The sequence below is a fragment of the Salvelinus namaycush genome, chromosome 20 (assembly GCF_016432855.1).
Source record: "Salvelinus namaycush isolate Seneca chromosome 20, SaNama_1.0, whole genome shotgun sequence".
Lineage (NCBI taxonomy): Eukaryota > Metazoa > Chordata > Actinopteri > Salmoniformes > Salmonidae > Salvelinus > Salvelinus namaycush.
Genome location: NC_052326.1, coordinates 38604460 through 38738282, shown reverse-complemented (window position 1 = coordinate 38738282; position 133823 = coordinate 38604460). Strand labels below are relative to the sequence as shown.

At 43.5% G+C, this 133823-nt stretch overlaps 1 protein-coding gene and 1 long non-coding RNA gene across 4 annotated transcripts; one reads left to right on the top strand and one right to left on the bottom strand.

Moving 5' to 3' along the window:
* Positions 1-21857: 21857 nt before the first annotated feature.
* LOC120065328 (testis-expressed protein 264 homolog) lies at positions 21858-108420 on the bottom strand. Its single transcript, XM_039016237.1, has 4 exons — positions 107923-108420; positions 80789-81010; positions 32956-33130; positions 21858-22685 (listed from the first exon to the last, which is right to left on the bottom strand). Exons 1-4 carry the CDS (start codon positions 108172-108174, stop codon positions 22390-22392), a joined length of 945 nt encoding a protein of 314 aa, XP_038872165.1. The 5' UTR covers positions 108175-108420; the 3' UTR covers positions 21858-22389.
* LOC120065329 lies at positions 108107-129718 on the top strand. Of its 3 annotated transcripts, none has more exons than XR_005478664.1 (3): positions 108107-108440; positions 124169-126453; positions 128261-129718. It is a non-coding gene; the product is annotated as an uncharacterized LOC120065329 (long non-coding RNA). The 3 variants fall into 3 exon arrangements; XR_005478665.1 differs by lacking the exon at positions 108107-108440 and having other exon boundaries at positions 124139-126453; positions 128261-128356; positions 128953-129718; XR_005478663.1 differs by lacking the exon at positions 108107-108440 and having other exon boundaries at positions 124139-126453.
* The last annotated feature ends 4105 nt before the right edge of the window (positions 129719-133823 follow it).

The following is a 133823-nucleotide window of genomic DNA, read 5'->3' as shown; positions in this document are numbered from 1 at the left end:
TGAGTGGATTCTTTAACAGGAGGAGTGGAGTCACCATGCATACGGAAGGGTAGCCTAGCCTACTATCATATCATAATTGTCAGAAGTCTTCCGTCAGCTGTCTAAAGACATGCCATTTTAGAACACAAATGAGTGTGAGGTGAAGTGCTTATACTCCCTTTATAGATTAGTTATATTTGATTAACACCAATAATGTATAAATCACACACCATTCTGTGGTTTTGAGTAGTAGTGTTATCTCATCCATTGTTCACACACACGCACGCACACACATACAGATGTTATTAATATACAACAAGTGTGAGTTGTGAGTGAGTGTACTTGTCACTGGACATTGTGGTCAGAAAACTGAGAGGGGAGTGGCTTATTGCTCATCTTCGTAAACTGTGGTCAGAAAACTGAGAGGGGAGTGGCTTATTGCTCATCTTCGTAAACTGTGGTCAGAAAACTGAGAGGGGAGTGGCTTATTGCTCATCTTCGTAAACTGTGGTCAGAAAACTGAGAGGGGAGTGGCTTATTGCTCATCTTCGTAAGCTGTGGTCAGAAAGCTGGAAACGCCAGACAACTCCCTCCTCAACAATGAACTATCTATTTGACTATACTACTGTGTGTGTCATTTTTTATATATATATATTTCTACTGTATTATTGACTGTATGTTTATTTATTCCATGTGTAACTCTGTGTTGTATGTGTCAAACTGCTTTGCTTTATATTGGCCAGGTCGCAGTTGTAAATGAGAACTTGTTCTCAACTAGCCTACCTGGTTAAATAAAGGTGAAGTAAAAAAAATAAAAAAGTTATTTTTAGCTCTCTACTTCCGTAATGACACAAATTCATGGGGATAGGGGAGCAATGGAGATACAGAGGTAGACAGAGATAGACAGAGAGGTAGAGAGGTAGAGGGAGACAGAGGTAGAGAGGGAGACTAAGAGATAGAGAGGGAGACAGAGAGAGATAGAGAGGGAGACAGAGAGAGATAGAGAGGTAGACAGAGAGAGATAGAGAGGTAGACAGAGATAAACAGAGAGGTAGACAGAGATAGACAGAAAGGTAGAGGGAGACAGAGGGAGAGAGGGAGACTAAGAGGTAGAGAGGGAGACTAAGAGATAGAGAGGGAGACTAAGAGATAGAGAGGGAGACAGAAAGGTAGAGGGAGACAGAGGGAGAGAGGGAGACTAAGAGATAGAGAGGGAGACAGAGAGAGATAGAGAGGTAGACAGAGATAGACAGAAAGGTAGAGGGAGGGAGACAGAGGGAGAGAGGGAGACTAAGAGATAGAGAGGGAGACTAAGAGATAGAGAGGGAGACAGAGAGAGATAGAGAGGGAGACTAAGAGATAGAGAGGGAGACAGAGAGGTAAAGAGGGAGAGCGAGAGAGGTAGAGCTTGTAGGTGGCAGGTGGATAGAGGACTTTGTCTGTTTGGGCCACTCAATGGTGCAGCTGTTGTGAACAGCTGTTTGGATAGGCTGGGACTGGATGAGGTGTGGCGGATTCCCACCAGAATGTCCTGAACACAATCAGGAGAAGTAAGAGCGAGAGAGAGGGAGAGAGATAGAGAGTTTATCACTGTATTAAAATTCTTTAAAGACTACAGACTTTGACCTTAAAAACTTGATGATATTGTCTCAGTCGGTCCAGAGCCGGATGAGACACTTTTTCATAACACTTTTGTTGAATTTCTTCAATGGTGTTATAACACCTACCGGTATAACATCAACCAAATGACTGTTGCATAATCTGTCACAGAGGAATTGCTCATGAAGTCCTCATCCCCCTCTCTTTCATTCTGTCTTTCCTCCCCTTCTCCAGTCGTCTTTTGTTGTCAGCTCGTCTGAATGGGGACACAACCAATTAAGAGAAAATCTGGAAACAAGAACAGGAAGCAACATAAGAAAACCAAATCATTCTATCTCAAATGAACTTACTACCTATCTCTCTCTTTCCTGTCTCTCTTTCTCTCTCGCTCTATTTTCTCACCTCGGGACAAACGGAAAAGTTTGTTTTCAGTTGGAAAGAGAGAGAGAGAGAGACAGACAGTGAGAGAGAGAGAGGTAATTCAAATGACAAGGGGTTGGTATTTGTTTGTTGCATAATTCCCTCTCTGCTAACACAAAGGGACCAATTTCCTCCTGAAATAGACTTTTAGTTTAACGTTACAATGTCAGGGAGCTCTGGGGAGGAGTAGGGAGAGAAAGAAGGATGGTAGATAGAAGCATGTTGATTAATGTCCTGGGGGATTATAGAAAACGGTCTGTTATCAAAGACTTCCTGTCCAGTGGTCACTCACTGTCTGATGAAACATCTAGATGTTATATTAGGCTAAGAACCAAAAAGTAGGAATAACAAAAAAAACTCTGTGTCTTTGTGTGTGTCTCTCTCGCTCTCTCTGTTGTTCCATCATTTGGAGAAGGATGAATGCATGTTGTGGTAGGTGGGTCATGAAAAATGCAAGTACATTTTTATCCAAAACATATCTCTGCTTGCACTTATTAATTTACTTACCAAACCATCCATATTGCATACAGTACGTGTTCTTTCATATCAATGGTTACAGTATAATTGAGCTGGCAATGGCAGTACCAAGCTCAGCCACAGTGGGGTGCTTGTAACTCTGGACTTTGCACTGTTCCAGGGTGAGTTACTACAGATATGTCCCAAATGGTACCCTATTCCCGATTTAGTTTACTACTTTTGACCATGGCCCATAGGGATGGATATAGGGTACCTTTTGGGACGCAACCATCCTTTCCCTCCTCACTATTTCTCACTTTATTTCACCAGACACTGTAGGGCATAGCAGGCTGGTGGGGGGAGCTATAGGAGGACGGGCTCATTGTAATAGTGGATTGGAATGAGTGGAACGTTATCAAATTCATCAAACATTTGAAAACCACGTTTGACTCTGTTCCATTAATTCCATTCCAGCCATTACAATGAGCCTGTCCTCCTATAGATCCTCCCACCAGCCTCCTCTGCTGTAGAGTTCATCAATTTAATCACACAATTCAGAGAATGCTCTATAAATTACTATGAATTGATCTGAGTTACCTAACTTTTAGCTATACTTGTTTGTTTGTTCAGACCAAGCCAAAACCTATTGCTAGCAATATACTGTACCGTAGGGCTAGTTAACATATTCATTTGTTTAGCTTGAGGTTAGAAACAATTGGGACATTTGAAACACCTTATGAACAGATTTCATTATTAAATGGTGAGGATGCAAGCCTGTGAAAATATGTAATATATTTTGGAGGCCTGTTACACGACCAAAACAAGGAGGAAATATTCATATTTGTCACGATCGTCTTCTTTAGAGAGAGTGGACCAAGGCGCAGCGTGTGCAAAATACATCTTCTCTTTATTTTGAAGAAGAACAAACGAAACAAAACAACAAAATGACGAACGTGAAGCTATAAATGACTAAGTGCAAACATGCAACATAGACTAGACATAGACAATTACCCACAACCAGCTAAAGCCCATGGCTGCCTTAAATATGGCTCCCAATCAGAGACAACAATAACCAGCTGTCTCTGATTGAGAACCAATTCAGGCAACCATAGACTCTCCTAGATACCTACACTGAACACTAAACCATCTACTCTACTTAACCCCCTAAACCATACAACACCCTAGACAATACAAAAAACACACAAAGACAACCCACCCCAACTCACGCCCTGACCAACTAAATAAATAAAAGAAAAAGGAACAATAGGTCAGGAACGTGACATAACCCCCCCCCCCCCCCTTAAGGTGCGAACTCCGGGCGCACCAGCATAAAGTCTAGGGGAGGGTCTGGGTGGGCGTCTGTCCACGGTGGCGGCTCTGGCACTGGTCGTGGTCCCCACCCCACCATAGTCACTACCCGCTTTCGTAGCCTCCTCCAAATGGCCACCCTCCACATTAACCCCACTGGATTAAGGGGCAGCACCGGACTAAGGGGCAGCACCGGACTAAGGGGCAGCACCGGACTAAGGGGCAGCACCGGACTGAGGGGCAGCACCGGACTGAGGGGCAGCACCGGACTAAGGGGCAGCACCGGACTAAGGGGCAGCACCGGACTAAGGGGCAGCACCGGACTAAGGGGCAGCACCGGACTAAGGGGCAGCACCGGACTAAGGGGCAGCACCAGGATAAGGAGCAGCACCAGGATAAGGGGCAGCACCAGGATAAGGGGCAGCTCCGGACTGAGGGACGGCAGCTCCGGACTGAGGGACGGATCCTGGCTGGATGGCGGATCCTGGCTGGCTGGCTCTGGTGGACCCTGGCTGGCTGGCGGATCCTGGCTGGATGACGGCTCTGGCGGATCCTGGCTGGATGACGGCTCTGGCGGATCCTGGCTGGATGACGGCTCTGGCGGATCCTGGCTGGATGACGGCTCTGGCGGATCCTGGCTGGATGACGGCTCATGGCTGGCTGACGGATCTGGCTGCTCATGGCTGGCTGACGGATCTGGCTGCTCATGGCTGGCTGACGGATCTGGCTGCTCATGGCTGGCTGACGGATCTGGCTGCTCATGGCTGGCTGACGGATCTGGCTGCTCATGGCTGGCTGACGGATCTGGCTGCTCATGGCTGGCGGAAGGCTCTGGCTGATCCTGTCTGGCGGAAGGCTCTGGCTGATCCTGTCTGGCGGAAGGCTCTGGCTGATCCTGTCTGGCGGAAGGCTCTGGCTGATCCTGTCTGGCGGAAGGCTCTGGCTGATCCTGTCTGGCGGAAGGCTCTGGCTGATCCTGTCTGGCGGAAGGCTTTGGCTGCTCCTGTCTGGCGGAAGGCTCTAGCGGCTCCTGTCTGGCGGAAGGCTCTGAAGGCTCATGGCAGACTGGCGGCTTTGCAGGCTCAGTACAGACGGGCGGCTTTGAAGACTCAGTACAGACGGGCAGTTCATTCGGCGCTTGGCAGACGGACAGTTCAGACAGCGTTGGGCAGACGGGCAGTTCAGGCGCCGTTGGGCAGACGGGCAGTTCAGGCGCCGTTGGGCAGACGGGCAGTTCAGGCGCCGTTGGGCAGACGGGCAGTTCAGGCGCCGTTGGGCAGACGGGCAGTTCAGGCGCCGTTGGGCAGACGGGCAGTTCAGGCGCCGTTGGGCAGACGGCAGACTCTGGCCGGCTGAGACGCACTGTAGGCCTGGTGCGTGGTGCCGGAACTGGAGGTACCGGGCTAAAGACACGCACCTTCAGGCTAGTGCGGGGAGAAGGAACAGGGCATGCTGGACCCTGGGAGCGCACATTAGGCCTAGTGCGTGGTGCCGGAACTGGTGGTACCGGACTGGGGACACGCATCTCAGGGCTAGTGCGGGGAGCAGCAACAGGACGCACAGGACTCTGGGGACACACAGGAGGCTTGGTGCGTGGTGTAGGCACTGGTGGTAAAGGGCTGGAGACACGCACCATAGGGCTAGTGCGTGGAGGAGGCACTGGTGGTACTGGGTTGGGGCGGGGAGGTGGCGCCGGAAATACCGGACCGTGCAGGCGTACTGGCTCCCTTGAGCACTGAGCCTGCCCAACCTTACCTGGTTGTATGCTCCCCGTCGCCCGACCAGTGCGGGGAGGTGGAATAACCCGCATCGGGCTATGTAGGCGAACCGGGGACACCATGCGTAAGGCTGGTGCCATGTAAGCCGGCCCGAGGAGACGCACTGGTGACCAGATGCGTTGGGCCGGCTTCATGACATCCGGCTCAACGCTCAATCTAGCCCGGCCGATACGTGGAGCTGGAATGTACCGAACCGGGCTATGCACGCGTACAGGAGACACCATGCGCTCTACTGCGTAACACGGTGTCTGCCCGTACTCTCGCTCTCCACGGTAAGTACAGGGAGTAGGCGCAGGTCTCCTACCTGACTTCGCCACACTCCCTTTAAGGCCCCCCCCAATACATTTTTGGGTTGTACTCACGGGCTTCCAGCCTTGCTTCCGTGCTGCCTCCTCATATCGCCTCCTCTCGGCTTTAGCTGCCTCCAGCTCTTCACGAGGGAGGCGATATTCTCCCGGTTGTGCCCAAGGTCCCTTTCCATCCAATATCTCCTCCCATGTCCATGAATCCTGTGTAGGTGGGTCCTGTTGCCGCTTGACACGCCGCTTGGTCCTAGATTGGTGGGTAATTCTGTCACGATCGTCTTCTTTAGAGAGAGTGGACCAAGGCGCAGCGTGTGCAAAATACATCTTCTCTTTATTTTGAAGAAGAACAAACGAAACAAAACAACAAAATGACGAACGTGAAGCTATAAATGACTAAGTGCAAACATGCAACATAGACTAGACATAGACAATTACCCACAACCAGCTAAAGCCCATGGCTGCCTTAAATATGGCTCCCAATCAGAGACAACAATAACCAGCTGTCTCTGATTGAGAACCAATTCAGGCAACCATAGACTCTCCTAGATACCTACACTGAACACTAAACCATCTACTCTACTTAACCCCCTAAACCATACAACACCCTAGACAATACAAAAAACACACAAAGACAACCCACCCCAACTCACGCCCTGACCAACTAAATAAATAAAAGAAAAAGGAACAATAGGTCAGGAACGTGACAATATTCACACACACACACACACACACACACACACACACACACACACACACACACACACACACACACACACACACACACACACACACACACACACACACACACACACACACACACACACAGCTCCCAAAGCAGTATTTAGCATAATGACAAAACACAACATTGCATGTCTTCTCTGACATATAACCTAATTTGTCTTATGTTCCTACAGTAGAACAGTATACCACATGCAATGTTCCTAATCTAGACAATAAATATTAGCAATTAGACCAGAAAGGCAAATACACACTACAGATCTGTACCAAATGGTATCCTAGTGCCTATGGTCAAAAGTAGTGCACTAGAGGGACTAGGGTGCCATTTGTTTAATCGGATTAGTACAACTTGTGCCAGATCAGAGGTTCTCTCTCAGGCCCTGTACACACATAGGTTGTACAACTAGGGTTGCATAATTCCAGGAACTTTCAATAAATTCCCTGGTTTTCCAGAAATCCTCATTCCGGATTTCCTGCTTATTCCCTCCTGAATCTAGGAATCTTCCAACTGGGATTAAAAAAAACAGGGGATTTATTGACATTTTCCAGAATTTTGTAACCCAATGTGCAACTGATGTACAAGGCATTTGACACCATAGTTGCGATACACAACTGCTATTCTTAAGATGCAACAGAGAGTTTGTCTGCACAAACATATTTACACAACCATTGTGTGGTGTCTCCAAAACTTTCCGATTTATTAAAACAGTTGTGTCCAATGCTTTGGACATCAGTTGTATAACTAGAGTGTGTATAGGGCCTCTCAGTCTGTCTTACTGGGTCCAACATTTGAGTCTTGCTCTCTGAGGCAACTAATATATAACTGAATATTTAGAAATTGAGTGAACATAGAAATGACTTATGTTGTGACCCTTAAAGAAATAGCAGAAGTGTGTTTGTTGATACACATGTTTTATGTGCTCATCATTTTCATTCACTCTTGGGAGAACAGTGTTGTTTACCAGAGCTGCAAAAATGGGCAAATCAGTTTGATATCAGCATTATCAGCATTCAGACCCTCAAAATGTCATCTCCCTCTGGGTCGGTATCAACCTTGTCATTATGGTCTAAGTACTAAATTGTTGACTACATTTGACCAGAGCCTTAGGGTGCCATTTGGATGCACACTGTTCATCACATCACATGCCAAATAGACATCCTCAGTACACCTACCCAGAGGGGGAATGTCCACACCTGCACCTAGTGAACCTATGGGAAAAAACATGTTTAACTAAGTGCACCTGCACACAACCTGAGTGTACAAAACATTAGGAACACCCTCCAAATATTGAGTTGCACCCCTTTTGCCCTCAGAACAGCCTCCATTCGTCAGGCATGAACTCTACAAGGTGTCAAAAGTGTTCCACAGGGGTGCTGGCCCATGTTGACTCCAATGCTGGTGGACCGTTTCTGAACCTTTCTATTCTCATAGTTTCTACAGATTGTAAATTAAATAATTGTTTTTGCTAAGAGTAAGTTTATATTATTGATCAATTGACTATGACTTTTAGAATGACACTGCTGTCACGATCGTCTTCTGGTGAAAGAGTGGACCAAGTCGCAGCGTGATATGAATACATCTTCCCTTTTATTTATAACGAAGATGAACACGAAACAAAACACTTTTACAAACTATACAAAACAACAAACGACCGTGACGCTACAAAACGAAAGTGCACACACACACACACACACACACACACACACACACACACACACACACACACACACACACACACACACACACACACACACACACACACACACACACACACACACACACACACACACAAGCTACTAACGTTTAGACATAGACAATTACCCACAAACGCATAATGCCTATGGCTGCCTTAAATATGGCTCCCAATCAGAGACAAATGAAAGACAGCTGTCTCTGATTGAGAACCACTCAGGCAACCATAGACATACCTAGACACATTCACTATACACAACCCCATACACTAAACCCAACACCCCCTTTACCATATAACCACTTTTAGAATGACACTGCTGTCACGATCGTCTTCTGGTGAAAGAGTGGACCAAGTCGCAGCGTGATATGAATACATCTTCCCTTTTATTTATAACGAAGATGAACACGAAACAAAACACTTTTACAAACTATACAAAACAACAAACGACCGTGACGCTACAAAACGAAAGTGCACACACACACACACACACACACACACACACACACACACACACACACACACACACACACACACACACACACACACACACACACACACACACACACACACACACACACACACACACAAGCTACTAACGTTTAGACATAGACAATTACCCACAAACGCATAATGCCTATGGCTGCCTTAAATATGGCTCCCAATCAGAGACAAATGAAAGACAGCTGTCTCTGATTGAGAACCACTCAGGCAACCATAGACATACCTAGACACATTCACTATACACAACCCCATACACTAAACCCAACACCCCCTTTACCATATAACCACCCAAGACGAGACAAAACACAAACATTCCCCATGTCACACCCTGACCTAACTAAAATAATAAAGAAAACAAAGAATACTAAGGCCAGGGCGTGACAACTGCAGTGTTATTTGCAGAGTTAGCTCCAAGTAGATGTTGCAATTGTTTTGCTATCCCCGAACCTGCGACCAAAAACAGGCTACATACTGTATGGCAGTACCAAAAACAAGTGACCTAATGATTCTGTCTCTTCGCAGCAAAATATGCAGAGCTGGGATGGTTGTATATAACATTATATTGGTTGCAAGAATTTTGTATAATAATTTACATAGAAAAACTCAACTTTTTTTAATCCGGCTTCGTTTTGTATCAGTTCATAAACCATGTGCCATGGAATCGGTACATGGGAAATCTCTTCCCAACTATGTTGTAACCTGTATGGTGCAGCTGTACATTTTTTGGTCCTTAAATGAAACTGACATACTTTTTTTATTTATCACAATTGTGGTCTTTAATGCAGGGCCAACAGTCAAGTTCCTTACCCTTTCCTCATTCCACTTGCCTCCTGCATTGTTGCGGTAATGCTGCAATCGGTTGTAATTTTGGATAGAGCAGACATTTCCATATATTTTTGTTCACTGCATGTGAGACTTAACTCCACCAGTCCTATTTATTCATAAAGATTATTATTTAAGATTAGTATTTTTTCATTTTTTTTTAATCAATTAGTATATTTGAGTTTAACCATACTGTGATATTTGTTATAATATTTGTTCTGTTTTTTTCCTGGTGGATTAAACTGAAATTGCAGCCAGCTTTATATGGCTCGTTTAAAAATAGCGATATTTTGGAGATTATCTGAATGAAGGTAAAAATGCCATTCTTACTAATCTGCTAGAGAACCAGTTTGGATTTAAGTATAGTTTTTGTATGACTGAAGCCTTTAGTGAGAGGTGCAATGCTTTAATATTTAATAATTTCTGCCCTTCCGAATTCATATTCATTATATAAATAGGCACGTTTAATTTTGTCTGGTTTGCCATTCCAAATAAAGAGGAATATTTTTTAGTCATATAATTTAAAAAACAAGTTGTTAGGCAGGGCCATGTAAATCTTTATTTTTTTGCAAAACAATAGGTAATATGGTGCACGAATCATAATTCTGTTTTAATCTAGAGAGATCAGAAAAATGATCTAGATCCTCTATGAGGCTGTGCAGGGATACAAATTGCTGATTTTTCGTCAGCGTACAATGACAGCTTTGTTTTTAAGCCCTGGATTTCTAAGCCATTGATATTGTTGGATCTGATTTTAATAGCTAATATTTCGATGGCCAAAATAAATAATATACCGATAGTGGACAATTTTATACTTTCTGAAAAGTAGTAAATATTTACTATTTTACACAGGTGGTAGATCATTCTTGATACACACAGGAAACTGTTGAGTGTGGAAAAACCGCCATCTTTGCAGTTCTTGACACACTCAAATATGTGCGCCTGGCACCTACTACCATACCCTGTTCAAAGGCACTTAAATATTTTGTCTTGCCCATTCATCCTCTAAAACATGTGACATCAATAAGGGATAATAGTTTTCACCTGGTCAGTCTATGTCTTGGAAAGAGCAGGTGTTTCTAATGTTTTGTACACATTGGAAATAATTGACAGCAACATAAAAAATGTGGGTATACATTGCAAACAGGGCTTGTATCAGTATCAGAGTGGGTGGTTGCAGCACTTTGACGTTTGCCAACTAGCCTTGATTTCACTGAGGAGTGGAGAAGCAAGTGAACTGAACAACCTAGAGGAAAGTTGTTGTGATGGATAAAACAATGGATGGATCAAGCTTTGGTTGATTGATGATCTTTTGAAGAAAGTGGTATGTGTGTGTCTATGTTCTTTTCTCACATATTCTCTTTTATAGAATGACAAAAGACAGAAAAAATATATAACATTTCATACATGTCTGTTGGAGTGGAGGCTCCTCAGAGAAAGGGTAGAACCATCCTCCTCAGTGAACTTCATTAAAATAAAAATGGTAAAACATTGAAAAAGATATCCTTTTTAGATAAAACTATACGAAATATATTCATGTCACCAAATAATTGATTAAAACACTGTTTTGCAATGAAGGTCTACAGTAGCCTCAACAGCACTCTGTAGGGTAGCACCATTGTGTAGCCGGAGGACAGCTAGCTTCCGTCCTCCTCTTGGTACATTGACTTCAATACAAAACCTAGGAGGCTCTTGGTTCTCACCCCCTTCCATAGACTTATACAGTAATTGTGACAGCTTCCGGTGGACGTCCTCCAACTTATCAGAGCTCTTACAGCATGAACTGACATGTTGTCCACCCAATCAAAGGATCAGAGAATGAATCTAGTACTGAAAGCATAAGCTACAGCTAGCTAGCTAGCACTGCCGTGTGCATAAAATGTGGTGAGTAGTTGACTCAAAGAGAGAGAAAGACAACAGTTCAACAGTTTTCAACAAATTAATTTCTTCAAAAAAGAAGCAGAAGCAAGAGAGATTTAATTTTTTTCAGTTTCAAATCAAATCAAATTTTATTTATCACATTACTGTGAAATGCTTACTTACAAGCCCTTAACCAGCAATGCAGTTTTAAGAAAATACCAACAAAAAAAGTCAGAGATAAGAAAAACAAATGATTAAAGATCAGCAGTAAATAACAATAGCGGGGCTATATACAGGGGGTACAGGTACAGAGTCAATGTGCGGGGGCACCGGTGTCGAGGTAGTTGAGGTAATTATGTACATGCAGGAGGGTTATTAAAATGGCTATGCATAGATGATAAGAGAGTAGCAGCAGCGTAGGTGGGTGGGTGGGGGGAGGGGTGCAAATAGTTTGGGTAGCCATTTGATTAGCTGTCTTATGGCTTGGGGGCAAAAGATGTTTAGAAGCCTCTTGGACCTAGGCTTGGCGCTCTGGTACTGCTTGCCGTGCGGTAGCAGAGAGAACAGTCTATAACTAGGGTGACTGGAGTCTTTGACAATTTTTAGGGCCTTCCTCTGACCCTGCCTGGTATAGAGGTCCTGGATGGCAGGAAGCTTGGCCATGGTGATGTACTGGGCAGTTCGCACTACCTTCTGTAGTGCCTTGCGGTCGGAGGCAGAGCAGTTGCCATACCAGGCAGTGATGCTTTCACTTACTTAGCTAGCAAATGTAGCTGAATAGTTTAGTTACTCAAAAACCCGGCTCAAACAGAGGGATGCAATGTTAGCTAGCTGGCTACGACTATCCAACACAACACTTGAACTCTTCCAAGTCAAGGTAAGCTTTTGGTTTTATTAATTTATTGTCACCGGGGCCCACCGGTGTAACTGCTTACTGGCTATACACTGTAACGTTACTGCATGATTGTAGCGGGTTTGCTAATGCATTAGTTCTATTAGCTATGTTGACTAGGATGTTACTTTGTGTGTAGCGGTTATGACATGGTTTGGCTTGGAAAGGTTATTTTGCTTTGTCACATACAGTACAGTTGATGTGTTGTTCATTGAAGTCCACAAACGAAGGGAAAAGGTGAGAGGAGGAGTGCAAAGAGGCTAGAATGAATACAATGTGGTTGCCATGATCAGGGGTGTATTCATTACGCCAATTCTGTTGAAAAACGTTTCTTAAAACGGAAGCAAACGAAACGGGGATAAAAATACCTGAATTCGTCCAATAAAAAACTCTAATTTGCAACTGTTGGACTAATAATTACACCCTATATCAGCTAGATGCAGGCACGAGTATGCAAGGTGGCATTGAATGTGTCACTGTCTGTCCATGTGTCACTGTCTGTCATCTCAAAATGTTCTCTCGACCTGTGTGCACCTACGTTGTAAACTTTTATTCATAGGCTAGGTTGTAGCAACCTCATGATGGGTATAGGTAAAATTTGAGTATCATGTAGTAGCCTAAACCTATCGATGTTACATTGAACTGGGTGAATGGAACATGAATGACAGTCACCCAACATGCTGTAATAGAAATTAGGAAATGCTCACGAAAAAATGATCGTCCTCCCTCATCATAAACGGTACTGACCGCCACTGTCTGTTGTTATATAGACTTTCATAGTACTTATCATGATTGTGTTTTACAACGCAATATGCTGGGGAACAGTTAGCATATTGTAACTGTCTGTCATGAAGTAGACACAGGAAAAGGAAGACAAAATGTACATGTTGGTTGATTATATACACTGGGTATGTCACGCCCTGACCTTAGAGATCTTTTTTATGTCTCTATTTGGTTTGGTCCGGGTGTGATTTGGGGTGGGTATTCTATGTTCTTTAGTTCTATTATTTTTATTTCTATGTTTTGGCCGGGTAGGGTTCTCAATCAGGGACAGCTGTCTATCGTTGTCTCTGATTGAGAACCATACTTAGGTAGCCCTTTTTCCCACCTGTCTTTGTGGGAGGTTAACTTTGTTTGTGGCACATAGCCCTTTAGCTTCACAGTTGTTTTGGATTGTTTATGTCAGCGTCATATAAATAAAGGAATATGTACGCTCACCACGCTGCGCTTTGGTCTACTTCTGTTGACGGCCGTGACAGGGTATCGTAAGTTTTCACCTCCCTTCGATTTAAATTTTTTTTTGCACTACAAAGTGGGATTCTTATAGACGTATATTTTTTTGTAATTGATCTACACAAAATATTCCATAATGTCAAAGTGAAAAGAAAATTCTACAAATTTGTACAAATTAATAAAAACAAAACTAAAATATAGTCGTTGCATACGTATTCAACCCCTTTGTTTAGGCAAGCCTAAATTAGTTCAGGAGTAAAATTTGGCTTAACAAATCACATAATAAATTACATGGACTCACTCTGTGTGAAATAACAGGGGTTGACTTCCACTTTCATAGACGCTAACTGCTTCAGCTAACACAAACTCCTTTTTGCACAAACTCTTTTGGCTCATCACATACGCTGCTGTTACTGTTATCTATCCCATTGCCTAGTCACTTTATTCCTACCTATATGTACATATCTACCTCAATTACCTCGTACCGCTGCACATTGACTCGGTGCTGGTACCCCGTGTATATAGCCAAGTTACCATTACTCATTGTGGATTTCTTTATTTCTCTATTTATTACGATTTATTTTCCTACTGTTTATCTTTTCTTTCTCTGTGTATTGTTGGGAAGGGCTCGTCAGTAAGCATTTCACTGTTAGTGTACACCTGTTGTTTACAAAGCATGTGACAAATAACATTTTATTTGATTATTCACAATAGTATCTCCTGACTGGGGGAGTTGTGTTAAGAGTCTGAACGCTTTCTCTAAACATTGCCACACCACTTCCAGTATGGTTTTGGACACATAAGGAACATATCTTTCATATCAGTGAGAAATCATAATAAAAAAAAAAAAGTTTCAATTACTACACACCTTTACAGGGTTAGGGTTCCCACACGGCCATATTTCCATGACACAGAGCTTGTTTCCAGAAAACAGATGGAAGACAGAGTGTACTACCTGTGCTAATTAGCTATCTTTGTCCGAACACCTGTGTGTAAACGAAAGACTAATGGCAAAAACATGTTGTCACTGAAAAATACTGTTTGCTGCAACTGTGTTAAAACCGGTTAAGACATTAAGTAGCAATGCGCATGCCCCGCCCACCTGAGGATCTGTCTTTTTCAGCCATCTATTTCCTGTGTCCGAGTGGTGCAAAATCCACCTGTCACATCTCACTGGATTGATTGCTTTCATTTTACTCCTGCGACTCTCTCATACTCTTGCTTGTGTGAAATTATGTCTGATCTCACAAATCAAGTAAAGTATGCATAGATAGGTGTAATCTCGAGGCAAGAGTTGATTTTTAATCTGAGGATATCCTGCTAATGACACTTCAATCAGTAATTAATTAGGCGGTCTAGACAGCGGAGGTGAGCGCAGGTAGGCTTAGACCAATACAAAGCAAGTTTTTTGGTGGTTGCAGCCCTGTTCCACCCCTTTATAATAATATACAAATACACAGTGTATTTATGCAAATTAGGCACATTGTCACGCCCTGACCATAGAGAGCTGTTTATTCTCTATGTTGGTTGGGGTGTGATAGTGTCTAGGGTTGGTCATCTAGGTGTATTGTATTTCTATGGTGGCCTGATATGGTTCCCAATCAGAGGCAGCTGTTTATCGTTGTCTCTGATTGGGGATCATATTTAGGCAGCCATTTCCTCATTGTGTTTCGTGGGATCTTGTCTACAGATAGTTGCCTGTGTGCACACCAGTAGCGTCACATTTCGTTTGTTCTTGTGCTTTATTGTTTTGTTTGAGTTTCAATTTATTAAAATATGTGGAACTCTACGCACGCTGCGCCTTGGTCCAATCATTATGACGAACGTGACACGCATATAACTTTGGGTAACACTTTATCCACTGTGTGATTTGTATTTTTTGTATTTATTATGGATCCCCATTAGCTGCTGCCAAAGCAGCAGCTACTCTTCCAGGGGTCCAGCAAAATTAAAGCAGTTTATACAATTTTAAAACATTAAAATACATTCACAGATTTCACAACACACTGTGTGCCCTCAGGCCCCTACTCCACCACTACCACATATCTACATTTCTAAATCCATGTGTACGTATAGTGTGTATGTTATCGTGTGTGTGTATGCATGTGTCTGTGCCTATGTTTGTGTTGCTTCACAGTCTCGGCTGTTCCATAAGGTGTTTTTTTATCCGTTTTTTAAAATCGAATTTTACTGATTGCGTCAGTTACATGATGTGGAATAGAGTTCCATGTAGTCATGGCTCTATGTAGTACTGTGTGCCTCCCATAGTCTGTTCTGGACTTGGGGACTGTGAAGAGACCTCTTGTGGCATGTCTTGTGGGGTATACATGGGTGTCCGAGCTGTGTGCCAGTAGTTTAGACGGACAGCTCGGTGCATTCAACAAGTCATGAATAAAAGTAATGAAGTCAATCTCTCCTCCACTGTCAGCCAGGTGAGATTGACATACATATTATTAATATTAGCTCTCTGTGTACATCCAAGGGCCAGCCGTGCTGCCCTGTTCTGAGCCAATTGCAATTTTCCTACGTCCTTTTTATGTGGCACCTGACCACACAACTGAACAGTAGTCAAGGTGCGACAAAACTAGGGCCTGTAGGACCTGCCTTGTTGATAGTGTTGTTAAGAAGGCAGAGCATCGCTTTATTATTGACAGACTTATCCCCATCTTAGCTACTACTGCATCAATATGTTTTGACCATGACAGTTTACAATCTAGTGTTACTCCAAGCAGTTTAGTCATCTCAACTCGCTCAATTTCCACGTTGTTTATTACAAGATTTAGTTGAGGTTTAGGGTTTAGTGAGTGATTTGTTACAAATACAATGCTTTTAGTTTTAGAAGTATTTAGGGCTAACTTATTCCTTGCCACCCACTCTGAAACTAACTGCAGCTCTTTGTTGAGTGTTGCAGTCATTTCAGTCGCTGTAGTAGCTGACGTGTATAGTGTTGAGTCATCCGCATACATAGAAACTCTGGCTTTACACAAAGTCAGTGGCATGTCGTTAGTAAAAATTGAAAAAAGCAAGGGGCCTAAACAGCTACCCTGGGGAATTACTGATTATAACTGGATTATATTTGATAGGCTTCCATTAAAGAACACCCTCTGTGTTCTGTTAGACAAGTAATTCTTTATCCACATTATAGCAGGGGGTGTAAAGCCATAACACGTATTTTTTTCCAGCAGTAGACTATGATAAATAATGTCAAGAGCTGCACTGAAGTCTAACAAGACAGCCCCCATAATCATTTTATCATCAATTTCTCTCAGCCAATCATCAGTCATTTGTGTAAGTGCTGTGCTTGAGTGTCCTTCCCTATAAGCATGCTGAAATTTTGTTGTCGATTTGTTTACTGTAAAATAGCATTGTATCTGGTCAAACACAATTTTTTCCAGAAGTTTACTAAGGGTTGGTAACAGGCTGATTGGTCGGCTATTGGAGCCAGTAAAGGGGGCTTTACTATTCTTGGGTAGCGGAATGACTTTAGCTTCCCTCCAGGCCTGAGGGCACATGCTCTCTAGTAGGCTTAAATTGAAGATGTGGCAAATAGGAGTGGCAATACCGTCTGCTATTATCCTCAGCAATTTTCCATCTAGATTGTTAGACCCTGATGGCTTGTCATTGTTGATAGACAACAATCATTTTTTTCACCTCCTTAACACTGACTTTACGAAATTCAAAAGTACAATTCTTGTCTTTCATAATTTGATCCGATATACTTGGATGTGTAGTGTCAGCGTATGTTCCTGGCATGTCATCCCTAAGTTTACTTATATTGCCAATGAAAAATTAATTTGTTTGCAATATCAAAGTCAGTAGTTTACAATATCAGTGGGCTTTGTGATGAATGAGCCATCTGATTCAATAAATTAAGGAGACGAGTTGGCTTTTTTCCCCAAAATGTCATTCAGTTTTACTCATCAATCTACACACAATGCCCCATAATGACAAAGCAAAAAAAGTTTTTAAGAAATGTTTGCAAATGTATTAAAAATAAAAACAGAAATACATTATTGACTTAAGTATTCAGGCCCTTTGCTATGAGACTCCTGATGTACTGGCCTGTCTCCTGGTAGCGCCTCCATGCTCTGGACACTACGCTGACAGACACAGCAAACCTTCTTGCCACAGCTCGCATTGATGTGCCATCCTGGATGAGCTGCACTACATGAGCCACTTGTGTGGGTTGTAGACTCCGTCTCATGCTACCACTAGAGTGAAAGCACCGCCAGCATTCAAAAGTGACCAAAACATCAGCCAGGAAGCATAGGAACTGAGAAGTGGTCTGTGGTTACCACCTGCAGAATCACTCCTTTATTGGGGGTGTCTTGCTAATTGCCTATAATTTCCACCTTTTGTCTATTCCATTTGCACAACAGCATGTGAAATGTATTGTCAATCAGTGTTGCTTCCTAAGTGGACAGTTTGATTTCACAGAAGTGTGATTGACTTGGAGTTACATTGTGGTGTTTAAGTGTTCCCTTTATTTTTTTTTTGAGCAGTGTATTAAACCACCCAGACACATCTGAGATAGTCGTCCTTTTGAACTGAGCTGCAGGACAGGAAGGAAACTGCTCAGGGATGTCACCATGAGGCCATTGGTGATATTAAAACAGCTATGGACTTCGATGGCTGTGATGGGTGAAAACTGAGGATGGATGAACAACATTGTAGGGACTCCACAATAATTACCTAAATGACAGAATGAAAAGAAGAATACAAATATACAGAATATATATTCCAAAACATGCATCCTGCATGCAACAAGGCACTAAAGTAATACTGCAAAAAAACACTGCAAAGGAATACACTTTTTGGCCTAAATGCAAAGCCTTATATTATGTGGGGCAAGTCCAACACAACATATCACTGAGTAACTGCCTCTTTATTTTCAAGCATGGTGGCGGCTGCATCATGGTACGAGTATACTTGATTACGGCACAGACTGGGGAGTTTTTCAGGATAAAAATAAGTGGGATGGAGTTAAGCACAGGGAAAATACTAGAGGAAAACCTGCTTCAGTCTGCTTTACACCAGACACTGGAGGAGGAATTCCCCTTTCGGCAGGACAATAACCTACAAGACAAGGCCAAATGTAGACTGAAGTTGCTACCATGAAGACAGTGAATGTTCCTGAGTGGCCAAGTTACAGTTTTGTAAACCTATGGCAAGACTTGAAAATTGCTGTCTAATCATGATCCCCAACATCTTGACAGAGCCGACTAGGTGAACAATGTCAATTTGCCCTTAGCTTCTTATGGCTGCAGGGGCAGTATTGAGTAGCTTGGATGAAAGGTGCATAGAGGTGCCCAGAGTAAACGGCCTGCTCAGTAAAAGCCACTCCTCAGTAAAAGGCACATGACAGCATGCTTGGAGTTTACCAAAAGGCACATAAAGGAATCTCAGACCATGAGAAACAAGATTCTCTGGTCTGATGAAACCAAGATTGAACTCTTTGGCCTGAATGCCAAGCGTAACATCCAGCAAACCTGGCACCATCCCTACTATGCATTATTATTAGTATTGGATAGAAAACACTCTGAAGTTTCTAAAACTGTTTGAATTATGTCTGAGTATAACAGAACTCATATGGCAGGCAAAAACCTGAGAAACTCCAAACAGGAAGTGGAAATTCGGAGGCTGGTTGATTTTCAACCAAGATCCTATTGAAATCACAGCGAGATATGGATGAGTTTGCACTTCCTACGGCTTCTACGAGATGTCAAAAGTCTGTAGAACCTTGTCTGATGCCTCTACTGTGAAGGGGGGCCGAATGAGAGGAGAATTAGTCAGGTCTGCCATGAGCTGACCATTCTTTGACATGCGCGTTTACATGAGAGGGTTGGAACGGTTGGAACGTTATTCAAGATTTATGTTAAAAACATTCTAAAGATTGATTCAATACATCGTTTGACATGTTTCTACTGACTGTTACGGAACTTTTGGACATTTCGTCAGCTTTTGGTGAACGCGCTTCCTGACGTTGGATTTGTTTACCAAACACGCTACAAAAATAGCTATTTGGACATAAATGATGGACATTACCGAACAAAACAAAAATTTCTTGTGGGAGTCCTGGGAGTGCATTCCGACGAAGATCAGCAAAGGTAAGTGAAAATTTATAATGCTTTTTATGAGTTTTGTTGACTGCACAATTTGGCGGGTAACTGTATGGCTTCCTTTTGTGGCTGAACGCTGTTTTCAGATTATTGAATCTTGTGTTTTGCCGTAAAGCTTTTTGAAATCTGACACAGCGGTTGCATTAAGAACAAGTGTGTCTTTAATTCTATTTAAAACATGTATCTTTCATCAAAGTTTATGATGAGTATATCTGTTATTTGACGTGGCTCTCTGCAATTTCTCCGGATATTTTGGAGGCATTTCTGAACATGGCGCCAATGTAAACTGAGGTTTTTGGATATAAATATTAACTTAATCGAACAAGACATATATGTATTGTGTAACATGAAGTCCTATGAGTGTCATCTGATGAAGATCATCAAGGTTAGTGATTAATTTTATCTCTATTTGTGCTTTTTGTGACTCCTCTCTTTGGCTGGAAGAATGGCAGAATTGTTCTGTGAGTTGGTGGTGACCTAACATAACCATTTGTGGTGCTTTCGTTGAAAAGCCTATTTGAAATCGGACACTTTGGTGGGATTAACAACAAGATTACCTTTAAAATGGTATAAGATACATGTATGTTTGAGGAATTTTAATTATGAGATTTCTGTTTGAATTTGGCGCCCTGCACTTTCACTGGCTGTTGTCATATCGCTCCCGTTAACGGGATTGCGGCCATAAGAATTTTTCAGCAAGGCTCTTTACTCTAATTGCTCCTGTAAGTCGCTCTGGATAAGAGCGTCTGCTAAATGATAACATTTAAAAAAAAACGAATTAAGTATTGACTCAGGGGGATATATTCGTGCTTTATTTTTCACTAATCTTTAAAAAAAAATCTGATTGTTTACTTCCACTTGACATTAGTGTTTTTTGTAGATTGTTGACAAAAGCCTATTAAATAAATCAATTTGAATCCCACTTTGTAACATAATAAAATGAAGAAATCCAAGGGGGGTGAATATTTATGATATCCACTGTATGGCAATAGTGTGCTCTACGCTGACAAATGGTGAGTAATGTATCATCCACAAGGTTGTGTCTAGAAAGACATCCATTCCAGGACTAAAGCAGACAGGGAATGTGTAACAAACACCCTATTCCCTACATAGTGCACTACTTTTGACCAGAACCCTATGGGTCCTGGTCAAAGTAATGCTCTACGTAGGGAATAGGGTTCCATGAGGCACACTCAGGGTTAGTAACAGGAATGAACTGAAGTGGAGATTCTTCCCTGCCTGCCTTGTATTATTAATCTCTCTGAGAGTGGAATAAACGGTGTGATCTTGAAAATACTTTAACACTGCTGCTCATGAATATACATAACCGTTTGCATAAAACTTGGATTTCTGGTCTCCCAGTTATTTAATTACAGATGCATACATCCCTCTGTCGTCTGTACACTCCCAATTCCTCCCTCTTTCCTTCTCACCCCTCCCTTCTTAATCTCTCCCATTTTTTCATGCACAGCTGAGCATAGCTAAGCATGACAGCCCAAAGTCATACGACAACAGGCAAGTCAAAAAAATTGATTTTATTCAACCAATAATAAACATAGGGACATTAGATAAAACAAGATATCAACACCCAAAGGCCTGTCAGAGTAAAGGGTATTGAGTGAGGTGTATGGTTGTATGCTTCTAAATCTCCATCTAGAATCCATAATAAAACTGTTCATAGAATTAATGTATAAGATTTTTTTTAAATAACTTATATATATATTTTATATATATATATATATATATATATACACAGTGGGGAGAACAAGTATTTGATACACTGCCGATTTTGCAGGTTTTCCTATTTACAAAGCATGTAGAGGTCTGTAATTTTTATCATAGGTACACTTCAACTGTGAGAGACGGAATCTAAAACAAAAATCCAGAAAATCACATTTGTATGATTTTTAAGTAATTCATTTTTAAGTAATTAATTTGTTTGGTCAGATTGAAAGGATGGGAAAAATAAACAGTATGGGAAAAACATTGAGCACTTTTACATACCCAAACAAACATATTCTAAATAGATTTTTTCTTACTCAAAAGAAAAACACTATATAATAATCAAAAGTAAGATCATCTCAAATATAGATACACTACAGTTTTACTGCAATTATAGGATAAAGGTCAAAACATCAATCAGTCACAAGGGATGATAATCATCATTTTAATAGTAAAAACATAACAATCAAGTAAAAAAACAATCGAAAATGCATTCAAACACACTTGTTCACCATGCACCACTTTGCTTATCATATCAATTAAGTACTTAAAAACAAACATGGATTTCAAGAAACTCAGGTTACCTGACGTATTTCTGATAGAAAATAGCCTACTTGAAGAAGAGAACTGTCAGCCAACCGAAAGAAGGAAATCATTTTCCCTTTGGAACTCTGCCTGACCAACAGCTCAACACAACACACTCATCAGACTAACTCATCACCTTAAAATAGGTTTGGGAATGTAAAAAAACTCTACTTGTAGGAAGACACAATGGCTCTCTCAATAAGTCTTTCTGTGATTCCCTGCATCCTATTTCCTCACCTCAACCATATTGGAGGAGAAAGTGCAAAATGGGAGGATTCAAGGAAAGACTCATTGAAAAAGAGCCATAGAAAACTGCACATTAGAATTCTCTCCTCCTCCCCCAACCTCCACTTCTTCTTCTCCCCCCTCCATTCTCCCTCACTCCTCCCCCCCGGCTACAACCCCTCTCTCCTCTGTGGTTGTCTCTAGGTGCTTGTTGCAGGGGGCGTCGCTAACTTGCTCTGTCCCTGCTTCCTCCTCCTGTCCGTCTGGGAGTTCCATGTCCAACTCCTCAAAGGAGGAGGAGCTGGAGCTCCTGTCACTGCGGTCTTCACCTCCTCCTCCTCTGTAGTGTCGGATCAGGGAGGGGACGCTGGATGGGGCTAGGGAGGTCTCTCTGCTGTCTGACAGGAAAACACCACTCCCTGAACTGCACTCACTATTGGAGTCCGCACCTAGTGAGACAGAGAGAGAGAGTAAGAATAGTTAGAGGCCGCACTTAGGGAGAAAAAGACATGGGGAGAACAGGTAAGACTAAGGAGAATGCATACCTTTTTGTTGGCACTGTGTTACTAAGCAGAATGAATGAAAATGATGAGCATAACATATGTGAATCAACAAAGACAGACAGACACAGACAGACAGACACATAGACAGACGAGACCTAGATAGACAGATAAATAGATGGATAGACAATACATATAGACGGACATACAAGACACTTTAAACAATGCCACTTTAATAATGTTTACATATCTTACATTACTCATATCATATGTATATACTGTATTTTATACCATCTATTGCACCTTGCCTATGCCGCTCGGCCATCGCTCATCCATATATTTATATGTACATATTCTCATTCATCCCCTTTAGATTTGTGTGTATAAGGTAGTTGTTGGGGAACTGTTAGATTACTTGTTAGATTTTACTGCACTGTCGGAACCAGAAGCACAAGCATTTTGCTACACTCGCATTAACATTTGCATGTGACAATTAACATTTGATTTGAGTGGCCAGACGAAAGCCACTACTCAGTAAAAGGCACATGACAGCCCGCTTGCAGTTTGCCAAATGGCACCTAAAGACTCTCAGACCATGAGAAACAAGATTCTCTGGTCTGATGAATACCTACGGTGAAGCATGGTGGTGGCAGAATCATGCTGTGGCGATGTTTATTTGTCACGTGCGCTGAATACAACAGGTGTAGACCTAACAGTGAAATGCTTACTTACAGGCTCTAACCAATAGTGCAAAAAAGGTATTAGGTGAACAATAGGTAAGTAAAGAAATAAAACAACAGTAAAAAGACAGGCTATATACAGTAGAGAGGCTATAAAAGTAGCGAGGCTACATACAGACACCGGTTAGTCTGGCTGATTGAGGTAGTATGCACATGTAGATATGGTTAAAGTGACTATGCATATATGATGAACAGAGAGTAGCAGTAGCGTAAAAGAGGGGTTGGCGGGTGGTGGTTGGGACACAATGCAGATAGCCCGGTTAGCCACTGTGCGGGAGCACTGGTTGGTCGGCTCAATTGAGGTAGTATGTACATGAATGTATAGTTAAAGTGACTATGCATATATGATAAACAGAGAGTAGCAGCAGCGTAAAAAGAGGGGTTGGGGGGGGGGGCGCACAATGCAAATAGTCCGGGTAGCCATTTGATTACCTGTTCAGGAGTCTTATGGCTTGGGGGTAAAAACTGTTGAAGCCTTTTTGTCCTAGACTTGGCACTCCAGTACCACCTGCCATGTGGTAGTAGAGAGAACAGTCTATGACTGGGGTGTCTGGGGTCTTTGACAATTTTTAGGGCCTTCCTCTGACACCGCCTGGTGTAGAGGTCCTGGATGACAGACAGCTTAGCCCCAGTGATGTACTGGGCCGTACGCACTACCCTCTGTAGTGCCTTGCGGTCAGAGGCCGAGCAGTTGCCGTACCAGGCAGTGATGCAACCAGTCAGGATGCTCTCGATGTTGCAGCTGTAGAACCTTTTGAGGATCTGAGGACCCATGCCAAATCTTTTTAGTTTGCTGAGGGGGAATAGGCTTTGTTGTGCCCTCTTCACAACTGTCTTGGTGTGTTTGGACCGTTCTAGTTCGTTGTTGATGTGGACACCAATGAACTTGAAGCTCTCAACCTGCTCTAACTACAGCCCTGTCGATGAGAATGGGGGCGTGCTCGGTCCTCCTTTTCTTGTAGTCCACAATCATCTCCTTAGTCTTGGTTACGTTGAGGGATAGGTTGTTATTCTGGCACCACCAGGCCAGGTCTCTGACCTCCTCCCTGTAGGCTTTCTCGTCGTTGATCAGGCCCACCACTGTTGTGTCGTCTGCAAACTTAATGATGGTGTTGGAGTCGTGCCTGGCCATGCAGTCGTGGGTGAACAGGGAGTACAGGAGGGGACTGAGCACGCACTCCTGGGGAGCTCAAGTGTTGAGGATCAGCGTGGCAGATGTGTTGCTACCTACTCTCACCACCTGGGGGCGGCCCGTCAGGAAGTCCAGGATCCAGTTGCAGAGGGAGGTGTTTAGTCCCAGGATCCTTAGTTTAGTGATAAGCTTTGAGGGTACTATGGTGTTGAACGCTGAGCTGAAGTCAATGAATAGCATTCTCACATAAGTGTTCCTTTTGTCCAGGTGGGAAAGGGCAGTGTGGAGTGCAATAGAGATTGCATCATCTGTGGATCTGTTTGGGTGGAATGCAAATTGGAGTGGGTCTAGGGTTTCTGGGATAATGGTGTTGATGTGAGCCATGACCAACCTTTCAAAGCACTTCATGGCTACAGACGTGAGTGCTACGAGTCTGTAGTCATTTAGGCAGGTTGCCTTTGTGTTCTTGGGCACAGGGACTATGGTGGTCTGCTTGAAACATGTTGGTATTACAGACCTAATCAGGGACATGTTGAAATTGTCAGTGAAGACACCTGCCAGTTGGTCAGCACATGCCCGGAGCACACGTCCTGGTAATTCGTCTGGCCCCGCAGCCTTGTGTATGTTGACCTGTTTAAAGGTCTTACTCACGTCGGCTACGGAGAGCGTGATCGCACAGTCGCCTGGAACAGCTGATGCTCTCATGCATGCCTCAGTGTTGCTTGCCTCGAAGCGAGCATAGAAGTGATTTAGCTCGTCTGGTAGGCTCGTGTCACTGGGCAGCTCGCGGCTGTGTACATCAACTTTATATGGCCTTATTTCTGAGTCTTGGTAGAAAGTTTTTGGGGACATGACAAAAACTAGAGGGATAACTAGCCAGGCTACAATATATGTTTTGAATTAGCTACCTAGTTAGTCTGTTTCTATCATATTTTATAGGCTAGGCCTGCCTGCTGCTAAAATGTCTAACTGTAGTCTCTCCTTGAGCAATGGCCCACTTGCACACATGCAGGTGATATGTCCACATACTGTACGGACACGCTAAAATGTCATATTCTAATACTGGCTGATATGTTGATTATTATGTGATTGATCAAATATTTAAACTGTGCCTAATAAATTATATTAACAGAAATTATGAGATACAAAATTGTTTCTCAGGCCAGAAATGTATGAACACTGCCCTGAGAACATGTATATATCACTCTCTGTATGAGTGGTGGGCATAAGCTCAAGAAGGGACACTTCAAACTCAGCATTTCTAAGTGATAGATACAACACAAATCGTTTTGCGTTTCAGTTTTTAGTGTCTGTCAGTGTTTTTGCAGCAGAGTGATGGTTTGGTTTGTTAGTTCTCCAGTGTACCTAATAGCAGATAGGACAGACAGGATCCTTCCAAATGTTTATTTATCTCATTCTGTCACAGTGGCTCACACACACCACCCAAGGACAAAGAGGGAGAGAGAGACCAAGAGAAAAAGACAGAGTGAGAAAGATAGGCAGAGAGAGAGAGATGAAGTTGAAGCTGATAGGAAATGTCAGACTCACCAAAGACTGAGCTGTTGACAGCAGTTTATGTTAAAGGGTTTAACACCTGTCTATCTCTTTCCATATCATTCCAAATTGACCAATGTGCAACTAATGAAATGATACCAAACAACACTGTCAGGACAATAAGTCAAGACCCTTTCCTCCTGTGTGACTTCAGTTAGCCTACACTTGGCGACATGAGTAAAATTATAGTAAATAGCTAAAACAAAGCTAAGCAGAAAAAATGTGCTCTACACACAGACACAAACTCACAACCAATGGTTTTTTGTCTGAATAAAACTGCCTCATTGCAGTGCAACTGAAATCTAGCCAAGAGCTGTCGCTGATTAATTCACACTAGACTAATTTACATGTGATGGCTAGAAAATAGTGGAAACTGAAATCCGACAGTGAACAGCACGCACGCACGTACACACACAAGCTTAGTCACATTGGCTTCTGCCTGGCTTAAATTTGAGAGGAAATGTTCAGTGGTGCCTTCAGGCTACCAGCTAGCTAGTCTTACCACCCTTCAAAACTATAATCGATCCATTATTGCTACTTGCTTATAGAGTATGTGAAATATTGTGTGGAACTTTTAGCTTGTTACCATTTAATGTGCTTTCTCCAAAGGATTTTTAAAAAGCATTCTCAAAAAGCCATAGGCAATACTGAGCAGTGAGATACAGGCTAACACAGCTATATGTCACAGAGTCTCTGGGTTCGTGCCCAGGCTCTGTCGCAGCCGGCCGCGACCGGGAGGTCTGTGGGGCGACGCACAATTGGCCCAGCGTCGTCCGGGTTAGGGAGGGTTTGGCCGGTAGGGATATCCTTGTCTCATCGCGCTCCAGCGACTCCTGTGGCGGGCCGGGCGCAGTGTGCGCTAACCAAGGGGGCCAGGTGCACGGTGTTTCCTCCGACACATTGGTGCGGCTGGCTTCCGGGTTGGAGGCGCGCTGTGTTAAGAAGCAGTGCGGCTTGGTTGGGTTGTGCTTCGGAGGACGCATGGCTTTCGACCTTCGTCTCTCCCGAGCCCGTACAGGAGTTGTAGCGATGAGACAAGATAGTAATTACTAGCGATTGGATACCACGAAAATTGGGGAGAAAAGGAAAAAATAAAAATAAAGAACACAGCTATATGTCAGAAACTATGAAAAGAAACTAGCAGGAAAATGCAAGTGCAAATCCATACCATGTCCACCCACTCTTCAGTGCACCCTTACATGTTAGTAAAAGACAGAGAGGAAAGGGTGACTTTGAGATGGAAGGGAGGCTGACAGAGGGAGGGGAGGCGGGGTTGTGGAGTTGGCTGGCCCTGTCACAAATACAGGGGGCGATGGTCCGAGAAGGCTCCTTGTGTTCCGCTGACCTCTGTGAGATGAGACCAGTCAGTGATAAGACCATGGGTACCTGTCACAATATCATCACAAACACACACACACACCCACCGTCAGCCGGGGACACAGGGAATAGAGAAGAGCAGGATTTGTCACTGTTACTCAACATTCAGTAGGTCTGCAGCCATGTGTGGAGGGGACAGAGAGAGAGAGATGACATGTCATGGGTGTGTGCACATGCTTGTGTGTGTGTGTGTGTGTGTGTGTGTGTGTGTGTGTGTGTCTGTGTTGCACATTTTACATCCCAATCTCCTACTGAAGATCCTAAGTCGTGTAGACAGAAGGGTGTTGAGTTATTCCCAGCTGAAGCCCCAGTCTCTGTGCTTGCCTTGGAGGACTTTTGTTGTGGAGTTAGATCAGTTAGATAACTGAGTCCAAGTCCCAGTTTGTCTCTGTGTAAGTGTGTGTGTGTGTGTTGGCCAGCAGGCAGCTAGATTAGGCTGGCTTTACAGGAAAGCTTTGCCTCAGCCCAGTTTCTCATAGCCTGTATGGGCTAAGTCTTCCTACCACAGACATACTGCCACACTGCTCTCCTCTCCTGTATGATGTGTGTGTCTGTGTGTCTGTACGTGGTGGAAAGTTGAGGTGAAAGTATCAGTGATTGAATGCAAAATAAAGTGTGCGTGTGTGTGTGTGGTGTCATCTGTGTGTGTGTATCTGTTGCATGTGTGTGCAGAACTGAGGTCCCACTGGTGTATTAGGCTGGAAAATGTGATTCCTCACGGTGAGAGAGGACAGGTCATCAAACATTAAGAGGGTCCACACACACGACATCCCACTGGTACCCTGCACGCACCCCCACCCACCCACCCACCCACCCCTGTTACTGCTCTCTTCCTCTGTTCTCTTAGATCACATCAACACAGCATGGCCCTGCCATGGGCTACTACATTGACGAAACGCTGCAGCCGCAACAATTATATTTCTCTCTGTTTGTAGTCACCCCCCAATGTGCACAGGTATTCACAACCACACACACATACATGTTTAGATGGATAATTCTGCCTGCACACACATTTCACCCTCAGGTTTTCTATCACCCACTCTCCATGCATTTACACACACTACATCTGTCCACCCCCCAACACACACCTGCTGTAGGTCCATCCCCCAGCCCACCACGCTGTGCCCCGCCCCGCTGCGTGCCTGCAGGTCCATCCCCCAGCCCACCACGCTGTGCCCCGCCCCGCTGCGTGCCTGTAGGTCCATCCCCCAGCCCACCACTCGGTGCCCCTCCCCGCTGCGTGCCTGCAGGTCCATCCCCCAGCACACCACGCTGTGCCCCGCTGCGTGCCTGCAGGTCCATCCCCCAGCCCACCATGCTGTGCCCCGCCCCGCTGCGTGCCTGCAGGTCCATCCCCCAGCCCACCACGCTGTGCCCCTCCCCGCTGCGTGCCTGCAGGTCCATCCCCCAGCCCACCACGCTGTGCCCTGCCCCGTGCCTGCAGGTCCATCCCCCAGCCCACCACGCTGTGCCCCGCTGCGTGCCTGCAGGTCCATCCCCCAGCCCACCATGCTGTGCCCCGCCCCGCTGCGTGCCTGCAGGTCCATCCCCCAGCCCACCACGCGGTGCCCCGCCCCACTGCGTGCCCATCCCCCAGCCCACCACGCTGTGCCCCTCCCCGCTGCGTGCCTGCAGGTCCATCCCCCAGCCCACCATGCTGTGCCCCGCTGCGTGCCTGCAGGTCCATCCCCCAGCCCAACCCGCGGTGCCCCGCCCCGCCCCGCTGCGTGCCTGCAGGTCCATCCCCCAGCCCACCACGCTGTGCCCCGCCCCGCTGCGTGCCTGCAGGTCCATCCCCCAGCCCACCACGCTGTGCCCCGCCCCGCTGCGTGCCTGCAGGTCCATCCCCCAGCCCACCACGCTGTGCCCCTCCCCGCTGCGTGCCTGCAGGTCCATCCCCCAGCCCACCATGCTGTGCCCCGCTGCGTGCCTGCAGGTCCATCCCCCAGCCCAACCCGCGGTGCCCCGCCCCGCCGCGTGCCTGCAGGTCCATCCCCCAGCCCACCACGTTGTGCCCCGCCCCGCTGCGTGCCTGCAGGTCCATCCCCCAGCCCACCACGCTGTGCCCCGCCCCGCTGCGTGCCTGCAGGTCCATCCCCCAGCCCACCACGCTGTGCCCCGCCCCGCTGCCTGCCTGTAGGCCAGGACCAGGCCCAGGCTGCCTCCCCTCCCTTCCCTTGTGGCTGGAGTAAAGTTAATGGCTCACTTGACAGGTTAAGAGCTGAGTGGAAGATGATTTAAAGGGAAATCAGGCAAGCTGAAGCAGTAGGCCAAGCTCACGGCTCCTGGAAGCATATCTCTCAGAGATATAGCCTTCGCGGTCTATGGTAGATATGAAGTCACAGCTATGTGTTGATTTAGATCACTGAACTTTCTCATCTTATCAGTTTGTGCAGAGTCATCCATGGAATTAGGTCTAGGCAAATATGTGGCCCTCAATACCTACTATAGGAATCTGCCAAGAGTCAAACAGCCTGACATACAGGTCTGATGTTCTCTTTCTGTCAGACACTGACCCCCCCCCCCCCCCCCCCCCCCCCATACACTCCCACAGAGACAGACAGACAGTGTGTACAACACCTCCATGACACACCCACAGCAACAAATTCTATCCCTGGTGATGTTTGGGTGGAGACTAATCTTGTGCACCATCTCACTATAACGTGTTATCTGCAGCTCTGTCTCTCGCTCGCTCTCTAAAACATGAATTCTCTATTTTGGCTCCCCTCCAAGTCTCACTTCTAGTCTGACCCCTCTTTATTTCCTTTAAAATCACCTTTTTGACTATGTTCTGCATCAAAACTACCTGCATGAGTTTCTGTCCAAATTATTTGGACAGACACTCATGAGCCAATATGTCCAGTCATTCCTAAACATATCCTCATAAAGCAGTTACATTGGCTGTGTCTCAAATGGTCCCTATATAGCCTATAGGGCTCTAGTCAAAAGTAGTGCCTTATGGAAGGCAATAGGGAGCCATTTGGGATGCAGACACTGTTAGTATTCATAAACCTCATCTCTCATTCTTGCTGTTGATTAAACATTAGGTGCCATGCCACAGTGTTAATGGAGCCCAGAGGACTCTGCTACAGCCCTGCCCAGTCTAGTATGGGTGAGCACTGAGCAGCATCAGGCCATACATATGGTGGTGGTGAAGGACAGACCCCGAGTAAGTGACGTCTACCCAGGTGTGTGTGTTTGTGTGTTTTATGGGCATATGGTGGTGGTGGTGGCTGTGACCAGCCCCCTGGTGAGTGACAGCAGTGTTCTGTGGGTCTTAGCCTTTCATTAGCACCTGACAGGGTGTCACTCACAGGATACAGTGTGTGTGTGTGTGTGTGTGTGTGTGTGTGTCACTCACAGGACAGGAGCACACCCTAGGAGCTCATAAACACAGGCATACTACGACACACCGTGGGGATTCAGCTCATAAACACAACCAACAATCAACAAGGTCCAAATCCCTTTGGTACCAATTGGAAATTGAAATGATGCGACAATAACACACAAAACATATACTGCATACGTTTTGAACATTATTGTCCAATTGAATTATACAAAGTTTTTGTAGTTTTTCAAAAATACACTATTCTCTGCTAATACCATGGAGTGACCTGTTATTCTGTGGATCACCATTACATTCACATTATGTGAATTTCTCTGCCAACTAGCTATCTGTGTTCTAACACCTTCCAATGTGGACAGTCATATCCATTATTACTAGTGATTCAATCAGTTAACAAAGAAGCATAGGTCTACTGGTTCCCCTGCTTATTGACTGGGCAATGGCCTCAAAGACAAAGCGGTGAGCTCCCAATCCATATGAGGATTGTGCTTCCATTGATACAGTATGTATTCCTTAAAATATATAGTACAGCATGCCCATGGATGTAATAATGTAGGGCAGGGGTATTCAACTCTTACCCTATGGGGTCCAGAGCATGCTGGTTTTCTGTTCTACCTAATAATTGCACCCACCTGGTGTCTCAGGTCTAAATCAGTCCCTGATTAGAGGGGAACAATGAAAAGAAGCAGTGGCTTCAAAGTCAAGAGTTGAATTTGACGGATGTAGGGTGTCCAATCAAAAACGCAACTTTTGACCTATGGGAAAAATAAATGTTTAAAATTGTCTTTCTGTTTAAAATTTATAGAAGTTTTTTCCCTTGTAGGATGGCCAAAATTAAGCGGACTAAATGAACGGAGCCTAGAGAGAAAAAAAAGGTCAAAAATCTGGAAAATAGCGTCAGCTAGGCTGGATACTGTGCGAGAATAAAGGCTAACTGACAGGCTGAGCGTTGAACTTGTCATCCTTCTCGAATCCGGAAGACATAAAACAGAGATCGATATCGTTTTTGAGACACGACATGTAGGCTTATGGTAGAGAAATTAAAATTGAATTCTCTGGCACCAGCTCTGGTGGACATTCCTGCAGTCAGCATGCCAATTGCACGCTCCCTCCAAACTTGAGACATCTGCGGCATTGTGTTGTGTAACAAAACTGTACATTTTAGACTGGTCTTTTATTGTCCACAGCACAAAGTGCACCTGTGTAACAATCACGCAGTAAAAAAAATGTGTGCAAAAAATTAGAGAGAAATAAGATTTTTGTGCATATGGAACAATTCTGGGATCTTTAATTTCAGTTCATGAAACCAACATGTTCATATTTTTGTTCAGTGTAGCTTTTTGCAACCCATGGAAACAACTTTGCAGACTACCACCACAACATGTAAAATCCCCAAAAGTCGCTGTGAGAAAGCTGCACTGCTCCTCAACATAGCTCGGTGCTTATTATCGGATGTATTAGGTCACGAAATCGGACTTTTAGGATATAATGTTAATGATATTTTAGAGAGAGACCCCACTGAACTATTCAGAACATGAAGAATCATATTTGTCTTGGTAAAATGCATTTTATAATATAAGGAAGTGAAATTATCACCACCAAAGCTGGCTCACTGCAGGGACAACAAGCATTACAGAACACATGACGAGAGAGAGAAAGAGACAGAGAGAGAGAGAGAGAAAGTGCAGGGACAACAAGCATTACAGAACACATGATGAGAGACAGAGAGTGAGAGACAGTGAGAGAAAGTGCATGAGCATGTTCATTTTCACCCACTCTGGGCAGAGTGGGTGGACACCCCAAATAATGTTCTCTACTTGTACAGTACTAGGTATAGCCCAGTGGAGGGTGTGTGTGTGTGTGTGTGTGTGTGTGTGTGTGTGTGTGTGTGTGTGTGTCTAAGGCAGGGATCTCTAACCCTGTTCTTGGAGAGCTACCCTAATCTAGTGCACCTGGCTGATTAAGCTGAATCAGGTTAGTTACAACTGGGGTTGGAGGAAAAATCTACAGGAGGGTAGCTCTCCAGGAACAGGGTTGGAGAGCCCTGGTCTAGGGCCTACTGTAGTGTACCTGTGATGTCGGTCCCTCTGTCCTCCTCAGAGTCATTGTCTCCCAGCAGCCTCCTGTCCGGGTCCTGACGGACCTCCGGTACGTAGAAATCTCCCTGGCGAGCCAGAGGACTCATGTAGTGGATCAAGTCATCTCTGTAGATCTCCAGGCATGGGTGTGCACACAACTTCCTCTCCTGGGGGGAGAGCGGGAGGGGGGGATGGGAGAGCGGGAGGGGGGGGTGAGAGAGAGAGAGAGAGGGAGGCAACAAACAAAGGTGAGAAACAAGGGAGCTTACATTACACAGGATTATACAAGTCATGGGAAATGGGGGCCTAGCTGCACGGACACATGCATACGCACACACACGCTAGCACACACACACACACTTATGTATGGTGGTATTATAATTTTTTTTTATTTTATTTTTTATTTCACCTTTATTTAACCAGGTAGGCAAGTTGAGAACAAGTTCTCATTTACAATTGCGACCTGGCCAAGATAAAGCAAAGCAGTTCGACACATACAACAACAGAGTTACACATGGAGTAAAACAAACATACAGTCAACAATACAGTAGAAAAATAAGTCTATATACAATGTGAGCAAGTGAGGTGAGATAAGGGAGGTGAAGGCAAAAAAAAAAATATATATATATATATATATATATAAAAAAAAAAGGCCATGGTGGCAAAGTAAATTCAATATAGCAAGTAAAACACTGGAATGGTAGAAATAATGGGGTGCAAAGGAGCTAAATAAATCAATAAATACAGTAGGGAAAGAGGTAATTTGGGCTAAATTATAGATGGGCTATGTACAGGTGCAGTAATCTGTGAGCTGCTCTGACAGCTGGTGCTTAAAGCTAGTGAGGGAGATAAGTGTTTCCAGTTTCCGAGATTTTTGTAGTTCGTTCCAGTCATTGGCAGCAGAGAACTGGAAGGAGAGGCGGCCAAAGGAAGAATTGGTTTTGGGGGTGTCCAGAGATATACCTGCTGGAGCGCGTGCTACAGGTGGGTGCTGCTATGGTCACCAGCGAGCTGAGATAAGGGGGGACTTTACCTAGCAGGGTCTTGTAGATGACCTGGAGCCAGTGGGTTTGGCGACGAGTTTGAAGCGAGGGCCAGCCAACGAGAGCGTACAGGTCGCAGTGGTGGGTAGTATATGGGGCTTTGGTGACAAAACGGATGGCACTGTGATAGACTGCATCCAATTTATTGAGTAGGGTATTGGAGGCTATTTTGTAAATGACATCACCGAAGTCGATGATTGGTAGGATGGTCAGTTTTACAAGGGTATGTTTGGCAGCATGAGTGAAGGATGCTTTGTTGCGGAATAGGAAGCCAATTCTAGATAACTTTGGATTGGAGATGTTTGATGTGAGTCTGGAAAGAGAGTTTACAGTCTAACCAGACATCTAGGTATTTGTAGTTGTCCACATATTCTAAGTCAGAGCCGTCCAGAGTAGTGATGTTGGACAGGCGGGCAGGTGCAGGCAGCGATCGGTTGAAGAGCATGCATTTAGTTTTACTTGTATTTAAGAGCAATTGGAGGCCACGGAAGGAGAGTTGTATGGCATTGAAGAGTCCAAAGAAGGGCCAGAAGTATACAGAATGGTGTCGTCTGCGTAGAGGTGGATCAGAGACTCACCAGCAGCAAGAACGACATCATTGATGTATACAGAGAAGAGAGTCGGTCCAAGAATTGAACCCTGTGGTACCCCCATAGAGACTGCCAGAGGCCCGGACAACAGACCCTCCGATTTGACACACTGAACTCTATCAGAGAAGTAGTTGGTGAACCAGGCAAGGCAATCATTTGAGAAACCAAGGCTGTCGAGTCTGCCGATGAGGATGTGGTGATTGACAGAGTCGAAAGCCTTGGCCAGGTCAATGAATACAGCTGCACAGTATTGTTTCTTATCGATGGCGGTTAAGATATCGTTTAGGACCTTGAGCGTGGCTGAGGTGCACCCATGACCAGCTCTGAAACCAGATTGCATGGCGGAGAAGGTATGGTGGGATTCGAAATGGTCGGTAATCTGTTTGATGACTTGGCTTTCAAAGACATTAGAAAGGCAGGGTAGGATAGATATAGGTCTGTGGCAGTTTGGGTCAAGAGTGTCCCCCCCTTTGAAGAGGGGGATGACCGCAGCTGCTTTCCAATCTTTGGGAATCTCAGACGACACGAAAGAGAGGTTGAACAGGCTAGTAATAGGGGTGGCAACAATTTCAGCAGATGATTTTAGAAAGGGTTCAGATTATCTAGCCCGGCTGATTTGTAGGGGTCCAGATTTTGCAGCTCTTTCAGAACATCAGCTGACTGGATTTGGGAGAAGGAGAAATGGGGAAGGCTTGGGCGAGTAGCTGTGGGGGGTGCAGTGCTGTTGACCGGGGTAGGGGTAGCCAGGTGGAAAGCATGGCCAGCCGTAGAAAAATGCTTATTGAAATTCTCAATTATTGTGGATTTATCGGTGGTGACAGTGTTTCCTATCTTCAGTGCAGTGGGCAGCTGGGAGGAGGTGTTCTTATTCTCCATGGACTTTACAGTGGAATTTGTGTTGTAGGAAGCAAATTTCTGCTTGAAAAAGCTAGCCTTGGCTTTTCTAACTGCCTGTGTATATTGGTTTCTAGCTTCCCTGAAAAGTTGCATATCACGGGGGCTGTTCGATGCTAATGCAGAACGCCATAGGATGTTTTTTGGTTGGTTAAGGGCGGTCAGGTCTGGAGAGAACCAAGGGCTATATCTGTTCCGGGTTCTACATTTCTTGAATGGGGCATGCTTATTTAAGATGGTGAGGAAGGCATTCTTCAAAAATAACCAGGCATCCTCTACTGACGGGATGAGATCAATATCCTTCCAGGATACCCCGGCCAGGTCGATTAGAAAGGCCTGCTCGCTGAAGTGTTTCAGGGAGCGTTTGACAGTGATGAGTGGAGGTCGTTTGACCGCTGACCCATTACGGATGCAGGCAATGAGGCAGTGATCGCTGAGATCTTGGTTGAAAACAGCAGAGGTGTATTTAGAGGGCAAGTTGGTTAGGATGATATCTATGAGGGTGCCCGTGTTTACGGCTTTGGGGTGGTACCTGGTAGGTTCATTGATCATTTGTGTGAGATTGAGGGCATCAAGCTTAGATTGTAGGATGGCTGGGGTGTTAATCATGTTCCAGTTTAGGTCGCCTAGCAGCACGAGCTCTGAAGATAGATGGGGGGCAATCAGTTCACATATGGTGTCCAGAGTACAGCTGGGGGCAGAGGGTGGTCTATAGCAGGCGGCAACGGTGAGAGACTTGTTTTTAGAGAGGTGGATTTTCAAATTGTTTGGGTACAGACCTGGATAGTATGACAGAACTCTGCAGGCTATCTTTGCAGTAGATTACAACACCGCCCCCTTTGGCCGTTCTATCTTGTCTGAAAATGTTGTAGTTAGGGATGAAAATTTCAGAATTTTTGGTGGTCTTCCTAAGCCAGGATTCAAACACGGCTAGGACATCCGGGTTGGCAGAATGTGCTAAAGCAGTGAATAAAACAAACTTAGGGAGGAGGCTTCTAATGTTAACATGCATGAAACCAAGGCTATTACGGTTACAGAAGTCATCAAAAGAGAGCGCCTGGGGAATAGGAGTGGAGCTAGGCACTGCAGGGCCTGGATTCACCTCTACATTACCAGAGGAACAGAGGAGGAGTAGGATAAGGGTACGGCTAAAAGCTATGAGAATTGGTCGTCTAGAACGTCTAGAACAGAGAGTAAAAGGAAGTTTCTGGGGTGATAAAATAGTTTCAAGGTATAATGTACAGACAAAGGTATGGTAGGATGTGAATACAGTGGAGGTAAACCTAGGTATTGAGTGATGATGAGAGAGATATTGTCTCTAGAAACATCATTGAAACCAGGTGATGTCATCGCATGTGTGGGTGGTGGAACTGAAAGGTTGGATAAGGTATAGTGAGCAGGGCTGGAGGCTCTACAGTGAAATAAGCCAATAAACACTAACCAGAACAGCAATGGACAAGGCATATTGACATTAAGGAGAGGCATGCTTATTCAAGTGATCATAAGGGTCTAGTGAGTAGAGGTTGGTTGGGGACACGGCGATTCAGACAGCTAGCCGGGCCATCGGTAGCAAGCTAGCATAGGAAGGAGGTCTGTTTTTAGCCACCTCATGCGTTTCCGTCGGTAGATTAGTGGGGTTCCGTGTGGTAGAGGGGATCAATCCAATTGGCAAAATAGATATAGTTATAGTGACCCAAGAAAAAATTGTCTGATAGACCTATTCAGATAGCAGCCGATAAGACAGCTAACGATTAGCGGGCTGCAGATGGGCATTCAGGTAACGTCGCGACGGAGGGGCCAGTTGGATAACTCCCTCGGGCAGATAACGTCGGTAGTCCAGTCGTGAAGACCCGGTGGAGCTCCGCATTGGCAGTAAAACGGGTCCGGATAGGTGATTGTAGCCCAGGAGTGGCTGATGGAACTCTTCAGCTGGCTAGCTCCGGAATAATTGCTCCGGGATCGACGTAAGCCAATAGACACACGGGTAGCAGCTAGCTAGCTGCGAAATACAGGTGTAAATGTCCAGAGCTTGCGGTTGAAATCCGGGGATATGGAGAAAAATAGGTCCGGTATGTTCTGGTCTGAGTCGCGTTGTACAAAAGTGGCGATAGATTTTCGAGCTAAAGGAATAACTGATGACCACAAACCGTGGTTAGCTGAAACACTAACGTTAGCCAGTAAACTGGCTAGCTTCTGGTTAGCTTCTGGCTAGCTTCTATTGTGGATTTCAGATTTGAGGTAAATAATACTTTTTTTAAAATATATTGGTGAGGCGGGTTGCAGGAAAGTGTTTTGAAGTTGAGTTTTTGGAAAGTAAAATATATAAAAGATATGCGAAGAAAGGTGTAAATATATATATATATATATATATATATATATATACGGGACACGACAAGACGAGGACAAAAAGACGTCTGACTGCTATGCCATCTTGGACGATATGCATGTGGTAAATGTGGTATTGTAGATATGAAGTGGTGTAATAATGTTATATGTACTGGTTTATTTTTGTCTTAATTCGTTTGGACCCAAGGAAGAGTAGCACACACACACACACACACTTCCTGTCGAGGGTGGACTTAACGGGGCTGAGGCCCGTCTTGTCCTATCAGTAAGATGGCTACATTGTGGCGCATCGCTCTAGGAAACCGAAACACAGAAAACAAACATACTGAGGTACTATAGTTGCTCCTAATATTAACGCATTTCCAATAAAATGTCATGACAACGTTAACAACAACTGGACAAAGACAGTGTATACATGTACAGTATGTATTCTCTGTAGACACACAGTGGGGTCTGAAATGATTGACACCCTCGATAAAGATGAGTAATAATGACTGTATAAAATAAATAATACAAATACTAAGCTATATTGTATGCAAACAAATTGGATAAATTATATGTTATACCAATACAACAGTTCAGAGAAAGATTTTGTTTCACAAGTAATACTTTTTGTCTCAAAAAGGTAGGCGTCAAAATGATTGACACCTCTTACAAATAAAGTAGTCAAAGGTTTAGTCCTATCTGACATGAGTTGGAGGCTGAAGGACACATGACCTCTATAGTAACTGCTATGCTGTGTTACTTTAATCCATTTTTCTAGTAATGCCAGTGTACATAAAACCGTTAATAACAGACAAGGCTTTGAAGGTCTAGTCACATGCAGTGAGCCTAATAAAAATGGATGATGCCTGAAGTGTGTGTGTCTGTACTACATGTGCATACGTATGCGTATGTGTGCCCAATGCCCACTTGTGAATGTGTGTGTGTTTATGTGTGTGTGCGTACGTTCATATGCTTTTAGATAAATGTACCAATTGGAGAATGATCAGGCTGATGTACAAGAGAGACTGGCAATAAGTCACTACTTAATATCAGAGCTGGGAAACTGAGTCGTCCTCTGTCCCTCCTCCCCCCTACACCATGGCTTTGATCCTCTGCTCTGTCTTTAATGTATGAATAACCTATCTGGCTTTAACCAGGCAGGCAGGTATGCAGAATGAAAGCCCTGTATGTTGTTCATCCCCTTCTCATGTCATCTATACTCTTCCCCTTCTCCTGTCCTCTATACTCTTCCCCTTCTCCTGTCCTCTATACTCTTCCCCCTCTCCTGTCCTCTATACTCTTCCCCCTCTCCTGTCCTCTATACTCTTCCCCCTCTCCTCTATACTCTTCCTCCTGTCCTCTAGAAGAGAAGTGGAGGGGAGATCCCCTGCTTGTTAACTTTTAATGCACACAATTTTCTTATTCTGCCAGACCAGGCAGATAGCTGCCGTTTTTACTTTGCATGCACGGTCAACAATCATACATTGGCATGGCATCTTCGCTCACACACACACCCACACACCCAGGCCCACCCGATGGGCCCGTGGAGGGGGGCTCCTTAAAAAACACCTACACTACACAATCTCATCTTTCTGCCCAACGGTCTTTCAGCCTACGTACTGTAGTGACAACAGCAAGGTTCCCCCTCTCTTCATAGCTGCCAGAGCCCTCCAACGGTCAGTAATTAAATTAACCTATTAAATATTTATGTATTTTCTCTTCAAAAACATCAGAATACCTCTGTTTTGTGGGGGATTATGACAGGAACTCTCTCTCACACACACACAGTTTGTGAGATTTGAAAGGTGTCACGTGTCAGTTCTGTCCAGTTTCAAACATGTTTTCCTTGAAAAGGAAAGGATTTCTTCATCAGCTCAGGTGGGATTCATCAGTTCAGGTGGGATTCATCAGTTCAGGTGGCATGCATTGAAACGCATGTCCTTACCATGGCTTTCTTTGGCAAAATGACTCTGAATTAAAGGACTTGTTTTCGAAAATAATCAATTGTACACACCATATTAAGGTGGGACGTTCAGTGTATGACAAGAAAAAAATAGCAGGTCTATTTTGCTCAAGGAGATAGCACATTCTGTCTGTCCACGATTCATTGTGGGAACATGGCGGCTCTCAATCCCGATTAAAAAAGAAAACAGTATTTGTCAATATATGAGCTGTTGGCAGCTGCATAGGCTATTCTCGTTGTGTGTGGCAACATAATATTAACGTTTTATCCACAAGTCTCTGTCATCACCATTGTAATCTACGGGGAAACCAAAATGTTCCCAAACTTGAGATTAATACAATGATGGAGGATCCTCCAATTCTGGTTTATCAGCCTAGTGTTTTTATTTTGTATTTTTTTTTTTTTTTAAATAAAATATACACACACACACACACACACATATATATATATATATATATATATATATGCATACACATATACAGTTGAAGTCGGAAGTTTACATACACCTTAGCCAAATACATTTAAACTCAGTTTTTCACAATTCCTGACATTTAATCCTAGTAAAAATGTCCCTGTCTTAGTTCAGTTAGGATCACCACTTTATTTTAAGAATGTGAAATGTCAGAATAATAGTAGAGAGAATTATTTATTTCAGCTTTTATTTCTTTCATCACATTCCCAGTGGGTCAGAAGTTTAAATACACTCAATTAGTATTTGGTAGCATTCACCTTTTAGCAGGACAATAACCTAAAATACAAGGCCAAAAGTTGCTTACACAGCAGACAGTGAATGTTACCGAGTGGCAATTTTGACCTAAATCTGATTTAAAAGACATGGAAATGGTTGTCTAGCAATGATCAACAACCAAATTGACAGAGCTTGAAGAATGTTGTTAAGAATTACAGTGCATTCGGAAAGTATTCAGACCCCTTCCCTTTCCACATTTTGTTACGTTACAGCCTTATTCTAAAATGGATTAAATAAATAAAACATCTCATCCATCTACACACAATACCTCATAATGACAAAGCAAAACCAGGTTTTAGAAATGTTTGCAAATGTATAACATTTTTAAAACTGTAATATCTTATCTGGCTGTTAGCCAGCCTGCCAGCTTAGTGGAGTCTGCCACTAGCATAGTCAGTGTAGTCAGCTCAGCTATCCCCATTGAGACTGTGTCTGTGCCTCGACCTAGGTTGGGCAAAACTAAACATGGCGGTGTTCGCCTTAGCAATCTCACTAGGATAAAGACCTCCTCCATTCCTGCCATTATTGAAAGAGATCATGATACCTCACATCTCAAAATAGGGCTACTTAATGTTAGATCCCTCACTTCAAAGGCAGTTATAGTCAATTAACTAATCACTGATCATAATCTTGATGTGATTGGCCTGACTGAAACATGGCTTAAGCCTGATGAATTTACTGTGTTAAATGAGGCCTCACCTCCTGGTTACACTAGTGACCATATCCCCCTTGCATCCCGCAAAGGCGGAGGTGTTGCTAACATTTACGATAGCAAATTTCAATTTCCCCCCCAAAAAATGACGTTTTCGTCTTTTGAGCTTCTAGTCATGAAATCTATGCAGCCTACTCAATCACTTTTTATAGCAACTATTTACAGGCCTCCTGGGCCATATACAGCGTTCCTCACTGAGTTCCCTGAATTCCTATCGGACCTTGTAGTCATAGCAGATAATATTCAAATTTTTGGTGATTTTAATATTGATATGGAAAAGTCCACAGACCCACTCCAAAAGGCTTTTGGAGCCATCATCGACTCAGTGGGTTTTGTCCAACATGTCTCTGGACCTACTCACTGCCACAGTCATACTCTGGACCTAGTTTTGTCCCATGGAATAAATGTTATAGATCTTAATGTTTTTCCTCATAATCCTGGACTATCGGACCACCATTTTATTACGTCTGCAATCGCAACAAATAATCTGCTCAGACCCCAACCAAGGAGCATCAAAAGTCGTGCTATAAATTCTCAGACAACACAAAGATTCCTTGATGCCCTTCCAGACTCCTTCTGCCTACCCAAGGACGTTAGAGGACAAAAATCAGTTAACCACCTAACTGAGGAACTCAATTTAACCTTGCGCAATACCCTAGATGCAGTTGCACCCCTAAAAACTAAAAACGTTTGTCATAAGAAACTAGCTCCCTGGTATACAGAAAATACCCGAGCTCTGAAGCAAGCTTCCAGAAAATTGGAACGGAAATGGCGCCACACCAAACTGGAGGTCTTCCGACTAGCTTGGAAAGACAGTACCGTGCAGTATCGAAGAGCCCTCACTGCTGCTCGATCATCCTACTTTTCCAACTTAATTGAGGAAAATAAGAACAATCCAAAATTTATTTTTGATACTGTTGCAAAGCTAACTAAAAAGCAGCATTCCCCAAGTGAGGATGGCTTTCACTTCAGCAGTAATAAATTCATGAACTTCTTTGAGGAAAAGATCATGATCATCATCATTAGAAAGCAAATTACGGACTCCCCTTTAAATCTGCGTATTCCTCCAAAGCTCAGCTGTCCTGAGTCTGCACAACTCTGCCAGGACCTCGGATCAAGAGAGACACTTAAGTGTTTTAGTACTATATCTCTTGACACAATGATGAAAATAATCATGGCCTCAACCTTCAAGCTGCATACTGGATCCTATTCCAACTAAACTCCTGAAAGAGCTGCTTCATGTGCTTGGCTCTCCTATGTTGAACATAATAAACGGCTCTCTATCCACCGGATGTGTACCAAACTCACTAAAAGTGGCAGTAATAAAGCCTCTCTTGAAAAAGCCAAAACTTGACCCAGAAAATATAAAAAACTAATCGGCCTATATTGAATCTTCCATTCCTCTCAAAGATTTTAGAAAAAGCTGTTGCGCAGCAACTCACTGCCTTCCTGAAGACAAACAATGTATACGAAATGCTTCAGTCTGGTTTTAGACCCCATCATAGCACTGAGACTGCACTTGTGAAGGTGGTAAATGACCTTTTAATGGCGTCAGACCGAGGCTCTGCATCTGTCCTCATGCTACTAGACCGTAGTGCTGCCTTTGATACCATCGATCACCACATTCTTTTGGAGAGACTGGAAACCCAAATTGGTCTACACGGACAAGTTCTGGCCTGGTTTAGATCTTATCTGTCGGAAAGATATCAGTTTGTCTCTGTGAATGGTTTGTCCTCTGACAAATCAACTGTACATTTCGGTGTTCCTCAAGGTTCCGTTTTAGGACCACTATTGTTTTCACTATATATTTTACCTCTTGGGGATGTCATTCGAAAACAAAATGTTAACTTTCACTGCTATGCGGATGACACACAGCTGTACATTTCAATGAAACATGGTGAAGCCCCAAAATTGCCCTCGCTAGAAGCCTGTGTTTCAGACATAAGGAAGTGGATGGCTGCAAACTTTCTACTTTTAAACTCGGACAAAACAGAGATGCTTGTTCTAGGTCCCAAGAAACAAAGAGATCTTCTGTTAAATCTGACAATTCATCTTGATGGTTGTAAAGTCGTCTCAAATAAAACTGAAGGACCTCGGCGTTACTCTGGACCCTGATCTCTGTTTTGACGAACATATCAAGACTGTTTCAAGGACAGCTTTTTTCCATCTACGTAACATTGCAAAAATCAGACATTTTCTGTCCAAAAATGATGCAGAACTATTAATCCATGCTTTTGTTACTTCTAGGTTAAACTACTGCAATGCTTTACTTTCCGGCTACCCGGATAAAGCACTAAATAAACTTCAGTTAGTGCTAAATACGGCTGCTAGAATCCTGACTAGAACCAAGAAATTTGATCATATTACTCCAGTGCTAGCTTCCCTACACTGGCTTCCTGTTAAGGCAAGGGCTGATTTCAAGGTTTTACTGCTAACCTACAAAGCATTACATGGGCTTGCTCCTAGGTCGGAACAAGCCTATCTTTCCGCTTTGGTCCTGCCGTACATACCTACACGTACGCTACGGTCACAAGACGCAGGCCTCCTAATTGTCCCTAGAATTTCTAAGCAAACAGCTGGAGGCAGGGCTTTCTCCTATAGATCTCCATTTTTATGGAATGGTCTGCCTACCCATGTGAGAGAGGCAGACTCGGTCTCAACTTTTAAGTCTTTACTGAAGACTCATCTCTTCAGTGCGTCCTATGATTGAGTTTAGTCTGGCCCAGGAGTGTGAAGGTGAACGGAAAGGCTCTGGAGCAACGAACCGCCCTTGCTGTTTCTGCCTGGCCGGTTCTCCTCTCTCCACTGGGATTCTCTGCCTCTAACCCTATTACAGGGGCTGAGTCACTGGCCTACTGGTGCTCTTTCATGCCGTCCCGAGGAGGGGTGCGTCACAGTTACTGACGTCATCTTCCTGTCTGGGTTGGCGCCCCCCCTTGGGTTGTGCCGTGGCAGAGATCTTTGTGGGCTATACTCAGCCTTGTCTCAGGATGGTAAGTTGGTGGATGAAGATATCCCTCTAGTGGTGTGGGGGCTGTGCTTTGGCAAAGTGGGTGGGGTTATATCCTTCCTGTTCGGCCCTGTCCGGGGGTATCATCGGATGGGGCCACAGTGTCTCCTGACCCCTCCTGTCTCAGCCTCCAGTATTTATGCTGCAGTAGTTTGTGTCGGGGGGCTAGGGTCGGTTGGTTATATCTGGAGTACTTCTCCTGTCTTATCCGGTGTCCTGTGTGAATTTAAGTATGCTCTCTCTAATTCTCTCTTTCTCTCTTTCTTTCTCTCTCTCGGAGGACCTGAGCCCTAGGACCATGCCTCAGGACTACCTGGCATGATGACTCCTTGCTGTCCCCAGTCCACCTGGCCGTGCTGCTGCTCCAGTTTCAACTGTTCTGCCTGCGGCTATGGAACCCTGACCTGTTCACCGGACGTGCTACCTGTCCCAGACCTGCTGTTTTCAACTCTCTAGAGACCGCAGGAGCGGTAGAGATACTCTTAATGATCGGCTATGAAAAGCCAACTGACATTTACTCCTGAGGTGCTGACTTGCTGCACCCTCGACAACTACTGTGATTATTGTTATTTGACCATGCTGGTCATCTATGAACATTTGAACATCTTGGCCATGTTCTGTTATAATCTCCACCGGGCACAGCCAGAAGAGGACTGGCCACCCCTCATAGCCTGGTTCCTCTCTAGGTTTCTTCCTAGGTTTTGGCCTTTCTAGGGAGTTTTTCCTAGCCACCGTGCTTCTACACCTGCATTGCTTGCTGTTTGGGGTTTTAGGCTGTGTTTCTGTACAGCACTTTGAGATATTAGCTGATGTACGAAGGGCTATATAAAATAAACTTGATTTGATTCAGACCCGTTGCTATGAGACTCGAAATTGAGTTCAGGTACGTCCTGTTTCTATAACTTGATTGGAGTTCACCTGTGGTAAATTAAATTGATTGGACATGAATTAGAAAGGCACACACCTGTCTATATAAGGTCCCACAGTTGACAGTGTATGTCAGAGCAAAAACCAAGCCAGAAGGTCAAATGAATTGTCCGTAGAGCTCCAAGACAGGATTGTGTCAAGGCACAGATCTGGGGAAGTGTACCAAAACATTTCTACAGCATTGAAGGTCCCCAATAACACAGTGGCCTCCATCATTCTTAAATGGAAGAAGTTTGGAACCACCAAGACTCTTCCTAGAGCTAACCGCCAGGCCAAACTGAGCAATCGGGGGAGGAGGGCCTTGGTCAGGGAGGTTCCTCTGTGGAGATGGGAGAACCATCCAGAAGGACAACCATCTCTGTAGCACTCCGCCAATCAGGCCTTTATGGTAGTGGCCAGATGAAAGCCCCGCCACTCAGTAAAAGGCACATGAGAGCCCACTTAAGAGTTTTCCAAAAGACACCCAAACCATGAGAAACAAGCTTTTCTGGGCTGATGAAACCAAGATTGAACTCTTGGGCCTGAATGCCAAGCGCCACGTCTGGAGGAAACCTGGCAACATCCCTACAGTGAAGCATGGTGGTGGAAGCATCATGCTGTGGGGATGTTTTTCAGTGGCAAGGACTGGGAGACTAATCAGGATCGAGGGAAAGATGAACGGAGCAAAGTACAGAGAGATCCTTGATGAAAACCTGCTCCAGAACACTCAGGACCTCAGACTGGGGCGAAGGTTCACCTTCCAACAGGACAAAGACCCTAAGCACACAGCCAAGAAAACCCAGGGGTGGCTTCGGGACAAGTCTCTGAATATCCTTGAGTAGCCCAGCCAGAGCCCGGACTTGAACCCGATCGAACATCTCTGGAGAGACCTGAAAATAGCTGTGCAGCGATGCTCCCCATCCAACCTGAGAGAGCTTGAGAGGATCTGCAATGAAGAATAGGAAAAACTCCCCAGATACAGGTGTGTAAGCTTGTAGTGTCATACCCAAGAAGACTCGGGGCTGTAATCGCTGCCAAAGGTGTTTTATCAAAGTACTGAGTAGAGAGTCTGAATACTTACTGTATGTAAATGTGATATTTCAGTTCTTTATTTTTACTAGAGATCCTGGTTCGAGTCCAGGCTCTGTTGCAGCCGGGCCGCGACCGGGAGACTCATGGGGCGGCGCACAATTGGCCCAGTTTTGTCCGGGTTAGGGTCGGGTTTGGCCAGCAGGGATGTCCTTATCCCATCGTGCTCTAGTGACTCCTGTGGCGGGCCCGGGCACATGCACACTGACACGGTCGCCAGGTGTACGGTGTTTCCTCCGACACATTGCTGTGGCTGGCTTCCGGGTTAAGTGGGCCGGCAGGTAGCCTAGTGGTTAGAGCGTTGGGCCAGTAACCAAAAGGTTGCTAGATCGAAACCCCGAGCTGACAAGGTAAAAATCTGTCGTTCTGCCCCTGAACAAGGCAGAACACTGTTCCTAGGCCGTCATTGTAAATAAGAATTTGTTCTTAACTGACTTGAATAGTTAAATAAAGGTTAAATAATTATATATATATATATTTTTAAGCGGGTATTGTGTAAAGAAGCAGTGTGGCTTGGTTGGGTTGTGTTTTGGAGGACACACGGCCCTCTCCCGAGTCCGTACAGGAGTTGCAGCGATGAGACAAGACTGTAACTACCAATTGGATACCACAAAATTGGGTGAGAAAAAGGGGTAATTAAAAAAAAAAAAAAAAAAAAGAAGAAAAAAAAAAAGACACCCAGAAAGGCTCACAGCTGTAATCGAGGTGAAAGATGATTCTAACATGTGAATACTTATTTACCATCCAGATATCCCCAAAAATGTCATGATATTATTCAAATAATTTTACTATTTAAAATGCCCATCCCTACAGACAAAGCGATCCAACTTCTCCTTCGGTATGTTTATTATCCATGGTACCCATGGCCAAGGCAATTTGTCAAGCGAAGGAAATAACACCAATTTCCCTCAAATCTAATGATCTCATTATACACAGACCATATTTGACTATATCTGGACAATGCATCTCAATGTCTCCCAAACGTATTGAAGATCCTAGATCAATTTAGCTTAAACGGTGAAGAGGGGGAAAGACATGGGAGAGGGGGGATAAAGACAACGACTAAAACTTAATGCTAATGCTCCCTGAATCAATTAGCATTCACAGACAGGTTACCCTCTACAGTGTGCATGGCACTGTGTAATTGCCTATTATTCTGTCCGAGAACAAAAAAAGTATCAGAATATGAGATAATAATAAATGGTCATTAAAAGATTAACCTGTGAAGTTTCACAGTTGCACTAATTCAAGTTAAAGTCGTTAAGGAATAGAGGTGGAGAAGAAAGAAGGAAAGGAAGAGGAGAGGGTTAACTGTTAGGGAAGGGGTGTGAACGGTGAGTGGTTAGTCCTGGTCTGTCTCCAGGGGGTTTGTCATCGTGACTGAGTGTAGACCAACAGCTGCTGCAGGTATACAGCTATTTCAGCCTCATCCCTAAATCCCCCACAGAGAATACACAGCCTCAGGCTCTGATCCTCCGCAGGTACACACAGATATTACCAAGAAGTAGGTTTGCACACACACACACTTATTACTAAGAGGTAGGTTTACACTAGAGGTCGACCGATTATGATTTTTCGATACCGATTATTGGAGGACCAAAAAAAGCCGATACCGATTAATCAACTGATTAAAAAAATATATTTTTATTTGTAGTAATGACAATTACAACAATACTGAATGAACACTTATTTTAACTTAATATAATACATCAATAAAATCAATTTAGCCTCAAATAAATAATGAAACATGTTCAATTTGGTTTAAATAATGCAAAAACAAAGTGTTGGAGAAGAAGGTAAAAGTGCAATATGTGCAATGTAAGAAAGCTAACGTTTAAGTTCCTTGCTCAGAACATATGAAAGCTGGTGGTTCCTTTTAACACGAGGCTTCAATATTCCCAGGTAAGAAGTTTTAGGTTGTAGTTATTATAGGAATTATAGGACTATTTCTCTCTATACCATTTGTATTTCATTAACCTTTGACTATTGGATGTTCTTATAGGCACTTTAGTATTGCCAGTGTAACAGTATAGCTTCCATCCCTCTCCTCGCTCCTACCTGGGCTCGAACCAGGAACACAATGACAACAGCCACCCTCGAAGCAGCGTTACCCATGCAGAGCAAGGGGAATAACTACTCCAAGTCTCAGAGCGAGTGATGTTTGAAACGCTATTAGCGCGCACCCCACTAACTAGCTAGCCATTTCACATCGGTTACACCAGCCTAATCTCGGGAGTTGATAGGCTTGAACCACAGCAAAGAGCTTCTGGCAAAACGCAGGAAAGTGCTGTTTGAATGAATGCTTACGAGCCTGCTGCTGCCTACCACCGCTCAGTCAGACTGCTCTATCAAATCATAGACTTAGTTATAACATAATAACACACAGAAATACGAGCCTTAGGTCATTAATATGGTCGAATCCGGAAACTATCATCTCGAAAACAAGACGTTTATTCTTTCAGTGAAATACGGAACTGTTCCGTATTTTATCTAACGGGTGGCATCCATAAGTGTAAATATTCCTGTTACATTGCACAACCTTCAATGTTGTCATAATTACGTAAAATTCTGGCAAATTAGACGGCCCAAACTGTTGCACATACACTGACTCTGCGTGCAATGAACGCAAGAGAAGTGACACAATTTCACCTGGTTCATATTGTCTGCTAACCTGGATTTCTTTTAGCTAAATATGCAGGTTTAAAAATATATACTTCTCTGTATTGATTTTAAGAAAGGCACTGATGTTTATGGTTAGGTACACGTTGGAGCAACGATACGCACCGCATCGATTACATGCAACGCAGGACACGCTAGATAAACTAGTAATATCATCAACCATGTGTAGTTAACTTCTTGACAATAGGGGGGCGCTGTTTTCACTTTGGAAAAAATCGTGCCCAAATTAAACGGCCTCGTACTCTATTCTAGATCATACAATATGCATATTACTATTGGATAGAAAACACTCTGAAGTTTCTAAAACTGTTTGAATTATATCTGTGAGTAAAACAGAACTCATTTGGCAGCAAACTTCCATACAGGAAGTGAAAAATCTGAAAACGAGGCTCTGTTTCAGGGCCTACCTATTCAACTGGCTTTTATTTATCGATATGTATGCACTTCATACGCCTTCCACTAGATGTCAACAGGCAGTGGAAGGTTGAATGGGGTGTCTAGCTTGATCTGAGGTCGAATAAGAGCTTTTGGAGTGACAGGTCCGGTATTTTCTTTGTCTTCGACGGCGCACGGGGGAGCTCGACATTGTCTTCTGAAAAGCGATCGGTATACACGGCGAATATCTCCGGCTCTGATTTTATTTGATACATATGATAAAAACATCATAAAGTAGTTTTTTTCAACCAAGTTTTATCAGTTTATTCAACATTTATTGGGACTTTTGGAGTTTTCCGTTCTTGCGCCAAGAGAGGATGGGAATGTTAGCAACCTTGGCTAGCATTGTGGCGCGAATTCGACAGAAGAAATGGACATTCTAAAACCAAACAACGATTTATTCTGGAAATAGGACTCCTTGTACAACATTCTGATGGAAGCTCAGCAAAAGTAAGAAAACATTTATGATGTTATTTCGTATTTCTGTGTAATATGTTGATGCCTATTCTCCGCCGTGTTGGTGAGCGCTGTCTCACAATAACCCAAGCTGTATGTTGTGGTAAAGTTATTTTTAAAAATTTAACACAGCGGTTGCATTAAGAACCAGTATCTTTCATTTGCCATACAACAAGTATTTTTATGTAAAGTTTATGATGAGTTCTTTGGTCAGATTAGGTGAGTGTCCAAAATATCTCCGGACATTCTGGGGAAATGTTGCTACGTATTCACAATGTATAACCACGATTTGCAGCTCTAAATATGCACATTTTCGAACAAAACATAAATGTATTGTATAACATGATGTTATAAGACTGTCATCTGATGAAGTTGTCCAAAGGTTAGTGATTAATTTTATATCTATTGCTGGTTTTTGCGAAAGCTACCTTTGCTGTGAATAAATGCCGTTGTGTGTTTGGCTATTGTGGTAAGCTAATATAATTCTATATTGTGTTTTCGCTGTAAAACACTTAAAAAATCGGAAATATTGGCTGGATTCACAAGATGTTTCTTTCATTTGCTGTACACCATGCATTTTTCATAAATGTTTTATGAGTATTTATGTATTTCACGTTGCTCTCTGTAATTATTCTGGCTGCTTTGGTGCTATTTTTGATGGTGGCTGCAATGTAAAACTATGATTTATACCTCCAATATGCACATTTTCGAACAAAACATACATGTATTGTATAACATGTTATAAGACTGTCATCTGATGAAGTTGTTCAAGGTTAGTGATTAATTTGATCTCTATTTTGTCGGTTTTGTGAAAGCTACCTATGCGGTGGAAACATGGTGAAAATATGCGGTTGTGTGTTTGGCTATTGTGGTTAGCTAATAGAAATACATAGTGTTTTCGCTGTAAAACATTTTAAAAATCGGAAATGATGGCTGGATTCACAAGATGTTTATCTTTCATTTGCTGTATTGGACTTGTGATTTCATGAAAATTATATTATATGATATCCCTGTCCCGTTAGGCTATGCTAGTCAGCTTTTTTGATGAGGAGGATCCCGGATCCGGGAGGGTGATGAAGTAGAGGTTTTAACTTGTGATTATGATTGATTGATCGTTTTTTATAAGATACGTTTAATGCTAGCTAGAAACTTACCTTGGCTTCTATTGCATTTGCGTAACAGGCAGGCTCCTCGTCGAGTGCAATGCAATCAGGTGGTTAGAGCGTTGGACTAGTTAACTGTAAGGTTGCAAGATTGAATCCCCCGAGCTGACAAGGTAAAAATCTGTCATTCTGCCCCTGAACAAGGCAGTTAACCCACCGTTCCTAGGCCATCATTGAAAATAAGAATGTGTTCTTAACTGACTTGCCTAGTTAAATAAAGGTGTAAAAAAAAAAAAAATAATAAAAAAAACCGGCCAAATCGGGGGGTTTGTTGTTATGAAAACTTGAAATCCGCCCTAATTAAATCGGCCATTCCGATTAATCGGTCGACCTCTAGTTTACACACACACATATTACTAAGAGGTAGGCCTACACACACATATTACTAAGAGGTAGGCCTACACACACAGTAAGGATGTGACCAACTACTAGATGGAGTGAAGGTAAGCTAATGGGTGGTGGGTGGATGGGGGGGGGGGGGGGGGGGGGTGAGACAGAGGCAGTTGAGAGAAGAGATGTTTCTGAGAGAGAGGGAGAGGATGGAGGACAGGCTAGATAGATGATAAGGATGGCGCAGCAGCATCCTCCCTCTCCTCCTCTCCTTTCCAGGTTCCTAGTCTGGGGCAGAACAGCTGCCTAGAGAAAGAACATATATACCAGTTCAGTATATACCAACTGTAAAATCAGTTTACACTCAGCTGCACTTATTGGGAGAACTTAGCAGACCCCTAGCACCCATAGTACTGCGTCACACAGAGGAGACAGAGATTGAGTCTATAGATCCTTCTGCTAAATGTTCCAAGATGATTGGGCAGCAAATCTAAACGCACTCTTACCAGACTCCATTCTTGTGTTTGGGACATTATATAAAATACAGTTCAGCCCTCCTTGTCATGGACAAAGTATTTAATTTACAGGTTTGTGACACTTGGCCGGTTCCTGTGTGGTCTAATGGCTGTAATCTGTGGGATTACGGGGCACTGGGGGCAGACACAGTCTGAGACAGGAGATTATGGGGCAGACCACTCAAACTGAGATAGGGGTATAGGCAAGTGTCAAGTGGTGACAGGTCTCTCTCTCTCCTTCTCTCACCCTGTTGCTGCTATTCATCATTATCCCCACTCCCCCATCTCACTCTTCCTCTCTTCATTTAACAGCCTCTTATACCCAGCTATGTTCAGCCATGCCAAATGCACAAGAAGGCAACAGGAGTGTGTTTAGAAGTCACTGATCTGAGTAACAAGAGTACAGTGAAGATTCTTTATGTCTCCTATTTTCTTTAGCTAAATCACAGGGCCTTGTGCGAACTTGAACTGGAAGCCCCCACCTCCGCCTCATCCCACCCTGTAGTTGGACTCACTCATACTTGACTGGCTCCAAATTGCATTATGAATTGCTTTTCTGACAAATCCCTCGAGGACACTGGATAAAATCCCACGAATGTGGATTTCTTTCTATCTCAAAGAAGTGGCTTAGCAGGTTTGGCCACTTTGTCCAGCTATAGTATAGAAACGAGGCCACCTGAAACGTATTACACATATCAAACCAAAACGTTTTGCCGCTAACCTTTTTACGCATTTTCTTTATATCTGAAAGGTATTGCCGGTAACAAAGCCTGTACTTTTATTTCCACCAACTGAGGTAGTCATGAATGCCCAATTTGAAAAAAAAACAAAAAAAAAAACACCAATGCCTCAGTATAAACGTCCCCTTTCTTCTTACCGGCTTTGGCACGCATTAAATCATGAACATTGTAATGTCCTTGTCATTATTTTTTTTATTTAACCAGGTGGGCCAGTTGAGAACAAGTTCTCACAACTGCAACCTGGCCAAGATAAAGCAAAGCAGTGCGACAAAAACAACAGAGTTATACATAAACAAACATACAGTCAATAACACAAAAGAAAAATAGAAAGATCTATGTACAGTGTGTGCAAATGTAGAAGAGTAGGGAGGTAGGGCAATAAATAGGCCATAGAGGCGAAAATAATAACAATTTAGCATTAATACTGGAGTGATAGATGTGCAAGTAGAGATACTGGGATGCAAAAGAGCAAGAGGGTAGGTAATAATATGGGGATGAGGTAGTCGGGTGTGCTATTTACAGATTGGCTGTGTACAGGTACAGTGATCGGTAAGCTGCTCAGACAGCTGATGCTTAAAGTTAGAGAAGGAGATAAGACTCCAGCTTCAGAGATTGTTGCAATTTGTTCCAGTCATTGGCAGCAGAGAACTGGAAGGAAAGGCGGCCAAAGGAAGTGTTGGCATTGGGGATGACCAGTGCAATATACCTGCTGGAGCGCGTGCTACGGGGGGGTGTTGCTATGGTGACCAGTGAGCTGAGATAAGACGGGGCTTTACCTAGCAAAGACTTGTAGATGACCTGGAGCCAGTGGGTTTGGCGACGGATATGTAGTGAGGGCCAGCCAACGAGAGCATACAGGTCGCAGTAGTGGGTATTATATGGGACTTTGGTGATAAAACGGACGGCACTGATAGACTACATGCAGTTTGCTGAGTAAAGTGTTAGGGGCTATTTTGTAAATGACATCGCCAAAGTCAGGGATCGGTAGCATAGTCAGTTTTACGAGGGTATGTTTGGTGACATGAGTGAAGGAGGCTTTGTTGCGAAATAGGAAGCCAATTCTAGATTTCATTTTGGATTGGAAATGCTTAATGTGAGTCTGGAAGGAGAGTCTAACCAGACACCTAGGTATTTGTAGTTGTCCACATATTCTAGGTCAGAACCGTTCAGAGTAGTGATGCTAGTCAGGCGGGAGGGTGCGGGCAGCAATCGGTTGAAGAGCATGCACTTAGTTTTACTAGCATTTAAAAGCAGTTGGAGGCCACGGAAGGAGTGTTGTATGGCATTGAAGCTCGTTTGGAGGTTTGTTAGCACAGTGTCCAAAGAAGGGCCAGATGTATACAGAATAGTGTTGTCTGCGTAGAGGTGGATCAGAGAATCACCAGCAGCAAGAGCGACATCATTGATATATACAGAGAAAAGAGTCGGCCCGAGAATTTAACCCTGTGGCACACCCATAGAGACTGCCGGAGGTCCGGACAACAGGCGCTCCGATTTGACACACTGAACTCTATCTGAGAAGTAGTTGGTGAACCAGGCGAGGCAGTCATTTGGGAAACCAAGGCTGTTGAGTCTGCCGATAAGAATGCAGTGATTGACAAAGTCGAAAGCCTTGGCCAGGTCGATGAAGACGGCTGCACAGTACTATCTTTTATCGATGGCGGTTATGATATCGTTTAGGACCTTGAGCGTGGCTGAGGTGCACCCATGACCAGCTCAGAAACCAAATTGCATAGTCGAGAAGGTAGGTGGGATTCGAAATGGTCGGTGATCTGTTTATTAACTTGGCTTTCGAAGATTTTAGAAAAGGCAGGGCAGGATGGATATAGGTCTATAACAGATTGGGTCAAGAATGTCTCCCCCTTTGAAGAGGGGGATGACCGTAGCAGCTTTCTAATCTTTGGGGATCTCAGACGATACAAATGAGAGGTTGAATAGGCTAGTAATAGGGGTTGCAACAATTTCGGGGGATCATTTTAGAAAGAGATGGTCCATATTGTCTAGCCCAGCTGATTTGTAGGGATCCAGATTTTGCAGCTCTTTCAGAACATCAGCTGTCTGGATTTGGGTGGAGGAGAAGCGGAGGGGGGGGGGGGGTGCTGAGAAGTTGGCCGGGGTAGGGGTAGCCAGGTGGAAAGCATGGCCAGCCATGGAAAAATGCTTATTGAAATGATCGATTATCGTAGATTTATCGGTGGTGACAGTGTTTCCTATCCTCAGTGCAGTGGGCAGCTGGGAGGAGGTGCTCTTATTATCCATGGACTTTACACCGTCCCAAAACTTTTTGGAATTAGTGCTACAGGAATCAAATTTATGTTTGAAAAAGCTAGCCTTAGCTTTCCTAACTGACTGAATATATTTGTTCCTGACATCCCTGAAAAGTTGCATATCGCGGGGACTATTCGATGCTAATGCAGAACCCCACAGGATGTTTTTGTGCTGGTCAAGGGCAGTCACGTCTGGGGTTAACCAAGGGCTATATTTGTTCTTAGTTCTATATTTTTTTGAATTGGGCATGCTTATTTAAGATGGAGAGGAAAGCATTTAGAAGAGAAACCAGGCATCCTCTACAGACGGAATGTGGTCAATATCCTTCCAGGATACCTGGGCCAGCTCGATTAGAAAATCTTGCTCGCTGAAGTGTTTTAGGGAGCGTTTGACAATGATGAGGGGTTGTTGTTTGAGCGTGGACCCATTACGCACGCAGGCAATGAGGCAGTATCAACACATAAATGGCATGACAACGCAGCAGCCTGGTCCAAATAGTAACGTTACCTACTCTATTTTTTGCACCACAAAACACATCTGTTGAAAAACATTTTTGGGATAGGCTATGTCAATCTAACAAGCCAGGCAACTAAAAGCAACTTTCTAGACAATGTTTTGGTTCCTTGGTAGCAAGCTATCTATCTATTTTCAACTGTATAAAAATAATAATAATAACATTTACATAAGTATTCAGACCCTTTACTCAGTACTTTGTTGAAGAACCTTTGGCAGTGATTATAGCCGAGTCTTCTTGGGTATGACACTACAAGCTTGGCACATCTGTATTTGGGGAGTTTCTCCTATTCTTCTCTGCTCTCAAGCTCTGTCAGGTTGGATGGGGACTTCGCTGCACAGCTATTTTCAGGTCTCTCCAGAGATGTTAGATCGGGTTCAAGTCCGGGCTCTGGCTGGGTCACTCAAGGACATTCAGAGACTTGTTCCGAAGCCACCCCTGGGTTGTCTTGGCTGTGTGCTAAAGGGTCGTTGTCCTGTTGGAAGGTGAACGTTCGCCCAAGTCAGAGGTCCTGAGCGCCCAGGAGCAGGTTTTCATCAAGGATCTCTCTGTACTTTTCTCTGTTCATCTTTCCCTCGATCCTGACTAGTCTCCCAGTCCCTGCTGCAGAAAAGCATCCCAACAGCATGATGCTGCCACCACCATGCTTCACCGTAGGGATGGTGCCAGGTTTCCTCCAGACGTGATGCTTGGCATTCAGAGCAAAGATTTCCATCTTGGTTTAATCAGATCAGACAATCTTGTTTCTCATGGTCTGAGAGTCTTTACGTCCCTTTTGGCAAACTCCAAGCGGGCTGTCATGCACCTTGGTGGAGTGCTGCAGAGATGGTTGTCCTTCTGGAAGGTTCTCCCAGAAGCTCTTGAGGTCTGTCAGAGTGACCATTGGGTTCTTGGTCACCTCCCTGACCAATGCCCTTCCTCTTTGATTGCTCAGTTTTGGCCGGGTGGCCAGCCCTAGGAAGAGTCTTGGTGGTTCCAAAGTTCTTCCATTTAAGAATGATGGAGGCCACTGTGTTTTTGGGGACCTTCAATGGAACCCTACCCCCGAAGTCGATTGGTCGAAAGAACAGCTGTCTCTCGGGCAACCAAGATTATACTTTTTATGTTGGGGACAGGCCTTGTGTGGGTTATTATTTATTGTTTTATTGCTAGGTATTACTGCACTGTTTGAGCTGGAAACACAAGCATTTCGCTGCACCTGCGATAACATCTGCAAATCTTTGATTTTATTTGGAAAGATGCCGTGGGGGAAAGATCCCGAATCTCCCCATTGCTCCCCAGCAAAATGTGCCTACATTCAGGCTATTGTTTATATGTTGAGGTAAAAATTGAAGTATAATGCTTGTATGGATGTCAACCCCAATGTACAGGTCAACGTCACCAATCAACTGCATTACAGTTAAAAACGACATTGACTACCACCACCGACTTCTCTATGTTAGCTATGCTACCAGCTTATAAGAACGGGAGTTAGCATTTAGCAGTCACTTAATCTAAACCTGAAAAGGGACTACTTCTAAATGTTATGCAGCAAAAAACATTCAAATCAGACTTTAGTAACCAGATTGTGGGCCTGTAACAGAACATCAATCATTTGATGAATATCAAGTTTGTTAGATCAGATTTGTTGAATATGCGCCAATCCAGCGTCCTTCTATCCCCCATGGTCTGTGTTTCATTGACCTCTTTACCACATCTATAGTATAGTGAGGTGGAAAATTACCCACCTACAGATGGGCTTGTTGAACATGTGCCAGGTAGCTTTGAATGGTTCACCGCAACCACGTGACCTAATCCTCTGCACTTCACTCAGTAGAAAAGGCTTAGGATCTTTGGTGTTCACAGACCCAAAGGCTCACAGCATAATAAGAAAAAACTATAGTGAGTATGAGACAATTTGAATGTGTTGTTGGTATTTTTACACATCCTGCCAAAAGTAGATGCCTGCACTATGACATTGATAAAAACTTCAACAGAGTTCACAGAGATAGTAATAATCTTACCCAACTATGACATTGATAAAAACTTCAACAGAGTTCACAGAGATACTAATAATTTTACCAAACTATGACATGGAAGAGCCTTCAGCTATAAGCCTACCAGACTGGATGTTTTACTCTCCCTCTCGCTTGGCAACTAACAGGAGCAAACTGGTTACCAGGGAAACTGTCTATATAGATTCCCCACTTTTCTAGAGATGTTGGTTCAACTGATATTCCAAAGAGCAGAAGAAAGGGAGGATGGAGGAGTGGGAGAAACTGTGGATGTGTCTCTCTATCTTATGTTAAGCTTCATTGGATACTGAGAGATGATGAACCAGAGGCAGCACACAAGTAACTGGTAATCTCGTCTGCAGGTAGGGTCAAGGATTGGGCAACAGGTGCAATCTACTGCTGCTATTTCAACTAGGCCTAATACACATCATTCCATGAAGAACTGGCACTTTGGAATTTAATCTGGCCAGGTAAATCTATAGATTTCAGACCTGGGTTCAAATGTGTATTTGATTATTTGTTATTTAAATACTTATTTTCTGTGTATTTGAGTCTTTTCAAATAATGTGGCTCAAATCAACTACTTCTATTGGAAGTATTTTCAAATAATTTCCTATTAATAGCCTACAATTTTAATGTTTTTTCAGATACTTTTCAAAATACATTATTTCAAATACCAAACAGACCTGGTTCTGGCCTTATGAGAAGGAGAATTACTTAACATAGAACTGATCTGTTTGATTAAACTGTTACACTCTTCACAGCATCTTCAGCGGGGAAGACAATATTGGCCAGGCAGGCAGAGTGTGATAATTGGTTCAAAACCATCAGTCCAAAACTATTTCCAAATAAAGCACAGAGGGGGAAAGTCAGTCTGCATTCTGCAATCTCTGTGGGTTGTTGGAATAGATAGACAATTTCCACCTCAGAAGAGTTCCAGCTAGCAGGTTTGTAAAACATCGGCAGGCTTTAACACCATTCTATTTAGCACAGCTTCACCTTACACACAATAACACAAACAGAAATTAGCCATGCGTCAGAGTCAGGAGAGAATGATAATCTCACACCTCTCTATTTAAAACCTCCAAAACAAAGAAACTGTTCATCTTCATTGCAAAGAAGGAAAAAGTAACAGGTGGGAACCCAGACAATACAAGAAAATTCATTTTCCTAATACTGGAAATCTGTGACTTAAAACCACTGTGGCGTTTCAAGCTATTGTTCTGGGTGTGGAGGCTGATTAACACAACCTTCTCAGAGAGTGTTAATGTGGGGAGAGAAAGAGATGGAGACAAAGGGAGAGAGAGAGAGACAGAGAGAATGGGGAGACAGTGAGGGAGCGAGAAAGACAAGAAGAACAAGTGAGCGATAGGAGCAGTGAACACCAAAGGTCCGGACTGAACCCTTCCTCACACCACACAGGTAGCCTCCCCAGCGCCCAAGGCCGCGATGCCCGCCAGCTGCACACCACAACACACCACACACGTAGCCTTCCCAGCGGCCGCGGCGCCTGCCAGCTGCGCACGACACCACACAAGTAGCCTTCCCAGCGGCTCTCCAGTGTCCCCGGCCGCGGTGCCTGCCAGCTGCGCACGACACCACACACGTAGCCTTCCCAGCGGCTCTCCAGTGTCCCCGGCCGCGGTGCCTGCCAGCTGCGCACGACACCACACACGTAGCCTTCCCAGCGGCTCTCCAGTGTCCCCGGCCGCAGTGCCTGCCAGCTGCGCACGACACCACACAAGTAGCCTTCCCAGCGGCTCTCCAGTGTCCCCGGCCGCGGTGCCTGCCAGCTGCGCACGACACCACACACGTAAGCGCCCACACGCCCTCCACCGAGCAGGGTATTATGATGGGGCTGTTGTAGGGCCTGATACCTGGAGGATTAGCTCTCAGCACAGGTTGCAGACATCAATGTTTATCTTCTGAGATATGATCAACAACAAGATACCTAACTTATGCAGACTTCACTACGGTTAATAAGGGGTAAGAAAACATGGAGGACTTAGAACTGGTAGACAGGCTGTGAGTACTAGATGGGGTATGGCTGTAGAGTGAGTCTTATTATGTTTGATACACACAAAAAACACAAGACTACTATGAACCAATGACTACACAGTATTGGCAACATACACTATATATACAATAGTATGTAGACACCCCTTCAAATTAGTGGATTCGGCTATTTCAGCCAAGTTGTGGTTTTCATGAACGCAGAGAGCTCCGTTACTTTCAACATGGCACCGTCATAGGATGCCACCTAACCAACAAGTCAGTTCGTCAAATTTCTGCCCTGCTAGAGATGCCCCGGTCAACTGTACAGTAAGTGCTGTTATTATGAAATGGAAACCACATGAGGTTGGTGGCACCTTAATTGGGGAGGATGGGCTCATGGTAATGACTGGAGCTGAATCAGTGGAATGTTATCAAATACATTCCATTTACTCCATTCCAGCCATTATAATGAGCCATCCTCCTGTCAGCAGCCTCCACTGGTGGAAACAGCTAGGAGTCACAAAGACTCAGCCACAAAGTGGTAGGCCACACAAGCTCAAAGAACGGGACCACCAAGTGCTGAGGCGCGTAGCATGCAAAAATCCTCTGTTGCAACACTAACTACCGAGTTCCAAACTGGCTCTGGAAGCAACGTTGTTGGGAGCTTCATGAAATGGATTTGCGTGGCCGAGCAGCCGCACACAAGCCTAAGATCACCATGCGCAATGGCAAGCGTCGGTTGGAGTGGTGTAAAACTCACCGCCATTTGATTCTGGAGCAGTGGAAACGGATGCTAGGAGAACGCTACCTGTCCCAATGCATAGTGCCAACTGTAAAGTTTGATGGAGAAGGAATAATGGTCTGGGGCTGTTTATCATGGTTCAGGCCCCTTAGTTCCTGTGAACAGAAATCTTAACACTATAGCATACAATGACATTCTAGAAAATTATGTGCTTCCAACTTTGTGGCAACAGTTTGGGGAAGGCCCTTTCCTATTTCACCCCCATGCACAAAGCGAGGTCCATACAGAAATGGTTTGTTGAGATCGGTGTGGAAGAATTTGACTGGCCTGCACAGAGTTCTGACCTCAACCACATTGAACATCTTTGGGATGAATTGGAACGCCGACTGCAAGCCAGGCCTAATCGGCCAACATCAGTACCCAACCTCACTAATGCTTGTGGCTGAATGGAATGTTTCAACATCTAGTGGAAAGTTTTCCCAGAAGAGTGGAGGCTGTTATATTTGTAAAAATTTACATATAAATATATATATACATATATTTAACTAGGCAAGTCAGTTTGGAACAAATTCTTATTTACAATGACGACCTACCCCAGCCAAACCCGGACGACGCTGGGCCAATTGTGCGCCGCCCTATGGGACTCCCAATCACGGCCGGATGTGATACAGTTATAGAAGCAAAAGGGGGGGGACCAACTCTATATTAATGCCCATGATTTTGGAATGAGATGTTCGATGAACAGACATGGTGAGTGGGAGGAAAAGGCACGGCCCCCATTGTGCGGAGCCTGGTCCTGGGGACATGGAAGAGTTTGGTGTGGCTTGAACGTAGGGTTCGTGGAGGTTCATAGGGGGATAGTAGGTCTGACAGGTAGATAGGTCCGATGCCATTTAGGGCTTTGTAGACGAGGAGGAGAATTTTATAGTTAATTCTTTGAGGAACAGGTAGCCAATGGAGATCAGCAAGGATGGGGGTGATGTGGGCAGACTTTTTTTATTTTTCTATCAGAATCCTTGCGGCACTGTTTCGGATGAGCTAAAGTTTATGAATTGAATTTGGAGGCAGGCCCCCCAAGTACTGCATTCCCATAATCAATTCAGGAGAAAATTAATGCATGGATTAGCTTTTCAGCATCAATTGTGGTGAGAGAGGGAACTGGTGAGATTGAAACATAACCTTACTATTCACTTTCTAATCCACAAAGGATATGCACTAACATCTGACATTCACTCCAAGACGCATCTTCCATCATGATCAAATGATCAACTGTATCACCTTCGCTGACTTCTCATCTCAGGGTCAACTGAAAGGTCAACTGCCACACTAATGAAGTAGGCAACATGAAGTGAATGTTTGAGGGGACATTTCCCTGAGGGAAGAAACTTTGCGAATAAGGGACAAATGAAGAGGGACAGAGATGGGGAGGAGTATAGGAGGGATACAACCTCCTCTGCCTCCGCTCCACCTCTCCACCCATCTCTCTCTCTCACCCAATAAACATCTGTATCATAGTCACTTTATAACTCCAGCTAACCATCCTATCTGTATGGGCCATAAAACAGCTCTCTTTCCACAGTAAATGGGTAGTAAATATGCTGGTGCACCCCTCCTGCCTGATCTTCATTCAGAGCGACAGCCGTCTGGAATAAAATCTACATCGGATCAATCATATTCAAATGTGACATTTAGCGCTAACAAATGTCTTTGGATTCCCTGTGGCCAGATGACTAAAGTCATGTTTGAGCACTTGACTGGCGGGGTCCACACAGCCCCGTGAGTGAGTGCGTGATTGTGTGTGTGAGAGAAAGAGCGAGCGAGAGAGAAAGGACCTCAGAGCTCCTCACAGCCCCTGGACAGACCAGACCTGGCTCAGAGGGTCAGACCCTGTCTGATATCTGTCTCAGTTACATTCTCTCACTGGACATCACCTCACCTGACCCAACAGCAAACTGATAGCCCGACTCGCAAACGGAAGAGCTCAGAGCTAGGGAACACATACATGGATATAATTCTTCACATTTCTTTGTCAGTATCCTCAACTACTCTGCTAAAATGAAAGATATGGTTGTTAACATATAGGCTCAAAGAGAGTGGAGTTCTTCGCGTTTCATTATCATTGTCCTAGACTAGGGCTAGGCTATATTCTCTGGTAAAATGATTTAGCCTAAGGCTAAACATATAGACCCAGTACATTCCTGCATATTTCCCCCTTAGCCTCATTCCATACATTTTTTTATTTAACCTTTATTTAACTATTGAATTGTTGAAAAGGAGACAAAGCCTGTATTTCCATAGCTTGATAAAGCACCACATTTTGCCCATCTAATTGAACATCCTAGTGCCGGAGATTGTTTACAAGGCAACAGAAGGAGAATCAGAGAATAGGATGGATTTATGATAAATGGAGATAGCTCATCAGAATGCCTCTGTATGGATAGTCCATAAACACACACAAGCACACACACACAGCCTACACACACACGCACACACAACATGCACACGCAGTGTTTGATCACTCCTTTAAACAGTGAGAGGCTCAGAGAGATAACTAATAGGCATTTTAAAAATGTCTTCTGACTAATTCCTCTCCAGGAATGAATCAGTCCCAATGGACAGAAAGTACAATTGTTAGTCTACAGCAAAGTCAGAATGGAAAAGTGCTTCCTTTCCTTCGTCTAGGTACAGAACTCGAGAGAAGAGTCAGTGAGGTTTATTCCAATAAACCTCTCTGTTACTAATGAAAAGAGTGACAGATAGTGATCTGCTTTCTGTGTTGCTCTACTTGAATGTGTGTCTGTGACTCTGAAGCATGCCCCAGTTGTAGAGATGTAGGATCTTAATTTGATCACCCTGTTGTAGGAGGTCTTTCATGCAATACAGAAAATGTTAAACTTGTAGTGTATTTGAGGTTTAAAAAAAGGCTTCTGAAGTTTTTAATTTCCACTTTGAAATTTCAGACTTGATTATCCCTTACCCAAAATGTCAATCTCTACAAAAATGTCCATTAATTATAATCCACATAATAATTAATATTTCCTGTCGCTGCAGGATTATGTTCCTGCTGTAGCAAACTGGCTCAAATTAAGGTCCTACATATGTATGTGCAGCAGAGTTTAGGTGTTTGAGAGTCTGAGCCATCCTCACACCTATCCGGTGACCTTCTAGCCCAGGCCAAAGAGTGGCTTAATGTACTTGTAGGCCCAAATGATTCATCTGAACCTGGAAACCCAGAGTTGGATGGCAGGCCAAGACCAGGCCTTGTTAAGAAGCTTCACCCCTACACGACACTGTCTCCCTCCCATACTCTCTGCCTGCCTGTCTGGCTCTCTCTTTATCTCCCTCTCTCGGTCTGTCTAACTTTCACTCATTCTCCATCACCTTTTCAACTTCGTCCATGTCCTTTACTGACATTTACAACTGTGCCCTACTGCTTCACAGGCCCTGCGGACTAGCAGCTGTTCCTGAGCCTGTGACCTGTGACTGACCAGGCTAATAAGCACTGCTAGCTGCCAGTCACAAACCACACTCACCTACAAACAAACCCCTATCAGCATGCATCTTGCTGAGGAAAACAACAATTATGTTAATTTAGCCTCACCGTAAGTGACAGTCACTCGACAAAAGTGACTTTATTTCCCAATAGTTGGTTTATATTCAACTCAGTCCCCCTCTGTGCTGGTGAGAGACCACGTCGCCAGTTTCACTAACCCTCAGATCTCTGTAAATGTCAACACTAGTGCCCCTCTACACCAATCTTCTCCCCACTCCAATCCCAGCCCCCCCCAAAACTCTAAACCTCAGTCTCAAGACGCCAGGGTCGTCTCTCATCTTTGATGTGACATAGCCCTAAAAAGTCAGACAGCAAACACCAGGGCCGGTCAATGGTTTCCCGTCTTGGTTTCCAAATATCAAGCCCCCTTGTGCCCTCTACCCTGGGGCGTCCACTCAGTTCCTGTCTGCCAGTCAGACAGACCCTCATTCTGCCATAACAGGCCAGCCATGCTTAATACTGATGAGTTCCTCTGAAAAGGTCGCACCACAGGGGGACACACAGAGTGTCAGCCACCACAGACATGTTCAGCACACAGTATCAGGCCAGGGCTCATAACTGCCTCGTGGTACAGGCTTTGGTTTTTCCATTTATATTTCGAGGTTGGACGTTAGCAAGTTAGCACATTAGCACGTGGGCCGCACCGATTGGTGTTACACCTGTGCTGGTTTGTCATCTCGTTAGTGGGAAGTTATTTCACCTGGGCTGGCCCAGGTTATATTTAAGAGTGTCTGGCCCAGTGCTCCAGTTGTCTTGAGAGATGTGGAGGGTCAGCACCTTTAGATGGCTCTCCCTTTTTGATTTCTAGAAAAATAATCCTTTGTCTGATCTTCCCCGTTTTAGTTTTGCTCCACCTTTTGGTTTGCTTCCTGTCTTTACGTTTGGTGTGGGTTTTTATTTAGTTTGCCTCTTCTTGGGCAAATTTAGTGGGTCTCATGGTGGGTGTCTTTTAGGTTCCAGTTGTTGTTGCTAGTCAACTTTCAGTGGACACCCCCATGAGTGTCTTTCAGAACCCCTCCTAAAACCCCACCGGTATTGTTTTGGTTGTTGTCAGTGACTCTTTGTTAGTTACCCCTTTTGTTTGAGTGTCAATTTTTGGTTTTCTTGCTGGGGAACGTAACAGTCGAGACACTATCCCAGTGGGCTAAAATGGTTGAAATATGGTTAAAAAAATGACTGGTTGAAATGACCTCATTCGGCTAGTCGTTGTTCATTGGGACAGTATAGAGGCATCTTCTATGCGACATTGAGTTACAACATAGACGTTTCATTCTGACATAGACTAGGCTACTATTTCCCGCCACAATGGAGGCCATCACATGTAGATTTTAGTGAATATAATACTACAATTTACTTCATTTGAGGCAGGATATCACTGCTTTCACAATCTCCATGATGTAATATCTGTATAAGATCTAATATTAGTACCAGAGGTGCAGTGATAAAATGAAATGTCATGGTGACATTTTATTGCATGTTTTCCCTATATAAGCCTATCCCATATTGCCCATGGATGCTGGTTATGAGAAGTTGACTTTCATTCATCCCTGTCTGTGTGGCTCTATGATAATACTTTATGAGAGAAAAGGGACTAGAGAAGGAAGATGTGTTATTTCAAAAGCATCAGAATATCATGACCACGTAACAAATCAGTACACAGCCCAGACCACCGCATGTGGTGTAGACTGGACTCGTCTGTCCATATAATCCTCGCCATTTATCACTGAAAATCTAAGCAATATCACTCTGCTAAGAAACATCTCATTATCTCAAATGTATGACAGCCTTGAGTGTGACTTTCCGGTCTAAAAGCAATTAGATGCACAGAATGTATTTTAAAAAAAGAATAATTCTATCCAAGATGGCGTAGCAGTGCAGACGTTGTTTGTCGTTCTCCCGTGTTTTTCTTTTTCTTTTTTTCGTCATTCTTTGTATATATTTCAATCTCTTTTTCCATTTTTAAATTAAAATATACCTTCCGGCAAACTGCCTCACCCAATGTGATACGGATCTGCTATTTTTAGACCTTATAGTCAGAACCTCCAGCAGAGGCTAGCCATCAGAGGCTAACCAGCTACTAGCTATTTAATCATTGTTAGCCACTGCTAGCGGCCTATACCTGTAGCACAGACACCAGCCGCTTTTAGCCTGGTTGTTCTCCAATATAACACCAGATTCCTGCCGTAAGCCCTGGACCATTACTCCTGTTCATCGAAGCTAGCTTTGAGCCAGGCCCATCTCCCGGCCTGCTCAGTGGACACTATGATCACTCGGCTACACAGCTGATGCCTCCCGGACTCTTCACTAACACAACAAGAATCCACTACATCACCGGATTCTTGCCGTAAGCTCTGGACCTTTGCATCGGATCATCGCAGCTAGCTAGCTAGCGGCTACCGAGTGGCTATAGTGGCTAATGCCCTTGTCCCAAAGCTAGCACCAGTTGCCTCAAGCCAGGCGCATCTCCCGGCTAGCAAACTAAATTACTCCAACTACAATACCTCTTTTGCAAACTGGACTGGACCCTTTGTCGACACGGAGCCCCGCCGATCCATCAGGACTGGTTTGCCGACGTAATTCCATCCGCTGTGCCCTCAACCGGCTTATGCCGGACATCGGTGAAGACGCTTCTACTGCCCCGGCCTGCTAACTTTCTTTTTAAAATGCCGGGTCTCTGCTTCCTAGCGTAGTAACGACTACCTAGCGGCTTCCCTGTTTCATCTATTGCTGTTCACTGGACCCTATGATCACTTGGCTACATGGCGAATGCCTGCTGGACTGTTCATTAATCATAGTACTCCATTTTGTTTATTTTTTTGATCTGTCAGCCCCAGCCTCTAACTCAGGCCATGTGTGTAGTTAACTGACCCTCTCTGCCCATTCATCGCCATTTTACCTGTGTTGTTGTCTTAGCTGATTAGCAGTTGTTGTCTAACCCGTTGTTGTCTTAGCTAGCTCTCCCAATCACCACCTGTGATAGTTTATGCCTCGCTTTATGTCTCTCTCTAATGTCAATATGCCTTGTATACTGTTGTTTAGGATAGTTATCATTGCTTTAGTTTACTGTGGAACCCCTAGTCCCACTCAACATGCCTCAGATACCTCTTTTGCCACAGCTCCCACACATGCGGTGACCTCACCCAGCATAACTAGTGCGTCCAGAGATGCAACCTCTCTTATCGTCACTCAATGCCTAGTTTTACCTCCACTGTACCAGCACCCTACCATACCCCTATCTGTACATTATGCCCTGAATCTATCCTACCACGGCCAGAAATCTGCTCCTTTTATTCTCTGTCCCTAACGCATGAGACGACCAGTTTTAATAGCTTTAGCTGTACCCTCATCCTACTCCACCTCTGTTCCTCGGGTGATGTAGAGGTTAAAACAGGTCCTGTGTCCCCCCAGGTGCTCTCATTTGTTGACTTCTGTAACCGTGAAAGCCTCCTCACTAAGTTTGCTTTACTCACTGCTTTAGCACCGTCCACCAACCCTGATGTCCTTGCCGTGTCTGAAACCTGGCTTAGGAAGGCCACCAAAAATTCTGAGATTTCCATCCCCAACTACAACATTTTCCGTCAAGATAGAACTGCCAAAGGGGGAGGAGTTGCAATCTACTGCAGAGATAGAACTTTGCAGGCTATCACACTTTCCAGGTCTATGCCCAAACAGATCAAGCTTCTAATTTTAAAAATGTATCTCTCCAGAAATAAGTCTCTCACTGTTGCCATCTGTTATAGACCCCCCTCAGCTCCCAGCTGTGCCCTGGACACCATATGTGAATTGATTGCCCCCCATCTATCTTCAGAGTTCGTTATGTTAGGTGACCTAAACTGGGATATGCTTAACACCCCAGCCGTCCTACAATCTAAGATAAAGGCCCTCAATCGCACACAAATTATCAAGGAACCCACCAGGTACAACCCTAAATTCGTAAACATGGGCACCCTGATAAATATCACACTGACCAACTTGCCCTCCAAATACACCTCTGCTGTTTTCAATCAGGATCTCAGTGATCACTGCCTCATCGCCTGCATCCGCAATGGGTCCGCAGTCAAACGACCACCCCTCATCACTGCCAAACGCTCCCTAAAACACTTCTGCGAGCAGGCCTTTCTAATCGACCTGGCCCGGGTATCCTGGAAGGATATTGACCTCATCCCGTCAGTAGAGGATGCCTGGTCATCCTTCAAAAGTTATTTCATCACCATCTTACATAAGCATGCCCTTTTCAAAACATGTAGAACTAAGAACAGATATAGCCGTTGGTTCACTCCAGACCTGACTGCCCTCGACCAGCACAAAAACATGCTGTGGCAGACTGCACTAGCATCGAATAGTCCCCGCAATATGCAACTTTTCAGGGAAGTAAGGAACCAATACACGCAGTCAGTTAGGAAAGCTAAGGCTAGCTTTTTCAAACAGAATTTTTCATCCTGTAGCTCTAACTCCAAAAAGTTTTGGGACACTGTAGTCCATGGAGAATAAGAGTACCTCCTCCCAGCTGCCCACTGCACTGAGGCTAGGAAACACTGTCACCACCAATAAATCCACGATAATCGAGAATTTCATTAAGCATTTCTCTACGGCCAGCCATGCTTTCCTCCTGGCTACCACAACCCCGGCCAACTGCTCCGCATCCCCTGCAGCTAATTGCCCTACAGCTACTTGCTCAAGCCTCCCCAGCTTCTCCTTCACCCAAATCCAGATAGCAGATGTTCTGAAAGAGCTGCAAAACCTGGACCCGTACAAATCAGCTGGACTAGACAAATCTGTACCCTCTCTTTCTAAAATTATCTGCCGCCATTGTTGCAACCCCTATTACCAGTCTGTTCAACCTCTCTTTAGTATTGTCCAAAATTCCTAAAGATTGGAAAGCTGCCGCGGTTATCCCCCTCTTCAAAGGGGGTGACACTCTAGACCCAAACTGTTACAGACCTATATCTATCCTGCCCTGCCTTCCTAAAGTCTTCGAGAGCCAAGTTAACAAACAGATCACTGACCATTTCAAATCCCACCGTACCTTCTCCGCTGTGCAATCCGGTTCCTGAGCTGGTCACGGGTGCACCTCAGCCATGCTCAAGGTACTAAACGATATCATAACCGCCATCAATAAAAGACAGTACTGTGCAGCCGTCTTCATCGACCTGGTCAAGGCTTTCGACTTGAGAAACCAACAACCTTGGTTTCTTAAATGACTGCCTCGCCTGATTCACCAACTACTTCTCAGATAGAGTTCAGTGTGTCAAATTGGAGGGCCTGTTGTCCGGACATCTGGCAGTCTCTATGGGGGTACTACAGGGTTCGATTCTCGGGCCGACTCTTTTCTCTGTATATATCAACGATGTCGCTCTTGCTGCGGGTGATTCCTTGATCCACCTCTACGCAGACGACACCATTCTGTATACATCTGGCCCTTCTTTGGACACTGTGCTAACAAACCTCCAAACGAGCTTCAATGCCATACAACACTCCTTCCATGGCTTCCAACTGCTCTTAAACGCTAGTAAAACTAAATGCATGCTCTTCAACCGATCGCTGCCTGCACCCACCCGCCCGACTAGCATCACTATTCTGGACGTTCTGACTTAAAATATGTGGACAACTACAAATACCTAGGTGTCTGGTTAGACTGTAAACTCTCTTTCCAGATCCATATTAAACATCTCAATCCAAAATGAAATCTAGAATCGGCTTCCTATTTCGCAACAAAGCCTTCTTCACTCACGCTGCCAAACATACCCTCGTAAGACTGACTATCCTACCGATCCTCGACTTTGGCAATGTCATTTACAAAATAGCCTCCAACACTCTACTCAGCAAACTGGATGCAGTCTATCACAGTGCCATCCGTTTTGTGACCATAGCCCCATATACCACCTACCACTGCAACCTGTATGCTCTCGTCGGCTGGCCCTCGCTACATATTCGTCGCCAGACCCACTGGCTCCAGGTCATCCATAAGTCTCTGCTAGGTAAAGCTCTGCCTTATCTCAGCTCACTGGTCACCATAACAACACCCACCTCTAGCACGCGCTCTAGCAGTTATATCTCACTGGTCATCCCCAAAGCCAACACCTGCTTTGGCCACCTTTCCTTCCAGTTCTCTGCTGCCAATGACTGGAACGAATTGCAAAAATCGCTGAATTTGGAGACTTATATCTCCCTCACTAACTTTAAGCATCAGCTATCTGTGCAGCTTACTGATCGCTGCAGCTGTACACAGCCCATCTGTAAACAGCCCATCCAACTACCTACCTCATCCCCATATTGTTTTGTTTTTTGCACATTTATCACTCCAGTGTTAATTTGCTAAATTGTAATTACTTCGCTACTATGGCCTATTTACTGCCTTACACCATTTGCACACTGTATATAGACTTTTCTATTGTGTTATTGACTGTACGTTTGTTTATTCCATGTGTAACTCTGTGTTGTTGTTTGTGTCACACTGCTTTGCTTTATCTTGGCCAGGTCGCAGTTGTAAATGAGAACTTGTTCTAAACTGGCCTACCTGGTTAAATAAAGGTGAAATAAAAAAATAAAAAATAAAAAAAGACACAACTCCACTGAGCAGTGGGCAACGTGCCTATTGAAAAGAGAGCTTACGTACAAGTACCATCTTAAAAGAGCGTCTCCACAGAGCTTTTCAATTGTCATCGAATCAAATATTATTTGTCACATGCTTAATAAATAACAGGTGTAGACTAACAGTGACATGCTTACTTCCGGGTCCTTTACCAACAATGCAGAGTTGAAGATAAAGATTACAAACCAACAAATAAAATAACATGGCTATATACAGGGAATAGCAGTACCGAGTTGATGTGCAGGAGTATGAGGCAGGCTACAGCCCAGCCAGCCCATCACACCCACTTGGAGTTTGCTGACAGATTGTGAATAGGAATATTGAACGGCAGATCATAATGAAATAGCCTGTAAATAGACAGCGATAAGAGACATTGGCTATGTTCAAATCTCCCTACTATCAGACCACTTACAATGCCTAGCCAAGACATTACTTCATTCTGAGTAGTATGCTAGTGTGTGGACATTCCAACAGAGAAAATGTTATTGTGCGGACAGAAAATGAGGTGTAAGGTTCAACAGATGTGGCCATTGTATATAAGGCCTGGCCTAGGCGTTGCACTGGACTGGTGGACTTGTCTGCTTCCTTCCACTGTTAAGAGTCTGCACTGGAAGTACACTCCTGGGAGAGAGACCTGATGTCTAACAATAAACCCCTAATGCTGGAAGATGACATCATTAATAATGGATAATCATATTAACATCACTGGGGGATGGATGGGCCACGCTAGGCCTCGGCATGGCACAACCTCTGGCTGTTGCTGCGTGCACACACACAGCGCAGTCATACCTCAATCCCCAAGTCCCCAGACACTCAGCACTTTTTACAGTTGTGATGGAAGCCAGTGGAGGGTAACAGGGCACGCACACACACACACACAGACACACAGACACACACACACACACAGTGGAGGGTTACAGAGGGCAGGGGAGCCATCAAAGATGAAGAAGATCACATAAGAGCAGGACCGCACATGACCCAGTGGTACACTGTCACACACTCAGCAAAAAAATAAACGGCCCTTTTTCAGGACGCTGTCTTTCAAAGATAATTTGTAAAAATCCAAATAACTTCACAGATCTTCATTGTAAAGGGTTTACACACTGCTTCCAATGCTTGTTCAATGAACCATAAACAATTAATGAACATGCACCTGTGCAACGGTCGTTAAGACACTAACAGTTTACAGACGGTAGGCAATTAATGTCACAGTTATGAAAACTTAGGATACTAAAGGCCTTTCTTGTTGTCATTGCAGGCAACCTCAACGCTGTGCTTTACAGGGAAGACATCCTCCTCCCTCACCAGTCTCAACGTCAACAGTAAAGAGGCGACTCCGGGATGCTGGCCTTCTAGGCAGAGTTGAAAAGAAAAAGCCATATCTCAAACTGGCCAATTAAAATAAAATATTAAAATGGGCAAAATAACACAGACACTGGACACAGGAACTCTGGCTAGAAGGCCAGCATCCCGGAGTCGCCTCTTCACAGTTGATGTTGAGACTGGTGTTTTGCGGGTACTGTTTTATGAAGCTGCCAGTTGAGGACTTGTGAGGCATCTGTTTCTCAAACTAGACACACTAATGTACTTGTCCTCTTGCTCAAATGTGCACTGGGGCCTCCCACTCCTCTTTTGATTCTGGATAGAGACAGTTTGCAATGTTCTGTGAAGGGAGTAGTACACAGCGTTGTACCAGATCTTCAGTTTCTTGGCAATTTCTCACATTTCTCAAAACAAGAATAGACTGAAGAGTTTCAGAAGGAAGGTCTTTGTTTCTGGCCATTTTGAGCCTGTAATTGAACCCACAAATGCTGACGCTCCAGATACTCAACAAGTCTAAAGAAGGCTAGTTGTAATGCTTCTTTAAATTGCTACCCATCCCGGATCCGGGTTTTCTGTCATTAAAAACCCTGACTAGCATAGCCTAGCCTAGCGCCAGAGGGTAATCATAAAATATAATTTCATGAAATCACACGTGGAGTATTGCAAAACACAGCTTAGCCTTTCCTTAATCCATCTGTCGTCTCAGATTTTGAAATGATGCTTTACAGCGAAAGCAATACATGCATTTGTGTAAATGTATCGATCGCTCAACAAAACAATAAGAACAGCTAGCGTCAGGTAACTCGGTAACAACATCCAGCAAAGCAATCAAATGGATCGTTTACCTTAGTTGATTTTCGGTTGGTTTCACTCACGAGACTCCCAGTTAGACAGCAAATGTTCCTTTTGTTCCATAAAGATATGTTTCACATCCAAATAACTCCGTTTGTTTGTTGCGTCATGACCCAGGAATTCACAGGAAAAAGCGTTCGCGACAACGGCGAAAAAAATTCCAAATGATATCCATAATGTCCACATAAACATGCCAACCGTTGTTTCTGATCCAACTTCATTGTGTTTTTCACAAATCTATTCGATAATAAATCAACCGGCACAGTTGGCTTCTCACTAAGGCGAGAGAAACAATGGCTACCTTTTCAGATTTACGCATGATTCACCCGGAGAGCCCCCACCTGTCCACTTGCTCAATTTGCTCTTACAAGCTCATCCTTCAAAATAAAGGCCTGAAACTACGTCTAAAAGCTGTTGACACCTTAGGGAAGACATAGAAAAAGAGGTCTTATGGATGAGACTTCACATATGCAATAGGAAGGCTTTCGAACACAGAGCTCTCAAAATTAGTGCCACTTCCTGCTTGAAATTTTCTCAGGTTTTCACCTGCAATAAAAGTTCTGTTTAACTCACAGATAAAATTCTTACAGTTTCGGAAACTTCAGAGTGTTTTCTATCCTAATCTGACTATTATATGCATATTCTAGTTTCGGGGGATGAGAAATAGGCAGTTTAAAATGGGTACGCATATTTTGCCATATGTTTCAATTGCGCCCCCTATCAAGAAGAAGTTAATCAGCACCACAGTTTTCAGCTGTTATAACATAATTGAAAAAGGGTTTTCTTATGATCAATTAGCCTTTTAAAATGATAAACTTGGATTAGCTAACACAATGTGCCATTGGAACACAGGAGTGATGGTTGCTGATAATGTGCCTCTGTACGCCAATGTAGATATTCCATAAACAATCTGCCGTTTCCAGCTACAATAGTCATTTACAACATTAACAAATGTCTACACATTTATTTCTTATCAATTTGAAGTTATTGTAATGGACAAAAAAATGTGCTTCTCTTTCAATAAGTGACCCCAAACTTTTGAACAGTAGTGTATATTTGTAGCAAACAGAGCGAGCAGTGGCACAAATGAGAGCCAGGAGTGTACAACCAGCACTTGCTCCTCATCATCTCCCTACAGTGGCACGCATCAGTTCTATTTCAGATGGCGTCAACATCATTTACTTTTAATGCATTATGGAGTAGAATGTATTTTTTAAAAGTCACCAGAAGTTACCTTTTCAGTCATTCGACAAACAAAATCTCCTCCAGGTCATGCACCTAAACCCCCCGCTACCTTTGCCACTGCTGCTGAAAGAAATCCTAGGGGAAACACTGCGCACACACACACCACACAGACAGAGGAGCTAAAAACAGACAGGTGGTCAGCGTAACGGCGGCAGAATGAGAGATGGTCGTGACTCGTGGCAGTGTGGATATTGGATTGGGCCCAGGGTGCATAGATTTGATATGGAGGAGAATGTAATAAGTACAGAGGGTGCTGGGCTGCTTTCTGTGACAGGCTGTGATCTTACATATGGGAGTAGTTTAAAAAAAGGGGCTATATCAGCCAAGGGGCTATATCAGCTAAGTGGCTAATGCAAACAGCCAGTCACTATGAATTGAGTGAGGATGATGCTACCAAGCGGGGTCATCAACTCTGTGTGTGTGTGTGTGTGTGTGTGTGTGTGTGTGTGTGTGTGTGTGTGTGTGTGTGTTACCTGCGTGTTTACGTGGCATGGTCATAATCTAGAAGAAAAAGAAACGCACACCTATTAAAACCTCTTGAAGCTAGGGGGCAGAACTTTTATGTTTGGAAAAATAACGTTCCCAATGTAAGCTGCCTATTTCTCAGGTCTAGATACTAGAATATGCATATAATTGACAGAGTAGGATAGAAAACACTCTAAAGTTTCCAAAACTGTCAAAATATTGTCTGTGAGTATAACAGAACTGATTTTGCAGGCAAAAACCTGAGGAAATCCAACCCGGAAGTGACTCTTATTTTGAAAAATCACTGTTCCATTGCCTGCCTTTCGTCCATTTAAAGGGATATCAACCAGATTCCTTTTCTAATGGCTTCCCCCGGGTGTGAACAGTCTTTAGACATAGTTTCAAGCTTTTATTCCAAAAAATGAGCGAGATTTACCAAAACGCGTCAGTGGATAGATGGAGGTCCTTACATTAGTTCATGCGCTCGACACTGGTTGCTCGACATTTTCTTTCTCTCCAGTATTGAATAGTTTACACTCCGGTTGAAATATTATCGATTATTGATGTTAAAAACAACCTGAGGATTGATTATTAAAAACGTTCGACATGTTTCTACGAACTTTACGGATACTTTTTGGAATTTCCGTCAAGCCTTGATGACCTGCCTAAGGCTGTGGAATTCTGAACATAACGCGCCAAACAAATTGAGTTTTTTTTATATAAAAACAATCTTTATCGAACAAAAGGAACATTTATTGTGTAACTGGAAGTCTCGTGAGTGCAAACATCCGAAGATCATCAAAGGTAAGCGATTAATTTGATTGCTTTTCTGGCTTTCGTGACCAATATACATTGCTGCTAGGTGTTCTTAATGTTTTGTCTAGTGATCGCTAAACTCACACAAACGCTTGGATTGCTTTCGCTGTAAAGCATATTTTCAAAATCTGACATGATAGGTGGATTAACTTCTTCTGGCTGCAAGCCCGAGGTCGGTACACTTATGACAACAGCCAGCTCAAGTGCAGGGCGCGAAATTCAATATTTTTTTTTTTTTTTTTTAATATTTAACTTTCACACATTAACAAGTCCAATACAGCATTTGAAAGATAAACATCTTGTGAATCTAGCCAACATGTCCGATTTTTAAAATGTTTTACAGCGAAAACACCACGTATATTTATGTTAGCTCACCACCAAATACAAAAAAGGACAGACATTTTTCACAGCACAGGTAGCATGCACAAAACCAACCTAACTAACCAAGAACCAACCAAACTAACCAAGAAACAACTTCATCAGATGACAGTCTTATAACATGTTATTCAAAAAATCTATGTTTTGTTCGAAAAATTTGCATATTTGAGCTATAAATCAGTTTTACATTGCAGCTACCATCACAGCTACCGTCAGAAATGGCACCGAAGCAGCCAGATTAATTACAGACACCAACGTCAAATACCTAAATACTCATCATAAAACATTTCTGAAAAATACATGGTGTACAGCAAATGAAAGACAGGCATCTTGTGATTCCAGCCAATATTTCCGATTTCTTAAGTGTTTTACAGCGAAAACACAATATAGCATTATATTAGCTTACCACAATAGCCAGAAACACAAGCCATTCCCCAGCAGCAAAAGTTAGCGATCGTAACAAACCAGCAAAAGATATATAATTTTTGACTAACCTTGATAAGCTTCATCAGATGACAGTCCTATAACATCAGGTTATACATACACTTATGTTTTGTTCGAAAATGTGCATATTTAGAGCTAAAATCAGTGGTTATACATTGTGCTAACGTAGCATCTTTTTCCCACAACGTCCGGATATTTTTCTGACACTCACATATTCTGACCAAATAACTATTCATAAACATAACTAAAAAATACATGTTGTATAGGAAATGATAGATATACTAGTTCTTAATGCAATCGCCGTGTTAGAATTCTAAAAACAACTTCATTACGATATGCAGTTTACGTTATGGCGAGAGCGTGCCCAAAACCTGGGCGCAATCGACAGATATATGAAATAACATCATAAAATGGGTCCTACTTTTGACGATCTTCCATCAGAATGTTGTACAAGGGGTCCTTTGTCCAGAACAATCGTTGTTTGGATTTAGAATGTCCTCTTCTCCAGTCAATTAGCATGGAAAGCTAGCAAAGTGGCGCGAAGCTCTCCTTCCTGAACAAAGGCACACAACGCAACACGCCTAACGTCCCGAAAAAAATTCAATAATCTAATAAAACTATATTGAAAAAACATACTTTACGATGATATTGTCACATGTATCAAATAAAATCAAAGCCGGAGATATTAGTCGTCTATAACGACAGCTGTACAGAAGGCAAAACCAGGTCCCTTCACGCGCTCTCCAGAAAACAGGAAACTGGTGACACGTCATACAAAGAGCTTTTATTCGACCCCAGATCAAGTTATACACTCCATTTCTTCTCTCACTGCCTGTCGACATCTAGTGGAAGACGTATGAAGTGCATGTATACTGATATATATCAAGGACATTTATAGGCAGGCCCTAGAACAGAGCATCGATTTCAGATTTTCCACTTCCTGTCAGGAAGTTTGCTGCAAAATTAGTTCTGTTTTACTCACAGATATAATTCAAACGGTTTTAGAAACTAGAGAGTGTTTTCTATCCAATAGTAATAATAATATGCATATTGTACGAGCAAGAATTGAGTACGAGGCCGTTTGAAATGGGCACCTTTTATCCGGCTACTCAATACTGCCCCTGCAGCCCAAACAGGTTAACAACAAGCTAAGCTGTGTTTTGCTATATTGCACTTGTGATTTCATGAATATAAATATTTTTTGCAATTTTTTTGAATTTGGCGCTCTGCAATTCAGCGGTTGTTTACGAAAATGATCCCGCTAAAGGGATCCGTGCGTCAAGAAGTTAAGTGAGGTGCTGGCTAGCGGAGTGGAAAACTTGAAAATAAAAGGAGAGCCGCACACTCTAGGAGCTCAGATGCAAAAATGTAATGTCCAACATTTCAACAGCCAAGCTGTCTTCATCAGGGTATGATCAAACACTGCGGTATGACTCGTTTATATAGTGTCAAAAGACACAGGTGTCTGTAATCATGGCCAAGTGTGGCCTAATATCATTGGTTAATTATCAAATATTAAAATGGCATACAAAGAACAGCATACAAAAAAAACAAATGGATAGCATACGATCGTAGATTCATTTTAGACTACACAAGCTTACAAACAATTATAATGGCAAAGTCACAATAATCACAAGAATGGCTTCAGATCAAAGTCTACGTTGAGACCGAAGGGAGCAAGGGTCTTTAAATTAAAGATCCAGGCAGCCTCTCGTTTTAACAATACATTATCAAGGTCACCCCCTCTCCTAGGGAGGGTGACATGTTCGATGCCAATATAACGCAGAGACGAAATCGAGTGGTTTGCTTCCAAAAAGTGGGCCGCAACTGGGTAAGTCAAGTTTTTGCACCTAATGGTTCTACGATGCTCTGAGATACGTACTTTTAATTCGCGCTTTGTGGCATGTGGCATGGTCAAACCCCACAGGGCATTATATGTTGCAGTGTTGTTAACTACACATTCATTACTCATGAATAAAACATTAGCAGCACTAGTGTTTCACTCCATGCCCATTCTCCCCCTCCAGTAGTTGATGTTCACTCACTACATTGTGTTTTGATTCATTGCCATGAGGATCCCCTTGCATCTTGAACAAAATTAAAAAGCTAACAAAGTGTGCGTGAAGAAGCACACAGAACATCAGTGGTTGGCCACACAATACGCTCTGCCACTTGACATCAAATTACTCACGTGTAGATTTATGCAGATATAGTTCATATTATGATTCAGAATCAAGGTCAAATTGTTTCCATGGATAATCCATCAAATAAAATGTATGTAACAAGGTTTTTATGCAACGTTTGGTTTTCAAGAGGCTCTTAAAAATATAACTTTGAATATTGTAGCATATCACCGGTAAAGAAAGATAAATAAGAGAAAAGGCAGAACACTTGAATTAAACTAATCATGTCCGGCTTTATTTTTTTTAAGAGAAAAAGGTGCGAGTGCATAACCAAAAAAAACTATGGGAGATTCTTATTATCTTGCTCTCCTCTTACAACCACGACCAGATACAAAATGAACTTGCTACACAGCATCTCTCAGGGATGAAAGTAGGGTACAGAGAGTCAGTGGAGACAGAAAAGCTGTCTTTCATAATGATGTTTCACCACAGCTTCTGCTGAGTAAGTCCACACAGATTCTATAACACCTAAGTGGAAATCAATGGGTATAACTGAATGCTGTTTTCTTATCATGACACATTTTATATGATAAGGTTAAGGACTGAGGGTAAGAAAATCAAATCATGCTTTTATGAGAAGTCATTCTGGTAGGGTCTAGGGAGTCTACTGACACCGAATTTGTCTGAAAGAACAGCATGCGTATTCTTTCAACTCATTCACACACACAGAGAGAGAAACAGAGAGAGATGCTCCCTATGCAACTGGGAGGATAACTCCCCAGAGATCTGACCAAGAGAGACCACATACATTCAGGGTCTGATACAGCTCACATAGTGAATCACTGTGTTTAAAATGAGAGGGGGAGGACAGATACAAAATGCCTTCAGAAGAAAAGCAGTAAGGAGAGACACTGTGCAAGCATGATGGATAGGAATGTTAAATACCCAAATAAACATGAAAGCGAATTCCATTCTCTCACCAACATTTTTAGGCCTAGTTCATGAGGTGGATAGGAAACATTTATAATTAAAAAATGTCACAATAAGTGAATACACTGTAGGAATCTGTCTTCCTTAGACCGCCACTGCAAACACCCACTGTCGATAGGGGTTATAAATGGACATGAACTCATTAATCAAAATGAGTTTCGCACACAATACACACACCAACTACTACTGTATAGCCTAGATTTTTCTGCTTCCCTCAACGTTTTCCAACACTCAGAGCTCACCTTTCACCCAGTCAGTAGAACAACAAATTCAATATTTCAAAAAAAAACAGTAAAAGACTGGTTTAGCACTAAAACTGGGAACTGTACCATGACTCATAGACAGATGATTAAATAGACAGCAATCATATGTGACCCGTTTCAGGAAGCTAGGTGTATGTCGCTTGTCACTACTTCACTGGAGAGGCATTTGAAGGTTTTCTGGCAGAAATGCCTTCTGGAACATGTGAACTTTCATGTGCCTTAATAACAAACTTGTATGCCATCTGTAAATACAAATAAAATGGTTAAATTACGAGCCTAGTTGGTTTAGCCACGGGAAGAAAGACTAGCCCGCTAGCCATGATTGGATGAGATAATGGATGGGCTGGACATGCCACGTAGCATGCTTCTGTCTATAACATGAGCTGCTCAGTATGTGTAGATAACCCTTGCTACCACAGCTTTTTTGAAAGATATAGTGGCCATTGAGAACTGTAAAAGTGTTGCTACTGCTCTCAACAACATTGCTTCCCTGAATTAAGCAGGCGCTATCGACAAAGATCAGTGGGAAAGACTACTTTCTGGAGGACGATCGTGCCATGCTGACTCTCTCGGACTCTGAAAATAAAATCAGACGATGAGGAAATCCCTGATTTAAGTAAAAACATTTTCATTGAAACAGACATTGTAGTCTTCTGATGGCAGTGATGGGGAAGAAACGGCGATCAACAGTATTGTTGTCAAGGAAGAAGTTGACAGAGTTTGGAACGATGCTGAATGGGTGTAGACAAAGAAGAACTCTCCAGTTGGTGTAACAAAACATTAAGGGGCTACTTTTGCAAAAGTGGGGTTACATGTTTATCAACATCCAAACCAGATTTACTTTCCCATTGTTCCACAGTCTGTACTTTTATCCAATGTAAAAAACACAATTTCAAATTTTGCAACATAACTCTGAAAAGAGTTGATCGGTCACATATTTGAGACATCCCCAGCCTCATAAAGTACCAATGCCAGGAGCTAAAGATGAATAGTAATTTGTAAATCCCCAAGACAGAAGGCAGATGGGGTATAGGTCTAGGAGGTAGAGAGGCAACTGGCACAAGACTGTATCGGACGGTTACGATTGTTTAAGCCCTGAAGCTGGGAACCATGCAATGAAAGACAAAACTTAATGTTCCTTAGATGTAACGAAAATCATTTGTCAGAGTCCAAAGCAACTTATACAGATGGGTCAAGTGCCACTGAGTGACGCTGGCCAGACTTTAGCAGCGTCAGGCCCAGGGCAGATGGCATCGCCAGCCAGGGAATGTGGCAGGGGAGGCAGACATTCACTTGCGTGCACACGCACACACACACGTTGCTACACCATGGGTTGGCTGCCCATGGTGATGCCACCTGTACCAGAATGCTACCTAATTAACCCTTGAGAAACCCACAGCTCAGACTCCGCAATGACTCACTTTCCCAGCCGCCCCAGGCCTGCTGCTGTACTGGGTCAGTGGATACAAGGGAGGGATGGGGAGTGTTGGGTTAGAGGCTGGAGTAAACATGGAGGACTTGGCCTAGGGAATGGATGGTTCTTAGGGTACAGGACAGGACAGCATAGATAAGGATGGATAGGGACGAATAGAGGAGACCATGGATAAAGGGGTGAGAGGCGGAGGAGAAAACAGAAGGCAGTCAGTCATACTGTATATTATTACCTTGATGTAGCTCTCCAGCTGGGGGTAGACTCTCTGCACCCCAAAGAAGATTGACAGGGGCGTCCTGTGGGGAAAGGAGGCGCTGACCACGTGAGTGACCTCTGGGAAGCTGAAGACCCGGAAACCAAACTTCTCATAGAGCTGTTGGAGCTCCTCACTGGGCCTAGTATCGCCCTCACTCAGGACACTACCCACAGCACAGCGACACTTCTCTCCTATCACCTAGAGAAAAAGGAAAGAAGGACGGAAGGGAGGGAGAGAGAGAGTCTTGTCAGCAAAAGGTTAAATCTCACTGAGGCGGAAATGAACAATCTGATGTGACAACAGTCTGTTTGCATTTAATGTGATTGCTTTAGTTTCTATTGGGCTGTTGCCTATTTGTGGTGTTTATACAGCAATCACGTATCATGATATTTTTTTTAGGGGTGAATCAGCTTAATATTGCGGAAAGATTGTTGCTTCCATCAATGTAATTGTCTGCATCATTTCCAATCCCCCATATCTTTTTTTGGTAAATATATATATCCATATACACATATATACATACACATACCTATATAGTCATATGTACTTTTTTTTAGAATATACCTTTATTATTCCCCGCAAACCCTACCACCCTCCCTCCAATTGGAATAAACTAATAAACAATAACACTTAGGCTTCTACCTTCAGTTTAAACATATTATACACATTTTACAGACACAATCTATTTTACAATAGTTATATTTTGTTTGTTTTTAGTCCTTCCTCTATTTCTGAAGTCCGTCCAGTTTGATTTCTATTTCTAACTGTGCCATTTCACAACATTTCTGAACCAATATACATTTTACAAACCCTGTATGTTTTACATTGGTTCTTGTTATTAGTCCCACCCTTCAGCTCCATTCAACCCCACCCATCTATCTCTTAACACCCTCCATTTTGGATTTCTATTTGCCATATATTTTTCAACTGTGCTGTGATGCTCCACAAAAGTACTGAACCTTTCTATTCTCATAGCTTCTACAGATTGTACATTAAAAATAAACATTTTTGCTAAAATAATTATTATATTATTGATTGATTGACTATAGCTTTTCAAATCACCCAGTACTGCTATCTGCAGCTTTAGTTCTACAGCAATCATGTATCATGATGCTAGTATTCCTTCACATCAGATTATTCTAAAAACAATCTGAAAATGTGTCAATATGTTTGTCCTCAGCCTCAACCGTGGAACAATTTCCAAATTGACCTCCCTCGCTTCCGACTCGCTCTATCGCTGTTGTTCTGTCCCTCCACCTTTCTCTCATTACAGTCACTCAGAGAGCCTGTAATTATACATGCAAACTGCCTCCATGGATGAGAAGAATGCCTCCTCTCTTTCTTTCTCCCTCCCTCAACAACCCCCTGAAGCCTGCCGCAGCAATTAAGGACTGCAAAACCACTATTGTTGTAAACACTGCCTTTATCTAAACCCACCTTTATCTATGCCCATCAAAATCTACAAGTTCCCCCCCCCCCAAAAAAAAATTGTCCACTGTCTGAAAAATAGCCAACCAATTTCACAGACAGACGGTTCCTTCAGTCTCCCAAAATGTCCACCTTCTAACAAACGGATGAGTCACAAAGAAGAGACAGAATATAGGCTGGCAGAAAACAGCTTAACAAACCATGTGAAAGGAAAACTAATTTTACTCAAATAAATGGAAAACAATTTTTACACAAATAAATAAATACAATGAACGACAAGTTTTAGAATCCAGCACAGTTGTCAGGCAATGTTAAGAGCAAGGCTCTTGTTAGGCTCTAAGACACTGATTGCTACATTTGGCTGCTCAGTTGTGCTTGGTGGTTCTCTCTCCAATCTGGGGATCGAATCGTCCATTAAATGGTAGAAAAAGAGGAGCCACTTAATGCAAATTAAGACTCATGGGACATCCAAAATGACCTCCGGATTGTGTACAAACCAATGGCCAATCAAACGGCTGACTTCTCACCAATTTTCCTATCCTAAGTCCCAGCAGGTGTAGAGAGGACAGGACAGGGGTTATCCTAAGTCCCAGCAGGTGTAGAGAGGACAGGACAGGGGTTATCCTAAGTCCCAGCAGGTGTAGAGAGGACAGGACAGGGGTTATCCTAAGTCCCAGCAGGTGTAGAGAGGACAGGACAGGGGTTATCCTAAGTCCCAGCAGGTGTAGAGAGGACAGGACAGGGGTTGCATTCGGAACGTTCTTATTGCTTTTCCTCGATATGATGAACGCCGACTGAAGGCCAGGCCTAATCGCCTAACATCAGTGCCCGACCTCATGAAAGTTTGGGGCTGAATGGAAGCAAGTCCCCACAGCAATGCTCCAACATCTAGTGGAAAGCCTTCCTAGAAGAGTGGGGGCTGTTATAGCAGCAAATGGGAAACCAACAATAACACATTATTGCCCATGATTAAGAATGAGATGCTGGACGAGCACATGTCCACATACTTTTGGTAATGTACTGTACTTCCATTCATTTTTTCAACTGGTAACGGGGGACCTCCAGATGAGTCTTATGAGGCCTGTGGACAACCTAGAGCAAAACAACCGACATGTACACCATCGTGGTCAGAGAGTCTCATCTTTCCATAGAGGGGTCATAATAGTTTGTAGGCCAAACCGTTCGGACGCTTCAGACGATTTTGTGAGAAGACCGATTTTCGGGATGCCTCATGGTCTGACAAACACCGCTCTAGCACTGTCACCTTTCTGCGCAGATGTGACATCGGCGATGCTGTGGATTGAGACTTATACTTTCTGTGGATTTTTTATTATTATGCTAATTAGATGTCCGCAGGGGCGTGGACATCAACTCTAGGGGGTTAACCGTTAGGCTACCTGCTTGCCAACTCCTCTCCGTACATATCCCTTCACAACTAGCCAGGGAAAAGGCCTCTGGGAATTCCCTGTCTCCTTGCAATCTCCATCGTTCAAGGCCGACCAACACACTGCTACGTGAAGCGTGAGGAAGGAGATATGAAGACCATGAGTCCATGAGTCCATTCTCTGTATGTCAGTTTATCCCCAGGGTGAGTTAGCTACTGTAACTCCAGAACAGTTAGTTACTGTAGAGTAGGGTTGTTGGAGTTGAGAACCCCTGATTTGGCTCAGTGTCTCCAGGGGGAAAAGTTGTGGTGGAGGGCGGGGGGAATTTGTTTGTTTTAGATTTTTTTCTATTGCAATTTCTTTGGATATACTGTATCCATTATAATGATCATGATAAATGAATTTGTCTGGTTCAGAGAAGCTGTCAGTCAGTCTCTTCACATTCATATGCATGGCACGGTGGCCAAAAAAACCTGCAACATTGTTACACAGGTCAGACAGCAAGGTTTAGACAAACCACAACTGTTGCAAACCAAATGCTAGCTCAGTAGTATAGGGAAATATGGTCTAGATGCTTTTTTCCAGGGGAGATGTAGTTCATCACCGATCCTCCACCAAATTTCACAGTGGGTGCGAGACCTGGAGAGGGCTACAAGCCACAGTGTCTCGCACCCACTGTGAAATTTGGTGGAGGATCGGTGATGATCTGGGGGTGCTTCAGTAAGGCTGGAATCGGGCAGATTTGTCTGTGTGAAGGACACATGACTCAAGCCACGTACAAGGTTGTCCTGGAAGAAAATTGATTTTTGTTAATTTGACCAGTTGTCATTTTCTGCAAAAAAATGCTCTAAATGACAATATTTTTATTTGGAATTTGGGAGAAATGTTGTCAGTAGTTAATAGAATAAAATAAAAATGTTCATTTTACCCAAACACATACAGTGATGGAAAAAAGTATTTGATCCCCTGCTGATTTTGTACGTTTGCCCACTGACAAAGAAATTATCAGTCTATAATTTTAATGGTAGGTTTATTTGAACAGTGAGAGACAGAATAACAACAAAAAAATCCAGAATGAGATGGCAACAACAACTGCCCGAGTTACACCAGGAACGCACAATCCCTCCATCAGTGCTCAGACTGTCCGCAATAGGCTGAGAGAGGCTGGACTGAGGGCTTGTAGGCCTGTTGTAAGGCAGGTCCTCACCTGACATCACCGGCAACAACGGGGCACAAACCCACCATCGCTGGACCAGACAGGACTGACAAAAAGTGCTCTTCACTGACGAGTGGCGGATTTATCTCACCAGGGGTGATGGAACTTGCAAGTGCCTTGGTGGAAGAGTGGGGTAACATCTCACAGAAAGAACTGGCAAATCTGGTGCAGTCCATGAGGAGGAGATGCACTGCCGAACTTAATGCAGCTGGTGGCTACACCAGATACTGACTGTTACTTTGGATTTTGACACCCCTTTTTTCACGGTCACATTATTCCATTTCTGTTAGTCACATGTCTGTGGAACTTGTTCAGTTTTTGTCTCAGTTGTTGAATTGTTATGTTCATACAAATATTTACAAATGTTAAGTTTGCTCAAAATAAACACAGTTGACAGTGAGAAGACGTTTCTTTTTTTGCTGAGTTTATGTCTACAGGCAGCCAACCCTGAATTGCTAGTGATGGCTGTTTAGCAGTCTGATGGCCTTGAGATAAAAGCTGTTTTCAGTCTCTCGGTCCCAGCTTTGATGCACCTGTACTGACCTCGCCTTCTCCATTATAGCGGAGTGAACAGGCAGTGGCTCGGATGGTTGATGTCCTTGATGATCTTTTTGGCTTTCCTATGGCATCGGTTGCTGCAGATGTCCAGGAAGTTTGCCCCCAGTAATGTGTTGGACAGACCGCACCACCCTCTGGAGAGCTTTGTGGTTGTGGGCGGTGCAGTTGCCATACCAGGCGGTGATACAGCCCGACAGGATGCTCTCAATTGTGCATCTGTAAAAGTTTGTGATGGTTTTAGGTGTTAAGTCAAACTTCTTTAGCCTCCTGAGGTTGAAGAGGCGCTGTTGCCTTCTTCACCACACTGTCTGTGTGGGTGGACCATTTCAGTTTGTCAGTGATGTGTACACCAAGGTACTTCAAATTTATTTCAATCAATCAAATGTATTTATAAAGCCCTTCTTACATCAGCTGATGTCACAAAGTGCTGTATAGAAACCCAGCCTAAAACCCCAAACAGCATGCAATGCAGGTGTAGAAGCACCTGCTTTCCACCTTCTCCACTGTGGTCCCGTCGATGTGGATAAGGGGGTGCTCCCTCTGCTGTTTCCTGAAGTCCACAATCATCTCCTTTGTTTTTTTGACGTTGAGTGAGAGGTTATTTTCCTGGCACCACACTCCCAGAGCCGTCACCTCCTCCCTGTAGGCTGTCTCATCGTTGTTGGTAATCAAGCCTACTACTGTTGTGTCGTCTGCCAACTTGATGATTGAGTTGGAGGCATGCTTGGCCACGCAGTCAGGGGTGAACAGGGAATACAGGTCGGGGCTGAGCATGTACGCTTGTGGGGCCCCAGTGTTGAGGATCAGCAAAGAAGAGGTGTTGTTTCCTACCTTCACCACCTGGGGGCGACCTGTCAGGAAGTCCAGGACCCAGTTGCAAAGGGCAGGGTTCAAACCCAGGGCATCGAGATTGATGATGAGCTTGGAGGGTACTATGGTGTTGAATGCTGAGCTATAGTCAATGAACAGCATTCTTACATAGGTATGCCTCTTGTCCAGATGGGACAGGGCAGTGTGGTGGCGATTGCATCGTCTGTGGATCTATTGGGGCGGTAAGCCAATTGAAGAGGGTCTAGGGTGGCAGGTAAGGTGGAGGTGATATGATCCTTGACTAGTCTCTCAAAGCACTTCATGATGAGAGTTGAGTGCTACGGGGCGATAGTCATTTACTTCAAACACACACAACTACAAAAGTTTGCGGTCACTGAGAAATGTCCTTGATTTTGAAAGAGAAGCAGATTTTCTGTCCATTAAAATAACATCAAATTATTCAGAAACACACAGGGGAGTGATGGTTGCTGATATTGAGCCTCTGTACGCCTGTAAGGCTCTCCAGAGGGTAGTGAGGTCTGCACAACGCATCTCCAGGGGCAAACTACCTGCCCTCCAGGACACCTACACCACCCGATGTCACAGGAAGGCCATAAAGATCATCAAGGACAACAACCACCCGAGCCACTGCCTGTTCACCCCGCTATCATCCAGAAGGCGAGGTCAGTACAGGTGCATCAAAGCTGGCACCGAGAGACTGAAAAACAGCTTCTATCTCAAGGCCATCAGACTGTTAAACAGCCATCAATAACATTGAGTGGCTGCTGCCAACATACTGACTCAAATCTCTAGCCACTTTAATAATTAATTAAAACAATGCCACTTTATATAATGTTTACATACCCTACATTACTCATCTCATATGTATATACTGTACTCTATACCATCTACTGCATCTTGCCTATGCCGTTCGGCCATCGCTCATCCATATATTTATATGTACATATTCTTATTCATTCCTTTACACTTGTGTGTATAAGGTAGTTGTTGTGAAATTGTTAGATTACTTGTTAGATATTACTGCATGGTCGGAACTAGAAGCACAAACATTTCGCTACATTCGCATTAACATCTGCTAACCATGTGTATGTGACCAATAACATTGGATTTGAAAATAATATGCTGTGATAACTGCACTGTCGTTTTGATTTCGTAGTGAAAAAAACATTGTTTTTCAGTTAGGGATTTTTCTTAATGTTAAGGATCCCAATTTTGTTTACATGATTTAACGTTTAAACGTTCAGACCCCTACTCCTTGATATCAACCAATCGGCATCCAGAATCCAAACAACCAGTTTTATAATAAACGACATATCGCCATCCCTCTCTCGCTCTAGTAATCTTGACTGAGTCTGAGAGGTCTCCTTTAACACTGGCAGCTGAAGTAGAGTACCAATCACCTTGCCTCAGGGAGACAACGCTCTTTCCTCACTCAAGCCATAACCTACTACACAGCACTGAAAAGTAGGCTACTGGTAAAACCCTTCAGATTCACCACACCCCAGACTCTTGACTCAACCGGTATTGGCACCAACATCGATCCCATCTCGTTTCTCTTCAAAGTATTGCATCGCAATCAAAAGGCAGCTGTCTACTGCCTACCTATCTCCAAAAGGCACGTACCTTCCCAGGTTGTATTTTACCAGAAGATAGCTTAACTGAAAATGGAATCCCATTTGATACCTGATTCAAAGGCAGCATCATTTGTGGATTGAGACAGACCCACCATCATCTACTCTCCATCTTTGGTTCCTGCTGACACTCACCCCCCACGCCCATTTCAGCCTGTGGAGTGTCAGCAGCAGAAGGGCCAGTGTCTCTCCGCATGGCTGTGGATGGCTCCTGTGACTAAAGTGTGTGGTTAACAAGCAGTTTCATCACTGCAGCTCTGTCTCTGCTAACCCACAGTAGCACTACACAAAGGCCTGGGACACACGCAGGGCTAGCTAGCGCCTGGGTCTCCCGCCACGATGAGACGGGACAACTACCGCCACATGGTGCCATCCGAGACCAGAATCGCAGAAATCTGGACTGACCCAAGGAGAGATGCAAGAGGAGAGAAGAGAGGGAGGGAGGGATGGAGGAGGCAGTGAGAGAAGGGGTGGTGATAACAGCAGAGTCCATACAGAGACGCTCTTCATCAGCCAGTGACAGCCCAGGGCCCAAATGAGTCCCACTGTCCACTAACACTGCTCTAATTAATGATCACTGTCAGCAGGGCTGGGGAGAGGAACATACACTGCTGTACAGTAGACTACACTTAACCCAGTCTGTCAGCAGGGCTGAGGAGAGGAACATACACTGCTGTACAGTAGACTACACTTAACCCAGTCTGTCAGCAGGGCTGAGGAGAGGAACATACACTGCTGTACAGTAGACTACACCTAGCCCAGTCTGTCAGCACAGGCCTGGAGAGAGGAACCTACACCTAACCCAGTCTGTCAGCACAGGGCTGGAGAGAGGAACCTACACCTAACCCAGTCTGTCAGCACAGGGCTGGAGAGAGGAACCTACACCTAACCCAGTCTGTCAGCACAGGGCTGGAGAGAGGAACCTACACCTAACCCAGTCTGTCAGCACAGGGCTGGAGAGAGGAACCTACACCTAACCCAGTCTGTCAGCACAGGGCTGGAGAGAGGAACCTACACCTAACCCAGTCTGTCAGCACAGGGCTGGAGAGAGGAACCTACACCTAACCCAGTCTGTCAGCACAGGGCTGGAGAGAGGAACCTACACCTAACCCAGTCAGTCAGCACAGGGCTGGAGAGAGGAACCTACACCTAACCCAGTCTGTCAGCACAGGGCTGGAGAGAGGAACCTACACCTAACCCAGTCAGTCAGCACAGGGCTGGAGAGAGGAACCTACACCTAACCCAGTCTGTCAGCACAGGGCTGGAGAGAGGAACCTACACCTAACCCAGTCAGTCAGCACAGGGCTGGAGAGAGGAACCTACACCTAACCCAGTCTGTCAGCACAGGGCTGGAGAGAGGAACCTACACCTAACCCAGTCTGTCAGCACAGGCCTGGAGAGAGGAACCTACACCTAACCCAGTCTGTCAGCACAGGGCTGGAGAGAGGAACCTACACTTAACCCAGTCAGTCAGCACAGGGCTGGAGAGAGGAACCTACACCTAACCCAGTCTGTCAGCACAGGGCTGGAGAGAGGAACCTACACCTAACCCAGTCTGTCAGCACAGGGCTGGAGAGAGGAACCTACACCTAACCCAGTCTGTCAGCACAGGGCTGGAGAGAGGAACCTACACCTAACCCAGTCTGTCAGCACAGGGGTGGCGAGAAGAACCTACACCTAACCCAGTCTGTCAGCACAGGGCTGGAGAGAGGAACCTACACCTAACCCAGTCCCCATACAGATCTGGGACCAGACTAGACAACACATAGGCTATCACACCCTCATACCCAATAGGAAGTCTCCACCAGGGAAGATGGATACAGTGAGATAAGAACTTCTACACTAGCTTTCATAAAGAGGGGGAGAAGTGTTCAGTTCAAACTGTCCAGTTGAATTCTATCAAGTAGCCTATAGGCTACTATAAAAATGGTAAGGTCATGACGCACAAGGCATTTCCTGGACATTGTAAAACTGGGTAGAGAGCTCACTCTGATACTCTCAAAATGGTGTAGGACTGAAGAAATAGCCTATAGAGATTGAAAAAACTAACTTTAGTGAGGCCTGGACATTTGATAGGATTTTTGTAGCGATTTTGTTTTTGGTCACAGCGGGGGGCCCCTGTGGATTGGAGCCAACACAAGGTTCACAGCGAGACACGCTGGACAAAGAGGCGCAGCTACAAATCCTGCTGCTCAGCCCTCTGGGAGATTGATGGACTTCAAAAACAACTTTGAACGCAGTCCCATGTATTCTTCATTTCACATCCACTTAGGAAGCACCTCTCACTCTCTCCTCTTCCCCTCCCTCCCTCTACTCTTCCTCTCTTTTCTCCTCTCCTCCTCCCCTTTCTTCTCTCCTCTCCCCTTCTCATCAACTCTCTGTCTCTTCTCCAGCACACCCCTCCTGGTGCGCTAGCCTTTTCATGTTCGGGCCATGCTCAGACTGGTGCTAAAATACTAATAAATTGGTCTCAGGGAGCCACTTGGGACTGTGCTCTGTGAGGGCTTTTGATAAATCGTGGCATCAAGATGAATGGGGGCATTCTGGGGCTGGGTAGTGGGGTGTTCAGGGAGTGGAGTAAGGTGGTCAGGGGGTGGGGCTGGAGCAGTCAAGGACCTTGAAGATAGGGCTGAATGTTCCGTCTCTCAGAGGGTCACCTCCACCAGTGTTTCGCTCCAGCCCTTTCTCTAGTGTTTAAGTTTGATCTGTCAATCATCACAAACAAAGAGCCCCACATCCTGCAATGTACTGCAACCCTGTTGTGGAGGAGTGACTGTCACAACATAATATGGACAGGACTCACAAATGAACAGACAGATTTGTCATCTCATGCCCCACTCTCACTCCGAGTGCACCCCACTTTGACAATCCCTATGTCACAAGACCTCCAACCCTGACCCTGAGAGATCAGCAACCTTATCTCAAAATGGAGCATAGTCTCAAATCAAATGTTATTTGTCACATGCCTCGTAAACAACAGGTTTGGACTAACAGTTAAATGCTTACTTAGGAGTCCTTCCCAACAATGCAGAGAGAAAGAAAATAGAGAAACACTAGAAAAGAAAATGCAATGTTCATGTCGTCTCCATTTGCTCATCTGGGACACCTCTCAGATGTCAGCGAGAGAGCTAAGTTTATTAGGATCCCCATTAGCTACTGCACATACAAACCCTGTGCTTAAACTAATAACACACAAATTATTGTATTTTTGTTGTCTATTGAATACATCATTTAAACATTCACAGTGTAGATTGGAAAAAGTATGTGAACCCCTAGGCTAATGACTTTTCCAAAAGCTAATTGGAGTCAGGAGTCAGCTAACCTGGAGTCCAATCAATGAGACGAGTTTGGAGATGTTAGTTAGAGCTGCCTTGCCCTATAAAAAACACTCACAAAATTTGAGTTTGCTATTCACAAGAAGCGTTGCCTGATGTGAACCATGCCTCGAACAAAAGAGATCTCAGAAGATTAAGATTTGTTGACTTGCATAAAGCTGGAAGGGGTTACAAAAGTATCTATAAAAGCCTTGATGTTCTTCAGTAAGACAAATTGTCTATAAATAGAGACAGTTCAGCACTGTTGCTACTCTCCCCAAGAGTGGCAGTCCTGCAAAGATGACTGCAAGAGCACAGTGCAAAATGCTCAATGAGGTTAAGAAGAATCCTAGAGTGTCAGCTAAAGACTTACAGAAATCTCTGGAACATGCTAACATCTCTGTTGATGAGTCTACGATACGTAAAACAAGATTGGTGTTCATGGGAGGACACCACAGAAGAAGCCACTGTTGTCCAAAAACAACCTTGCTGCACGTCTGAAGTTTGCAAAAGTGCACCTGGATGTTCCACAGCGCTACTGAAAAATATTCTGTGGACAGATGAAACTACAGCTGAGTTGTTTGGAAGCAACACACAACACTATGTGTGGAGAAAAAAATAGCACAGTGCACCAACATCAAAACCTCATCCTAACTGTAAAGTATGGTGGAGGGAGCATGGTTTGGGACTGCTTTGCTACCTCCGGGCCTGGACAGCTTGCTATCATCGACGGAAAAATGAATTCCCAAGTTTATCAAGACATTTTGCAGGAGAATGTTAGGCTATCTGTCCACCAATTGAAGCTCAAAAGAAGTTGGGTGATGCAACAGGACAACGACCCAAAAAACACAGAAGTAAATCAACAACAGAATGGCTTCAACAGAATAAAATACGCCTTCCGGAGTTGCCCAGTCAGAGTCCTGACCTCAACCGGATTGAGATACTGTGGCATGACCTCAAGAGAGCAGTTCACACCAGAAATTCCAAGAATATTGCTGAACTGAAACAGTTTTGTACAGAGGAATGGTCCAAAATTCCTCCTGACCGCTGTGCAGGACTGATCCACAACTACAGACATCTGGCTTTGTTATGGCGGTTTTGGAGCGGTGGCTTCTTCCTTGCTGAGCGGCCTTTCAGGTTATGTCGAAATAGGACTTGTTTTACTGTGGATATAGATACTTTTGTACCTGTTTCCTCCAGCATCTTCAGAAGGACCTTTGCCGTTTTTCACACAAAAGTACCTTCATCTCTAGGAGACAGAACGTGTCTCCTTCCTGAGCGGCATGGCGGCTGCGTGGTCCCATGGTGTTCATACTTGCATACTATTGTTTGTACAGATGAACGTGGTACCTTCAGGCGTTTGGAAATTGCTCCCAAGGATGAACCAGACTGGTGGAGGTCTACACATTTTTTCTGAGGTCTTGGCTGATTTCTTTTGATTTTCCTATGATGTCAAGCAAAGAGGCACTGAGTTTGAAGGTAGGCCTTGATATACACTGCTCAAAAAAATAAAGGGAACACTAAAATAACACATCCTAGATCTGAATGAATGAACTATTCTTATTAAATACTTTTTACTTTACATAGTTGAATGTGCTGACAACAAAATCACACAAAAATTATTAATGGAAATCAAATTTATCAACCCATGGAGGTCTGGATTTGGAGTCACACTCAAAATTAAAGTGGAAAACCACACTACAGGCTGATCAAACTTTGAAGTCAAAATGAGGCTCAGTAGTGTTTGTGGCCTTCACATGCCTGTATGACCTCCCTACAACGCCTGGGCATGCTCCTGATGAGGTGGTGGATGGTCTCCTGAGGGATCTCCCCCCAGACCTGGACTAAAGCATCCGCCAACTCCTGGACAGTCTGTGGTGCAACGTGGCGTTGGTGGATGGAGCGAGACATGATGTCCCAGATGTGCTCAATTGGATTCAGGTCTGGTGAACGGGCGGGCCAGTCCATAGCATCAATGCCTTCCTCTTGCAGGAACTGCTGACACACTCCAGCCACATGAGGTCTAGCATTGTCTTGCATTAGGAGGAACCCAGGGCCAACCGCACCAGCATATGGTCTCACAAGGGGTCTGAGGATATCATCTCGGTACCTAATGGCAGTCAGGCTACCTCTGGCGAGCCCATGGAGGGCTGTGCGGCCCCCCCAAAAAATGCCACCCCACACCATGACTGACCCACCGCCAAACCGGTCATGCTGGAGGATGTTGCAGGCAGCAGAACGTTCTCCACGGCGTCTCCAGACTGTCACATGTGCTCAGTGTGAACCTGCTTTCATCTGTGAAGAGCACAGGGCGCCAGTGGCGAATTTGCCAATCTTGGTGTTCTCTGGCAAATGCCAAACGTCCTGCACGGTGTTGGGCTGTGAGCACAACCCCCACCTGTGGACGTCGGGCCCTCATACCACCCTCATGGAGTCTGTTTCTGACCGTTTGAGCAGACACATGCACATTTGTGGCCTGCTGGAGGTCATTTTGCAGGGCTCTGGCAGTGCTCCTCCTGCTCCTTCTTGCACAAAGGCGGAGGTAGCGGTCCTGCTGCTGGGTTGTTGCCCTCCTACGGCCTCCTCCACGTCTCCTGATGTACTGGCCTGTCTCCTGGTAGCGCCTCCATGCTCTGGACACTACGCTGACAGACACAGCAAACCTTCTTGCCACAGCTCGCATTGATGTGCCATCCTGGATGAGCTGCACTACCTGAGCCACTTGTGTGGGTTGTAGACTCCGTCTCATGCTACCACTAGAGTGAAAGCACCGCCAGCATTCAAAAGTGACCAAAACATCAGCCAGGAAGCATAGGAACTGAGAAGTGGTCTGTGGTCACCACCTGCAGAACCACTCCTTTATTGGGGGTGTCTTGCTAATTGCCTATAATTTCCACCTGTTGTCTATTCCATTTGCACAACAGCATGTGAAATTTATTGTCAATCAGTGTTGCTTCCTAAGTGGACAGTTTGATTTCACAGAAGTGTGATTGACTTGGAGTTACATTGTGTTGTTTAAGTGTTCCCTTTATTTTTTTGAGCAGTGTACATCCACAGGTACACCTCCAGTTGACTCAAATTATGTCAATTAGCCTATCAGAAGCTTCTAAAGCCATGACATCATTTTCTGGAATTTTCCAAGCTGTTTAAAGGCACAGTCAACTTAGTGTATGTAAACTTCTGACCCCCTGGAATTGTGATACAGTGAGTTATAAATGAAATAATCTGTCTGTAAACAATTGTTGGAAAAATGACTTGTGTCATACACAAAGTAGATGTCCTAACTGACATGCCAAAACTATAGTTTGTTGGTTGAAAAACGAGTTTTAATGACTCCAACATAAGTGTATGTAAACTTCCGACTTCAACTGTACCTCTCTGCATATTCATAACAACTTTGTCAATATGACTTGAACATGATAATTGACCATCCAATGTTACTCCTAGAGTTCAGCTTCTTCAACTTGTTCCATGACACTTTATGTACAACTCCAGTTGAGGTTTACGTCTTAGAGAATGTTTTGAACCAAATACAATGCTTTCGGTTTGAGATGTGTTTAAGAGAGAGACAGAGAGACGGGTGAAGCGCTTCTGAGAGAGAGGGGGGGGGGGGGGGGGGGTAGTGGTGGGCAGACTGGGAGAGTGAGAAAAACCTCAGCCTTTGAACTATGTCGAGAGAGGAGGAGAGGCTGTGGAAAAGAGGAGAGAGAGATGAGACAGACTTTACGCCTGGTGATGTCAGCTGTTTGAATGGAAGGATAGGAAGAACAGAACAGTTGCTCCACAACCCTGCATTTATGCCAACCATCTCAGGACCACCTCGAGCCCTTTCTCTCTGAGTCTTTTGTTTCCACAGAGGAAGTGATTAAAAAGAGAAGACTTTAGACTTGTGAAAAATATGAGGATATATACACGATGGAGGAAAGAAGAAGCCACACTGAAAACCAACCTCTCCTCTGACAGTTGTGCTTTTGTCAATTTAAACTCCCCATTCCATACAAAACCAATAGCCTTTCTCTGAGTAGAAAACACTATTCCAACTCTGACTGTGTACAAAATGGCACCCTAATCCCTATGGGCCCTGGTCAAAGGTAATGTACTATACAGGAAATAGGGTTCCATTTAGAACACAGCCTCTGTTTTTCTGCCCGTCCCCCTACCCTCCCTCCAGGGGGCCCAAAGCACTGAGGGCTTCTGACCTTGGGAACAGATAACATCCCGGGGTTTTAACAAACGAGCTGAGATCATTACGCCAATTAGGCCTAGCCAAACTTACATCAGGACTTGGCTGTGACTGTACACAAGGGATAGCCTATAGGGTCCATTGCTAATTGCGGGCTTGGGAAAAAGCAGATGGGTGTCGGTGTCACAAAAGGGGATTGGAAGCAGAGCTGGGAAGAATCATTCAACTCTGGTAGCTAACATTCCATCAGGTTGCTGTGGGTATGAATCGGGCTCAGATAGCGAGAAGTGTACAGTTATTGCTCTTGTAACTCCAGCTCATAGTATTAGCCAATGAGATGGAGAGGAGAGGCATGCAACCAAATAGCAGTCCTATAAAGAAAATGGTGAACAAATTCATTAAGTCATCTGAAAGTGTTGTGAGTGGGGATGGACAGAAGGACAGTATGCTGAGCAGTCAGAGCAGTCAGAGGCTACCATTGCCAATCTATTGAGCAGAGGAACAGAGGGGGACGTGGGGGGGAGAAAGAGAGAGAGAGGTGGGGGGGAGAAGGAGAGAGAAAGAGAGAGGGGGAGAGAGCAAGAGAGATGGGGGTAAAAATGATTTGAATTCAATCACTGTTTGAACACATCTCTTTCAATTTAAAAACTTTCCCTACATGTTTGCCCATTGAAGTGGTCAGAAAGTGACTTTTTTCCCCCTGAATGCCAAAACATCCCAGAGACAAAGGTGCTTAAAGTTTACCCATTTTGCACACCCCACCATACCATGAGACATCCATGTTTTCATCAATGGAAAAGATAAAATGTTTGAGTTATAATTTAAAAGCTTACAAAACAGGGTTGTCAAACTATTTCATAATTTCTTTCTTTTTTAACATCAATGATCTAAAAATGCGTAAACTCCGATTTTTTTCATATTCTGATACGTTGTAGATTAGACCCTATTTCACATCTGAGGTTTTTGTATTGTGCCCACCATCGGTTAAGACACAACCTGCTCTTGAATACAGGGTGGGTGTCATTTCAACCATAGAAATAGTTTTCATAGAATGGACCTATCCCTTCAGATCACTGCAATTTAGCTGGTACACCATTGAAATTGGATTTTAATAGATTTAAAAAAATTCTAATTACTACCAAAGACGGCCGCCGGTCTACCCACCATCGAATGACAACTTAAATGTTTTTCTATTACCTATATTTCTATGATTTCCTATGGAGAATTGACAGCATAATTTAAAACAACAGATATTCCCATTCAAGTCAACATTCTATGATGTGTGGAACTCCAATCATCTTTGTGGTACGATTTGAAAGTTGAAATTTGAATTTTATTCCCATTTTAGTACATTTATGAGCTAAAACATGACACCCACAATGTATTCAAGGGCATGATGTGTCTCAACTGATAGCAGGCACAACACAAAAACCATCAAATGTAGAATAGGGTCTAAACTACAACAAATGTGAATATGAAGAAAAAAACTAATGTACGCATTTTTAGATAATTTATGTTTAAAGTAAAAAATTAAATACACTTTTTTTCAAGACATTTTGAAATAGTTTGACAATCCTATTTGTAAGCTTTTAAAATATATCAATCTCAAATGTTTCTTTTTTCCAGTGATGAAGACATGTCTAATGGTATGGTGGGGTATGTAAAATAGGTCCACTTTCAGCACCTTTATCTCTTGAATGTTTTGGCATTCAGGTCCAAAAGTCACTTTCTGACCACTTCTACAATGGGCAAAAATGTATGGAAGGTTTTGTTCAAATCAAAAGGGGTGTTGTCAGAAAGTGATAGAAATCAAATGGATTTGCCCATAGGGGTAACGGAAGTTCAGTCTTCACACAGGGACCAGCAGGAGGCTGGAGAAAACAGTGTCACAGAGACACCCAGCAGGTTAGTGGATGGTGTTGACACTGCAGCGGGGTGGGAAGAGAAAGAATGGAGAGGGAGCAGCAGAGTGGATGGAAGAGTAACAAGCGGGACTACAATGGGCTACCCTCATTCACATGACCAGAGAGGGGGAACCATGTTTAGAGGCTAGCCCCTTGGCCTGAAGTCCTGAGAGCACAGGTCTAGGGATCAGGCGTAGGGGGATACAAAGTATACATCCCCCAAAACCATATAGGGGACAGAAGCTGTGTTAACATAGTCATGGATACCCCCTGACAAAAACACACATCACCACCGACCACACCCCTTTCCAGATATTCTCCGGTATTATTTAGCTTCATATGAGACTGACATATCACTAAACTCAATGGCTGAGCTCATATGAGGCATTTAAAAGGCTAAACAAGCTCAAAATGTGGACCTATAGATGTGCAAAGATAAAATTACTTAAAATGACCAACACTTTCAACTTCTGCGTCTGAGTACAACACCATATGCTGACCTTTGGTTCAAGGTAGTAGGTCTATAGACCATATTTCTGGCTTCAGGTTACATATTTGGGTATAGAATGGATACCCTGGGAAACAACATCTATATTTTCTAACACACGATAAGCTCATTATATACAAACAAGACGAATCCAATATTGATGTGGTAATTCCTCCTGAAGGTAATGTGTATGCTATCATATTCCACCCCACCACTTCCAAATAGCACTGGGTTCTTTCTGATACCATTATCTCCATCTAGTGGAAAATGGAGTAAATTACAAATCCAATCTGGAAATACCAGGGGAGAATGACTGCCCCCTCTCATTGAAGCCACGGAAGTCAAATCAAATCTTCTTTCTCACATGTTTCGTAAACAACAGGTGTAGACTAACAGTGAAATGTTTACTTACGGGCCCTTGCGAACAACGCAAAAAAAGAATATAGAAATAGTATACTTTTTTTTTAAAATAAATAACACGAGGAATAATTGAAAAATAATAACACGAAGAATGGAAACATAATAACACGAAGAATAATGGAAACATAATAACACAAGGAATAAATACACAATGAGTAACAATATCTTGGCTATATACACGGAGTACCAGTACCGAGTCGATGTGCAGGGGTATGAGGTAATTGACAGCCTCCAGTCTTCTGGGAAGGGTTTCCACTAAATGTTGGAACATCCCAAAGATTGGAAAGCAGCTGCGGTCATCACCCTCTTCAAAGGGGGGGGACACTCTTGACCCAAACTGCTACAGACCTATATCTATCCTACCCTGCCTTTCTAAGGTCTTCGAAAGCCAAGTCAACAAACAGATTACCGACCATTTCGAATCCCACCATACCTTCTCCGCTATGCAATCTGGTTTCAGAGCTGGTCATGGGTGCACCTCAGCCACGCTCAAGGTCCTAAACGATATCTTAACCGCCATCGATAAGAAACAATACTGTGCAGCCGTATTCATTGACCTGGCCAAGGCTTTCGACTCTGTCAATCACCACATCCTCATCGGCAGACTCGATAGCCTTGGTTTCTCAAATGATTGCCTTGCCTGGTTCACCAACTACTTCTCTGATAGAGTTCAGTGTGTCAAATCGGAGGGTCTGTTGTCCGGGCCTCTGGCAGTCTCTATGGGGGTACCACAGGGTTCAATTCTTGGACCGACTCTCTTCTCTGTATACATCAATGATGTCGTTCTTGCTGCTGGTGAGTCTCTGATCCACCTCTACGCAGACGACACCATTCTGTATACTTCTGGCCCTTCTTTGGACTCTTCAATGCCATACAACTCTCCTTCCGTGGCCTCCAATTGCTCTTAAATACAAGTAAAACTAAATGCATGCTCTTCAACCGATCGCTGCCTGCACCTGCCCGCCTGTCCAACATCACTACTCTGGACGGCTCTGACTTAGAATATGTGGACAACTACAAATACCTAGGTGTCTGGTTAGACTGTAAACTCTCCTTCCAGACTCACATCAAACATCTCCAATCCAAAGTTAAATCTAGAATTGGCTTCCTATTCCGCAACAAAGCATCCTTCACTCATGCTGCCAAACATACCCTTGTAAAACTGACCATCCTACCAATCCTCGACTTCGGTGATGTCATTTACAAAATAGCCTCCAATACCCTACTCAATGAATTGGATGCAGTCTATCACAGTGCCATCTGTTTTGTCACCAAAGCCCCATATACTACCCACCACTGCGACCTATACGCTCTCGTTGGCTGGCCCTCGCTTCATACTCGTCGCTCCAGGTCCTCTACAAGACCCTGCTAGGTAAAGTCCCCCCTTATCTCAGCTCGCTGGTGACCATAGCAGCACCCACCTGTAGCACGCGCTCCAGCAGGTATATCTCTCTGGTCACCCCCAAAACTAATTCTTCCTTTGGCCGCCTCTCCTTCCAGTTCTCTGCTGCCAATGACTGGAACGAACTACAAAAATCTCTGAAACTGGAAACACTTATCTCCCTCACTAGCTTTAAGCACCAGCTGTCAGAGCAGCTCACAGATTACTGCACCTGTACATAGCCCATCTATAATTTAGCCCAAACAACTACCTCTTTCCCTACTGTATTTATTTATTTAGCTCCTTTGCACCCCATTATTTCTATCTCTACTTTGCACATTCTTCCACTGCAAATCTACCATTCCAGTGTTTTACTTGCTATATTGTATTTACTTCGCCACCATGGCCTTTTTTTTGCCTTCACCTCCCTTATCTCACCTCACTTGCTCACATTGTATATAGACTTATTTTTCTACTGTATTATTGACTGTATGTTTGTTTTACTCCATGTGTAACTCTGTGTTGTTGTATGTGTCGAACTGCTTTGCTTTATCTTGGCCAGGTCGCAATTGTAAATGAGAACTTGTTCTCAACTTGCCTTCCTGGTTAAATAAAGGTGAAATAAAATAAAAATAAAATTGTTGAGGGGATTTTCTTCCATTCAACCACAAGAGCATTAGTGAGGTCGGGCACTGTTGGTCGGTCAATTAGGCCTGGCTCCAATTCATCCCAAAGGTGTTCGATGGAGTTGAAGTCAGGGCTCTGTGCATGCCAGTCAAGTTCTTCCACACCGATCTCAACAAGCCATTTCTGTATGAACCACGCTTTATGCATGGGGGCATTGTCATGCCGAAACAGGGAAGGGCCATCCCCAAATTGTTGCCACAAAGTTGAAAGCACAGAATCGCCGAATGTAATGTAATTGTATACAGTAGTGTGAAGATTTCCCTTCACTGGAACTAAGGGGGAAAACAGCCCCAGACCATTATTCCTCCTCCACCAAACTTTACAGTTGGCACTATGCATTTGGGCAGGTAGCGTTCTCCTGGCATAGGCCAAACCCAAATTCGCAGTACCCTCTGTCGCGCCTTGCAGTCAGATGCCAAGCATATCAAGAGGTGATGCAGCCAGTCAAGATCATCTCAATGGTGCAGCTGTAGAACTTGTTAAGGATCGGAGGGCCCATGACAAATCTGTTAGTCTCCTGAGGGGTAAGAGGTGTTGTCATACCCTCTTCATGTGTGTCATGTGTCATGTGTGTGGATCATGACAGTTCCTTAGTGATGTGGACACCGAGGAATTTGACGCTCTCGACCTGCTCCACAACAGCCCTGTCGATGTGGATGGGGGCATTCTTGGCCCCCCGTTTCCTGTAGTCCATGATAAGCTACACTGACTTGCTGACGTGGACGGAGATGTTGTTTTACTGGCACCACACTGCCAGGTCTCTGACCTCGTGCCTGTAGTTTCATCGTCGTCGGTTGTCAGGCCTACTACCGTTGTGTTGTCTGAAAACCTAATGATGGTATTGGAGTCGTGGGTGAACAGGGAGTACAGGAGGGGACTAAGCACACACCGCTGTCGGGCCCCTGTGTTGAGGGTCAGTGTGGCGGATGTGTTGTCTACCCTCACCACCATGAGGCGGCTTGTCAGGAATTCCAGGATCCAGTTACAGAGGTACAGTGCCTTCAGAAAGTACTCACACCCCTTGACTTCTTACACATTTTGTTGTGTTACAGCCTGAATTTAAAATGTATTAAAAAAAATGTTTTTAAAGATTGTCACTGGCCTACACACAATGTCTTGAGTCAATAAGTATTCAACCCCTTTGTTATGGTAAGCATAAATAAAAATTGGATTAACAGTCACATAATAAGTTGCATGGACTCACTCTGTGTGCAATAATAGTGTTTGACATGATTTTTGAATGACTACCTCATCTCTGTACCCCACACATACAATTATCGGTAAGGTCTCTAGTCGAGCAGTGAATTTCAAACACAGATTCAACCAGAAATACCAGGGAGGTTTTCCAATGTCTCTCAAAGAAGGGCACATATTGGTAGATGTGTAAACATTTTTAAAAAGCAGACATATTAATTACACTTTGGATGTTGTATCAATAGACCGAGTCACTACAGAGATACAGGCATCCTTCCTAACTCAGTTGCTGTAGAGGAAAGAAACCACTCAGGGATCTCACCAATGGTGACTTTGAAACAGTTACTCCACACCTAACCTAATTGACAGAATGAATAGAAGAAAGCCTGTCCAGAATACAAAATATTCCAAAAGGCACTAAAGTAATAACGCAAGAAATGTGGCAAAGCACTTCACTTTTTGTCATGAACACAAAGTGTTATATTTGGGGCCGCTCTACATATTTTAAAGCATAGCGGTGACTGCATCATGTTATGGGTATGCTTGTAATCGTTAAGGACTGGGGAGTTTTTCAAAATAAAACGGAATGGAGCTAAGCACAGGCAAAATCCTAGAGGAAAACCCTGTTCCGTCTGCTTTCCACCAGACACTGGGTGCTGAATTCACCTTTCAGCAGGACAATAACCTAAAACACAAGGCCAAATCTACACTGGAGTTGCTTACCAAGAAGACAGTGATGGCTCTGAGTGGCAGAGTTGTGACTTAAATCTACTTGAAAATCTATGGCAAGACTTGAAAATGGTTGTCTAGCAATGATCAACCACCAATTCTACAGAGCTTGAAGAATTTTGAAAATAATAATAGGCAAATGTTGCACAATCCAGGTGTGGAAAGCTCTTAGAGACTTACCCAGAAAGACTCACAGCTGTAATTGCTGCCAAAAGTGCTTCTACAAAGTATTGAGTCAGGGGTGTAAATACTTGTGTAAATAAGATATTTTTGTATTTCATTTTCTATAAATGTTTTACTTTATCATTATGGGTTATTGTGTATAGATGTGTGAGATAAACTACAATGTAATCCATTTTGAATTCAGGCTGTAACACAAAATGTGGAATAAGTCAAGGAGTATGAATATTTTCTGAAGGTGTTATAGCCCAGGGTCCTTAGCTTAGTGATGAGCTTGGAGGGCACTATGGTGTTGAACGCTGAGCTGTAGTCAATGAACAGTATTCTCACGTAGGTGTTCCTTTTGTCCAGGTGGGAAATGACAGTGTGGAGTGCAATAGAGACTGTGTCATCTGTGGATCTGTAGGGGCGGTATGCAAAATGGAGTAGTTCCAGGGTGTCTGGGATGAGCTTTTTGATGTGAGCCATGACCAGCCTTTCAAAGCAATTCATGCTACAGATGTGAGTACTATGGCGCAATAGTCAATTAGACAGGTTGCCTTGGCGTTCTTGGGCACAGGAACTATAGTGGTCTGCTTGAAACATGTACGTATTACAGACTAGGTCAGGGAGAGTTTGAAAATGTTAGAGAAGACACTTGCCAGCTGGTCAGCACATGCTTTGAGTACGCGTCCTGGTACTCTATCTGGCCCTGCGGCCTTGTGATTGTTAACCTGTTTAAAGGGCTTACTCACATCAGCTACAACTGCGTGATCACACAGTTGTCTGAAACAGCTGGTGCTCACATGCATAGTTCAGTGTTTGCTAGCCTTCGAAGCGTGCATAGAAGGTATATGTGCATCGATACACTTATTTATAAAGCCGGTGACTGATGTGGTAAACTCCTCAATGCCATCGGATGAATCCCAGAACACATTCTGTCTGTGCTAGCGAAACAGACCTGTAGCTTAGCATCCGCTTCATCAGACCACTTCCATATTGAGTGTGTCACTGGTACTTCCTGTTTGAGTTTTCTCTTGTAAAAAAGAATCAGGATAGAGTTATGGTCAGATTTCCCAAATAGGGAAGGGAAAGGGGGATACCTAGTCAGTTGTACAACTGAATGGCTTCAACTGAAATGTGTCTTCTGCATTTAACCCAACCGCTCTGAATCAGAGAGGTGCAGGGGGCTGCCATAATCGACATCCACGTCTTCGGCGCCTGGGGAACAGTGGGTTAACTGCCTTACTCAGGAGCAGAATGACAGATTGTTACCATGTCAGTTTGGGGATTCGTGCCAGCAACCTTTCAGTGGAGCGTGATCTACCGTTTTTCACCTTTAGTTTCTGGTAGAAATGAGGTAAAACGGATTTCAGTTTTCCTTTATTAAAGTCACCGGTCACTAGGTGCACCGCCTCTGGGTGAGCATTTTCTTGTTTGCTTAACGTCTTATGGCTGCAATCCTGTTAACGGGATCGATATGACAACAGCCAGTGAAAGTGCAGGGCGCCAAATTCAAACAGAAATCTCATAATTAAAATTCCTCAAGCATACAAGTATTTCACACTATTTTAAAGATACACTTCTTGTTAATCCCACCACAGTGTCCGATTTCAAAATGGCTTTACAGCGAAAGCACCGCAAAATCACAGAAAAACACAGCCATTTTTCCAGCCAAAGACAGGAGTCACAAAAAGCAGAAATAGAGATAAAATTAATCACTAACCTTTGATGATCTTCATCAGATGACACTCATAGGACTTCATGTTACACAATACATATATGTTTTGTTCGATAAAGTTCATATTTATATCCAAAAACCTCAGTTTACATTGGCGCCATGTTCAGAAATTGCAGAGCCACGTCAAATAACATAAATACTCATCATAAACTTTGATGAAAGATACATGTTTTACATAGAATTAAAGATACACTTGTTCTTAATGCAACCGCTGTGTCAGATTTCAAAAAGCTTTACGGCAAAAGCACAGTATTCAATCATCTGAGAACAGCGTCAGCCACAAAAGGAAGCCATACAGTTACCCGCAAAATTGTGCAGTCAACAAAACTCATAAATAGCATTATAAATCTTCACTTATCTGTGCTGATCTTCGTCGGACTGCACTCCCAGAACTCCCACTTCCACAAGAAATGTTAGTTTTGTTCGGTAATGTCCATCATTTATGTCCAAATAGCTATTTTTGTTAGAGTGTTTGGTAAACAAATCCAAAGTCAGGAAGCGCGTTCACTAAAAGCAGAAAAAATGTCAAAAAGTTCCGTAACAGTCAGTAGTAACATGTCAAACGATGTATTGAATCAATCTTTAGGATGTTTTTAACATAAATCTTCAATAACGTTCCAACCGGAGAATTCTATTGACTTCAGATGTGCGATGGAACAGAGCTCCCTCTCATGTGAACGCGCATGGTCAGCTCATGGCAGACCTGACTCATTCCTGTCTCCTTCGGCCCCACTTCACAGTAGAGGCATCAGACAAGGTTCTACAGACTGTTGACATCTAGTGGAAGCCGTGGGAAGTGCAAACTGATCCATATCCCACTGTGTATTCGATAGGCGATGAGTTGAAAATCGACCAACCTCAGATTTCCCACTTCCTGTTTGGATTTCTTCTCAGGTTTTTGCCTGCCATATGAGTTATGTTATACTCGCAGACATCATTCAAACAGCTTTAGAAACTGCAGAGTGTTTTCTATACAATACTAATAATAATATGCATATATTAGCAACTGGGACTGAGGAGCAGGCAGTTTACTCTGGGCACCTTTCATCCAAGCTACTCAATACTGCCCCTGCAGCCATAAGAAGTTTTAAGGCCCTATACAGCTTGTTGAATGTGGTCTTAGTGCCAGCACCGGTTTGTGGTGGTAAATAGACAGCTACGAAATGTATAGATGAAATCTCTTGGTAATTGGTGTGGTATACAGCTAGCGTATCATGAGGTATTCTAACTTAGGCGAGCAGAACCCCAAGACTTCCTTAACATTAGAGATCGCACACCAGTTGTTGTTAATAAAGATACACACACACGCCCTCCTCTCAGCTTCCCCGACGGAGCCGTTCTGTGCTGCTGATGTATAGAAAGCAGCTAGATTTATATTAACTAAGTCCTTGTTGAGCTATGACTCAGAGAAACATAGGATAATACAGTTCTTCAGATCACATTGATAAGATAGTCTCGAACGGAGCTCATCCAGTTTATTCTCCAGTGATTTCACGTTGGCCATTAGAACGGAGGGCAGAGGCGATTTAACCACTCTCTGACTTATTCTCTTCAGGTATCTCGCACACCGGCTTCTATAGAGCCGTCTCCTCCTTCCACCATTTTTTATGGTGAGTGGAAGCTACAACTGGAGACCCAACGGGGAAGAAGATGGCGTAAGTGGATTTTCTGTTTGACTCAGATGGCGTGTCGAATGGAGATGGAGAGTGAGAAGAATGTAGAGTGAGAAGTGAGAATGGAGAGTGGAGAGTGAGAATGGAGAGTGAGAAGGATTACAGTTGCAAACACAAACTGAAATAAGAGAAGTAATGTGGTTGTGGGATTTAGTAAATCCAAGCCTAGTTCTGATTATTTTTTGGACGGAGTGAAGGTTTTGGATCGATGGAGTTACCTGGGAGATCCGTTTGAAGTCTATATGAAAATCATGGAGGCGTTGGACAAGAAGAAAATTGGCCCGCAACTGAATCTAGTTGATGATTCCTGCTTTAAGAGCTTTCATTCCCAAACCCATGCAGTGTGATAATTGCAAATTATTTGGTAGTGTGTCAAGTGTATGTAGAGGGCAGGAGTATCGTATGCAAGCTGAGACTAAATACTGCAATTGTGGTGGTGAACATGCACCCAAATTCTTTAAATGCCCTGTTAGGGTGAAGGAGACAGAGGTGGGAAGAATAATGTCTACTATCCGAAGGCCGTGAGGAGAGTGGAAGAAAGGAGTGACGTTGAAGAAATAATGGTAGTAGGAGTAGAGACACCAGTGAATATGCCTTGTCAACAGAAGGATCCTGACATGTTGCATGTTAAGAAGGTGAACATTGTAGCGGTTATTGCATTGGTTATCAACTGCACAGCACAAACAGAGAGAAAATCTGAGAAAACAGGCATAGCTGTGAGTGCGGCTGAAAGTTGTTGTTTTTTTACAACAGATGCATTACAAGGAATCGATTAATGCTACGTCGTCATGTAGGGATGTGATTGAACTGATTGAAGAAGTGGAATCGTTTTTGATTGATTTCATCAAAAATCCCAAACAGTAGGTGGCGGCAATACACCAATAGGTTGTAGTCTGTCAAACTGAATGCTTTAAATGTTCACCCCCTGCGATTCATCTGGGTTTCCTCTATCCATCTGTGGTGGTAGTGAATAAAATAATGTTGAAAAGACATTCCTGCTGATAGGCCAAACAATGCAGTAATTGTTACTTTGGGGATAGGCTAAATCTGGTCTGATTAATCAGGCTGTAATACATCATTAATTGGTATATACAGCCTGACACATTTGAGTGAAAAATTGTGTAAGCCTAAATGTTCCTTGCAAGGTAGAAGGTTTAATAAAATTACATTTAAACTTACTCTACCGGTTGTCTGTGCAGTTTCTCCTTCAGCACTCAATTTTTTTTTTTTTACAAATATCCACAGGAAATGATTGTTTACCCTAATTTTTTGAGAGCTGGTAGGTATGGTTCTGTCTGCTTGATTTTCTGTTGTGTATTTTACTGCAACGTAAACACTTGCACAATAAACAATAACCAAGTGTAACCAAAACACAGACTGAACGTTGCTTACATTCAGCTGGCAGTGGCAAACCTACCAGCTCTCAAAAAAGTTGGGTAAACAATAATTTCCTGTGGATATTTTGGCTCAAATTTCAAGTGAGTGAAAGACAAACCGCACAACAATCAGTAGAGTAAGTTTAAATGTAATTTTATTCAACATTCTGGCATGAAAGGAACATTTACACAATGTTGAACTCAAATGTGTCAGGCTGTATAGTATGCCAATGAATTGTGTTTTATAGCCTGATTAATCAGACAAGACTAAATCCTTGAGTCAGAGCTAGGTAAGCTCACAGAAACTGTAGCCTTCTAGTATTAGGTCCTACCTCCAATACAAGGTTCAATCTCAACCATGTCTCAGTTGGTCATGCAGCCCGTGAAACTTAATTTATTTTAGATTACAGGGGCCCACTGCAGCCACCTATACAATAATGTAGGCTATTACTCACAGTTGTAAGTCACTTTGGATAAAATGGCATCCCTAACATCTTCAACACCCCTGAATACAGTAATTACAGACCTTGGCCATTTAGCAGTGCAAGCCAGCCTTTATGATGTCAGCTAGAGCAATGGGCTTCAGTACTGTCAGACATAGGCCTGATAATAGCCTGTTATTTCTTATGTCAAATATACCAATTCGTAGAAAATGGATTTATGTATGCATATCACTATGAGTATACTGTCATAACTAAATACGGGCTGATAAGTAGGCCTAAAATCTGATTTCTAGTAATGATGTATGTGTGCACGGGAAGTTGGCTAGCACTGCGCAGGCAGGGGGTTGTGTTCTATAGCTAGCTAGTTTACCTTTTTAGGATCATCGTAGAACACTCCAATACTAGACAGATTGCGTCCAATGCTGCAACTCTCAGTAAAAAGTTGTCCACACTCTTTATATGGTCCCTGTTTGAACTTGTAGGCGATTGTGATGTTCTTGATTGGAGGAGAACCAGTCCGGATGTGTATTTCTGACAACAGCCCCGAGTACAGAACGTACCCTACTATTGTCACAAGACTCAACAAGACGAAAATCAAACACAACATTAACCATTCTGACATGATGTAGGGTCCTAGAATGTAGCTTTGGTTGTTGAAACCTTTTCTGCCTTTGCGATTTGCTAAAACACACTCGGGAATTGATTTATGTTGGTAGCTAACTAGCTGGCTTAAAAGCCAACTAAAGCCACAACTACTTTCACATTTAAAACGTCCGTTAACTCGATAACAACTCTCATTCGAACGTTCGAATACGGATTAATTTCCCTAAACAAGGACCAGTTGAAAACAACTTTCTGGGATGCACCATCTGTGGAAACGAAAGTGAGGTATTGTTTTATTCCATGACCATTGTTATTCAATAAATCAGTCATATAAATTACAGCTACCGACTTTTATAAAACAAAAACATCTACCAATGTCATTTCAAATTCAAAACATATCTCAACGAATAAAATTGCGTGTTGTAGAAAATCGGTTAATCTGGTAAACACCCCTTTATCTTTTGTATCTTGTTCCAATCAATTATACGATTTGCTGCGTGAGACGCCACCAGAGGTCAACAAATCCTCATGGAAGTTGTTACTGGGCAATTCAATGATAACGGAATGAAAAACCAAAAACATTGTTTGCAAAGTTAAATAAACCTTATAAATATATGCACAAGGACTGCTTTTAACAACTTCCACAGAACATTTTACAAAAACACATTTACTCGAAGAACAGATGTGTAGATGTAAAGTTTGATATCAGAATAACTGTAAAATCTCCCTCAGTTTTTATGTGAACCACGTTTTCCAAAACGTGTCTGCAGAAAGAATGGGGTGTCAGCTATGATGAAAAAAATTGATTTTGGTTATTGAACTACAGTAAGTGAAATGGATTAACACCCGGTAATAGAATGATGGTAACAGAATTACATCATGGGTCCCTGATCTATAGGACAGAAATGCATAATTGTGAATGTTATTCTCTTCATGGTGAAGTATCCTGAGTAGGTAGAAAAATGTAATATCCTCCTTTGAATGTTTGGGTATTATTCTACACACTGGCTATTATTCTAATGAGCTTTGCCTCCAAACAAGATCAAACGTGGTTGTTCCAGACCGGACCAAATCTGTACCAATCATAGACCTACATGTTTCACAAGTTTGGACATCACAGTACAGCACAGTAGAGCATAGTAGAGTAGAGTTCAGTACAGTACAGTACAGTTTAGTTCAATACAGTAAAGTCCCGTGGAGTTCAGTAAAGTGCAATAGTCAATTATACTGTACTCTACTATAGTGTGCTCTACTTTACAGTACTGTACTGTACAGTGCCTTCGGAACGTATTCAGACCCCTTTACTTTTTCCACATTTTGTTACATTACAGCCTTATTCTAAAATTGGTAAAATATTATTATCTACACACAATACCCCATAATGACAAAGCGAAAACTGTTTTTTTTTAAGTTTTGCACACATCAAAAATAAAAAACAGAAATACCTTATTTACATTAGTATTCAGACCCTTTGCTATGAGACTCGAAATTGAACTTAGGTGCGCACTGTTTCCATTGATCATCCTTGAGAAATTTCTACAACTTAATTGGAGTCCACCTGTGGTAAATGTAATTGATTGGACATGATTTGGAAAGGCACACACCTGTCTATATACAGTTGAAGTTGGAAGTTTGCATACACCTTAGCCAAATACATTTAAACTCAGTTTTTCACAATTCCTGACATTTAATCCTAGTAAAAATTCCCTGTCTTAGGTCAGTTAGGATCACCACTTTATTTTAAGAATGTGAAATATCAGAATAATAGTAGAGAGAATGAATTATTTCAGCTTTTATTTCTTTCATCACATTCCAAGTGGATCAGAAGTTTACATACACTCAATTAGTATTTGGTAGCATTGTCTTTAAATTGTTTAACATGGGTCAAACGTTTCGGGTAGCCTTCCACAAGCTTCCCACAATAAGTTGGGGGAATTTTGGCCAATTCCTCCTGACAGAGCTGGTGTAACTGAGTCAGGTTTATAGGCCTCCTGGCTCGCAAATGCTTTTTCAGTTCTGCCCACATATTTTCTGTAGGATTGAGGTCAGGGCTTTGTGATGGCCACTCCAATACCTTGACTTTGTTGTCCTTAAGCCATTTTACCCCAAGCATACCGAAGTATGCTTGGGGTCATTGTCCATTTTTGAAGACCCATTTGCGACCAAGCTTTAACTTCCTGACTGATGTCTTGAGATGTTGCTTCAATATATCCACATAATTTTCCTGCCTCATGATGCTCCTAACTTTTTATTCCGCCATTGGGCCATTAGCCAATAAACCCCGCCAAAATCCACAGACAAACAAACAAGGAAACATACAACTCACTATTCATAAACAACTCAACTCATTCACTGGGTACCTCTTCAAAATAAACTAGTATTCAGTAATGGTCGCCCTCATTACAACCCAAAATAAAAATAGATGATTAACACTGAACAACCTCTTCAAAACCAAAAGAACTAGTATTCAGTAATGGTCACCCGCATTACAACCCGAAATAAAATAGAAGAGATGAGTATTATAACCACCTCTCCAAAACCAAAAAAACTAGTATTCAGTAATGGTCGCTTGCATTACTAGCCAAAATTAAAATCATCAATCATTAATTTCATTCATCCTATATTGACATCATGCATTTCAACAACAGCCCGTTAAGTAATTTATCCAAACCATGTCATATTCAAAGGGTATGTCTATATTTTAGAGTAAGTGAGCTGCCACTTACTTGTTAGAGGGAAACCACACCAGTGAATGCCAATTAATTACAGACTTATATTAAACAGGTGTCTGCTTACCATGTTTAATTTGGAGCTCTGGCACCATGGTGTGGAATCTCCTCCAACCGGGGTGGACACTCACTCCTGGCAAGCTCGTCAAATGTTGGGGTTCGTTCCTTGTTAATCATTGGCTCATTGGTGAAATTAGCATTTCTCAGACAGTTTCTTTATAAGAGGCAGAGATTAGAAAAGACTGTGGAACAATATTAAACCTTTCTAATGAATATATATATATATTGTTCATCTGTAGTCTAGGACCCTATAAATGTAAGGAGGGAGGTCTTATAACCCCTCCCCTTCTATTAATACAACATAAGCATAATCAATTATTATAATACATCAAATATTTGGTACAGCCCTTATCATGACCCCAAGGTGAACCTGACAGTTCCTTTTGGCAAACTCCAAGCGGGCTGTCAAATCAAATCAAATTTTATTGGTCACATACATGTGTTTAGCAGATGTTTTTGCGGGTGTAGCAAAATGTTTGTTCTTCTATCTCCGACAGTGCTGTAATATCTAACAAGTAATATCTAACAGTTTCACAAAATATACCCAAAATACACAGAGCGTCATTGGACTGAGACACAGTGGCATAGTATAGAGTACATGTACACATATGAGATGGGTAATGCAATATTTATAAACAATTAAAGTGACTAAGATACCATAGAATAGTATAGAGTACAGTTTACACATATGAGATGAGTAATGCAAGATACGGAGACATTATTAAAGTGGCTAGTGTTTCATTTCCTTAAAGTGGCCAGTGATTCCTAATCTATGTCTATAGGCAGCAGCCTCTGATGTGCTGGTAATGGCTGTTTAAAAGTCAGTGGTGTAGTATAGAATACAATACAGTATATACATATGAAATGGGTGATGCAATAAGTAAACACAATTTAAAAGTGACTAAGATAACGTAGAATTGTATGGAGTGTGGTTTATACATATGGAGATGAGTAATGCTAAATATGGAACATTATTAAAGTGGCTAGTGATCCATTTCTAAAAGTGGTCAGTGATTCCTAATCTGTGTCGACAGGTAGACACCCCTGATGTGATAGTGATGGCTGTTTAGCAGTCTGATGGCCTTGAGATAAAAGCTGTTTTCAGTCTCTCGGTCCCAGCTTTGATGCACCTGTACTGACCTCACCTTCTGCATGATAGCGGGGTGAACAGGCAGTGGCTCGGGTGGTTGATGTCCTTGATGATCTTTTTGGCCTTCCTATGGCATCGGGTGCTGTAGGTGTCCAGGAGGGCGAGATGTTTGCCCCCGGTAATACGTTGGCTAGACCGCACCACCCTCTGGAGAGCTTTGTGGTTGTGGGCGGTGCAGTTGCCGTACCAGGCGGTGATACAGCCCAACAGGATGCTCTCAATTGTGCATCTGTAAAAGTTTGTGAGGGTTTTAGGTGTTAAGCCAAATGTCTTTAACCTCCTGAGGTTGAAGAGGCGCTGTTGCCTTCTTCACCACACTGTCTGTGTGGGTGGACCATTTCAGATTGTCTGTGATGTGTACGCCAAGGTACTTCATTTTTTTTTTTATCAATCAAATTTATTTATAAAGCCCTTCTTACGTCAGCTGATGTCACAAAGTGCTGTATAGAAACCCAGCCTAAAACCCCAAACAGCATGCAATGCAGGTGTAGAAGCACCTGCTTTCCACCTTCTCCACTGTGGTCCCATCGATGTGGATGAGGGGGTGCTCCCTCTGCTGTTTCCTGAAGTCCACAATCATCTCCTTTGTTTTGTTGACGTTGAGTGAGAGGTTATTTTCCTGGCACCACACTCCCAGAGCCGTCACCTCCTCCCTGTAGGCTGTCTCATCGTTGTTGGTAATCAAGCCTACTACTGTTGTGTCGTCTGCCAACTTGATGATTGAGTTGGAGGAGTGCTTGGCCACGCAGTCATGGGTGAACAGGGAGTACAGGAGGGGGCTGAGCACCCACACTTGTGGGGACCCAGTGTTGAGGATCAGCGAAGAAGAGGTGTTGTTTCCTACCTTCACCACCTGGAGGAGACCCGTCAGGAAGTCCAGGACCCAGTTTCACATGGCAGTGTTCAAACCCAGGGCCTCAAGATTGATGATGAGCTTGGAGGGTACTATGGTGTTGAATGCTGAGCTATAGTCAATGAACAGCATTCTTACATAGGTATGCCTCTTGTCCAGATGGGACAGGGCAGTGTGGTGGCGATTGCATCGTCTGTGGATCTATTGGGGCGGTAAGCAAATTGAAGAGGGTCTAGGGTGGCAGGTAAGGTGGAGGTGATATGATCCTTGACTAGTCTCTCAAAGCACTTCATGACAGAGGTGAGTGCTACAGGGCGATAGTCATTTAGTTCAAATACCTTTTGTTTTCTTAGGTACAGGGACAATAGTGACCATCTTGGCGCATGTGGGGACAACAGACTGGGATAAGGAGATATTTCAATATATCTGTGTGAACACACCAGCCAGCTGGTCTGCACATGCTCAGAGGACGCAGCTAGGGATACCATCTGGGCCGGAAACCTTGCGAGGATTAACACGCTTAAATGTCTTACTCACGTTGGCCGCGAAGAAGGAGAGCCCACAGTCCTTGGTAGCGGGCCGCGTCGCTGGCACTGTATTATCCTCAAAGCGAGCGAAGAAGGTGTTCAGCCTGTCCGGAAGCGAGACGTCGGTGTCCGCGACGTGGCTGGTTTTCCTTTTATTATCTGTAGACCCTGCCACATACATCTCGTGTCTGAGCCGTTGATCTGGGACTCAACTTTGTGCCTATACCGACGTTTAGCCTGCTTGATTGCTTTGCTGTTTGTATTCTTCCATATTCCCGGTCTTCTTGCCCTGGTTAAATGCAGTGGTTTGTGCTTACAGTTTTGCGCGAATTCTCCCATCTATCCACTGTTTCTGGTTGGGGTAGGTTTTAATAGTCACAGTTGGTACAACATCTCCTATGCACTTCCTGATAAACTCATTCACCGAATCGGATTATGTGTTGATACTATTTTCTGAAGCTACTCTAAACATATCCCAGTCCGCGTGACCAAAACGATCTTGAAGCGTGGATTCCGATTGGTCAGACCAGCGTTGGATAGTCCTCACCACAGGTGTTTCCTGTTTGAGTTTCTGCCTATAGGAGGGGAGGAGCAAGATGGAATCTTGATCAGATTTGCCGAATGGAGGGTGGGGGAGGGCCTTATATGCATTCTGGAAGGTAGTGTAGCAATGGTCGAGGGTTTAAGCAACGCGAGTACAGCAATCAATAAGTTGATAGAGTTGAGAGCCTTTTCCTCAAATTTGCTTTTTTTTAAATCCCCAGCTACAATAAATGCAGCCTCAGGATATGTGGTTTCCAGTTGGCATAAAGTCCAGTGAAGTTCTTTGAGGGCCGTAGTGTTATCTGCTTGGGGGGGATATAGACCGCTGTGGCTATTATTGACAAAAATTATCTCGGGAGATAGTACGGTTGGCATTTAACTGTGAGATATTCTAGGTCAGGTGAACAGAAGGACTTGAGTTCCTGTATGTTATCAAAGTTACACCATAAATCGTTAATCAAAACATATACAGTACCTCCACCCTTCTGCTTCCCGGAGAGATATTTGTTCCTGTCGGCACGATGTACTGAGAACCCAACTTGCTTTACAGACTCAGACAGTATATCTTGAGAGAGCCATGTTTCCATGAAGCAGAGTATGTTACAATCCCTGGTTTCCCTCTGAAAAGCAACTCTCGCCTTGAGCTTTTATTTTATTATCCAGACATTGGACATTAGCGAGTAGAATACTCGGGTGTACACGCTTCATAAGTTGGACCAGAAGACCGGCTCGAGTACTTCTGCTTCGCCGGCGTTGTTTTGGGTCATCCTCTGGAAACGTTTGCTTGCTCTCGGGAGAGCAAACAAAGGATCTGCTCCAGGGAAGATGTAATCCTGATCGTAATGCTGGAAGTTCTGGTGAGTTACCGGCGTTCTAATATCCAATAGTTCTTCCCAGCTGTATGTAATGACACAAAACAATTCCTGAGCTAATAACGTTGCTTAAGAGCTAGTCACGATGCTGCCATCTCCGTCGGCGCCATCAAAAGCTAATGTGCCTTTTACTGAGGAGTGTCTTCCATCTGGCCACTCTACCATAAAGGCCTGATTTGTGGAGTGCTGCAGAGATGGTTGTCCTTCTGGAAGGTTCTCCCATCTCCACAGAGGAACTCTAGAGCTCTGTCAGAGTGACCATCAGGTTCTTGGTCTCCTCCCTGACTAAGGCCCTTCTCCCTCGATTGCTCACTTTGGCCGGGCGGCCAGCTCTAGGAATAGTTTTGGATGTTCCAAACTTCTTCCATTTAAGAATGATGGAGGCCACTGTGTTCTTGGGGACCTTCAATGCTGCAGAAATGTTTTGGTACCCTTCCCCAGATCTGTAACTCGACACAATCCTGTCTCGGAGCTCTACGGACAATTCCTTCAACCTCATGGCTTGGTTTTTGCTCTGACATGCACTGTCAACTGTGGGACCTTACAGTTAAAGTCGGAAGTTTACATACACTTAGGTTGGAGTCATTAACTCTCGTTTTTCAACCACTCCACGCATTTCTTCATAAACTATTGTTTTGGCAAGTTGGTTAGGACATCTACTTCGTGCATGTGTTAAGGTTCGTTCCTACTTCGTCCTTGTCAATCATTGGTTCATTTGTGAAATTAGCATTATGACAATATCTTTTATTAAATCATTCAAAACCCAATGCAATTGCAGACAGAAGTTGACAATCAGGAACATAGCACGCATGTTTCCGAGTAAGTTCTGCATCAAACAAAAGGTCTCAAGTTGTTTTATTAAACCAAAGTCCCGCCTTAGTGATGTCACTGACTACGTCATTACCTTTTTACTCCTGAGACCAAAACCCTGCATCCATAGCTATACAAACATAGAGTTTCAGTGTTTATCTAAAAGCTAGGCAATAAATGTCCCCTCCCCAAAGTAGATTTATTGTGGAATGTCTGAGTAGTCTTATCTCCCACACTCCCCTGCAGAGTTCTGTCTGTCACACATTTCTAAGAGGGGTCTCTTTATAAGAGAGAGAGAGAGAGAGAGAGAGAGAAAGAGCGAACAACTGTGGAACAATTCTAAAACTATAATGAATATATATATTGTTAATCTGTAGTCTAGGACGCAATAAATGTGAGGAGGGAGGGGTCTTAACCACTCCCCTTATATTAATAAAACATAAGCATAATAAATTATTCTAATATATTTAAAAAATGTACAGCCCCAATCATGACCCCTAGGTGAAGTAATTTTTCCAACAATTGTTTACAGACAGATTATTTCACTTATAATCACAATTCCAGTGGGTCAGAAGTTTACATACACTAAGTTGGCTGTGCCTTTAAGTAGCTTGGAAAATTCCAGAAAAATATGTTATGGCTTTAAAAGCTTCTGATAGTCTAATTGACATCATTTGAGTCAATTGGAGGTGTATCTGTGGATGTATTTCAAGGCCTACCTTGAAATAGAGATGAACGTACTTTGGTGCAAAAACTGCAAATCAATCCCAGACCAACACCAAAGGAACTTGTGAAGATGCTGGAGGAATCCGGTACAAAAGTATTTTTATCCACAGTAAAACGAGTCCTATATCGACATAACCTGAAAGGCACTCAGCAAGGAAGAAGCCACTGCTCCAAAACCGCCATAAAAAGCCAGACTACGGTTTGCAACTGCACATGGGGACAAAGATCATACTTTTTGGAGAAATGTCCTCTGGTCTGATGAAACAAAATAGAACTGTTTGGCCATAATGACCATCATTATGTTTGGAGGAAAAAGGGGTAAGCTTGCAAGCTGAAGAACACCATCCCAACCGTGAAGCACGGCGGTGGCAGCATCATGTTGTGGGGGTGCTTTGCTGCAGGAGGGACTGGTGCACTTCACAAAATAGATGGCATAACGTAATATATTTGTCTGCATAAGTTCTTATGTTATCCGGTGGCCATAACATTATCAGGTGAGTAACAGCCTTTTTTAAACATTTTATTCAGTATTATTTCTCTGGTTTTGATGCACCTACTGTCCTTCACCAATTACAAACACACATACCATCATGACACAAGGGGAGACACAGATGCAGACACAGGAGGCAAATGGTTGGAATTAGAATAAAAGGTTGAACGTATTTGTTAGTGACACTTTCCTTCCATAGGACAGTATAGGAAATGTACAATCCTTAGAATACCAGCAAACATATTACAAGGAAATTTCTATAGAAATTTTCATAAAAAAGTTACTTTGTGATTCTATCACCAGGGGGCACTGGTGTATAGCATCTTACTGTTCCTCTACACCGGGCACTGGTGTATAACATCTTACTGTTCCTCTACACCCTTAAGATATAATATTATTAATTGAAGTCTAGCATGTGGTTGTCTGAGGCCCGCGTGTGAAATATATTTGAGTTTAGTAGAACCATTTACTATAGCCTGGATTAAGTGAGAGTAGAATTAGGATTTCAGTATCACCCACTGTTGTTTAACACACACTGAAAAGAGATATAAATTATTCTCTATAGGCATATTCCTACATATTACACCCACTTAGGACAAACCTATAGAAATTGGAAAACACATTACACGCAGACTATCTAAATAAAAAGCCAGAGCACTATGGCACAGTCAAAACAGAATGAGGAGATAGGCGCAATGAAGCCTGTCACGCCTGTTGAATATATGCAAAATAAGTTTCCTGCTGTGGAATTTACATTCATTTTTAAGAAATGGCATGTCTGGACAGAGATGACAGGAGAAAATAGATATCCAATGGCTGGTTCATTCAACAAGACTAGGTTGGATTTAGTCAAGGAGATCATTCAGACAAGAACAATGGACAAAAGGAAGGGGATGAAGAAGAGTACCCTTGTATCAGAAACTGTGATAGGAATGATGCTGGAAGGACAGATCTTCGTGAACAAGGCTACTGTGACAAAACTAAAGCTGGAGAGAATAGAGTGTGGGAAGAAAGAACTGGGTCAGGACAGAGGCAGAACTGGGTCAGGACAGAGGCAGAACAGGAGTACTCCCCACAGCCCCGCCGTCATATGACAATCAACCCAGAGGATCCCTGGGTGACTACACAGATTTACCCTCTCATACCACTGACAGAAGAAAATGGAGAAGCAACCACAATTATCCTCAAGTGGACTCTGAAGGAGGTGGATGACACAACAGCAGCAACAAGTGGTATGAGAACAATAGAATTGGATGAAAAAAGGAGGCACAGTTCCTGGAGGGAGATTCCCTCGTCACCTCACTCCACAGAAAGGAACAGACTGGAAGACCATAGACATATGGCCGCCTGTAGAAAACAAACAAACTACTAAAGAAGTAAAAGTAAAGTACAAAGTGTTACCATCCATGGGTGACCTATTCAGAGACCAGAGAGAAAGGGAAGAAAGAAAGAGAGAAGAAACAAGACTGGCAAATAATAAGTTGTATACATTACGAAAAGAGAAGAGAAAGTTGATGGAAGATCAACAAATGCTAATTGATGACAAGATTAAAGAGACAATGGACACAGATGATGTGGACGAAAGTCAAAAGCTAAAAGACGAGGTCAGACAAGCCAAGGATATGGTAAGACGATACCAGAGGGAGGTAGAAGAAGAACTGGGAGATTTATGGAGAGATAGAAAGGAAGAGACATTTTCCATGATGCCCTTGGTGTATCGTATGGGTCCAGGGGGACAGGTGACTCAGGAATACAAGGCTTGGAGTATTGGAGACCTGGAAACAGCAGTGAAAGGCATGCCCAGTATCTCAGAAGGAGCGGATGGGTGGATATAGACTGAGCATTTACACGGGCATAACGAAAACCTTTGCCTGGGGGACCTCAAGGCGCTGCTGGCGAGGATGACACCAGGGCAATTGGAGACTCTGTTGTTGAGAGCCCGCATCGATGATGCGCCACCTGAAACAGTATTGCGTGAAGTCCGAGCACCCCTGTGGAGAACTCTAAGATATGAATACCCCACTGTAAGAGATATGACCAGACTAAGCCATGTGGCCCTCGGCGAAAACACAGATTACGTAGAATGGCTTGAAAAGTTTAAAGCAATATGGAATGAGGAACTCAAAGAAAGATATTACCAGAATGACACTGGAGAATGCATGTTCTATGATTACACTGCCAAGAATTTCCCTGAACCCATCAGAAAAAAGGTTGAAGATGAAATAGGATGGGACAGAAAGACTGGGGGAGAGAAAGAAGAGTATCTCAGACATTGGTTCAGGAACTGGAAGATACAAAAGTATGATGAGAAATCGAGGAAAGGAGGACTAGACATTGTACTGAAGAAGGCCCAGCTTGCACAGATCGAGAAAGGAAGTGGTGGGTTTGATGGCTGCTCAAGTTGTTTCTACAGGCCCACCACAACCACAGCCTGTAGCCTACAGTCACACCTGGTACCTGCCTTTTCCCATGCAGCCTTATGGTGACCCCCAACCATGGACTGGAAGAGGATATGGGCCCACCAGAGCCTCTTGTGACTGGAAAAACACTCAATGCTGGACATGTGGCCAGTTGGGGCATATGAGTTTGCAGTGCAGGGGATATGGAAGAGGAAGTGGTTACAGCAAGGGCAGAGGAAGAGGAAACTTTGCTAATGCACATTCTGGAGTGTACTACCCACCATGGCAACAATATGCTCCTCAGCCACAGTACCACTCTTGTCACAAGCCGGCTCATAGCCTGTGACAAAAATGAGGGGACACGAACAGGTATAGGCCAATTAAAAATGTTCTTTATTATAAACCAAAACTATTAACTTTAAACTAAGAAAAGGAATGAGGTGTGAAAGTATTATAATGTAAGGTGTATGTAAAGTGCATGGATGCGTGAATCTGTGTGTGTGAATATGACTGAGTGAAAACTATGTAAAACTACAAAGGAACAAACAAAACAGGATCATACCTGGAGGAGCAGAGAGAGAGAGATTAGTGAAGCAGCAGTTTAAATACCCTGAGCCCAGGTGGCTCCAATCACTAACGACCCTCCTCTGCCTGCAGGAGGAACCGCCCCTGCAAGGCAGAGGAGCCGTGACATCCCCCTCCTTAAAATGAGGGTACCACCCTCAACCCAACTTCCTCCAACATATTCAAAACAATCCAAATCCCCCCCCCCCCCAAAAAAGGATACCAATCCCGGCTCCTAGCAGTAGCCCCGTGTCCCCCAGCTGACTGTCCGCCCCTCAAACTCAGCAGCCCTGGTACCTGGGGAGCAATTTAAGAGGAAAGAGGCGCAGACAGCCCGTAGGGGTCAGCAGAGAAAAGATACAAGCTAGGTTAAAGAGCACGGGACAGAGCATCAGCAATGATATTATCCTTACCACTAATGTGTCTAATATCAAGGTTGAATGGTTGCAAGAACAAAGCCCAACGCATCAGGCGCTGGTTGGGATTTTGCAGGGACCTCAGAAAAACAAGTGGGTTGTGGTCAGTGAACACAGTTAAAGGGGTCAAACCAGAACCAACATAGACCTCGGAGTGCTGTAAAGCCCAAATGAGACCTAAAGCCTCCTTTTCAATTACAGAATAGTTTCTGATACTTATTAAATTTCCGGGAGAAGAAACTGACTGCACACTCAACATTCTCATCATTCTCCTGGAGAAGCACAGCCCCAGCACCGATTTGACTGGTGTCTACCTGCAATTTGAAAGGTTTCCCAAAATTTGGTGCTGCCAACACAGGTGCCAAACACAAAAGAGCCATAACTGCATCAAATGCCTCTTGACACTGGGTGGACCAGAAATTCAGCCCTGGCCTTCAACAGGTTGGTCAGTGGGGACACTACTACCGAAAAGTTTACACAGAAAGCACGGTAGTACCCCGCCATTCCCAGGAAGCGCATCAGTTCTTTCTTTGTGGAGGGCTGTGGGAACTGCTTCACAGCCTGAACCTTGGCTTCCACGGGACAGACAAATCCCTGACCAACAACCTTGCCTAGGTATGTGACTGTGGCTTTGGCAAACTCACATTTTGAGTTTACATTGTTAACTTTTCTATAATCAGTGCAAGGTCTGAAAGTGAAATCAGACTTTTTGACCAAAAGACAGGGTGAAGCCCAATTTGAACAACATGGCTCCGCAATACCATTGTCCAACATAGACTGCATCTCTGTTTCCAGTTTCAGTCTCTTCTCCTCAGATACACGATAAAATCTGTTTGATAGGCTTAGCATCTCCGATGTCTATATCATGCTCAATTAAGTGGGTTTGTGATGGAGTGTCAGAAAACAGGGTAGTTTCTAATAAGAGCTACCAATTCATCACATTTCTCAGAGTCTAAATGATCTACCAAAACCCCAAGGTTTTGCTAAGTCTGGGAGTTTTTCAACCGACCTTGTAAGACCTGGTTTGGCTTACTTGTGCGCTGACACGCATGACAAGTTTTAATAAACTGAGATACATCCCGCTTTAAACGTGGCCAGAAAATAACGAAGTATGCGATCATAAGTTTTACGAACACCCATATGACCTGCCACATCACCATGTGAAGTTTGCAACACTTTATTTCGCAAAGTAGTAGGTACAACTATTTGAAAGACTGGTTCTCCTGAACCCTGATCATAGTGTGGAACCCATTTCCTGACCAACAGCCCATCAAGAAGAAAATAACACTGAGCACTATTCCTCACCACTGAATCAGCAACCACTTTATCAAACAGATCAGCCAAAGTAGTATCGGCCTTTTGCTCAGCCATCAATAAATCTCTAGAACTAGTCAACTGTTCTGTCTGGAGTTTGACTGGCAACTCAAGACTTTCTGGCTTACTCTCAATCTCCTTACGAGAGGCTGCGCAGGTAACCGCACAAACTGGAAATACCTCAGGAGAAACAGTTTTGATCCGGAGATTCCCTTGCAGGGGACACTGAAGGTTGCTTCTTACAGATGTTTAGTTTCCCATCTGCCCACACCTTACTACCTACCAAGTCATTTCCCAAAATCATGTGGACTCCCTCTACTGGCAACTGAGGTCTAACCCCAACATCTACATCACCCTCTACTAGACCACATTTTAGGGTAACTTCATGTAAAGGACAAGAGAATGGAACTAAACCCATACCACTACACAACGGCCAGTATCAGACTCTTTAGAGAACGGCAAAACAGATTCCAGAATAAAAGAATCTAAAGCTCCAGTGTCTCTTAGGATCTTGATTTTAACATTCTGGTTGCCATCTACCAGGGACACTACACCATCTGAAATAAAGGCTGAAAAATCAGTGGGAAGACTGAGAATCAAACTCAACTAGTGGCTGAAACAGCTCACCCTGGTGAGGAGGAGCTGCCATCATAGCAGGTTTAACTTGACCTGACTGTTTTGAATGAAGCCGAGGACAATCTTTCTTCTAATGTCCTTCAACTAAAGAGTAGCGACAGGTATTAGCATTAACCAGTGCTTCAAGTCCTCCAGACCCAAACTTCTGCTGAGGCCTTTGGAAAGAAGCTCCAAAAAAAGGTGACCTACTATTCCTAGGAGTAAAGTTAGTTTTATGGTACATGTCACTGTTTGACTCAAAATGGCTTTTATGTGTTAGCCTGTACTCATCTGCAAGGATTGCTGCATCACTTGGAGACTTAACTTTACGTTCATTCATGTATGTAGCAACCTGGTCAGACACAGAATTTTTGAACTGTTCTAACACAATCAAATTAGACAGACCCTCAAAAGTACTAACTTCAGAAGCTGTACACCAACGATTAAATGCAGTAGTCAAATCACGAACAAACTCAGAATAGGTTTGTGAATCTAACTTTTTCCTGTAACGAAAACGTTGACGATATGCCTCTGGCACAAGCTCGTAGACCTTCAGAACTGCTGATTTAACTTTAGCAAAAACTTCACTGTCAGCTACACTCAGTGCTGCAAAAGCCTCACGTGCTTTACCTGTAAGTACACATTGCAACAACATAGTCATGTCCAAATCTGACCAAGCTCTAGCTTCCGCAATACGCTCAAATAAAGTAAAGTATGTGTCTGGATCTGACTCATCAAATTTAGGCAACAAACGAAGATTCTGTGAAACATCAAACTGTGGTAGTCCTTCTGGTCTATTAGCATTTCTCAATCGCTCTCTCTAACTGCATTTGCAACAGCTCCCTCTGCTGCTCAAAAGTTAATGAAGGGCTAGACTGAAAACTTGCACCCTCACTACTAGCAGGCTGACTGCCAAAAACACCCATTTCCCTAAGACCCTGCTTTAATCTAGTTAACAGTCTCTTTCATTTTTTTATCAACAATCTCAATCTGATAATGTTCAGCAATTTCAATTAACTGCTCCTTAGTACACAACTCTAAGGCTAACTCTGAAGGAGCTTGAACAAAACGGAAGACATTTTCCTCAACCAATACAACTATTACAATTGCTCCAAAAACACACAACTCACCTGCTGTCAGTCTGGGTTCAAGGACAGGAGCCACACCCCACTATCCTCCAAAAAACTACTAACTAACTGGCCCTGGTCTTCGTGCAGTCACATGTGGTGGGGTTTTATGCACACAAAACCAGTGGAGTGGAAAAGACAACCAGAAACTGGCGGCCCCCCCATAACCACGGAGGTGCTCCCGAGCCGATGTAGGGGAAAAGGGAAAGGGATGCTCTACCCACGTTCACTGCCACCTAAAACAAAAACACCACAAGCTTCCTATTGACACTCGCTGATAAGCCTGAACAGGAGAGGACTCCCACCTGAACAAAACCCAGAAAAACACAGAGTGAATTGCTTAGCTACCAAGCTAACTGAACCAAAAGAACACATGGCTCTCAACGCTCTCTTCAACAAAATTGGCCCAACCCAAAAAATGTGGCAATCTGAACTAAACTAACCCAAGTTAACTACTATCCCGGATGAGCCCCCACTTGTCACAAGCCGGCTCATAGCCTGTGACAAAAATGAGGGGACACGAACAACAGGTATAGGCCAATTAAAAATGTTCTTTATTATAAACCAAAACTATTAACTTCAAACTAAGAAAAGGAATGAGGTGTGAAAGTATTATAATGTAAGGTGTATGTAAAATGCATGGATGCGTGAATCTGTGTGTGTGAATATGACTGAGTGAAAACTATGCAAAACTACAAAGGAACAAACAAAACAGGATCATACCTGGAGGAGCAGAGAGAGAGAGATTAGTGAAGCAGCAGTTTAAATACCCTGAGCCCAGGTGGCTCCAATCACTAACGACCCTCCTCTGCCTGCAGGAGGAACCGCCCCTGCAAGGCAGAGGAGGAGCCGTGACACTCTCCAGGAGCTGAAAATGCTCCCCAGGGGCCACCTATGCCACATGTACAAGGAGGACAAGTTAATGACAAAGGACAGCCATGGCCAATGGGAAATCAGAATACCAACAGTTCTTGTTTCCCTCAGAATCAAAAATTAAGGTGCCCGACTTCCCTGCTCCAGTGTCCCCAGTATGAATTCAATTATGAAAATTAAGAGCTAATGGTTACTCTTAATGTTAATAGACATGACCTACCATTTCTAATAGACACTGGAGTTCACTGTTTCTGTTTAGGAAAACCTGGACAAGTTGTTTGGGCTTCTCTGAGCAAATCATCAGTAATAATAACATTGGGACAGCCCAGGAATGTGTACTGGACAAAAACTTGTTTGAAGAACCTCTGCTTGTCTCTGACATGGTGCTGTTCATTGATGGTTCTGCCTATATAGATCAAAGCCCAGGGAAGAAACATGTAGGATTTGCTGTAGTAGATGTGGAAGGTGATATTGAGGTTATACGGCCCCTACCAGACCATTTATCAACGCAATAGACAGATTTATTAGCTCTGAACACAGCTTGTGAATTGGGGGAAGGGAAGGCCCTTACTGTCTACTCAGACTCAACATATGCTATTGGGGTTTGTTTGTCATGGTGTGGGATTTGGAGAGTAAGAGAGTTTACTAATACCACAGGCACACCTATTAAAAGCAGACCTTATGTTGAACCGTTGATTGAAGCTATGTGAAACCTAACACATTGGCTATCGTTAAGTTTGAGGCACACACGGGTTGGTGTGATTATGCTAGAATTGGTAACAGCATAGCTGATGAGGTGGCCAAATTGGCTGTTTCCTGTTGTCACACACATGCATTCTATTTTTAGTCGTTTGTGTCATTTGAAACTACTGATCTTGAGAAACAGCAGCAGGCTGATATTCTCAATCACCAGGTGTGGAGGGAGAGAGGGTGTGCTCTCTGTCCAAGGTCTGGATTATGGATACATCTTTTGTCTGGCATGCCCTGTTTACCATCAACCATGACCTTTAATATTTGCTGATTGGCTCATGGAGTGAGCCATTCGTCAAAGGGGGATATTTAGTAGGAGGTGAAGTAGGAGGTGAAAAACCGCCCAATGGTTTTGCCAAAATTGTAATCAGCACATAAAACAGTTATCATTGCATTTATCATTGCGTGACATGTTTGTTATATAACATAGACAAGGGAACTCCACTGCAACCAGGGAAGTTCCCACTCCAAAATGACCTTTTGTCCACCTAGCTGTGGATTTCATAGACATGGTTGAGCGAAAAGAAAGAAAGAGATACTGCCTGGTGATAATTGACAGGTTTACCAGGTGGGTGGAACAATCCCACCGCCAACTGCGTTGCGCGAACAGTTGCAAAATTGCTAGTTAGGGAAATTATACTCAGGTTCGGAGTGCCTGAGTTTTGTCTGCAGGCAATGGGACCCATCTCATAGGAGATGTGGTTACCCAAATGGCCAAAATGATGGGTGTTGACCAGAAGTTTGTCCATCTATCAACCGCGGAGTAACGGGAGTTACTGAGAGGGCTAATCAGACCCTGAAAGGCTCCCTTACCAAACTATGCCATTCCACAGGAATGACATGGGTAGAGGGATTACCTCTTGTCCTCATGAAAATGCGCAGCAGCCTGAACAAAAGTATTGGGTGTACACCTTATTAAATGTTAACAAGACGACCAATGAACACCCCAGGGGTGAGACCTATGACTGACCAACAGATAGACATAACTGAGATATAGTGTGACCATCTTGAGTACATGAAGGAACTAACTTCTGTTGTAAGTTTTCCCCACTCTCACACTAGGAAAGCAGCAGAACCAATCCCAGGTGAAGACCCTGACGAGCTACCCATAAACGTTGGAGACTGGGTGAAACTTAGGGTCCACAAGCGAAAATGGAACCAACCACAATGGATGGGTCCGTTCCAGGTAACCATGGTAACACTAACAGCCCTGTGGGTAGCGGAGAGGTCTGGCTGGCATCATCTCTCCCACTGCAAGCATCTCCCAGAGTGGAAGCCATGGATGAGCGACTGGAGGGAGGGAGAGCAGGGCCCCAAGAACATCTGATGGATGAAGAAGGGCCGAGACCAAAGGCCAGAAGAACCAACAGAGGGTTCAGCCACAAAACCTGAAGAGTCATCAGATGTCGAGGACACCATCATACACACACACTATGGTTGTGAAACAAGAACATCGCAACCATGGAAACACACATGCAGGGTAATTATTGCTTTCCAAATCCTACTGGTTCCGTTTGTGGACGGGGATGCGGATGTGGAGAATAGTAAATGGGTGAAAGCAGTGACAGACAAAGGATCACAGGGGAAGGGGAACACATCTGGCACACGGGTAATGATTTTCCAGAAACCGACGTCCACAGCCTTTCTGTGGGGAACCTAGGCAGTACCAATTGGAAAGAATGATTTTGGAGGTGGATTACTCCATTTTATGCAAAGGAACAATACCAGGGTTTGACAAAGAAACAGCGATTATACTATTCTGATGTTGGTCACGAGGGGGAAGGAAGCAGCATGGGAATGTGGTTTATCCAATAGGTAATAGTTCAGATGCAGCTAAAGAATTTAAGGAGGGTGGGCCCATTGAGACTAAATAGCCAAGGTGGAAAAAGGTTCCTAGAGTACAACCAGGTAACAATTCCCAGCTGATTAAATGCAAAGGACCTCCAAAAGTACAATGGGGAGAGTATCTGACTGGTAGTGTAAAGCCCCTAAATGATAAAGGAGATGTTGTGTTGACAGGATTAAAACCCACAATAACTCCCTCTGTTTGTATTTGCAACTCAGGGAATGTGGATGTAGGAAACACCACTAATTGCCTGTCTTACACAGGCCTAAAAACAGATATCAGTAGATTTGATGTACTGAATGGGCAACAATTGATAAATAGGGTAAATATGTCAAACATAGGCAAAGGCATGGGGACACCTCCGGATCATCTCTGGATCTGTGGGGGTAATGGCTACATTTTCCTCCCCATGGGATGGAAAGGGTGTTATTATCAGGGGAAAATGAACTGACAGTAGCAACATTACTTGTTTCTGAGCTGCTGAACAGTTCTTTGCTATTTAGTTTCAGATCGAATGGCAGAGCTAAAAGAGCAGTGGCTCAAAATAATGAAGCTTATGGACATGTGCTGTCTCAGGTAGAGATGGCAGCCCTAGTAATCTTTCCAGGTGCAGGAGTTGTAGTAAAGGGTAAGGGGATTAACAATTTGACATACTCCATGCAGGCCCTTACTAATCTGATAGTACAGGGTTTTACTCAGTTGTCACTAAATGTGCAGAATTTGAAGGCAGTAGTGACCAGAGACGAAATGGCACATATTGGCTAAAGACAGAGGGGCCTACAGGTCCCTTGGAATAAATGATGAGGATTACTGTGTCATGTTGCTTCCTGACTCCTCTGACAACATGACAGCTATTATTAATGACATGGCTAAATTAGGAGGTACTCTGGAAAAAGCTGTCAACACCATCTCTGACCAAATTGGACACTGGTTTAATGGTGTATTTGCAAACGTGATGGGTAAGGTAATGATGTTCCTGTCTGCCATGATTGTTCCACTTCTGGTAGTACTACTGTGCTTTTCTGTTGCTTTATGTATAATAAAGTGCTTGGCTAAAAAGACTGTTGAACATTTGGGGATTATGGGACACATGTATGTTGGTTTGGTCACAAGAAGGGAGCAAACTTACCTAATGTGGTAGAGGGAAGATATGGGAGATACTAGAGCTTGTCATGTATATATTGGTCAACTGAGAGAAGAGTATAGTGATAGGAGAAACTGTGCTAAAGGGGATTTTAGTGTGCTAGACGTACAGTAACAGGTGACAGGTGTAAACCTTTCCAGGATAGAGGAAGGCATGGGAGCACCTTTTGGATGAATGTGGGTATGCAGTAATAAGGGGTATCTCAATTGACCTCCTGGATGGGGGGGTGTTGTTATTTGGGGAGAATAGAAATGTACATGTTAAGAATTCCGGTCACCGATCTTTTCAATGAGACAGGTAAAACCAACTCTGGGGAACTGCAGCGTGCCAAACGACTCATCCCAGACAATCAGGATGCCTATGATCGTGTCCTACACCCGGGTGAGATTTTTGGTATGTCAATCATACCCTCCTGGGGTGTGGCTGTCCTAGGAAAGTGGGTAAACAATTTAACCTATTCTTTATAGGCCCATATGATCTTAACGCTCCGAGGATTTAGCCAACTCTCATTAGATGTCCAAAATCTGAAAGCAGTCGTCAGCCGCCATGAGTTGGCTTTAGATGATCTTTTGGCGAAGGAAGGAGGACACTGTAACGTACTAGGTATTATTGATCCTGAAAATTGTGTTATGCTCCTCCCTGACTCCTCTGAGAATATGACTGCAATAATTGATAAGATTGCTGATCTTAGTAAAACTCTCTCAAAATCTGAAAAATCTGTTTTTGACAAAATTGGTGACTGGTTTAATGCTAAATTTGGAAATGTGATGGGAAAAGTTATGTTGACTTTGTTTTCATAGTTTACTCCTATACATGTAGGAGGTTTGGTGATTTTGGTTACTGTTTACATTTGTAAGAAAATGACTGTAACTGCTCTTGAATGTGATGGTGTTGGTGGAAGCTGATACAAATTGTGCTGAAGGTGATACTGGTGCATTTCTGGTTTCTCTTAATCCCATTGTTTATTCAACTCGTGTGGTTCTTCCCAGGACTCAGGAGGAATGGGAGTATAACCAGACTCACCCCACTCCCGCCAGAATTCCAGGAACCTCAGAAGTTGTTTCTCCCTTTAGCAGGCCATCCCTGGGATCAAATGGATCCGGACGATTTGCCTAATATATTTGATTTCAGAGGAGAATATTATGATTGAAGCTGTGAGACTAATTAGTCTCAAAGGGGGAAATGTCAGTTTCACCTTGGGGTCATGATAGGGGCTGTACCAAATGTTTGATGTATTATAATAATTGATTATGCTTATGTTGTATTAATAGAAGGGGAGGGGTTACAAGACCCCTCCCTCCTTACATTTATAGGATCCTAGACTACAGATTAACAATATATATATTCATTATAAAGGTTTAATACTGTTCCACAGTCTTTTCTAATCTCTGCCTCTTATAAAGAAACTGTCTGAGAAATGTGTGACTGAGACAGAACTCTGCAGGGGAGTGTAAGAGATAACAGACTAGTCAGACATTCCACTATAAATCAACTTGGGGAGTGGACATTTACTGCTATTTTAGATAACACTAAAACTCTTGTTTATATCGCTGTGTAGGCATGGTTTTGGTCTCATGAGTAGAAGGTAATGACGTAGGCAGTGACATCACTAAGATATATGACAGTAGGAATAATAAAACAACTCGGACCCTTTTCTATTTTGCAGAACTTACTCGGAAACATGCGTGCTATGTTCCTGTTGTCAACTTCTGTCTGCAATTGCATTAATAAAGGTTTTTGAATGATTTAATTAAAGATATTGTCTGAATGCTAATTTCACCAATGAGCCAATGATTGACAAGGAACAAGGAACGAACCCCAACAGCACCTAAAGGACTCTCAGACCATGAGAAACAAGAAACCAAGATTGAACTCTTTGACCTGAATGCCAAGCGTCACGTCTGGAGGAAACCTGGCACCATCCCTACTGTGAAGCATGGTCGTGGCAGCATCATGCTGTGGGGATGTTTTCAGTGGCAGGGACTGGGAGACTAGTCAAGATCGAGGCGAAGATGAATAGAGCAAAGTACAGAGAGATCCTTGATGAAAACCTGCTCCAAAGCGCTCAGGACCTCAGACTGGGACGAAGGTTCACCTTCCAATAGGACAACAACCCTAAGCACACAGCCAAAACAATGTAAGAGTGGCTTTGGGACAGGTCTCTGAATGTCCTTGAGTGGCCCAGCCAGAGCCCAGACTTAAACCCGATTGAACATCTCTGGAGAGACCTGAAGATAGCTGTGTAGCGACACTCCCCATTTTACCTGACAGAGCTTGAGAGGATCTGCAGAGAATAATGGGAGAAACTCCCCAAATACAGGTGTGCCAAGCTTGTAGCGTCATACCCAAGAAGACACAAGGCTTTAATCACTGCCAAAGGTGCTTCAACAAAGTTCTGAGAAAAGGGTCTGAATACTTAGGTAAATGTCATATTTAAGGTTTTTTTTTTTTTTTAAATAAAATAGCTAAAATTTCTATAAACCTGTTTTTACTTTCATTATGGGGTATTGTGTGTAGATTGATGATTGTGTGTAGATTGTATTGTGTGTAGATTAATGATTGAAACAATTTAATCCATTTTAGAATAAGTCTGTAATCTAACAAAATGTGGAAAAAGTCAAGGGATCTGAATAATTTCCGAATGCACTGTATTTTACTAACCTATAATCTACTTCACTGTACTGTACTGTGCTGTTCAAACTTGTGAAACAGACGTCTATGATTGGTTAAACATCCATGAACATCCAGTGTTGGTCGGTGATCAGTGGGTGAAAGGGCCGGGAAATGTGACATTAACTGGAGAGTGAGAGAAGCGAGACAAGGACAAAAAGAGGGAGGGGTTGTCCAGACTCTTGCTTTGACCAGCACATGACAGAAAGTGAAAGAAAACATTGACCTGAACATAACAGTATGCCATTGGAAGGGAGGAGAGTAGCAGGTGACCCCACTCTGAATGATCGGCTATGAAAAGCCAACTGAAAGCGCGCCAGTGTCTCTCACATACCTAGAATGAGATTCACTTTCTATGATCTCTCTCCCTCTTTGCTCTGATAGACTCTCATATCTCCAGCATTGCACTTCATCATTTATTTATTTATAGAATCGCACTAAGGGTTCTGAAGGAACTGCAGTACCCCTGATAAATTGAAATACATGTGCCAAAGTTATATAATTACTGCTGTCTGTTCAGAAATAAATGAAATAATTTAGAATAGCCTACAGCGCAAGAAGGCCTATAATTTAACCACAGATGACCAATAGATATATTTTTTTAATTGCCTAGCTTTGGATTGTAGCCCAATAACAAGGAATAGCATGCAGACAAACAACACGCAGACAAAACAGGCATTTCGCAATATTTCAAATACAATCAAGGAAAAACACAGGTAGGTAAGCAAATGGCTCCAGCTGAAAAGAGAAGACTATGCTGTAGGCTACCAAAAGCGAGTGTGCGCATCATTGGGTGAGTAAGTGAAACTGGAAAGCATTTTTCGGACTACAATTTCCTCCTCATAGAGAAAGCCTACACTATGTATCTCCACACACCTAGGCCTAGGCTATTGATGGATTCAAGACAAGGTCGTTTTTATGGATCTCAGATTCTTAGTTTGTCAGTGTCAAAGTCCCCTGCCATTTCGATCATTTGTGCGGTATTAAAAAAGATTCAGAGAAGTCTCCAGTCATGTAAAATAACATAGAATTGCGTGAAACGCGTTTATAAAAGGCAAAATTTTTCCCGGACCCTAGGCTACTAAAAATGTTCCCCCATGTGTGCAACTACTGTAAGTGCCTCTGCTCTACTGCTGTATGCCATTACGCAAATACAACGATATGCATGCAATGCTTTATAAAAAATAAAAAAATCTCATGCGTTCTGGTACCTCAGAACTCCCCAGGTCACCTCCCTCTCATGCTCACGTTCTGTTCCGGCTCCTCCCGATTTACAAATTAAGCACTGGCAATGCCTCAGAAAACATTTAACCATACATAATATCTCCCAAACAGGTAGTTAAAAAACATATCACTAAATGAAAAATTGCATCACCCTGCAGATGGGTAAAATCCAGATTGAACTGCATGTGTTGTTGCCCCTTGAGGAATATACATTTAAAGTATATAGCCCGAACTTCCATCGCAACTAAATTCTCAACACAATGAGCTCAGGAGAGGCTTACAGTTTTTTTTCAATAGTATAAAAGCAATTTCTGGATCAGTGCTGAAACGTATCTATGGCAGAACAGCAATGGGCAAATGCTCAAATACACTTACAGTACTTTTACAGTACTTCTGATTATTTTACTTTCTTTCTACCTGACTTGCATATCTTAGACCACATTTTGCAAAACTTTAAATACAAATGTTATCAGTGAATGCAAAATTCACTGTGAAGTGTTTTGTTCACAGAATGTCATCAGAGAAATGTGTGCTATTGTGTTCACTGTTTCCGGCAAACAGTAAATACTAGACTACTGCATAAAATGTTTAATCACACCAGCAGTGTCATATCATGTACAATATATGGAAAGATCTAGGCAATGGGGACAGTCTAATTGTTATGATTTGTTACAATATTGCAGATATGCAGAGAATTAAGTTGGTTAACTTAGTAACTTTGGGTTACTCCTAAGTTATCATCTTCAACATTGTGACCTTCCATTATAGAGCTTTGACTTGGTGTGGCTATACATTCGTGGGCAATTGATATGGCCTGTTATTTGTGTCCAATGATAATATTTTATATTAAAAAAACTATAAATACAAAGAATCTTCTTACAGTACATTTCTACATGTACATTCTGTTTGGCACTGCATCAATTTATCACAAGGAATGATACATTTTTACAGTTATGGCATGTCAAACTGTAAAAATGTCATGTGGTGGAACCGTCCGAGGTTGAATTTCAACAGAAAAAGTGTTGTGAAATTGTTGTAACCCCTAAGAAAACTGCACATATTTAACTATGTGATTATATAATTAAATATTGTCCAAATATTGAGATGATCAGGACTCAGGCTAAGACCCAGATGCAGACACAGGGGTCTCATAGTTTATTACAGTACAAGGGGCAGGCAAAAGGTAAGTCAAAGCAGGCAAAGGGTCATAATCCAAATCAGAGTCAGGCAGGTACAGGACAGCAGGCAATCAGTAGGTGCAGGCAAAGGGTCGTAATCCAAATCAGAGTCAGGCAGGTACAGGACAGCAGGCAATCAGTAGGTGCAGGCAAAGGGTCGTAATCCAAATCAGAGTCAGGCAGGTACAGGACGGCAGGCAATCAGTAGGTGCAGGCAAAGGGTCGTAATCCAAATCAGAGTCAGGCAGGTACAGGACGGCAGGCAATCAGTAGGTGCAGGCAAAGGGTCGTAATCCAAATCAGAGTCAGGCAGGTACAGGACAGCAGGCAATCAGTAGGTGCAGGCAAAGAGTCATAATCCAAATCAGAGTCAGGCAGGTACAGGACGGCAGGCAGGATCAAGGTTAGGAGGACAGGCAAAAAGGTCAATACTAGGAAGACTAAGAAAAACAAAAACTAGAGCACAGGAACCACGGGAACACGCTGGTAGGACTTGATGGGACAAGACGAACTGGCAACAGACAAACAGGAAACACAGGTATAAATGCACATGAGGTAATGGGAGACACCTGGTGGGGGTTTGAGACCATCACAAGACAGGTGAAACAGATCAGGGTGTGACAGATAGGAAGGAATAATTTTCTTTTAAATACTTTTGTCCGGGCATTTGAAAAACACTAATATCATATGGTGCTACCGACATTAAAAAGCCAATTTTGACTACATAACATAATTTTTCTCCATGTGTCGTGATATGACATCAACGACTAAACTGTAGTAAACCATCC

Bases quoted from the DNA above. Each gene is read 5' to 3' on its own strand.
- LOC120065328 (XM_039016237.1), bottom strand. From the start codon at position 108,174: ATGTCAGAATGGTTAATGTTGTGTTTGATTTTCGTCTTGTTGAGTCTT. The intron at 81,011-107,922 runs GTAAACTAGCTA...CTTTTTCTCTAG, and splicing joins TCTACGATGATCCTAAAAAG to GTGATAGGAGAGAAGTGTCG. The intron at 22,686-32,955 runs GTACACTACAGT...CTGTCTCACTAG, and splicing joins CAGAGGGACCGACATCACAG to GTGCGGACTCCAATAGTGAG.